This window comes from Glandiceps talaboti, chromosome 12 (genome assembly GCF_964340395.1).
Source record: "Glandiceps talaboti chromosome 12, keGlaTala1.1, whole genome shotgun sequence".
NCBI lineage: Eukaryota > Metazoa > Hemichordata > Enteropneusta > Spengelidae > Glandiceps > Glandiceps talaboti.
In genome coordinates, this window is record NC_135560.1 from 14,099,036 (window position 1) to 14,235,097 (window position 136,062).

Here is a 136,062-nt window from a genome sequence, read left to right on the forward strand (position 1 = left end):
GGATATTGTAAACAGTCTAGGTGGCGTCGTTCCAGCAAATACTATGATACGAACTGAAATATATAGTTCGCACTGGGTATAATTGAATGAAAGATGAACCAGGTCTGTTTATACTGTCAGAAATAGTAAACCTCGACAATACCACCACCACCACCACCACCACCAATCGATCGATCGATCGTTCGACCGACCGACCGACCGATATATCAATCAATCAAGCAATCAAGCAATCAAGCAATCATAATGTTTATAGAGCGCCTGTCTCCGATACGAAGTAAAGTTCAGAGGCGCTGTACAGTTAAATGTTGAAAACTTCCGCAAACAAGTATGCTTTAAGGTTCTTCCTAAAGGTATTAACTGTGGGTGTCTGTCGAAGCTCCAGATCATTGTTCTGTAAAATTATGACGTACTGTCACTACGTTGATACCAACAACTTCTTACAGGGAATCACACTCATTTGGCTAGCTTAGAGGTACTCACTCAGGAATCAATGCACATTGACCAACAGGATGTTTGTTGATATATTTATTTCACAGCTTAGCGGCAAGTAAAAGGCAGATAAAATCAAGATATCTTTATGGAGGTAGGACATCTGAAGGACTTCCTACCTCCATAATCAATATAATTAAGAATTAATTATGCTACCAGAGATCACTCTCTTTTCCATTGTACTATATCAAGCTGTCTCAGGACATATTCTATTATACTGGTGTTACAGATGGTTTAGGTCAACCGGACATTTCTATATTTCTGTAAGTCACTTAGCTATCAAATTATTATGTAACAGGTCATTGGTCATCTTAAGTACAGTATTAAAAGTGGGTCGTCAGAGCAGACCAAAAGTTTAAATTTCAATTCCTTCCAATATACATTTAAAACAGTAATACATTATTACGTATAGATTAATTCACGGTTTTCGACTGGGATACTTACGCGACTCGACATGTACATGTCGTACTGCGCCCTCTTGTGGCCAATTTTCAACTGCTCAGCTGAATGATTTGGATCTTCGGCGTTACCAATACCATATCTGTTATCATCGTTTCACACCCTCTAGCACAGTCTTTCTACGATTGTGGGACTGTGCAAACATTCTATCAGGTTTTAATGTGTTGGATAATGGCACAAACCTTTACTTAATCTTATTATATTAATAATGAAATGTAAAACACAAAACATATTTTTCTATATTATATATTTTTCTATATTATATTTTTCTATATTAAATTTCAATAGTACAAACGTATATGTTATTGATTTAGTTCATGGTATATATAATCAAGAAGCCGGCTAGTGTGGGAGGGGGTGTCGGAGGACTTGACCAAGATCCATTGTAAATTTGAGTTAACTTCCAACCTCCCCCGCAGCAAAGTTGTTTGAGTAACTTTAACCCTTCCATTTTAAAAAGGGCGAGGTTGAGTCCTATCTAGGGTTCCTTGGGTTCTTCCTAGCTTGTCCTAACAATCGGAAGATGGTACTCTCTAGGCCTAAACTCGTACATGTGTTTATACATGTACTCTCAGGAATGTGTTCAATACTTCAAATTGTTTGCAGTTGTTCGAAAAGATACTTAAATTGGATGGCAGTTCAGGATGAAGTTACAAATCTACATAAAATACATAAAGGTGAAAATAATGTTTCAGTTGTCTGCCAGTGACTCGTGATGTCGATGGAGGGTACGAGTTTTTGCAAAATCGCAATCCTTATAGGAGCTACGCTTACACATATATAGGCCTAACGAATTGCGAAACAGCAATACCAAATTTACTCAAACTAATCTTGAGATCCCCCACCCCTCCCCTATTTTTTCCCAGTATTTGGATTTTTCGATTTTGATCCGCTCCCCAAATCGATCCGTCGATCCCCTCAGCTCACGAGGCAAAAACATAGGCCTATTTACTACTGTAAAAGAAAAAAAAATAATTGTCGTTCGGTCACTAAAATTTCACCTGCGAGGCTTTCTAGTCTCCTCCAGGAAACAATCTATATACATAAATATAAACTTTATTTTTTACTTGTAACCATAGTTGGGAGGCTAGTACTAGTAGCCAACCGACTAAAAAATACAATTTATTCTTAAAGAAAATCAAATAGCTAGTACTTGTAGCTGACGTGGCTTTTTCACAATCGCTTTATCGTAGAATCTCAGATAACCAACGTGGAATATATATCCACGGATTACGATTTTCCGATTCTGCCCCCTGGAGACCGTCTTCCGAAAGGTCAGAGGTAAAACTTACCAATGTTGTTCGTGACGTCATCAAGTCTCACAAAATGGCGGTGAGTGGACGTTGTGTTTGTCGTCTGTGTCTTTTATGCCAGTATTAACCAGCCATGCGGTTGAAGACTGTTTTAAGCTATAGCGTTCTGAGCAGGTGATAGTAGGCGTATGTCTCGGGGAGCGCGGTAGGAGCGACTGTGATCATGTTTTTGCGACGGAGCCGTGGTTATCAACAAAAACTTTGGAGCATCTTTCTGGGACTGCTCTGTGGGTTTTTCTTCACAACATGGCTACGTCTTCGGATGGTCCCAGCAATGGGAACTTGTAACGACCCTCTTATGAACGATGTAGGAGTCGAAGTAAGAACACAGCAACCGCCGGAGACAGGACAGAGTTTAGTTTTTGTTGGGGTAATGACAGCGAAGAAGTATCTCTCATCCCGTGCGACAGCAGTCAACCGGACTTGGGCGAAAACTATTCCCGGGAAAGTAGCGTTCTTTTCGAGTGCCGATTCCAACTCGTCCCGTCTCGGGTTGCCCCTCATCAGTCTACCAGGGGTCGACGATAGTTATCCTCCACAAAAGAAATCATTTATGATGCTGAAATACATGCATGATAATTACATAGACAAATATGAATGGTTCATGAGAGCAGATGACGATGTTTTCGTCCGAGGCGAAAAACTTGAAACTTTCTTGCGTTCAATCAATAGTTCACAAAGTTTATTTATTGGGCAAGCTGGATTGGGAAATCAGGAAGAATTTGGAAAACTTTTTCTAAATACTGGTGAAAATTTCTGTATGGGAGGCCCAGGTATGATTTTTAGTCGGGAGACGCTGAAAAAAATAGCTCCCAATATCAGCTACTGTCTGAAGAACTTATACAGTACACATGAAGACGTGGAAGTTGGGAGGTGTGTACGGAAATTTGCTGAAGTTGACTGCACATGGTCGTATGAGGTAAGGAAAATCAACATATTCTTACTCCATAAAGATAGACTTTGGTGACTGTTAGACAAAAAGAGTGTTTTATAGAACAAAAAATTACGAAAGAAATGAAAAGTGTGGAAAATAAAGCAGCATAATCTGGGCCACAGTTTGACTGGTGAGCGCTCGAAGTCAAACATATGACATAATGAGACAGTATCGTGTTACAGTATCACACACACGATTGCTATGCATAGCAAAAATACAGGAGTTGAAGTGAATTTTCTTTTCAGCTTCTTTCTTGTACTTTTATTTATGCTATCAAAAACTAAATAAAAATGGAACCTTGTAATATGGCAGTTGTGGGCAAAATGTCAAGGTGCAGTGCTTGTAAGTTGTAATATCCAACATTCTTTGCGACTCAGACCACTTTTACTGTCGTGTAGCTGATGAGTTATTAATTAAAGGTGTATATTTTGGCCTTCTAAATTCTGTTTGAAATTACATATCTTTTTCGTTTTTTGTTGTTGAGGTATACATATTAGGTTATGTAGTAATGTCTCTTTTTCCCTTTTTCAATCTTGAGAAAAGTGGGTTCCTTTCCCAGACTAACATTACAAGAAGTTCCAAAAACTTAGGAAATCTAGTAGACACCTTTCAACGTTATCAACTTTAGTTCCTGATATTGTTAGCAGGAAAATTGATAGTGCAGTGTGTGGTCAAATGTATTATTTCCTGTTGTAACCACATATGGATTGGCTGCAATCCACCTGTCTTGAACCCACTGGTGTACTATATTATGGTCATACGGCTAGCCGCTGAACCACAAACCGAACACAATACCGTTCAGTTACACAATTGTGTGTATGAATTCCCACTGTCTTCGAAACACATTTCCCAAAAGCTGAACTGCATGTTAAGATTTTTTAACCATGACATTTCAGTATTGTGGCTTAGATTATTTCTTTTTGAGAGAGTAAGCATGAATGAAATGTCTGGCAGTTTGCCGTGGGGTGTATTGAAATCCAATAATATTGCATTGCCTTTACATTGTACGGTATTTAGTTTTACCCCTCAACTGTCTATGGATTTAGGCTGAGAAGAATGCCCAATGGCAATGGACCTTTAGAGTTAGCTCATACGTCATCAGCCCTTTCTAGACTTTGTGCCCCAGTAGAATGAACAAAGTTAGTCTAGCATTTACTTGTCATGAGGCATGTGTATCTATCTACATAAACAAAATATTTTGCAATCAGATGCATTATAACAATGCTGTAATGTTCATTAATAAGCAGGTGCTGAACCTGGCATTGTTCAAACTGTGACATAATCTCCTAGATTGTGAACTTGTATTCACTGAATAAACCATAAAATAAGCTGTTTGTAGACTTTGTGCCCCAGTAGAATGAACAAAGTCTATTATTTACTTGCCATATTGTGTTTAAAGTATTCTGTATAAATCAGAGATTTTGCAATCAGATGCATAATAACAATGCAGAAATGTTCATTAATAAGCTGGTGCTGAACCTGGCATTGTTAGAACTGTGACATAATCCCCTAGATTGTATTCACCGAATGAACCATAAATAAGACACTCTATACCTTACCAAAGACAAAAATAGAAGGATGCACATGTATTACAAAGCTTATTTTCACAAGGTGTTACTACTTGTAAATATAACCCACTGAGTGGGTGATACTTGCATGCTTACATGTGTTGTGGTAGCAGCATGGAGGTAGAACCAGCCTCCATGGTAAAGTAATCATTGTCATTCAATTTTTTTGGAAAGTGGAGCTTGTTCTCCTTCATACCGCAATAGATCCATGTTCATACCCACTACAATGTTTCCTTCTAGTCCTGTTTATGTACATACAACAACTGTAGTTGGAGTCACTATGACATGTTCTGCTTACAAACCCATCTATCTGCCCCCCCCTTTCAGATAATCTTGAGAGATATGGCTCCTCCCCCACATTGATATTGCACAGGTATGATCACCCAACAGCAACAGATGATAAGTTAGATAGATACATTAATAAGAATGAATTCCTGATGTAGATAGTTGTCAACGTATATAACATTCAAATAAACATACCTGTCATTTTCTTCATGTCTGCTAATTAGTTGTATCCATGGCGATATAAGGGGAGACTGGTACTTTAAATATACCTCTATGCCTTCTTCTAACTGCAGGCTGGCTAGACAGCCTCTGTGGTCAGGTCATCAATTGTTCTCTATAATCCAGGTGACATTACTAATACTGCTTTAAAATTGAAAATAAGATTTTGATCCAGCAACAGCCAGCCATCTTTTACATGGACTTGACCTTGAAAGGGTTTTAACCATGCGGTTCTTAAAAGAATTAAACTGTATTCAATAGCTGATATGTTGTGGATCTTCTTAAAACCATATCGCTTGTTGCTAAAGAAATTTGTATAAAAATTGTAGACTTCATGTTTTCCATGATATGATCAGTGATAATACCACCATGTACATGTATCCATGGAAGTATCACCCATACTTCCATGGTGTATGCAAAACCCAGTATTGTACTTGCCAGGTAGACTACTAATAGTATTATAGGTTGTATCATTCAGCACTCGGCCCAAACCAGTCTTTCTTCGTGGTGGCTGAGACATATATCGACTACCTACCTTCAAGTTCAAGGTTGTTACTTAGTGCTTGACTGTTAGTGCTACTCACATTCTGTACAATGTAGATACGCTGTCAAAAATACAGTTTGGGGAGAAATAAAAACAAAAACAAACAACCATAAGAACATGTACATCTCCAAACTCGTAAATGAATCAATGATACTGTAAATGAGTTTTAATTGTGTCATTTTGGGGAAATATTAGTGTCATAACTGTTTATTCACTGCAAATGTCACCGCTTTTTTCTGCTTTGAGAATTGTTGTTTTGAATACACTGAAGGTTGTGGGTTGATACTGAAAGACTCATGTGTTTCTAGCCAGGCAGAATTTATTACCTGAAAAGGACAAAAGTATAAATAAATGAATACACCACAAATCAGGTGTATGATTATGTTATGCCTAGTACAGGTCATAGCTCTAAGTCACAGTACCATGATGATTTATAGTGACACATCATATCATGGGAAAAGATACTATTTTTAATCAAGTAAATGGGCCAAAAAGGTTTTTACTGCTTAAAAACTGCCTAAAGATAGACACTGCCTGTCTTCTGCCTGGAATAATTAAGTAATGAAAGACCTGTACGCCATACTTCAATCCATGTTCATGATTTTCAAAATGTCCACTGTATTTTTGTGTGTGAATGGTATCAAGTAAATGAAATTATCCAGGCAATTAGCTAAAAATACACCAAAGTGAATGTAATGCAATAATCAATATAAGTAAGTTGTAATTATCAAGCAATATCCGCCTATTACTAATAGTAGTCTGTGTATGTATTGTTTCAGCTTGAGGAATCTGGATGTATTTTTAGATTTTGATCAGTGCTGAAGTAGTACCTGTAGCATTATATAGATAAAATTAGACTTATGTGTCTTTTGACTTCAAATCCTACCAAAATCGTTATCTGCGTTAGAGTTTAAGATGATTTGAATTTTTTGTGACTATATTGATCTGGTAGATTATAAACGTGAATCTCCTACATTGGGTGAATTTTGATGTTTTGACTTTGTTCCATAGCAGTGATGGTTTAAATTGTTGCTATAGTTGTTTTGTATTGGAATATCAATCCGAACTACTTCTCGTTGTAGGTTTAAGTCTTTCACCATCGATTCCCGCTATTGCCTGAGTGTGCAAGCGCTAATGCATTATTTTGTGTTGCCATTTTCAAGTGTTTGCTTCCACCTCATCAACAAAGTGTCTTTTGTACAGTTACGTTCTTTCCGAGCACCCATCCCCCCCCCCCAAAATAAATATTACAGTTTACAATTTCAAAGGTTTGAAAGATTTTTGTCATTATCATTGAAAAGTGTTTTTTTTCTGTTTTGAAAATTGTCAGACATCAACAGAGCGTGACAAAATAAATTATAGTAGCAGGTATATTTTATGGTGTTACTTTTCTTAAGTGAATACATGTACATGTATTTTACAGCCAATATATTTTGTTTGAGAGAAGTGGCTATCATACTATTAAGGAAGCCAATTATCCAAATCTGTCACTTTTCAGTGAACGTGTCAAAACATCATAGTTGATGTATCATTGTTTAAAAAAAACCTTGTGTATGTGTGTCATATTGTGGAGAACTTTCTTATAACTTTTGTACATGAGGCCAGAAAAAATCTATATATCTGTTAGACTTGTTTCTTTAAAAAATTATTGAGTCTGTGACAGTCCCTGCATAAATATCATCATAAATTATTTATATCTAATACCATATGTATGCCTGAATTTATGGTCTTTTGTTTATTTTAGTAGATTTTTAAGTGTTTTTCTAGGGTTTGATGAAATGTATAGTCAATTCCCATCTACGCGGCAATTTTAGCAGAAAATGAGACAATTCGATTGTGGAAAATCTTTATTACAACAAAATGGTATGATACAGTGATAAATAAATAAATGTGCACGTGTATATAAGTATATAACTATATGTTGAAATTAATAAATCAATGGACAGGAAGTGCCCTAGATTAAACATAGTGAAAATGTATTGAGGGGAATTATTTGAAAATAATATTGAACCTCTTTCCCAGTGTTTTTTTTTTTACACTGGATCTTAAGTGAATACATTATACTAATATTAGCTCAATCAATACAATTGACATTGGAGAGAATATATTTATGAGAAATATTGATATCGGTACATGTAATTGTACTTAATAATAAGGAGAGAGAAAAGTTTTAAAAACCCAGTGACATTAATGAATGGGGTAGTCATTTACATTTAATTGAATTTGTTGTTGTTTCAATTTTGGGTCTTTATTTTTATGATGGCAATCCTGTCGTTTGTGTTTTGTTCTCATTTTGTAGTCTATACAATAAAGGTATTAAGTACTTTTTTATAGTCGTTACATAGATTGTATGTGTAGTTGTGAAAATCAATATATTGATAAACCCATTTCCCAGAGCAGTTGGTTGTTATTATAATGATGCAAATAGTGTGTGTTTATTTAAAAGTCTTTAAAATCGTTTTATGGTATTTGATGGTTTTTTTATTATATTGATGGAAGGAGTGTGTGTTTATTTAACTCTGTAAAATGTTTAGGGGGGGGGGGGGGTACTCCCCTTATTAGAATACACATACATGTGCTGCCCTTTGGTCTAAAATGGGGTTTGTTTGTTTTTCGAGCTGAAGAGTCTAAAATGTGGTCCACCTACATTATTTTCAATTTTGCTTGGTCTAAAATGTGGTCCATTCATTGTCCTTTACCAAATCATAACTGCCATTAATTGCCCCAAAATGTTGCCTTGTAAGTTGTAAAGAAAATGTATTTAGGTCTAAACTTTCATCTTTAAAAAAAAATCTGTAATGTTCTAAAATGGGGTATTGGTTTTTGGTCAAAATGGGTCTAAAATGGGGCCTACGGTTTCCAGCACTGGCCACACACCCTTACCAGAGCTGACCACTGGTACTGCCCCAGGTTCTATGCTTTGCACGACAACACTTTTCACAACCATGTGTCTATGTTCTGAACGATAACAGTTTTCACAACCAAGGGGTCTATGTTCTGAACGACAACAGTTTTCACAACCAAGGGGTCTATGTTCTGAACGATAACAGTTTTCACACACAGATTTCAATCCTAATCTGACATGGGGCTTTAAAAACATAAGTTGACAATACACATGTACATGTACAAAGTAACATGGACATGTAAACTTTAAATGTAAGTAACGACAAATCAAACATGGCTGTTAACGAGACTTATTACAAAGTTTGTGTGTGTGTGTGTGTGTGTGTGTGTGTGTGTGTGTGTGTGTGTGTGTGTGTGTGTGTGTGTGTGATGTGTGGTGGGGGGAGGGATGAGATTAGGAAAAAAACCCAGGTGGAACAAGTGAGTACATTACTGTAAATAGTTTTGTCTTGTGTTTATTATTGTATTTAGTGTCCCTGATATTTTGATACTGTCCTTCTCTATAAATACTATGTTAGTGTTTTTGTAGCAGATACTAACATGGTAAGCCAAACAACTGTCAATTAGTTGTATTATCAAGTATATACAAACATGTACTCCTTGAAAAATAACAGTGTTCAACCTTAGTCTCAATGGTTTCTACTTCGGTGGTCATATCTTTTTGTCCGTGTTTAAACTCTGTATTTTTACAAAAACTAATATAATATAAAACAAATTTGTCATCGCTTCCTATTTAAGAAATTAGTGAGAAACAACATTGACAAAGTCTGTATTTGTAACTCAATACATTCATTGCAAAAAGCTAAAATATTGTGTAAAAAATTTGTTATTGTACATACAGTCACTAACATTTTACACGTTTATTAATCTTTTGCAGTTTATTGAGTTACAAACAAGGTCTTGGCTTATGTTGTTTCACGTTGATTTTTCAAGTAGGGAGCCATGATAAAATTGTTTTATAGATTAAAAATCCAAAATATATAGCCACTCCTCATCTCTATGGCCACTTTAAGTATATGTAAAATATATGAATTAATGTATTATGTAGTACTTTTTGATAATGTTATTTCTTTACTCAGTCAACTCAAAGGTTGGGGGGGGGGGGGTCTAAAATGTGACAAAAGCTAAGAACACATGATCTTGACATTTTGCAGAATTGTTTTTGACAAGATGTGAATGTTTGAATTTTATGGGTATTTTCTTCTAATATTTTTAGAATATTCCGTGTGAATTTGTTTGACTAATATTACAAAAGAGTTGTTTCTTTAAAAGTGAAAAGAGACTTGTAACTTGTGGTCAAGGTTAGGATGTGATACTTGTACCTAACCTACGTATATATGTATGAACAGGAAATGTTAGAATGACATTGTGTTCATAAAACCCCAACAGATGATCCTTGTAAACATGATACCAATACAGCAGACAAAATTGGTGTCAAACGCAATAATCTGTGGAGACAGGACTGTGTAGCTAGACTATATGATAATGTCCGAGAATTAAAGGGTGTCGTCCTCATGTCATTGTGAGATATTGAATTAACAAGGGTAAGGAGGAAATCGAAAATTGACCTTCCCACCAGACTAGCTGGCATCCTTTTTGTTAAGGGCATGGACTTATGGCATTACTGTTACTGCTGTTAGGAAATCCCAAATGTCTGCTTTATCATGGTATTGATTCAGTGTTTATTCTATGAGTGAGCACTTCTTTCAGAGAATAAGAATGACTTGTAGAATAAGGTTAGTTTTCCATGACTTAGTTCAACCCATTTGATGGTACACACCCACTACTGTAGCCGTGTTGTGTAATTTGTTCATGTATGAGTTGGTATTGCTATTTCAAGTGCGTTGTTGTCAATTCAGACTTATTCATGGGGACAGTGACAAAATTCATTGAATATTTATTAAAAGGAGTGTTTTTGCCAAGATTTAGGAACTCTAGTTATTGTACATATAATAACATACTTTTCACACACTTTTGTTTTTGTGCAATTTAGTGATTTACAAACAAGGACTTGATGTATGTTATTTTACACTGCATTTCCAAGTAGAAAAAAATAGTAAGGTTATTATGAATTAAAAAATCCAAAATAAATACCCATTTGTCATCCAAATGGCCACTATAATCTTTGGCACCCATGTAAATTTTGCCTACTTTACTTTAACCCATTTTTCACAAATAACCAGCTTTTCATAAAAACAGTGGAATTTGTATCTAAGTTGTACATGTAAATCTAACCAGAAATAGTGTTGAAAGTTTCTTTTTATTGCCAGATGTGTGTACAGAATATTTTGAATTATCAGAAAGTACAGTGGTCTAAATACAGTTGTAAAAATAGGTCAACTATTCTTGATGTCCTGCCAGGAAAATATAACTTAGCTACAATTGAAATTGTGTATCCTGTTTTTTTATAAGAAACATCATTAATTTCAAATACGAATCATATCCTGGTTATAATTGGTTTCTTGTACTTGCTACACATTTCCTTGAATACTATAAAAGATACTATTTTTAAAATTATCAAGATTTATTTTTGTCATTCTGCTTTGAGGTGACATTTGAAAAAAGGTATGAACTGTATACAAACTTATTGATTATTATTGTATGGTTAGTCCCCCGTCAGATTTAGTCTGGGACGGGGGCTTGTTATAGATTGTGTGCCGTCCGTGCATGGGTGCTGTCCGCGCATGCGTGCATGCTTGCATCCATCATTGCTTGCGTCTGGAGCCATATCTTGGACATTCATAGACCGATTTATTTCAAACTTAGTAAATGGATAATGAACTATGACTTACATATGCATGTCAATTGGTTTTGGGAAATAATGCAATTTAGCCAACTTAGAGCCATTTTTGGGTCAAAAAATGTGATTTTTGGTCAAAAAACATAACTCCAAAACTACTGGGCAGATTGGCCTGAAATTTGGTTGGAATGTTCTTAGAAGTGTTATTCTGCAAATTTTCTGTAAAACATTTTGGAATATGATGCAATTTAGCCAACTTAGAGCCATTTTTGGGTCAAAAAGTGTGATTTTTGGTAAAAAAAACATAACTCCAAAACTACTGGGCAGATTGGCCTGAAATTTGGTGGGAATGTTCTTAGAAGTGTTACTCTGCAGATTTTCTGTAAAACATTTTGGCCCTAGCAACAATATTCAGTCAATTATACAGTTGTCCTACAACACCATTGGCACTATATTTCATACAGTCTCATACATCACACTACAATGACTTCAGTCATTTCCGATGACTGCTTGTTATGACTTTGACATGTGTTACAGAAAAATTGAACTTGAAATTTGATATATTCTATAGCAATGTCAATGAAAGATGAATGAAATATTGGGGTTATCAAGGTATTTGGAGTCAATGTAAACATAAACTAACAGTCATTGCAGAAACAAGCATATTAATAAATGGGAAACTTAAGTGACATTTATAGCCCATATTTTAGAAATACGAGACTCTTATTATGTAATATTTCCATGTTTGCATAGGATATATGTAAATGTGCCTAGCAACAAGACCACACCCATAGCAACAGCCAAATGATCACATATATTGCAAAGACAACAACAGGGATTAATAGACAAATGAATGAACATTCAAAATATGTATGCAAATATGTCTAGCAACATGACCATGGCCATAGCAACAGCCAAATGATTGCATATATTGCAAAGATAACAACAGGGTTGGATAGCCAACTGGATAATCATTCAGCAAAATGAATACCTATACCTAGTATGGATCAGCAGGTGGATAAACAATTTAAAAAAAACTACAGTTGTGCTACAATGCCATTGGATTGGCGCTATTTTTTTTCTATGTTTCCATGTCATTCCTTGCTTTATCTAGTGCTATCCGTGGCATTGAATCTCAAGGGGTAAAAGATGAATCGATACCACAGATAGATCTAGAATATTCCTTGCTAGTCTAGTGACAAACATGTCAGTGTTTTCGTTCAGGGTGGTAAGTAGGTAAAATCTACCCACATTCCCCTGTAATTTTATCAGGGTTCCCCATAAAGATAATTGGAAATTGTGGCAGTTTTTATAATATTTCTTCTTTTCTGTTACCATGGTTCCTAAACCGTAGCAAAAAAACAACAACTGCATGTACTCAATATACCGTTCCGGTACACAATTCTCTGTGTGCTAGATACATGTAGGAGATCTGTGCATATAATGCTGTTACTGTAATAGGATTTGCGTTCACACATCTCCAATGATAGTTGAAAGTTTTGTAATTGGATTGGTATTCCCTTTCTTCAGCTGAGGAAGATACAAATGACCTACATTTATAAGAATTCTTGTCCTGATGAGTCACAGATGTGGCATAAGTATTATGTCACCAATTTTTATCCGCTGAATAAAGTTTGATGTATATTAGAAAATAATATTACTTGTAGTTGTACATGTGAAGCTTAATTTATGGAAAACTAGGGAAATTACAGAGATTCTGACCAATTTGGCTGATGTTGGCTCAGTCTCAGAAATATTAAATTTTTCATGATGATATTTGATATCAATAATGATAGTAATATGATATAGATGCATATACAGTACATTTCTCTGCTTTCCAACTTGACTGGCATTGTGTTAACTCAGGGCAAACATCGGATTGGCTCTAATATAGAAATATACAAATGATACACGTCATCATAGGTTGTTGTAGTCTGGATGCCAATGTGGTCTCTCATAAAACTAAACCACAGTCTAGTCAAAGTCCCTCAATCAGCACAAAAACTTGTTCTTCCAATCAGTGAACCCCCAACTGTTATAGTGATGTAAACAGTGTATAAGTAGCATCCTGAGCTGACAAATATACCATATCTGGACATTACATAACTGCCCCAATAAACAGTAACTTTATGTGTTATTGTTAGAATTTTGTGATTGATTAAAAAGACATGATGTTAATGACTGTGTAGGTGGCAGTGGATGAATTTTAAATTTCATCACATGCATCTCAGGACTTCATAGAGTAACAACTTTGACTATCGTGTGGGCAGAGGTGTAAATCGTAATGATACCGCGTTGGAATTAGACCAGGGTTGCCGGTGAGCAAGTGGTTTGCACGTATGCTTCTTACAGCTGTAGTCTGGGTTCAAACCTGTTCAGTGCTGATTGGGTTTGATTAAAATATAACCAGGTCTGTATGTAAGAGAAGGGTGATGCTCAGGATGACCTTGCCGAACAATGCAGGTTTTCTCCAGGTACTTCGGTTTCCTCCTGCTTTTCAACACTAGGACACTGCTAAGTAGTAAGTGGCAACCAATCAACAAATTTGGACAAATAAAGATTATTTTTATCAACATGTGTTAGCAACTGAAAGGGTTACATTTTATACCACAGCTTCACTAGCCAACCACATTTAAACCAAGCTACAGGAAAAATGAAGTCGCCTTGGTGTTTCATTCATGGCACGTGATGTTTTTAACCATGACAAAGATAGACACAAATTAATTCTACACCTGTAAGAGTAACAGAGACACAACACACACAGGAGGATCCTTTACCTAATCACGTTGAAAAATGATAAAGCATTGCTATTCATTACAGAGCAGTAGAAAATGCTTCTGCATAAAATATTACACATATGGACTTGATGATTTTAATGCCGTCATTTGCTTACTTTTAAACTGATGATCAACACATGAATTAACTTGTCTGCTTCTACATCCCATCTCTATAATTGTTTCTTTTGCATTTGAAGTCGTCTGAGTATGTGTGTATCTGTGAAAAACATGGTGTCTCAAGAATGAAACACCAAGGCATCTCTATTTCCCCAGTAATGAATTGGAAAGGGATTGTTGAGTTGTACTGTAATGTTTAGCTGAAAGTATCGAGTAAAGAAGTAGTTGAATGATTTAATGTTCCTTGTCAACATAGTTCTGAAGTTTTGTAGTTTAGTTGAAAGGAGAAAATCCTTTCAACTCATTCATGACTTCTTATAGTCCTAGTAGTGTTTACACATTTTATTTATTCGTTAACAGGACCATTGATTCAAATACAATGAATGGTCCAACCATAGAACTCTTAGCTCAAACAAATTGCAATTTCTCATGTCAAACCACACGCCTCTTTATGGCATCCGAGATGCACAACCTGAGCGGAAAAAAATATACTCTGCCTAGTATTGCACAACCTGAGCGGAAAAAAATATACTCTGCCTAGTATTGCACAACCTGAGCGGAAAAAAATATACTCTGCTGAGTATGAATGACTTGACTGTTATAATTTAGAGTTATCAGTCACTCGCTTAAGTCTTGTTAATGCCAAATCTGAACTATAAATTTTACGATCCACTTGATTATTGTTATATAATTATAAATAGAAAATAATAGTTACATGGAAAATGATAATAATTGATGATTTGAACAATTCTTAATTCAACCTTGATCGATGAATTTCATATTATATTTGATGTGAAAATGGTGGTACTGTATTTGTGGAGAGTGGTTATATTATATTTTGAGCTCAATTTTTAATATCTAGTAGTTTTCTTTCAGCGTCAGAGCAGAGCTCCCAATTGCAGTTGTGTTTCCAAGGACATCATTTACAATTAAGTTTTAAACCACAGACACATTTCAGTCGGATGTAAGTTCTTTCCTGTATGTCTACAGTATGGATTTCAGGCAATCCATCTCGGAGAGGGCAATAACCTGCAGAGAATAAAAAGGCCTTCTACAATGCATAGCCCTCATTCTACACTCTGATGTATGTATTGTATGTGTTTATATATGCAATATACAGAAATCTGTCATTTCAAATAAAGGTGTTGTTAGACTCGCCAAGAATCACGATTCGTAACTACAGTGTATATGTACATTTAGGCAACCCAAAAGAAATAATGTAACAGAAAGCACTGTCAACATGTTACTACTGCACCATTTGCAAAATTATCGGAAATGCTGGAACATTATCCATCATTTCACAAGTCATTAATTTGTAATTTGAATATTAAACAGTAACTATGGACTTTGTCATTCCCATGTGAGGATCGTTGACCAAGACAGATCAAAAGCTCAATGCTAAAAAACTTTGAACTGTTTGTGTGTTATAACCTTTGTAAATCATTTGATCTACCCAGCTGATGAACATTTTTGGTCAAATAAAACTAAATAACTAGACCTTAACTTAGATATACATGTAAGTGACTTGTTGACTTACTGGTCAGTGTTCTAAATCTAATGTTATATTCTGTGCAAATTGTGTTGTTGCGTCGTAAGTACAAATGCAAATTTTTCTGTTGTGGGTTGAAATGATACTAAAAATGTACAGAAGTTGCTGTATGCTAGCGGCGTATCAGAGTTACAAATGTACTTAGAGGGACTATAGTCTAATGCTATCCTTCATCAAATCTTAAGATATCTGATCGAATACCTAGGTTGGCATCTAGACTAGTGGTACTAGGGTACACAGTTGATAAGATTTGTCTGTTGTTGTTAAAGATGATGATCAGTTATCAACGCACTAACAATTGATTCTAGTGTGGAGATCAGAACAGGAGAGATCGTCAAATGACACCCCTCAACCCACCTTCCCATTCACAGATATACAACTTACACATCTCCTTTCCCAACTTCTCATGATATACATATACATGTATACAAAAATTGCACTGTACAGGGTAGACATTCCCTGTATATCATAGCGTGGGTTCTCCCGCTATACAAAGGTCATCCAAGGTGCCAGTCTATGCTCTCAGCATTTTTCAAAGAAAACCGAAGTGGGTTAATCCATGTAGTTTCTAGGACAGTACTACATGTCTATGCCGGAAATGCCTAGCCTTAGGTAAAAATTTGGATAAAGTTGATTGCTATATCGTTTTGAAGGGCAGCACTGTCATTTTATATAACTGTAGATATTACACTGAATCGAATTTGTTCTGTTCATCAGTACTGACTTTTGCGTGACTAAGATGAAGCAATTTAAGTCAGAATTGTTCGTTGCGGAAATGTTGCTACGCAGACAAGGCTAGGAGGTCAACAATGATACTCTCAACTTGTTGTGGAAACACACGCATACATGAATATAAAATTTCGCAGCTGCACTCCCGTGAATAAATACAAAGTAAATCCTGCTTTGTGAATAAAATCGAACTTTTCCTGATCTTTTTAATAGACGGCTTCCTAGACTTATTTCCTACAAACCTTTACAAGAATATTTATTTGTCGACAATGATTTACAACAGAGATAGTAGACTTATTATGTATTTATTAAAATCGATATGATAATCCAGTTTTTTGAAAATGAAAAGTCGGCTTTTATCCATCGTAAACATCCATCTATCATAGCAATAAATGATTTATGATACCCGACTCAATGGAATTAGAATATTGAGCATTTTGCGTGGGTTGTCAGCAAATTTCACATCATAAGATGAATCGAGTGAATTTAATTGAAATGTCTATCTTGTAGTCTGCACAAGATATGAATGTAAACTGTATGAGATGTAACTAATCCTGCCGTGTCTTATAGGTTCAGATTTCATACTAGGTAAACAAGTGTCTGTAATTTTCTATGATACATTGTTTAAAGTGACCATATGGATGAGGATTGGCTATTTATTTTGGATTTTTAATTTATAAAACAATTTTATCATGGCTTCCTACTTGAAAAATCTACGTGAAACAACATTGACCAAGTCTGTATTTGTAACTCAATAAATTGCAGAAGATTAATAAATGTGTAAAATGTTTATTGCACATACAATAACAAACTTTTTACTCGTTTTTTTTTTATAGCTTTTTGCAATGTATTGAGTTACAAACACAGACTTTGTCAATGTTATTTCACATTGATTTTTTGAGTAGGAAGCAATGATGAAATTGTTTTATGAATTAAAAATCCAAAGTAAATACCAAATGCCCATCCATGGTACGGCCACTTACTGCACAGGAACTTATCATAACTTACTTTAATCTACATGTAGGTATTATTGTTACTGCTGTAATGTAAATGTACATTAATAATTCTTTTTTGACACTGAAATAAAATCCAAGTTAAATATTTCCTGCATGCACTTTCAGTTTCTACATGTTGCAATTTCTGAAGGTGATTATCAATAATGAAACTTTTAGGTGAAAGTTGAACCACATGTAATGTTAGTGCTGTATTTTTACTTTACATGATCTGTTGTTTCCGAGTCTAGAAACTATACATGTGGGCTTGTTTCCTATGATCTTTCTCTCTCCACATATAGTGAAATGGACAAATTCGACTGAATAAATCTCCTGCTGGGTAAAGGGTGAACAGAGCATGTCAGTAGTAATCCATCACACATACTGACATTTGGTTATTTCGTTCAGTGTAGCACAAACTCGACCTCCAGCCTGGAAGTAAGTCACTTGAGGATGCAGTAATGTCATCAAGTCTATTTCAATGCTCCAATAGCTGTTGAGCTATTGCTGTCAGTAATAAGAATGTAATGTCATGCTAAATACAGCCATTTGACTATACAGTGGAGAAATGTACAAAATGAACCCACATGTATAGTTCTAGACTAATTATTTCCAGAATGGGGAAAGGTTTGATAGTGATGATACAGGACCCCCAGAAATATAAATGCCAGTTTGGCGATGGTATTTTAATAGATTAGACCATAAAATAAGTGAGCAACCATTAAACTGAACACCAATAACAATTACACGAATGGAAAAGTTCACTTTTTTTTTGCTATTTATAGGGAAAAAGGAAAGGAAAATGAAGCATTTCATTAAAGTTTAATAGGATGAAAGTGATAAATTCACTGTGTATTTGACCCTGCTATTAGGCCTATTTCCTGAATAAACACATGAACAGGAACATCTATACATAGAAGTGTCAAGCCTATAAGGTCAATGAACTTGAGTTCTTTGTTTATGATCTAAGAAAGTGATTTGCAACTCACATCCAAGGATAGTGCTGATGGTTTCACAATGACATAAATGGGAGATGCAGTGTAGTTTCCGTTGTGTTCAATGACAATGTAGACATGTATAGCATGGTTAACATGTCTTCAATTCAAAGACGAACTCTGCACCCTGGTAGTGTGCTTTGCTAAATTACCATCTATTCTCTGAAGATAAAGTTTTATATCCAGAACAGAAACAGAGAATCTAGGCTTGCCATAACTGTAGAAAGAAAGGTTGTGCAGTGTGTAATGTTTCCTGTCCTGTGCCAGAATATTTCAAACCACCGGATTCTTGGTACCTGAAGTAGAATTGTACTGTTTAGATGCGTTGTGAAAATACAGAACGTTCAATTTCTTGATCAACATATAGACTTCTGTTCCATGCGCTACACATGTAGCTAGTACTATAGATGCGCCTGAGAATAAGTCAACCTTCTTATTCTATTTTGACCCTCTCTAGTATGAGGTGCTATTGCAGGTACCGAGGATTGATAACCTAGAAATGAAAGTTCCAGATTGTCAAAAGAAATAGAACTCGGTGTAGAAGATGGTGAATGAGCATTGTTTGTGTGTTAAAATTAGTAAACATTTATTCTGACTGCCACTGTAAGCATGCCTACCCTGGGTTATTTTCGATGTCAAGGGTCATTATCTTGCCATACTGTCAAGCGTGCTGAACATTTACACAGCTTCGCCGAGATAAATGGATGTTTTGTTAGTAGTCAGTATTGATATAGATGAACATTGTTCATGTGACTTAGATAAAGTCAATTTAGATGTATATACTATTTATGTACATGTATACAAAATCTTTGGTTGGGGTCAGCCGCATATTCATTTACAGTTGAACTTCTAAAATAACCCCCCAAATAACCAAGGAACTTGTCTTTTGTCATACACTCCACTAGAAGATGTACTCTCTTTATTTTAGCATTAAGATTGTGTTGACAGATGAAAGGCTACTGTGTTCTACTACTTTTTTTTTTTGCAAACAATACATTTGTATAACAGAGAACACTCCTTAATCACAGTGTAAGTTAATGCACATGTCAGCTATGTTGATGATTGATACTTGCACGTGTCAATGTTGTCAAAGCCCTTTGAAGAATACAATGGTTCCTGGCTATTTTAAGTCTCAGGTCTTGGAATCCATCAACACCACCACACACTTACCAAGGGTCACAATGTAGTGGTGAGATACTAAATTATACATGTATATGAAACACATAACTTTTTAACATTTTACGCTCTGGTCGATGTTATCGCAGCATTAAGACATCGTCTGAACGTTTTAGGAAGAGTTTTTATCCCTCGGTAATCCGAATTTTAAACCAGTCATGATCAATCATTTTAATGTTTATTTAGATAATGTTCAGCCACTTTTATTTCCATTTACACTTTTAATATGGGGCGCTTGTGAAAAGTCATTTTCCAATGTTTTTTCTTTAAACACATGGCAATAAAGTATCTGTATCTGTATCTGTATCTGTATCTGTATCTGTATCTGTATCTGTATCTGTATCTGTATCTGTATCTGTATCTGTGAGTATATGAGGTAAATATTGTTAAAGGCTAGGGTTTCAATCCCAGGTTCTCACATTAGTGTTATCTTATCAGTGGAGCCATGATGATTACATAGGATTATTCTTTTGTTCTGGACTAACTTTTTCTATAGCTTTGTCAGACAACTGTTTTTCATACCTAATGTTCAATTCTTTTTCAAAGTGGGTCTTTAATATGCAAACAGTAAGAGACTGAAAAAAATACCAGAGATGGGAGCTGTAGTGACACCCTTGACATAACTAAAATCTCAATTTGACAAGGCATGTCTTACTCTTAGTGAGGGTTGGCTCTACTAGTACCGGGTAGTAGTATTTTTTGCTTTGATGCTGTCATGTGTAGTTTTTTCATGTAAGTTCAAATATATGTATCATTTATGTTCATATAGTTTTATTAACTACATGTATGGTTTAATTAAGGATAACTTCAATTGTTAATTGATATGAAACATTATTTGTGCCTTTTGGAGAGGAACAGTTCAGTAACTTTAATTCTCTTGTGACTAGTTTATTTTAAATAATTTATATTTATTTACAAACAATCTCAGTTGTTAATAGACGTGTCAATGACCGATTAAAAGAAATGGCAGTTATTTTCACATTAATGCTGTAATGTCTATTTTATCGTTTCCGTGAACATACTGTAATGTATTGATTTATACAGACTTGCTTCACTTCAGTAAATGTAGTTTAAAAGTAACTGTCCAATCGGGGATATTTTGCACACTTGAGCTGACTGCTTTTTAGTGTTTGAGTCTAGGAACATCTCAAGAGAGAGAGAATCGTGCTAAAGACCGCCTGAGGTTGAATGAGTTGATTGGCTGTCTGGTTTCTGTGACGTTGATACTAATACTGTAATACGTATGTCAGTGAACCTATTCCCGTTGTAAGATTTCCACAAGACTAAATGGATTCAAGTCAACCAAAGGTCAGGGAAAACCAAACTACTGTCTGTCATAAAATACTGAAATATCACATACATTAGTTATGAAATAATATCAATCAAGACGTTTCATATTTCACAAAGGAGTTGTGACGGTCTCCTAACTGGAAGGGTTTTCATCCATGGTGAGAAAAAGGGGGAAATGTAGTGAATTTAGCCATTTCCTCAATGTTCAATTATATGTTTTTTGTTTTTACTTTTACTGGAAGAGTTTTTATCCCCAGTAACATTTATAGGATTATACATGTTACTAGGATAAAAACTCCTCTCGAAAAATTTCAAAGGGAACTCTATGGAAAAATTTATGAAATTGGTTCATTTCAACCCAATTTTCCTTCCATTGTACTTGAAGTGGTATGACAGATAGAATGACTTTAATCATTTAATTCATGTCAATTACAGTATTGATGCAGTTTTTTTGAGGATGAACATACAGGTGGTCAATTTTTAAGAGGATATTGTTTTAGTACGTATTATATAATTATTTCAACATTAATGGTGATATTTTAGTCCATATTTTATGATTCATGCTGAATGTATGTAGATAATTATTTAAATATGTGAAAGAAAAATGTCAATAATTAGGAGATGGTAATATTGTGGTACAATTATCTTTAATACATGTATCTGTTATATTGTCTTTTCAATCGGTTGGTAATTAGTACCACTTAGCAGCACATGCATCTTTTATGCATATATTACTATTAGTGTGAACAGTAAGCTATGGACTTGGTTTGTACAACCCGTGAAAGTCAATTTTATGAAAACTGGAAATGTTATACCATTCATCATAGTGTGATGTGGAGTAATGATGAGAAATTCAGTGTATCCATATCCAGGCAGACCTAAATATCTTCCTGGCACCATGGAAGTGGACGTCAGCAAAGATAATATGATGTTTAAACGTTATCGCCCCCAGATAAAATGAAAACTGGGCAGTGATACATGTACAATGCATTATCTTTCTTAGATTAGGTATTTATCTCAAACTTCAAAGCTCATCGCTTTTTCTGTGCCATTTCCATTTCTTGAGACTTGCAGTAACTGTATTATCCAGATTTCTATGTCATAATTTCTTGTATATAACCATTTCATTTTTCATTAATACTCATCGCATATTGTATTGCATTGTATTGTATTGTATTGTATTGTATTGTATTGTATTGTATTGTATTGTATTGTATTGCACTGTACTCTATTGTATTGTATTGTATTGCTATTGCTATTGTATTGCATTGTATTGTATACATCTCTTGCCTTCACTGCTCTCTTAAATATTGAGTCATTCCACTTTTGGGTTGAGATGAGAAGTGTTTTCTATCTAGTGCATATAGTTAGTCTTAGCTCTAGTAACTATATGTGTGGTCCTTTCTATGATCTCTGTCTCCACATATAGACAAACGGACAGATTCTGCAGCTGAAAATCTAGCTAAAAATCAGCTGGGGAAAGGGTGAACAGTGCATGTCACCGTAGTAATCTGTCATTGTATCACACATTGACAGACAGTTGTAATTGGTCACTCAGTTTACTACAAACTCACATAACGATGTGATAACCTCATCATGTTAATATCAACTGCAATAGCATTAAACTACCACTGTGAGTGGTAAGAACAGGATGCTGTGCTAGAGAAATCCATTGGACTATAAGGTGGAGTGAGATCATAGAAAAGAACATGTATACAGTATACACTATACTAACCATTCCCAAGCTCCCCTGTCACACAAATCAGTCTTGTAACTCATAACTACTTCAATCTATTAAAGGAGCAATTTTCTTGTTCGTTAGAACTCAGTGTGCTATATCTAGATCTTGCAGTTAATTGCTCATCCATGGATTGTTCTTATTTGAGTCGAGACTAACCGTATTATGTCAATCTAGTTGCTCCTAGTCATTCTACATATGGCGCCATCAATTGAATTCTTTGTTTGCCGCGGGTAGGTTTGTTAGTAGATTTAGAATAGATTGATTTTTTTTTAAATTTCCATACAAGGCCGTATTTCATATTGTGGTAAATAAAAAATCAGTACTACTGTAAATGGAAAGAATATCGTCAGAGAAACTACACATATTTCTAAATTATATAGCCAATCAAACTTTGGCATTTGACATTTATATTTCACCAATGTAGTAGATTTAGGTACAAACAAAATGAATCAATAGAAAAGTGAATTTTATACATGACATTCTGGCATTGTGGGTTTTTTGCTATGTTTGTCGTTTCCCATGTCTGCCTGGTAGGTTTTGGGGAAATTCAAGGACGGCAAACAAAGTATTTAAAATGATGGAACCAAATGAATAATTCCCTATCTCAGCTAAGACTTGTATAATGTTAGATCTACAAGTACATGTATCTCCTAAAAGAGAGGGAGGGACAAAGTGAGATAGAAGAACGAGAAGATAAGAAACATGATGTGTCAGTTATCAGATACAGCTGCTGGTATTACAATAATGAATAATGGATACCGTAGTTTATTAATAATGTTGGCATGGCAACAGAAAAAACTCCCACTGGGTCTGTGATGCATGGAGGTTGAGGAGGTAGTAAGTGAAACATGTGCAGAATGATAATTAGCATACAGTGAGTGTTTGAAAGCCCACATGACTCACATAGGATTTAACTAGACAAACTTATTAATATTTCATAAATTACGATAAGTTTTACGCGTGGGTGTACAACAGGAAGTAAAATATTGAATACAAACTGTTTAAATCTTAATTTAGCCTACGTTCTCTAAAGTATTCTGTGAAGTGTCAAATCTTTTTTTTTTAAATCTATTTTTTATCATTTCACCAAGGCTTCTTTAGCTTTCCTAGATTTATGTACCGATAAAGAAGACTCATTTAACTTCCAGTAGCTGAAAAAATTGTACTCAAACGAACAAATATGTTTCGAACTGTGTGCCTTAATTTATTGAAAGACAATTTTACTTTTGTTGGTCAAAATGATAAAAACTAGCCAGTCACCCACCACACAGTGGGAGAGCACCAGAGTTTGGTAGGGTCATAATATGTGTAACACCAGTGACACGTCAATTTGGGAGAGGGTACACTGGTTGGGAAGCAGTGAGAAATATAATACTTAGGAAGGTATGTGAAAATCATGCACAGGTCAGTGCAATGCCAAAAGAATTGAGAGCATGTTCTATGATATGAGACTAACAGAGAGAGTAATACTATGAATGATTTAACCTACATATGAATTCATCCGATTAAGTTTCACCCCAGTTATGATTACATCTGTCATCTACAATGAATTTCATGTCAATTTACATACGTTGTGAACATCTCAAGAGTGTTGAGTTCTGAATAGCTAAATTAAACTCCTGGCCAGTGAAAATAATTTTGTATGATTTAATGTCAAAAGTTAATAAGTGTGTTGCTTTATTTTGGCACGGTCCAGTGAACAGGTCTTATAGTGGTAATCTAAATAAATGTTAGTTTTAAAAATTGCGTCCTGTTACCACTGTCACAAAATTTCATGTTTTCCTCACACAGGTTTCATCTTTGGGTGAAGTATGCGATGCCAAAATATGCGATGTTTCATATTTTGCACCATTCATTTAGCATGGTATTTGAAATATCACTTTTAGTGATGTCACTCATTTCATGCAGTTTTGGTGTTACTTGAGTGTCCAGTTTTGTTAACACAGTTGTGTTGTCTGTTTCTTCTCTCACTGGGAAAGCAGAAAACACTTACCTAGAACCGTAGTCTAGAAATGATATGTGTGGGCTCGTTTTCTTTGATCTCTCTGTCTCCACTGTAAAGTCAAATGGCTTTCTCTAGCATGACATTCCACCCTGACCATCGACAGTAGGATACAAATGTAGTTTGGCGCATTGATATAAATGTGGCAATTTTATCGCGTTCTCACTTGACTTACTGGAGGTTGAGTTTGTAGTAAGCTGAACAAAGTAACCAGTTACAACTGCCTGTCAGTGAGTGATGGATTACTACTAACATGCCCTGTTCACCCTTTCCCCAGCAGGAGAGATTTAGCTAGATTTTTGGTAGAATTTGTCCATTTGACTATACGGTGGAGAGAGATCATCGAAACTGACTACATGTATAGTTACTAGACTACTAGAACCTGTACTCATACCAAGACTCGCTGTCTAAGATAACAGCTTGGATTCTAGGGTATTGACACTAATGGTTACAGTGACTGTACTTTACTTTTCATCTAAAGGTTTCTAACTCCAGCAATATCACATGTGGAGGCTATATTTAGAATGTCAAATGATGTGAAACAGAATATATCAACAACTGTGTGTAGTCTGCGTAACATCTTGGTGAGTGTGATGATGATATTGCAACATCAAACCCCATCATGCCAGTACGAGACTGGCTTCTGTTCCTGCTCAACCAAAGATGCACATTATTTGGATTAGCAGCTTCTAGATATTGTATAAATTGGAATAAACCTATGTATGCAGATTTATTTTGGCATCTACTGTATTATTTATGCCTTTTTAGGAGAACCTCTTGGCACTCTGTCGAATTTGAATATCTAGAGTTTGATCTGAGTATCACTGAGTGAAATAGAGCGAGCTCTTAAAGTTACAAGCAAATGCAAAGAATGAAATGTCTACTGCAGTTCATCAAGTTCATGACATACTGAACTTCTGTGCAACTCAAAACTAAGTTCTCTCACAGCATCACATTCCATTGACTAAACCTTTAGTCTTATCAAATGTAGGACAGGGTATACTCTAAGCAATGAGTTTGATAAACATGATGCTTTACTGCACTTTTCACAAAGGTTTACAGTAGTCCTTGGTATTGAAGCAGCTGTTAAACCTGCGCTAACTGTAACTGGGGCATTATTATTTTGATCAGACAACAAACAATATGTTGACTAAAAATGATTAAAATACCACTAATTAGACATTTTATATGTCAGGTTTGAGGCTATGTTATGTATACATACATGTAAGTAGTATATAGGAAGAAGTTGGAATTGTGACTCAACAGATATTTGGATGCAGACCCAAAAATCAATTTGATTGGATATATTGCACCATACTATGTATACAGCTACACAAATATTTACCCACAGATGATTCAATACTGTTTAGGATGTACGATATTACAAGTAAGTCACTATATCTAACAAAGCAGTTTCAAAAAACTTTCTAGTTGCAGCTAGTGGAGGTTTAAAGACCCACTTTGGATAAGGATTAAAATCTAGATATGAAGAACGTTTGTTTGGCAGAGCTATAGAAAAGAGTGGTTGGTCTTGAACAAAAAAGTCATATATAAACCTCATGGCTCCGAGCACTGATACGATAACACAAGTGCAGTGACATGGGATTTAAATATGGGCCTTTAAAACTATCTACTATATATTATATTGCACATTGAGAAAGAGTTTGTAAGTTTGAAGAAATATCTGTGTTTGATGATTTGTTGATCCATTAACAGAAATTGGAGGCGGAGTGAGGGGGAGGGGGCATAAAAAGAAGAGATTCTGAGCGCCATCTTTGAATGAATTAGGAGAAAGAACAAAGTTCCAGGTGTAGGTCATTGTATGCAAAGTAGTTTGGAAAGAATGAATAAATCACAATTGCTTAGACTGTTTGACAGATTACCAAATTCAATTAAGTCAGGATTATATAATAGTACACAGAGATTTGATAAACAACCCAAGGTCTACCAAGATGCCAAGGTAGACATTTGTCAAAAACAACAAATCGTTTATCATTCTGCATGTGATAAATAAAGAAAGCTTATGGTTGAAAAACATGGGTGCGGATAACCTGCATCCCTTGACATTTCACAATGCAGTACATCAGAGATGAGGAAATTTTGAGAAGAAATTAGGATGCAGTTACCATGGGAGCAGATTGTTGCCAATGAAATGAGATAGATAAAACGTTAAAGTCACAATTAAAAGATGATTCTAACCTTTACACCGTTTGATATTTTTTTGAACAGTTCTTTGTAGTCATATTTGTAGTACAGTATGGGTAATTCTATTTTCTTTCAAAGAGTCTGAATACCAGCTCTTGAAAAGTCATCTTAAAATGTTCAAATTTTAGCATTGTTGGGCGTTTCATTACAGGTAATCTTAACGAAATGTAGGAATGGTTCCAGGTCACTTAGTCACAAGTTAGTGTTTGTGTTTCAGTCATCCCTCAGACATGCTTGGATTGTCTTTGTTTCAACTCTTGGCAGTGTGTTATTGTTTAGGGACACATCCCTTACCTTTGCAATGACTTTCTTTTTGATTTATTGGACTTCTGATGGTACTTTACCTGTATTTGTGTTAGCAATTGGTACTTTTGATGAGGGTGCGTGAAGGCCACTTCACTGAGGTACGAGTACACGAGTACACAAACCTATTTGGCGCTCATAACTCAATGACTTTACCTTGTACTAGGTACTCAGGATTGTAAGAATTTCTGAAATTTTACTTTGTTTATTTATTCATTTATTAAGAAATAATGATGATAAATGAGAAAGAGCAAATACAAAGCTTCCATGTGTCTGAAGACTATAAATGTATATATACAATCAGTAAATCTTGAGTATTTCCACCAAACTTGAACTGAAAGTGTGAAAAGCAAGGTCAGGGTCAAGGCCACTGAGTAGGTGAGCCCACTTGCATATTTGGGAAATCTTTCTTTCTCTATATTACAATGCTTCTAGCATTCCATACATTAATCCCATCATATGAAATAGTCTGGATTGAAGTGTTTTCCCATTCCTCAACTATCCTTTGTGATCGGTTGAAGTTTACCGAGAGCCTGCAAACTACTGCATTGCATCGTAGACCCTCATCATAGAACCCTATGATTGCATGCGTGAAAGTTGAATTTGAGGACATTACATGTATGCACAAATTGAAAGGGAGCATATTAAAGCTTGGGGTTGGGAATGATGAATGTAACAGAGTTTAATAGCTGTTCTCATTTATTTTGGATGGCGTGGGTAGCTTAAATTAGGGCCAATTCATGTTGTTGGATAGGGACATCCCTTCAAAATTATGAAATGTCAGACAGCAAGGTATTATTAGTAAAAAGATTACATAACTATTTGTGAGATTTTTGAACAGGATATTTCAAAGATCATGTGTAGGTGTAATTGAGATTTTCTATATATCATCCCCCAGAGAGAATTTTATCTGACAAATGTCAGCAGAACAAAACTACACAGGACTACTGCAATTTGATAACTGTAGTATAGAAGATATATGTTGGACAATGGACCTGATGTGAAATTTACCTTAGAAGTGTTAATAGGTATAACGCTTACAAAGGCTTTGAACACTTCGGTGAATCAAAGAAAAGCATCCAAATTTCAAAGTTCAATCTCTCCTGAATGGATTAGTTGTCTAGGTCTGTGTACATGCAGTGTTCGGCATCATCACCCTTGCTAGATATCGCCATATTTACAGCTGTTACAGGATGAGCATGCAGTTTGGATTAGACGAGATATCAAGTTCTGTGAGACCAGCCACAAGCTTTTATATTACAGCCTTTATAAGATGAGCATGCAGTTTGGATTAGACGAGATATCAAGTTCTGTGAGACCAGCCACAAGCTTTTATATTACAGCCTTTATAAGATGAGCATGCAGTTTGGATTAGACGAGATATCAAGTTCTGTGAGACCAGCCACAAGCTTTTATATTACAGCCTTTATAAGATGAGCATGCAGTTTGGATTAGACGAGATATCAAGTTCTGTGAGTCTGGCCACAAGCTTTTATATTACTGCCTTTATAAGATGAGCATGCAGTTTGGATTAGACGAGATATCAAGTTCTGAGAGTCTGGCCACAAGCTTTTATATTACTGCCTTTATAAGATGAGCATGCAGTTTGGATTAGACGAGATATCAAGTTCTGAGAGACCAGCCACAAGCTTTTATGTTACAGGCTGTCAGTCAAAAAAACATGAATCTAATGACTTCCTTTGCCTGTGAGTGTGACAATACAACAATGTTAGTTGATTGTAACTTTTGTATCTGTCCCTAGTCAGGATGCCAATGTAGTCTGTAACTTACCCAAGTAATGACTTTGACTATACGTGAGTGGAGGGGTAAATCATATACTGATATAGGGACTAGACTAGTCTGTATGTCCCTGAGTAAGGACAGTTTCATTCATGATTCAGTCAGTCCCATTAGATTGTAACTGAATGATTGTTTTGTCTAGGGGGCTAATGATAATGATAATGGTGAGTAACAATTGAGCTGATGAATTGAAGTTTGCTGGGTGCCAGTGTCTAGATCTCATCAAACATCCCATAATCATTCTATCGTAACTGCTCACACTTTGACAAAGGGTTTTCACTTTAAGGATTTACACCCTACTATGTCAAATCGGGTAAATCCTGTTTCCCCATATACCTGGTACAGGCACATGTTGTACATAGGAAATCCGGTATTATGTCGTTTGAACCCAAAATAGATTTCACTTTGAGCAGCACAATATTAGTAACTTGTTATAAAAGTATCTCAGACCAATGTGGTTTCTTTTACATTCGTATGATTACCAAACGTTATCGCGGTAGCTCCATGGACATTATCGTCTTTTGTCGAGTGCAAGTGTCCTGTAATTCATTTGAAGTGTATTGAGTAGACCAGTAGACTAAATATATACAATAGCGTAATTGACTTTATAATACATTCACAGACAGACATAATCAGCACATCTTTAAACTCTGTAAAGGTGGATTATGTGTATGTATTGAAGACGGTCATTTGTGTAGGACTTTAAGGTGGAGATGTACAAAAGCAAGATTTGAAGGGTGACATGAATAAAGTTTACTCTGTGCTGTTATACTCCTTGCTAACATGTCTATATAAATGTTATGCCCCAATATTTTTCTTCGTTCAGCCAAAGAAAACACAAGTGACCTATAAGGGGACCCTTGTCGCTACAAGTCGCTAGACAAGTAGTGACAACCCTTAGGTCACGAGTATTTTCAGTCTGAATGTAGTATATAGGAGAATAACATTTAGATAGACATGTTAGGAACGAATATAATAGCATGGAGTAAACTTTATTCATGTTATCCTTCAAATCTTGCTTTTGTACATCTCCACCTTTAAGTCCTATACCAGCGCCAGTAATATCGAAGAAAAATCGGGGGAAAGTAATGGCAATTTTGAATGTTTCAACTCATTTCGAACACAGTAGAACCAGTGACGTAGACACGTGTTGTTGTGATGTAGAACAACCAGAGTATATATTTCACTTTTTTTTTCAACTTGGCTCACGGATGGTTTAGTAGTATGAAGTATACTAATAATTGTAACTGTTGTTAGTTTATGAAACAGTGAGTCGTACATTTGTTCAGAGTATTATTTATTAGTCTGGATGCCAACTGTGGTTCTAGAGAGAAGGTATAATCATAACGATACTGTATAGGAACTAGACTAGAGTATTATAGACTCATATAGATGTATGCTTTATCTATGGTTGAGAAATTGTTGAGTGCCTGCAGACTATATCCACTCTTAGTGGTTTGGTATATCTATATAGTTTTGATTGACCCATGTTGATGTCAACACTTAACTTTTCAAATTCAACCCTGGATGACTTTTGCTTTCCGACTTAATTTCAGGGGGACCTGTTGTGCACGTAGTGAAATTGCATAATTTCCAGCAGCGTCTTGATTAGGAGATAGAAATGATTGTAGTCCCGACAGTAATTGTAGATTTGATCATCGGACGTCATTACCTCCTCGACAGGTATTATGTTGTTCAGTCTGGATAGTCACATTTAAAATTGGACAATTACACTTTAATAGTCAAGATCTGAGGTCATTGAATTTCAAAGTTGAAAAGTTCCTGAAAGTATTGTTAGTCTGATCAGGTACAAAAGTTGTTATGTCTCCAAACTGTAGGATAATCACTTCAAGATTAGCAGGAACTGCAGTGGGGGATTATCAAGATTAAACAATAAGATTTCACAAACAAAATTCACAGTCAATTGTTTATGCTGACAGTGTCTGAGTTCATGTTTACAGGACTGATTTGAAGACATGATTGGTAAATTAAAATCAATCATGTCCCACTGTTAAAATGTAATCACAGGTTATTGACTGTGTACAGAAGCATTCAAACTAGATTTGTATAAGTAATTACATCTGAATGCTCAGATCTGTGTACTTGCTTTATATTCGTTTGAATAAAACATCAATAAGAGATAAACCTTTTCCCTACCTGAATCAGTTGAAAAACAATTCAAACTGATAAAAGAAATTGGTTTGGAACCGGTTTCTGACCTTTTATGAGAAAACTGAGCAATGGATTTTAATCGATAAACTGCTTTACTTCGAAGGTGGTTTCAAATTAGTCTAGATGCTGGCGTGGTATGGAGTCATCTCTAAACCCAGACATCCTCAGATTCAAACCCAATGGATAGCCTCAAGAGTAGATTCAAACCGATTTAACTATTAAAAATCGGTTCAAAACTAAGTTAATGCACGTGGGGACAGGAGAACCAATTTTGATTTGATTTCATAGCAATTCAACATTTCATGTAGGGATGGGACTAATGACTAAAAGCCTGGCCTGTCTATGGTTTGAAGTAAGAAAATATCTTAAAAACCCCTCACATACTACCACCCAGAGTCTATTGTGGGTAGAAAATATAGGTGGTCATGAAAACATTCGTTGTTGTATTGAACTCGTGCATCTCACAATGCATTACAAATTATTACGAAAGTGGTAACCCTAGCTAAGTGGTCGGAAGAAAGTTATGTAGAGGGTTTCCTATGGTGATATCATATCCTTCTATATCTCAATTCTCATAGTGTCTGTAAAGGTTGCCGACTAATGGCTTCCCACAAGGGTTATAGAGTGTGTACTTGTGGTCAAATAGTTGTCTAGTAGATAGAGGAGATAGGAAAAGGAAGTGGTTAAAGTGATGCCAGGGCACTTACAGGTACCTACATGGAGATCCTGTGTGTAAGGGTTGTAATTCCTGTCTGTGTGCAAGAGTTTCCTGATTTCAGTCACAAAACAACAGAAGCAGGGAAGGAGCTGAGACTTGGAATAAAAAAATGAAAATTTTAAGGTTTGGTTCATATTGTGTAGGTTTAAGATAGTAAGTGTTTTCCCTAATATATGGATGGTAAATCAGTAAAATCTATAAGTCCCTTGGTAATAGTGCCGATGTACCGTACCAGGGTTCCCAAATAAAAGTATATGCAATATATGGGAGACTACATTTTGTACATGTATAAAAGTTTGCATGTAACTGGATTCTCCGTGTCTGTTACTGAAATTATCCAACCTTACTAAAACCACTGAAGATAGACAGACACCCCTGATGCTGAATATTCAGTAAACTGGTACACCACACCAACACCACATAGGCAGAAAAAGCAAGTGCATGCCTATTTTGGATTTGTTAGTGACACTGATTGTAGACATGTAGCCTTGTTCCTATACGGTATTGTTATGATTTACTCCTCCACGCAGTTTAGAGACCACATTGGCATCCAGATATTAAAGTAGACATGTTAGTGTTACTACTCTTGCAATTTAGGTCTCAGTTTACTTAAGATATTATTGTTGTGACAAGTTGACATAAGCTGTTGAATGTACTCACAGTAGGGTAGCATTTCTGATGACATCTCTTATCTTGCACTGTTGCAGTGTAATTTTTTGGAGGATTTCCAATGTTTACACAGGGTGATTAGATTCACAGAACAGAGGCATCCCTATCACCCATTTGTGTAATCTACCACACCTGAACAGTGTTAGTTTTACTTTTAATTTGTGTCTAAGTAAACCCAGACCTCAATTCCCAGAGTGGTAACTAAGAATTGCATGCTTTGTGCACCTTACACAATTAGACCTGTAACCTTGAATTCAGTACAAACTGTTCTCTAGCATTAGATGTGTTATGATTACAGTATATACTCCCTGTGGTCACTGACCCCCCTTTGTCCATTTGATGGCTATCAGTACCCAGAGAGTGCTATTTTTAAAACAGATGACTTTATGAATGTGGAAATGTATAAAAAGTAAGTAATAAGTTATTACTGTTCATGATGAGGATATCTGTGTGGGCAAGTTCATATTATGAGCCTATATACATGTAAAATGAGAATCAGGGATTTAATGGTGAGGCATTGACTAATATTAGAGTGGAAGATCCCTGATCCATCATTGATCTACTTGTGTATTAGTCTGGATGACCAGCCTGTGGTCCTGTGAGTGAAGGTATAAATCGTAACGATACTGTATAGGAACTAGACTACTTGTGTAACTACCACTCAGCTACTGCATGTACTGAGATGCAGCTACCCCAGTGGTTACGTAAGTGGAAACAGTGACCAACACAACTGAACTTTCAGTCTACATTGAGATCAGAATCAGAATTAATCTGGATGTCAACATGGTATCTTAAGAGAGATCTCAGTCTACATTGGTATGCCTGAGCTTCTCGGTACATGACTGGTAAACCAGTCATGATGTACATTTGAATTATAAGGCATTTCAATTAACTAATCATAATTCTTGCAAGATATCTTGATTAGCCAATCAGAATCAATATATACCGATTAACCAATCAGAATTATAAGTGAGGCAATCAGACTAACCATTCAGAATTGTTATTCCAAGGCATCCAGATGAGCCAATCAGACTCAACATATCATTGACATGATTCAGAGCAACCAATCAAAATAAGAATTTATACATTAGAACTTACACATTACAATTACACTTACACACAACTTTAACTTATACATCAGTCCATTAGAACTTATCATATACCTTATGTATGCACATTTTCGTGGAGGCTATATGCTTAAATGCAGTGTTTAGGAGTAAGGGATAAGAAAGTAAAATCTAAATGAGCTTTCTCTCAACTCTACCAGGGTTCTCCAGCAATGGTTCAATGTATTAGAAGCTATGCCAGTTTTACCTGATTTTGTCCTTTTAGGTTTCCTAGGTTCGTCAACTTTAGTAGCAAAAAACGCTAAAATATCACAGTAGAGAGAGAGAGAGAGATCATAGAAAATAGAACCCACATATAGTTCTAGACTAAATTGTCATCACCTACTGTACATGGTGTATAGTCTAGTTCCTAAACGACGCATTACTATTACTGTGATCATCTCCACTCACGTATAGGGAAAGTCGTTATTCTAGTACAGAAATCTGTGATACCTACTGGACGAAGGGTAAACGACACATGTCAGTAGTAATCCATCACAAATTGACAGGCAGTTGCAATTGGTTAGTTCCTTTACACAATTGCTCATTTAAAACAAAACTCCACTTCTCCAGTCTGAAACTAAAATCATGTGGGGATGGGATAACGTCATCACTTTTACATGAATGCAGTCGGGGTATCACAGATTTCTGTGCTAGAATAACGACTTTTCCTAGATGATCGTAGTAACTGTAACATGTCGTATAGAAACTAGACTACATGTTGTATTACTCTTGGTGCTTTCGGTCATAATAGCTCACGTTAAAGAAGTTGTAACTCAAGTGGAACTTCATGTTTGTCTCTATGCAAATAAAGATGGTGCAGTCATCACAAAGACATCTACTGTTAGTACTTGACAGTGATATAAGTACAATGTACATGATGCCAAGTCCAATAGTTGAACGTACACAAATGTTTTGTTGTTGTTCGTGTCACGAACGAGTTATGGTTTCTACTACAGATCTTCTTGTTATCACTCTGCATGTCAACATAACAGTAGAAATAGGTCAGTACATGGCACACAAAAAAAAAAAAACACTCCAAGAATGTGTATCTTGCGGCTGCTTAGCCTCCAGCTGTCTCTACATATGAACGTGAAGACAGAGAATATGTCGTACTCTTTCTGGCCGAGTGACTTTTATTATTTTTTTTAGTTCTTTCCCTGCTGGTCAAATACAGGTGTTCATTTACAATGCTTAGTGGTACAATGTGGTTGATGTTTTAACGGTCACTGGACAGAGAGGGAGTATACCAGAGGAGGTCATGACTTCAGCTGCGCATCTCAACATGCCATGCTATCATGTGTCACTATCATCCCACCCAGTTGGAATGATAAACTTGTAAGCTGTTTGTAAAGGCGACTGAATAGTAATAAGATTACTGCGCCCATTTCAATTTGTTATATCCACACCACAGCACTGTATGTGTACAGTACATGTACAAATGCAAAAAGTACATGCACATGTGCTACGATGAAAAAAAGTGGAATGGGAACTAGTCCATAGACATGGCTATCTGACCCAAAATACTGGCTTTTCTGATGAACAACATCTTCAAGCCCGATAACCAAGTCTCAGAGCTAAATGGGAACCATAATGAAGCGTCATTTAGAATTATCTTCTGTGCATGCCATAGATACATGCCATAGATACTATAGAGATGGATTCCTAAGTATGTTGGATAATAATATTTATCAACAAACATGTTTTGTTACACTAAACCAAGGCCATTCCTATGTAATCTGTGGTGACTCATCTATAAAGTAACATAATTTTTTGTGATCATGTGCAATAATTCGTTATCAGAGTTTTTCTAATACTTTGATTTTGTATCTACAACCAATAAATTGTGTAGTTATATCTGGATACGAGTGTTTACAAGAGCAAAGTCCTTTGTTTGCAGTGATCATGTCTTTGCCAGGTCCAGGTATCCTAATCAATAGTATAACAGATCTTTACTATATTCTTGTTCAGTCTTGATGTACCCTAAACAAGATTGGATGGGGTGGGGAGGAGAGGAGGGGAGGGGAGAGGAGGGGAAGGGAGAGGGGGAGGTTGCAGCCCAGAAGTTGCAGACACACCAGTTATCCTGAAGAGGACAATTCCTATAAAAGAAACTGGTTTTGCTCGTAACTTTTTTGCGTACAAAGGAAACTAACATCTCATTAAACTTAAGATAAGATGATTGAAGTTGGTTTCTAATGTCGACAAATTTTCTAACAATTTCACGTCAAAACTGGTCACAGAAAGAAAACAGAGAAATATAATTAATTAAAATAATGTATAATTTTACAACTGGAAGGGAGCTCTCTACCCAGAAGAAGTAAATTATTTTGTCTGACACCACATACTTACAAGGTTGATACATTACTGACCTTGTCAACAAATTCAAATATAGCACCCATAAAACACAGTATGGGCTTACATTTGGAAAGACCTATTTCATTGTTATCTTTCAGTGTTGACAATCTTTGCAAATTTCCTCTGAAAAACCTGGCCTCACCGTTATTGATGGATGAATCAATATATAAATGTAATTTCAATGTACATGTTTGTTATGGGACTCATTTCAAAAGACATCTTGTGATGTATCATTTTGAACATGCTCTCATGGAATTGTGTCATCATTCGTAATGCTCCAAATATGACTAATGGTTTGATATACTTGTTGACAGTTCTTCAGCTAAATTGATTTCCATAAGAATCATTCATTTGTTATTTTTTTATAAAAAAATGATTGAATGGGCTAAAAGTCTGTGTGTGTATATGCATCTTGATGAACTGCACTTGTTGGTACATGACCTCGGTCACCATGACAACATGCAGGTGTTGACAATATACAGTACGGCCTTGAACTTCTACTGTAGGAATCTACAACCGTATCCAGAATATCATAAAAATATATATCCATGTCAGAAAAATCAGGTGTGTTTTTTGAGAAAATTTAAATTTAAATTTCGTACACTGATAGTATACGTGGCTTGATGGTAAAGTCTTTTTCAAATCCTTTTGGCCTCAATGAGTTATTATTTGTGTACAAACAAATACCGCTTTGCCAAAAGAAGCATTAAAACATATTGTATCATGGGTTGGAAAAAGAAAAGAGAATGGAAAGACATTGTAAGGAACTTGGAGGGAGCACCCTATCAAAGATATCTACTGGATATGTACAATGCATGTATAGAATTCCAAACCACAGAACTGACTTGCATACTCTATCATGTCATGTTTTGACCAGTTCATACCAACATTTTTTTGTTCTAATTTGACTGAAAAACAGCCTTAGGTGTAATAAAAAAAATTGTGTGGTTCCGATTACGCTCAATTTTAGAATAGGTGGGGTAGGTAGATTTTTTATTTTATTTTATTATATATTTTTTTCATTTGTAAGTTAGTGTCTAGTTCAGGTTTTCTGTTGTTTTCTGATATGGTCTCTGTGTTATTTATTTTTTCCTATCAGATGTACAGCCATTACAGATTGGAAGAACAGTCTTATATTGTCTTTTTAAGTTGACGTCAGTTTCTGCATCTACTATTTCTAGCGAGATTTCACATTTTTTACAATTTTATTAATTTTTTCACGAATACGTCAAAAAAAGATTTAGGGTCGGCAGTGAAAAATTAGGTGGATGTCCGGTAACCGGAACCAAACAATTATATTTTTTAGGCCTTAGTATTTTACTTGCGTGACATATACATGGAAAATTTGATTTCTCAATCAATGACTATTTTATCGCGTAGTCATTTTTTTCCCAATTGAGTCATAACCAGTATGACTATCCCTCCATTGGATTAGTCAGTCTAAGTTTAAATCATTTATCACTTGGGTAATATATCATCACTCAAGATGAAAGATGATGAAGCCAATATTTACTCACCTTAGTGTTAAATGTTTTATGATTGTTATAGAATATTTGAAGTGTTTTCGGTACAGCGTTTCTCAAGGGAATAGTCTTTAGTGAATTTTTAATTTAAAGTGGCCTTGCATGTTTTGATATCAGAAGGCTAACAAGTGACTGGAAGTGTTGATGCAAAATGTGTATTCAGTTATGTACATGTCTCAAATAGCCTTGTTCGCATGTTTCTATTTGGGAGGACTAGCAAGTGTTCGGAAGTGTTGATAGATATCTCTATCCAGTATGTATCATACATGACTATTTCTATATGTTGATATCGTATGGAATGTATAATTACTGACACTGCCAAATAAATGGGCACAAATGTGGTGAGAGAAAAAAACAGGTTTTGACCTGGCAGTTCATGCTGTGTTATTAAGTTCGTATGTAAGGCTATAATAACATTTGAACCTGACCCGTTTAATCTGTTTTCATTAAAGATACTAAACGTTTCATATAATGTGAAAAATTTTGCATAGAATGTGGAACTTTCATAAATCATAGAAAAATAGTATGAAAAGAATTTGTAGCCAAGTTAAATGAATAAATAATTTTTCCAAAACTAAGTAGGTAATTACATGTACTTCCTTGGTTTCTGAGAAAATTATTCATTCATCCTTATAAAGGACATTGTAAAATCAAAGTGAGTTCCACAGATACAGATACTTTACCAGCGACTGAGGGTTCCCACCAAAATGTTGGTAGTACTAGGTAAGGTACATTGTATATGCAGTATTTAGAATATCTGCCCACCCCCACCCCCACACACCCTCAGTTATCTGAGTTTCAAAACTTGTAAATATTGGATAGTACTTTTAAAATTCCAGGGAAGAAACTTATTCTTGAAGCAAGTTTTATTTTCTTGCAGACAAGTGAAATCTTTGATTTACAAATTTCAAATCATATATATCTAGTTTGTAATGAAATGTACAAAATGTACCATGGGTAGCTATGATACAGTAAAGACGGATGATGGGTATGTGCCCCACTCACCAATATACTAGTACAGCCACATAGCAGTTAAGAAAACAAATGTAGCAAGTCACAGACATTTAATACTGTAGACAGATGAAAGAAATAACTACATGTAAACCTACAACCTACATGTTATAAAGGTCTCTCTCAAACCACAACATACCATAGTAATGGTAGTGTACACATGTAGGGTACAGTGTACACAAGAAAGTGGCAGTTTGTGCAAGCGTTTGTTAATAGTATTATTGTCAATATGTCAAATAGACTGTTTCGTACATCATAAATATAAATTTGGAAGTTTTTGTCCTTGTGTAAGTGAAAGATATACAGACAGACAGACAGACAGACAGACAGGCAGGCAGGCAGGCAGACAGACAGACAGACAGACAGACAGACAAGACAGACAGACAGACAGACAGACAGACAGACAGACAAGACAGACAGACAGACAAGACATGACAGACAAGACAGACAGACAGACAAGACAGACAGACAGTCTGACTGACAGACAAGACAGACAGATAGACAGACAGGCATAGAAAAACACAGACAGACAGACAGACAGACAGACAGACAGACAGACAGACAGACAGACAGACAGACAGATAGATAGATAGAGAGACAGGCATAGAAAAACAGACAGATAGGCAGGCAGGCAGGCAGGCAGGTAGATAATCCAGAATGAACACAACCATCATTATGGCCATTCATTCAGGACCTAGTGTTTATTGTATATTGTATGTGTGGAAATGAATCCAAAAATTAGATTAGAAATGAAAATAAGATGACACAACAAGATTTGTTACTGTATATGATCATACATGTAGTTTAGCATTTGATTTTCAGAGCTTGTGACAAAAAATGGCAGAATAAAACAGAACAGAGAAAAAAAGCCACCAAAAAAAAAAGTCTATGATCGTCTTCTACTCTATATTGAAGACTGATGGATATATAGAAAATCAAGATAAACAAATGCAATGTACAATTACTCATATTATAATCATCGTTGAAAGATGTACTATTTAGTGAAAATACGAAAAAATTCCAAATCAAAGTAAAGTATACCATGGTATGTACATGCACAAAATGTAGGCAAATAGTTGACTAAAGTGTTGGCAGTAGTTTGAACAAGACAGTTATTGTATCTCAAGCGGTATCAGTAGTAGGGTATGGATTTCAATTTTTAGGCATTCCTTTATTGATGTATTTTCAGCCCCATTTTCCACCCCAAACAGAACAGTGAGGACACTGTGATGATATATATGCAGTCCACAACTAAAATAGTTTTCACTTTCTCTACTTATCAGCCATCAGCAAGTTTTATATTTACTTCACCAACGATAGATTACTGTTTTCACTTCCGGGACAAGGAAATTAAATTGTGTTTGGTATCTTGAGTGTTGAATGTTTAGAGTGGCTGACTCAGAATCTATAAGTTGACTCTCACCATTATTGTTCATTTATTTCTGAATGGCTGCAGTCACCGGGCAAGATTTGTACCAACAAGATCATCCCCAATAACCCAACTGTATAAATGGGGACCTGGTGCCTGTAGGACAGGAGTAGCTAAATGAAGGATTTAATCCTATATGCCAATACTATAGAGACTGCAGGGATTTTACACTTTCAGGAAGTTTATGATTTTCACCCCTAATTTGAAAATTAATGCTAAATGCAGATATTAGTGAAACTTTATAAAAACCAGTGTCTCTGAATATTAGAATACAAATAATGGGTTGAATTGGCAAAAATAGATTATAGTTTCTGGCATGAAAATATTTGGGAGCACGGCACCAACAGTGCTTTGAATTTGGAAAGTACACGGTTGAATGGACAAGGGTAAAGTGAAATGTTATTGGTCTCACTGGACCTCACTATTGCATTCTGATATCATTCCTAGAGGGAAGCATTTCTGAAAAGTATGGCTATTAATAATAAATATAAAAGGAACTGTAGATGTATTACACATCTGGTCGCTGAAATTCAACTAGTCTTTATTTTCCCAGGGTTGTCATATTGCTGATTCAGGAATGTCATGGTACACGGTAGAGTTTACAGTTGGAGTTGTCATAAGAGATGTGTGGACATCAGTAGTTCATTATGATGTGTGGTTGTATCAATGTCCTGTTCAAATTGATTCATAAATTACACGTAGTGCTATAAATTTTACCACACTGTCATACATGTATATTCCCACACATATAATGTGTACAAAGATCTGACATCAAAAGTACAGGAAATCCTGATGTGAAAGTTTCAACATATTTTGTAAAAGATGCGTTTGTTACTCACTCCCCCCCCCCCCCCCCCCCCCCTAAACTTACGATTCATTTTGTAAACTCAGAACATCAGAGCTTGCAGAATGGTTTCATTAAATGCCTCATACCCTAATAATAATATCTTGCCTTATGTCTTGGGTCCAGCTCGTGCTTCCCCCAGTGTAATGCCTGTACTGCTACAACTAGCTATACGGGGGAATGGTAGCCATGAAGAATACAGTGACTTTACTACTTATTAGGCTTATTGGGAATAGTAGCTAGGAAGGACATAGTATCGCTAGTAGCTTTCCTGGGTATTAGATGTAGTAGCTGAGAAGGGCATGAAAGAATGTATTCATGTATGTACATCAGTAATGTCTTGGCTACTAGCTTACAAGGAATGGTAGTCGAGATCATGGAATCTCAGGTTACACAGCATACAAAATGTAGTTACAGTGGCAGGTAGCATGCAACACATGGCTAACACCGCCTTATAGTATATATACATTTAACAGTATGTACAGAAATAACATAAAGTGGTGTATGCGTGCACGCACGCACGCACGTACGTACGCGCGTGTGTGTGTGTGTGTGTGTGTGTATGTGTGTGTGTGTGTTGTACACAGATTGAATTGCTTCTAGAATCACACATATATTTCTGATATTGATATTATCCTACGATGTTCTTCAACAAATCACTAAATCACATTTTACATGCATTTTTGCATTTCTTGAACTAACTTGATGTAGACTAATCTGTTATGATGTATATTTATGTATTCATGTAATTGTCTATGTGAACGTGCATAGTCAATTAGCTGATTTACATATAAGAATTTTTTCATCTGATACTCGACTAACTAGTCTGTAATCCTTTGTTCTTTTGCAGCATGTTCTTGTGAATAAAATATGTCAAGTTAATTTACATAGATACTAATCTATTTTGATGTATGCATGTCTGTGTGAAAATGCATAATAAACTGAACTAATTTACATATATCAGAGTTTCTCCCATTAAACACAAATTATCCTAGAAGCCTTTATCATTCACATGTTATCATAAATACATATAGTATACATTTTGGGGGAAAAAGTTTACAATGATACATTTTGTACTTATCTGTTGTGATATACTTGTATGCTTAACCTAACCTAGTAACCTAACCTAACTTAACCTAACCTAACCTAACCTAACTTAACCTAAACTAACCTGAGGGGTGACAATTAGAATGCACTTATGACTCTAGAAATTGACTTGGAATATGTACAAATGATGTAATACAAATGTAGTAGTACCAGTCATAGAAGTAAGTTACACGATCTCAAGGTTTTCATGTCCTGTCCAGACGATCGGTAAACACGATCTCCTGTCTACTGTATTAGTGTAAATACCAAATTCCTGTTAATAATGCAGTTTTGTGTGAAGTCTGTTGTCTGTATAATGCCCAAAAACAGTCAGTCTACTCAAAACGGGGAGGTCTAACATTACAAGTCAAAGGGCATTCCAGTAGAACCAATCAACAACCAGGTGTATTGTTACACTGATAAAGGTAGAACAGAACATGTGTGGAAGTCACATGGCACTACCAATCAACAGGTTGTTTGTAATTTTACTGAATCTCAATATCAAAACTTATCTTGAATTGGTTCTAGGTCTGAAATGAAAATTGTATAGAATGTATACCTGTGAATGTATACAAATATGTTGGCAAGTCTTTGAAATGTTTGATTTACTGCAAAAGTTGAACAATAGAGCATATTAGACTCTTGAAAGGACTCAATGAAGGCATTTTATCCATGGGAGAGGAGGCAAGGTAAGTAGGGGTTGTCAGGTTGATAGAGAGTCTGATGATGGATTGGTGGTGTTATCTGATGTAGCCGGAAAATAAAAGTCTACTGTTATCGCAGCTTTCACTTTTTAACTAGCATAGTTGTTCTTTTTGTTTGACTTTCCCATTAAAAAGTTCAAAGATTTGACATCTATTGGCTGTCAAGGGTGATGAACCATTTTATTAGCTATTTCATTGCATTTTTTGCGGCCTCCCAGTGTAAGTTTAGAAGCTGTCTTGTATTTCTGTAAGGCTTCACCTGAAATGGTCAAGGGAAGTGAAGGTCAGGATTCAAAGGAAGTGATGAAGGAAAGAATAAGATTGTATTATACTAGGGAATCGTCAAGGGAAGGGTAGTATTCAAAGGAAATAAAGGAAGGAATACGATTGAGATGCAAGGAAATGGTCAAGGGAAGGATGGGATCCAACGGAAGGGATTCGATAGAAAGAATAGGATTCAAACATAAGCAGATAGTCAAGGGAAGGATAATGTTTGAAGGATGGAATTAAATGGTAAAGTGAAGTAAAGAATGCATTGAGATGTAAGGAAATGGTCAAGGGAAGGATGGGACTCAACGGAAGAGATGAAGAAGTAAAAATGATTTTTAAGATGTAAGGTAGCTATGTAGGTAAGAATAGCATGGAAATAGTTGAGGGAAGGACGAGATGAGGGAAAGACTGTTCAAATGCAAGTCAAGGGAAGGATGGAATTCAAATGGCAGGAAATGATCAGGAGAACAACTGAATTCAAATGTCAGGAAATGGTCAATGAAGGGTAGGATTGAATAAATAATGACTTCGGAAATATGAAATAGTGGTTCATAAAAGGACTTAGCGTTATCCTAACCTTACACTGAGAATGGTTAGTATTACTACACTTAGTACATTACATGTGTTGTGTGCATATCAAAATAGAATGTTACTTTACAATTCTAGGTACCTGCAATAGCATTTCACCTCATGCTAGAGAGTCAAAATAGAACAAGAATTGTGACTTAGTCTTATGTGCGCCTATAGTAACACGTGGAGAGAAATCGAACGTTTGTTATTTTCACACCGTGCCTCGGCAGTACAATTCTATTTCAGGTTACAAGGTACCAAAAATTGTGTGTTTTGAGAAGTACTTGTTTTCTAGGGAGTTAATGTTCACTGAAGGAAACAATAAAAAGTGCTGTATTTTATTTCACTGATCCTTGAATTGAATATTTATAAAAATGTTTTCGTAGGAATTTCAGCTCTTTAGAATAACGAATGCATTGAAAGAGATAAGAATAAGAGTAAACTTCCAAGAGAAAGTGATATGTTCCCAAACTATGTGTTTAATGGAAAGGTTGGCTGGCTATTAGCCTTCACCTGCAATCAACGTTGTGATGAGCGCTAGGTATTTTCATAAAAAGTTGATATCTTCCATCAGTGAGTCATTTGTGGTTTTTCTCTCGAATTAAAAGTTCAAATGATGAATAGTGAACTGTAGACACTTTCCTGATTATTTACCGGGTGCTGAATATCAGAAAAACTCCAACACATACCTAGTGTTCAAGAGCCAATATCAACGTAATTCTAGAAGTACATGTACATACCAAACTAAATGACTTTCTTTTCAATTAGTGGACCAACATTTTGATGTAGCCAGAGATTTCCATAAAAAATGCATACATGTGTCTTTAATCTGTTTCAGTCATTGATAGTTTATGCTTGGGAATAAAAAAGTTAGAATAATCGACAGCGAAATGTAATATACAGTTTTCTAACTATTTAATTGGTGTGCAATATCAAGGTTCTTATAGTACATACAATGTACCTCCTGAATGGGTTCTTTTTTTAGTATAGCAGACTTTGAAGTAGAACCATTCTCTGCTTGTTGAAACAGGACTTTGGTATGCATTTTATACAGGCCTCAGTCCACTTGACCATGCTTATAAACAGAGCCAAAATATTTGACAACAGTGAACTACAGTTGTATTTCACAACTACGAACAGGTGTTCAAGACACTCATTGCTTGGTTTTCATTGCCATGTAACTTGTAGACACACACACACACACACACGCACGCACGCACGCACGCACGCACTCACACACACATACACACACACACACACACACACATACAGGAACAGATTTGAAACTAAGAAATAAGTTGATAAAACAACATTTTGTTGTTGTGGTGTATTTGAAACATCCTCCTCTTCATTTCTAACAGAGTAACAACTGTTTTTAGTGTTCTATGAGGTATTTTTTGATCAGGGCAAAGGTTCTTGTTGTCATTGTAATGGGGCACAGGTTTCACTCTGCTGGTATAACCACAGAACATCTGATGAAACACTGTAAAAGATGTGTATTGATAAAGCAACAGTTTGTGTTCTTAGGCTGAAGCCACAAGCTACATGTACATGTATATTGTACGCCCCCCACCCTCTGATTGTAGGCACTACCCCTTTCATTGTGATCGTAGGCTTAAATTATTCACCCTCCCCTTCATTGTGATCACAAGCTTCTGATAAATGATATACCTTCCCCCATCACTGTAACAGAGGAACAGCTGATTTAGAGTCTCACATCCTTCATAGTAATGGGCAGTAGGTAGGTTGTGATGATAGTAAAATAGTGTTTAAATTAAGTACATGGAACACCTTTCATGTCTCACATGTCTGTCATAACACAGCTGTAACTAGTGAGAACCATTAAATTAACAAAGTTATGGAGTGAACAACAGGTTGTGGTGAACAGACCCTGGAGGTTTTTAATGGTTGAGTAGGTAATATTTCATCCCAATCACCCCTTGCTGCTGGGAGTCTCAAATCAAATTCTCTTACCATACCTCTGTTGCAGTATATCATGGGAAAATATGAGTATGTCCTCTCTGTTGCAGCATAATATGCTAAAATCTGAGTGGCGTCCCTCTGATGTGATATACACTGTTAATTAGACCAGAGGTTCACCCGTGGTATTGGACATTCATGGTTCCTTTAGACCTTACGCACATGGTTTGACACAGCTACAGAGTGAAGAAATGTGTGTGTGAAAGTGTAGGTTGTTTTATGGCCCTCTTGCCATACTACACTCACCACAAAGACAATCAATTGTCTTTCCGCTTCATAGTATGAATTGAATCCTGTGTAAGTTATGGGTTTTAGTCACATAAATCTTCAGCTAGCGTACATGTTCAGAACTTAGAACTTAGAACTTAAGAAAATAGAGAAAGTGTGTACACCTGAAGGGAGCTTTTTGACCTTCTTGTTTCAAATTCTCAACTTTATTTTCACCGTACAAATTTTAATATCTAAGAAAACCCTTCAGATTTTGTGGATTTCTATCATTTACCAGCTTCAGTTTTGTCATTATTAAAGGAGTGTTTTTGTACTGCCTGCTATGTTATTTCAATGGAAATGTTGTCAACATCGCCTTTCATGATATCTCTCTGGAAAAGAAGCCAAAACAGGGAAGATTCACCGACTCCCAGCACTTAGCCCACACATGCACTATGCATAAATGTTCCAGTCTTCACTATTGTACAGTCTGTACATTAGGAGTGTATTGTGTTTACTTGTGACAGGATCCCCTATAGTAGAACTTATAATTTGTGGTTGCACACCATTTGCAAGCTTCAGTTGACTGACACAACATAAAAGGTGTGATTTTAGGGTGAAGGGAAAGACTTACACTGGACACCTGTACTGCTGGTTAAATAGAATCAAACCTATACCCCGTCACATACTGTTACTATAGTTATGTGTTGTTGTTGATGACGACAGGTATTGAGCTTTCGTTCCCGTGAAACATATGAACACCTACATTTGTAAATCATATTCATTAGATTGTAGTATAAGTTGATCGTTAGTTTTTGTCGTAGATCTTGGAATTGTTTTCGCCAAAGTGTACAATTTAGCAACACCCAATTATCAAGTATAGTAATACCCTGTTAAGATACACGATGTTTCAATGTGAGTATGACTAAATAAAATTAGTATGGCCACAGACACTTCCTCGTCTGTGGTTTGGTTGTCAACTTGGGTCCCATGCTGGACAAGTTGGAAACAAAACATATTGACTTTATGTGATATCTCTGCCTCTAGGGCATACACCTTGTACAAGTTGTCATTTTACTGTTATCTTGCATCATTTGATATATCATGAGAGAACCTGACAAGAAGGTCAACATGGTACATTTTGTTCCAGGTCACTTGATTATTAAAGACCTTATCATGATCTGCCTGCCATATAAAAATGATATGACGCATTAATACTGACAATTTCATATAATTTTTATAGCCCCCGCAGAAATAGTCGTGAAGTCATAATGCAGTAAATCTCTCCTGTGGGTTTTTTTTTTGGTAGGTTGTCATCACAACATATTTATTATGAATTCATAATAGTCTGTAAAAAAAAGGCCTCACTGTACTTGACATATACTATAAATTAAATGTTGATTACATTGTTGAAAAATTAATTGGATTCTTAATGAGATGAGTCCCTGAATAATTTTCATCAAAGTATCTCATTTCTGTGTCAATAGATGAAATAAATTATGACAAGCTAATATTAGATATGATTATGGTTTTCCTATACACAGTGTAGTTTAAAGGGCCATGCTTCAATCCCAGGTCATTGTTTTAGTGTTAAGATTACGTGGGATTGTTGTTGTTGTTTTTTGTTCTGGACCAATTTTTTCTATAACTCTGCCAAACAGCTGGGCTTCACACCTAGATTGTAATCTTAATCTGAAGAGGACCTTTAAGAATTACATTCCAACTAACTTGGCTAGCATTACTAGGTTTGGAACTTCGCTTGGTTGATTTTGACTTGCATGTCGTTCATCTTCTCAATACACAGGAGATGGTTGAAATCAACCAAGCGAAGGTTCTAAGTATGCCAGCATTGAGTTAGCATAGTGCTAACACTAGGTTGGCATTAACGCCACATCAGGACGAGTTAGCAACGTAATTGGACAAATGTAGCATGTACAGGACATGTACATTTGTACGTCAGGTCATGTATGGGGTCCCCTTTGGTCTAACCAATATGATATTTCAAAATACACAATTTTAAATTTCTTGCATTCCAGCATATACAATTTTTGTCGCAGTGAATTAAAAATTTATAAACAATTACAAAATCTAGCACAGCTAAAATTTATTGTGTTGTGTTGTGTTGTGTTGTGTTGTGCTGTGCTGTGCTGTGCTGTGCTGTGCTGTGCTGTGTTGTGTTGTGTTGTGTTGTGTTGTGTTGTGTTGTGTTGTGTTGTGTTGTGTTGTGTTGTGTTGTGTTGTGTTGTGTTGTGTTGTAGATTCTGTGTTAACCTAGTAAACTGATGGGTAGCTCCCTGTAATATTGTTCCCACATGATGGTGGTCACATCCTTGAGTTTAATGTTTGTATCATTGATCATTGTAACCACCAATCTGACACAAGAACACTTGTAGTTGCCATGACAAGTGTTTGCTATTTATATAGGGTTTTGTAGTTGATACGAGACTTTGTACATGTACCTGAACTAGATACTTACTTGATGTGATGATATGCTGGATGTGTTTTGTCAATAGGAGGTGATGTGCTTGTCTAGTAACTATACATGTTGGCTCTTTTTCCCTGATCTCTCTCTCCACATATAGTCAAATGGACAAATTCTGCTGAAAAGCTAGCTAAATCTTGTGCTGGGGAAAGGGTAACAACACATGTCAGTAGTAATCCAACACACTGACAGGCGGCTGTAATTGGTTAATTTGGTCAGTTTAGTCCCAACACAACCTCCAGTTTGAAAGTACATGTAAGTCACAACAACGACAATGCAACAGCGTCATCACATTTAAATCAACGCAGTCACTCCAAAAGCATTTTAAAACTACCACTGTCAGTGGGTACGTACGGAAAGTAGTGCTAGAGAAATCCATTTGACTATATGGTGGAGCGAGAGATTGTAGAAAACAAGCCTACACACATCTACACACATTGTAGTTTCTAGAATAATGATGTGCTTACATGTGTAATATCTATAGACAGTGGATAAAATAAAGGCCCATGAGTCAATCCCAGGTTTTGCATCCGAATAATCGCATCAATAGTGCCATAAGGATTACAATGGGATCATTCTTTTGTTCAGGGCCAACTTTTTATATAGCTCTGTCAGACAACTGTTTTTCACATCTAAATTTTAATTCTAATCTAACTTAGTCCCCTGAAGTTGGGTTGTAAGCCTGTATTAGCCTAATCTAGCTGCTAGAACCTCAGGCAAACCAACCTCCTTTAAAACTGACCAAACATGGCCACTGAGGGTGCTGCACCTAGACAGAGGTACTCATCATCATCTTTCAGCTTCATGGCAACCCATAAAGTGTAGATCCAAGGTCTTGCTACAAGGCTAGTACATAGCTGAACAGGTACCTATCAACTAGGTGTCATTTATCGTACATAAATTGACAGTGATACAATAACCAAGTCAACTAATTAGATTGCAGGTCAATTTGTGACAAGGATAGACCCTAACCTAATCTGACAAGACATACATGTATAGTTCTAACTCAGGTCATTCTCTCTAGAGTCACATGGAATAATTACATTCAGCTGTTGTTACACTCACACATGTGCACATTGTGACATGTCAACCTATTTTGTGTCAGATATGATCATCAATCCATGACAAGGATCTCAAAGAGAGAATTCCACTACTACTCCCGATCCCATTACATGCAAATATCCAAAAAAGTGACCTGTCTCTTTCATTAGATCTTGATAGCGATCTGTGTAAAGCAACCTTTTTCCATCTATATCCTTTCGGAGATAGTGATCTGGTAAAAGTGACCCGCTGGTTAGATCTTGATAGTGCAGTGGCCAGTACATGACCTGTTTTATCCTTTTGTTCTCAGAAATCGTGATCTGTTAAAAGTGACGCACGTCCCTTTTGTTCAATCTTGGACTGTGAGCTGTGAAAGTGACCTGGCCTAGATTTTAGATTGGCGAGGGAAATGAAACTTTTAAATTAAGTTACTAATGATGGTAATATATAAATTATAATATAATAATAATAAATTATGAATAACTGCAGAAGATGATAACACATGAATTATTTCTATCAACAATATTTTTTCAGCCCTCCCTGGCAAAAGTAGAGGTTTCAATAAATCAAACCACCCCTCCTGTTATCTCCTATTTATACTATCTGTTCATATAGCACATTTTCCCCACTAATGAGATCATTGACCTTGACCCCATTGTCGAGGTCAAGTGCTAATGTGAAATCAGTCATATTGAGCAGGTGCAGTGCAATATTGAACTACTGTTCTCAGGTTGGTGTGGCCTCCATGTTCATCTTCAGAGCCATCCTTTTTGGAGCACTCATTCAAAACTAGGTTCAAGCATACATGTATACCCTCCAGCGTCAAGCACTAATTATTTGGTACACTTCATCTCAAAAAAAATTTGTGAGAATCTCAATTCATTTACAAAATCAAATAACAAGTTACGTACATTTTGTAAACCAACTGTAATTAATGCAGAAGGAGTAGAACTGGTGCACAACAGTAGTTCAACAAGTGAGCCTTACATCTAGTAAAAGATCATACTGCAAAAACTGTCAAAACAATCTCGTCATGTTGTTCAGCCATATCAGGCTTCTAAAGCTAGTGCATGATAGCGTGGCATGAATGACATATCTTACAAACTAAGTAAGGGTATAGTACTGACCCTGGAAGCTGACATGCAACAGTACAAGGACGTCGATGCAATGCCCAGTAGTAGTATACATGCATACATGTTGGCTATAGTGACTCTTACACAAATAATCCAGTCATTCACGATGCTCACCAATCTACATGGTAGGAGTCACAGGGTTAAATTTTCACCATATCTTACACAACAATTATCATGCCGAAATTCCAAAGCCAAGGTGTCCTGTTCACAGTAGCTTTAGAAACTATACATAATTTACAATGGTTCGTATAACACTTTGTTCTTTTGGGTATGGACAGTCATTAAATTTCCCTCAAATTTCATGAATCAGAGAGCGTTTGAGCAATCTCAGACTATCAAATGATGTCTGTGCATGACTAGAACTACAAGCCTCAGGACCTAAACAATCAAAAGGCCATGCAGATTAACAGCCATTATCCTCCCCTAACATTTCCTACTGATTTACAATACCAACAAAGTGCAACATGTGTAAACATAGAAGACAAGTGTATCGTGAGGTGCATATTTCATAGATGCTAGTATTGTGGTACTCTATTAACGTACACTGCGTAAGTTTCAGAAACAACAGATAATTTCCTTCCCAGCATTTTTGTTGCAGTCCAGCAGTCATAACTTGAATTCCAAACCAGAGAATAAATTTCAGAATGGCTGTATTGTGACTAGACACGTCTCTATTTTGATCTTTCCAAGCTGTGGGTATTCGACAAGATGAACCAGAATGTTTTTGGTAGCAATGTTCTAAAGCCAGTAAGCCTCATTCCATTGGCACTGCACTGTATGTGGTCTGCATCAACTATTCAACACTGTCTCAGTCCATGTCTGTGGGAATGCATTTAAAAGTCTGGTTTTTAGCTGAGATACATTTCTCTGATTGCATGTTCTTTATTCTTATTCCTTTCCAAGCAGTGCATGGATGTGGCAAAGTTGTGTAATGTATTGCGTGTATTATAAATTTCTAAAGAAATTGACATAATGCGCAGAAAATAGCAAGAACAAAGAATTATTTTTGGAACCAATTCTGTTACATTTTCTATATAGGATTATATTTCCTCCCACTAAAGTAATTTTGGATACGGAAATTTTAACGGAATATTGTTTTCTAAAAAGACATGGTTGTATCTTCATTGTATTTGTGTATGCCTATTTCTAGTAAGTTTGACTGTAGTCTAATGCTATCCTGCATCAAATTGAGAGAGAGAGAGAGAGAGAGAGAGAGAGAGAGAGAGAGAGAGAGAGAGAGAGAGAGAGAGAGAGAGAGAGAGAGAGAGAGAGAGAGAGAGAGAGAGAGAGAGAGAGAGAGAGAGAGAGAGAGAGAGAGAGAGAGAGAGAGAGAGAGAGAGAGAGAGAGAGAGAGAGATGATTTAAAACGGTACAATACCATGTTAACTAGACTAATTTGACAGTATTGTACATTGTAAGACTTCCATTGATATCATACAACATGTGTACCAAATCAACCTTGGCTTGGCTAGATGTCTACCAGCTCTGTTTTAAGTAAATCCCAAGACAATATAAAGGAGACCCTTGTTAGTGAACAATTATATCCACTGTTCAGACTAGATGCCTTGAAGGACCTATGAAGAGTAATCATTGCCACCCATAACTGCAGTGTTACTAGAATGGTTTATTTTGATACAAATGTACTTGCATGTTAAAAAAGAGGTTTTAGGTTCAAAATGAAGCCATGGTTAGTTTTTATCACTGACGTGTTGAATGCATCTGTACATATAAGAAGACAAGAAACAGAGAAAGAAAACATGCTTTATTCCAAAGCTACCATACTACATATATAATACAGCATTGATAGAATACCTTTTCCCATTGAAAGTCTTTCAGGCAAGTGAAAGATAAAATACAGTAAATTACTTACATACAAAGTACATTAGACTAAGAAAACATAGTACATAATACTTAATAGGATGTTAATTACCGAAATAAATGAATAAATAAACACATTTATTGTTGTATAAACTCAGCAGTCTGTGTCCTAAAGGCATAGCGATAGGAGCAGACATCCATTTTCGACAGTTGAAAGTCCCACATTTCTTCTTGAAAATATCAGTTTTGTCACCGTACTAGACTCTCTCATAGCCTTGCATGTTGGGAGTGTTGCTAGCAGAAGCGGCTGTTTTGTATGTACCGATATCTGCTGAATACTTGTATTCTATCTAATATCCTTGTATTGTGTGCCCTTATTGACTACGCAGTGCTAGGGAGCGTCGCAATAACAAGGTGTGTCGAAATAACACGTCAAGGAAGCGTTAGTCCTATGTAAGTAATGAGGGCGCACATGACAGTACCAGGATATATACGGTAGATATTGGCAGATCAGGTACATACAAAACAGCTTCTTTCTGCTAGCAGCGCTAGCGATGCTCCAGAGGCTATGAGAGAGTTTATCATCGTACATGTAAAGCCGGATGTTGAATTATAGATGAAGGATAGGAAGATGACAGCTTCGTCATCTTGTTTTGACGCATAATATCCATAATGTATACGAGTGTCAAGTCAGTTTTTCCCCTGGAGCATGATGTATCATTCTCTGTGTTCATTCTTTCATCGTAGAGATTAATATTGTGAGTATCCCTTTGCGGAGATTCCCTGAATAGATACTATGCTAAAGGTGAAATAGTCTCATTAGCAGTGTTATGGAAAAGGTCAGCCTATGTTGAGCAGAGAGTAAAGTTTCCTGTAGGTATCAATAACTGTGTCATAACAACCCAGAGCCACATGTGTGCATTTCTGTGTTCCATTTCTGATTCAAAGGAATTGAAAGTAGCTTATGGAAGTTATTGAGATGAATGAAATGTAGTGTCATTTGTAGTTCCCTAATCCTTTCACACAGCGTGACAAAACTTAAATGCCAAATGAAAACGCTGTCAACAGGAATATTGATGCTGATACTGATATTCCAGACCATGTCGAAGGTCTCATCTATTTTGTTCATTGTCTTCATATGTTTTCAAAAGAAAGCAATAGAATTAGTAAATAGAATGTATAGTATCGTTCAGTTCATTGATCACAGGTGTTTTGATGAGAGGTGAAAATGTGGTATTCTGTTTTTGTGAAAGAAATTGAAACAACTTATTTCTGTCTTGTCTAATCATGAAAGTATATTACATAGGGGTTAATAGTAGGTCAAATGTGCAGCGTTTTGTATGTATCTAGTGTCATATGTTTACATGCATTTCTAAAAAGAAAACACATCATTCATTTATGGCAGCATGTATATCTTCAATTTTCCGATTCGTGTGTTTTTGTAAGTCGTCCATGTAGGTGCAAATACATTGTTATGCAGTAGTTCCATCCTCTGATTTAGTATTATAAAAAAATTGTGCTTTACTGTAAGTTCTCCTGTTTAAATTTTCCAACTGACATAGTTTATACTGGGAAGGACACATTACAACACATAGTAGAAATTGGCAAACTTGTCGTGGTCACTGTCACACTCACACTCACAGTCACACTCACAGGCTACCATATAAACTGCCTACAGACTACCATTGCTAACTAATCAGATGAGATTTGCCAAGAGTAATGTATGGCCCTGAATTCAATATCAGTAACTGCTATGTCATGACCTGGAAGTTCCTGTTGAAGGTGAAATCGTGTTTGTAGGTGTAATTCTAAACATATGTTGTGATATTGGTGAATTAGTGGCTACTTCTACTTGTTCACTTTGATCCGATTTATCGGTCTGCTTTGCCAACTTTGGATTTACGATGGATATAGTTCTCAAGGATACTAAATGCTGGTGTAGTTGTGGTTGTTTGTGGTGGGGATAGGGGAAGCATTAGACAGACAGACAGACAGACAGACAGACAGACAGACAGACAGGGATCTAGACAGCTGTTAAAAGGTAGAATGTACAATTCTTGTCTAAACTTTCAATTGTTGAGTCACCAGTCGCAGTATGTCAGTGTTAATAGCGCTATCAGGAATTTAGATAATTAAAACTTGTAAAAATTTACAAACCTTATTTTCTACAAAATTCATTAATTCAAATAACATTTTTCTTTGCAAATTTTCAACAGAATTCTTTCGATGTATGATCTGTTATTTTTTTAAACAATTTTGAATAGTATATATGTTTTAATCCTGAAAGTATTTAGAATGGATCCTTTTCATGATGCTTGCATATACACATACCCTATAGTATTAGGTCAGAGTACAGACTGAGACATGAAACAAATGCCTCAAACATTAGCCAACAGACAGACGTACATTTGCAAAATGAAGTCATTGCATCATTATTACCCCATAAATTAAGAAGGGGAGAAAACTCTCTTGTACACACTTCAAAGAAAAGGTTAACAAATAGTTGGGTTTATAAATTAAGCAGTTGTCCAGGGCACGTAGAAGTTACTAAATGTGTCTGGATAACTAAATTTGTAAGGTGGTAGTCTGTTAGACCAATGGATGAATCAGTTGACTTGGAGAAATCTGACTAGTACCATAGTACCAGGTGTAGAAGTTAAATTTCAGCTCTGGTCTATAACTGCCATGGTACTGTAACTATAACTGCTGTGATGGCACCTGTCTTAATTGTTGTCAGGAGAAAAGAGACTGTTAATCAATGGGGACTTTATCAAGGCAATGGTTGTTGGGACCCCATGCAGACATTGTATTGTCAAATCAAATAATTTAGCTATTGTTTTAGTGACCTATTGAAAACCAGAGAGAGAGGAGAATCCATGGATCTTTAACTGTCCACATCAGACTGTGAATAAACGTATAAACCTGTTACAAACACTGGAAACAGTTAAAGTAAACAACTGAATTGGATTAATAACACTTGACATATCATGTAGGACATACAGAGACTTGTATACACACTATGGTTTGATAGTGTGTAATAGTAATACAAGTTTTATGGCCTCTGTCTGTGTACATGAAATTCCAAGGAAATTGGAAATTTGTTTGTGAACGTGAACTGTTATATAAAGTGGCCATAAACCTGTTCTCATCAAATGATGGAATGTATTTGTCTCTGTACTTCTAGCATGCTGTGCCAAGTATTATTAATCCAAGTCAGGTGTGTACTTTCCCAGTTTGTAACAGGTTCCAATGGTCCACAGTCTGATGTTAGCAGTTGTATCTTGAAAGATCAAATGTAAACTTAAAAAAAAAAAAGTGAGACAACAGGAAAAACTGTACTGATTTTTAGAAGAGCTTTTAATTTAATTATAAAATCCTAGTAGTGTTTAGATTCTTAGCAAGTGTCCATATTGAATTGCAAATTTGTTACTAGTGACAGATTTGAATTGTGAAGTTGTTCAGAGGTGATCTGGTATATACTTTCACTGCAGATTAGTATCCTGATAGGCTTTAGTATGTCTAGTTAGAATATGTACACATTTGTGAAATGTTGCTTGTTTTTGTGGCAGACTTTCTGTGTACAGGTGTGTGCATGTGTGGTCACTGACTGGTACATTAAAAGATGAAACAAAAACCCAACTTTTGCAAAGCGAAAACGAAATGTCATGAAAATGAAATATTAAATGACAGTGTTTTATTCAAGTATACGGTATCGTGATGGTCAATACAGGTCTTTTTTTTAAATACGGTAATGTGTTTTTATAATGAAGTATTAGTATGTTGAATATTGCTGGCCTATGAAAATGATGAAGTCTTGTTAGAATTCTGTCTGTCTGTCTGTGTGTGTATGCAGTGAAACTATCAACAACATTGGCTATCAGCAACATTGCCTATATGAGGACCTAGGTCACATAGTTGGGTAACCATGCTAGGTCAAAGATCCTGTGATATATTTTATCTGTAAGACATTTGTTGAGAATAGTAAATAGTAAAAAAAAAATAGTTTGTCATTGCCTGACGTGTATGCAATAATGTTCGTTAATAGTCCTATGATAATTTCTTGTGATGTTCCTTGAACTGTTATTTATGTATCACAAATATCAGTGACGACTCATTTATGTTGCTTCCGGTATCATAGAGTGTACTGAGGGGAAATTTTATGTTCTGTATAATATTCCTAGCGTGTCTTAGTATTGGAATACCAGAGGCTGTTTGACTTTTTTCTTGTCAAAGGTGACTTATTCTCCATTGATTTTGTTTCACTGTTGTGGTTCCAGCTGTGAAGACAGCAGTGTTCCAAACAGTAAAAACTGTGTACATATAGCTAAGACTGAAACCTATCATGCATATCACATTTATTAGTACACTATGTTGTGATTATTATATGCCAACCCATGCCTACTTTAATGTTGTAGAAAAGGGTATTTGGATAACAGTGTTACAATTTGCTGTATCCACACACACTGTGTTAATAGTAAGACCAAAAAAAGAAGTTGTTTCTGATCAGTTCGCGCATCACTTATATTTTTTAAATACCCTCGCATCAGTCTTCTCTTTTTTCATGTTTTTCCAGCCCATGCACTCTGCAGATCCAGGGGGAAACACAAAAATAACCCTCCCTGCAAGTCTTCAGTGAAGACAACTGCCAAGCCAATCATGAACAAGCAAATGACATCTGCCCCACATACACACTTGCTCTAAAGTATTAAATAAGAAGAACAGTAACTGTCATAAATAGATTTAGTGACAGGTTTGTTGAGAATAAAAACAAAACAAAAATACGGTCTCACCACTTTCTGTAGTCAGATTGTCTTACCACTTTCTGTGGAGTCAGACAAAATGTCCTGACCAGAAACATTTCTCTCTTTTTTTGGCATAATGGTGATATTTTTTATGTTGACGAAATCAATCACAACATTGAACAGAACAAGGAACCAATGGGTACCCACGGGTTCATATCCTTCATTGTAAATAAATAAATAAATAAATGCATGGATTTTGACAATTTCTTTTTTAGTGATTGTCTCATAATGAGTACTCATATTTGGTTGATATCTTTTGCTTAATGGATTCTGTAATGTGGCATCCATGTTAAATCACCAAGGGGTAAACATGTGGTGGTGGTAGTGTTGAGGTCAAATAAATCATCATTTTGACAGAGAAATCCCTTCATGAACTTGTAAACTTTAGCCACAGAATGAAATTCTAGATAATGTGATCTGTTTTGATAGGATTTTATGACTACAGTAATTTTTCATACATGTATTTTTTGGAGGGGAGGGGGGGGGGGGGGGGGGCAGATGGATTATTCAAAGTATGTTAACATTAGCATGAGTGTAGAGTAAGTTCAAGCACCATTTTGCAGTCCCTGGTGGAACTAATACTGCTGTAGTACCTCAAGATTCCAGACTAACTTAAGCCAGTGTTTGTCTAGACTGATTGCCATATTGCACAGTGTGTTTCTTTAAGGAGAAGCAGTAAAGTAAAATAAAGACACGTGCAGTGTCTTGCAAGTCACGGTCATTCAGTACATGTATGTCATCGAAGCCCTTGGTATGCCAACATTGTTAATGTCTAGTGGGGCCTATCATAACATTTCCATTTCTTGGTGATAGAGAGCGCTAAACTGGAGAGTACTGCTGTCTAGAAATAGAGTGATGAGAGAGGACGGAGACCAGCTTGAGGGAGCTGTCTTGTATTACTTTTAAATAATAATATTTGGACCCTTGGTTCTAGTCTTGTTCAAGGGATTAAAATGAAGGTTGACATTTGGACTGTATTCGTTTGAAATTTAAGTGAAAGACAATGCACTTTTCTGTGATATCAAAGACCATGGATTCAGCCCCATGTTCTTGCATTTGTTATCTTATCAGTGGAGTTATAAATTATATGTAGATTGTATAGGTCAGGATTAATATTTTCTATAGTTCTGCCAGATAAATTTTTTTTTTTGATAAATACATTTTAATCCTAATCCAACTGGGTCTTTAACAGATAATATGTAAGATTAATTCTAGAGTAGATCAAGAGATTGATTGATTCAGAAACACACACACACACACACACACACACACACACACACACACACACACACACACACACACACACACACACACACACACACACACACACACACACACAATTATGGTTGGTAATACTATGACAGAACCCCATGACACATGAGTGCAAGTGTGTCGTACTTGGGGTATTTGCACTAAGTGCTTGCAGTGTTCTCTGTGCCCGTAATTTCATTTCATGTGCATACAATGTAGGGCGTGAAAGTGCAGTAGAAAACACTACAAACATGAGTGCAAATACTCCTGAGTACCCACACTGGAACTCATGTCACATGGGGTTCTGTTATTATAACAGATGTTTGTCTGAAATGGCAAATTACCATAAAAATCATACAGCGCGATCATGCAATTTCATTGTGTGTAGCGAAAGAGCACGTCCTCATTGCATATCATTTGCAAGCAGGTATACAATGATGTTTTCAGTATTGCACTTCAGTGAAAATACCACTAGTATGCACGTGCACCAGTGCAAGTAATCTCTGGTATGTATATATTTAATAATACTCCTACCCTCATGTTTTTAAAATCAAATTCTAAGTCATAATTTCTTTTCGTTATTCTTTTTTCACAGATGCAACAGTTGTTTTATCACAAGTATAACGTCAAAGATGCCTTCACTGGAAAACTACATGTTTCTGAACATCAACGAGCCATTACATTACACCCCATTAAAAACACCACCCATTTACATCGAATGCACCATTACGTTGAAAGTCAGAAGATAGCTGATTTACAGCTGAAAACTCTCAGGATACATCGGGAAATTCACAACATGAATCAGTTATTGAAGGTTCCTCCGTCAGATGAGGGGAAAGATAGCGCAAAATTGGGTCTTGCTCCGTCTCTCCTAAAAACTGTGCCAAAGTCATACGATGTAAGTTTAAAATGGGATTTCTTCACCAAGTATTTGCATTCTTGGAAACTTGATAACCCAAGAAAAGGTCTGGATAACACTCTAAGGACTGCTTTAGATGATATAGTCCTTCAGGTTATGCAAATGATTAACGAGAACTCCCTAGCTCGCGGGAGAACAATAGAATTCCAAGAAATCTTATATGGATATCAAAGAATTAATCCGATGTACGGGGCAGACTATGTACTGGATCTGTTATTGTTGTATCGTAGACATAAAGGAAAAAAACGGAATGTTCCCGTAAGAAGACATTCGTACATCCAGCAATTGTTTGGAAAGATTGAATTTAGAGAGGAGATGCAAGAGAAAGTAGTCGCCAAGTTGCCTGACCATAGTATGAAAACTCCTAAACCAAACCCTAAACTTCATTCCTATTCAAATGCACTTAACACAAAATACAGCCCTATGACGATACATTTTGTGTTGCCACTAGCCGGTAGATTTGAAACGTTTAAGAGGTTCATGGAGAATTTAGACAGAACTTGTCTGGTCACTGATGAGGATATTAAACTTGTAGTTGTGCTTTTTAAGACTGCCCAAAATGACCAGTCACTTGAAATAATCAAACTGGTGGCCTACTACCAACAGAAGTATCCTGAAACAGAACTTCGCATTGTGCAAGCTGTTGGGGAATTTTCCCGTGGATTATCCATAGAACTAGGAGCATCCCAGTTTCCTCCAGATGCTCTCCTGTTCCTTGTAGATGTAGACATGTACTTCACTTCTGGGTTTCTCAACCGATGCCGTCAAAATACCAAACAGGGTGCACTAGTCTATTATCCAGAAGTCTTCAGTCAGTTTGATCCAAAAGTTGTATATCCAAGGAAACGGTCTGCAGGATCCAACATTATCATAAGTAAGCGGTCCGGATTTTTCCGGCATTACGGCTTTGGAATAGTGTGTGTGTATAACTCTGACTTAATGCATGTTGGTGGTGTTGATTCTTCTATTGTGGGATGGGGTATGGAAGATGTCGATCTCTATAACAAATTCGTCGCCAGCAATGTTTCAGTATTCCGATCAGCCGACGTTGGACTCGTTCATATTTACCATCCTGTTATCTGTGATCCTGCACTTGAACCAAAACAATTTCAAATGTGTTTAGGGTCCAGAGCGTCGTCACATGGCAGTGAAACTGACTTGGCTGGATTTGTGCAGAGAAGTAAACAGCAACAGAGTAGTAATACAAGGAGGTGAGACACTCAACGATATCAGCAATAAACTAAAGTCGAATGCTGCATATATGTGTAGAAGTACTGATTTTGCATCGTTACATGCACACCAAACACTCCTGATTGGATGGAGCCAGTCACTTAGAACCAAAGTAGGACCAGACCTTCCATTGAATAGCGCCCTCAGGTGGTAACATGTAAGCAATGTGGGGATGAATTATGGGCAAATCGACCTTTTGGCACACTACCTCTAGAGGGCGATATATTCAATATTTGAGTGTCCCAGATCAAGGCACTGTTCGTAGTTTTAGAAGCAAACATATTGACAAAGAGAAAGAGAGAGAGATATATTATATGATAAAGTATTCTATGACTGTTGCTGTTACTTTTAATATAAGTCTGGGTTTTTTCTGTGTGCCTGCACAGGAAATGAAAGCTTTAAAATGTCACCTTCATCAGTTCCTGTGTCAATTAATTTTTTTTATGTGAAAGATGTTTTGAAATGAAATAATCCAAGGTAAACTACAAAGTAGAATGATGATAGTACAAATATAGGTTAAGTCTTTATAGTTAAACCTGCGCTACCTGCAACTGCGATCTTTTTTTCATCAAATAACCAAAGGTATGTTCACTAAAAATGGGTCAACTACTTATCAAAAAGACATGATATCTGTAGGTAGTGTAGTGGCAAGTTTTAAATCTCGAGCAAAAGCTTAGTTTTGAATTTGTCGCCTTTTAAAACTGCACTGGTGTAACTGGAGTGTCAATTTTCATTCAGACAACCGCAATTCATTCACTGAAAATCGTTATAATATCACTAATTAAACATTGTACATGATTGTTGGTCGATATTATCTATAAACATTAGAGAAACAGGTTGAAATATTGATTGCCGTTGAGGGCGCTGATTTTTGGTGCGGACCCAATTAGATTTGATTTATCATGTATACAGGTACAGAAATACATTTATCTACAGTTAATGTGCTACTGATCACAGTTAACAATGTTACAAGTTAGTTATTGTACCCAACAAAATGTTTTTAAAAAATGTTCCAGTTGCGGATAGTGCAGCTTTAATATAAATGACTTAAAAAACTAGTTGTATCTGTAATTATCCATAAATTTGTCTTTTGCTGAAGATATTAGTACATTTCATTGTAAAAGTTTGATTCCCCCTTAGGCAACTGACAGCAGTATATTCAACTGTGACACTGTTATCATATCAGTTGTACTGTTTTATATACAGCACTATATACATAAAACCTGGGGGTGGGGGTGGGGGTGGGGGTGGGTGTTACTTGCCTAACAAAGTGGTGGGAAGGTGTATCTACATCTACCAATGGAAATCCCTACCCAGACATGAACAGCAGCAGATTACATACCACTTTTCAGACGAGATTCAAGCAGTTGTTATGAATCAAAATACAAAAACAACATGACCCCCGGGTCCCCCTTTACAGACAAAAAATGAAAATATACATCCCATTTCAGTCAGACTAGAGACCCTCAAACCACGTGGGTGGGGTGTCTATGGTCAGACAGACAAAATGGAGGTAACTCCTCTCCTTGGGACGTAGATCACCACTTTGTACCTACTGTAGTGTTGGGTAGTAGATGCCGTTTAAATGATACACAGTGTATCCTGACCAATTGACAAAAGCATGGCTTTAAGAAAAAAAATGATTGTGCCTTGACAGTCAGTACGAGTACTGCACTGACCAAACTCAACTAGTATGTGTTTTACTGTTATGTTATCATTTGCTGTCAATCACCAAAGCTTAGTGTATAAAACCCATATCACTTATCTATGATGTGGAACATTTTTCTCAACAGTTATCTTGGAGAACAGGGTATTAAAGCAATACTATATATCCCCCCCCCCTCTCCACCACATATTAAATTTACCCTCACTCAAAATGTAAAATGCAAACCCCCATCAAAAACTGCCAGCACACAATGCAAACTATCGGTCATGTCAGTGTACTTCTAACAACTTCTGTAATGGTTCACATATTTTAAGTTCTAGACTAAGACTTTGCACAGATTACCTTACTCAATGAACACCTTACTCAATGATAACTTGTGCTGCCAAACTTTTACAGTTTTTTTGTTAAATCCCAGATTGATAAAGATTTCCTTGCCAGCATCACGCAATTGTTCAATGGAATTAGTTGATAATCTCAGTTCACTACCTCCCAACCTATTTTCCTGTTCGTTAGTGGTCTAAAAAAGACAGACCAATTATGATGAATGAAAAAAGGAACAACAGTAAAACTTACTCAAATAAAATATAAAAGTATCTAGAGTTATATAACTTGGCATATTTTAACACAGCAACACCATTTTTGTCACATTTGCCGTATATTTTGCTATGACATGAATAATCCATAGTTGCACCATACAGACTCTTTGAAGGAACCTACGGTTAATCTCACGATTTCGCAAAGTCGTGAAACAATGAATTTGTATTTATTAACTGAGATTTATATAATATAACAAATGATTATGAATTTGCAAATGTTGGAGAACCGAGGGCACTTTGTTAGTTTTGAGAATAGACCTGTTGTCGGTTCCAAGATGCATTGCGCGTCTCTCCATACAACGACATGTATTGTGTACACGCTGATGAGGGGTTTGCACGCACTACTCCGGGGATGGTTGTCACCTGACACCGTACCCCTGGGTTCACCCCTAAAATCCCTCTCTGACATTGGTGGCATTTAGTCGTCCGATGAAATCACTCATAATCAAAGAGGTCAACATGACTTTCCGTCATTTCCTGATGAAAATGTTATTTCAAACGTAATAAAAACAAAACAAGACTAAATGTAACATTACAACATAAGCGACATCCTCTCATAAAATGCATCTTGGAACCAGAAAATCAACTATCACCTGAAACACTAGGTTGTATATGGTATATTTCTGTTGAGTGTGTCTGCACCTCTGGATGTGTACCTTGATGATAGATTCCCGTTATTGTGTAAACACATGAGCAGCAACACTCAAAAAAATACTATTTGATGTAGGTGCGCCCTCAAATGCATTAGGGTTGTATTCTTTTGTTTTTCTCTAACACACCCTTTAGTAGTATACTAGCATTACATAGAAATCTGTTAGATGTCATTAAAATGTACAGTGTTTTTAAAAAAATATCAAATCAATTTATTATAACCTGTGCTATTCTGAGACTTTGTTGTGAGGTGCTAGAGAAAAGTGCAATGTTGCAGTGATTGGAATCGGATTTACTTAAAAGAAAAATTTTTCATGAATGGTGCTACGAAAATTCACAGCTTTTGTGTGTTGAAATTTTTTAAAGATTTGCTTATGTCATTACTTGAATTGTTTTGATTTTCTGTCAAAATTTTGAAATCTTGTAAAATGTAGAGTAGATGAATTTTGTATTTCTGTGATATTTATTTCGTTCATTATTATCATTATGTAGTTTTGTTTTAGTTTGACCTTTTTTCCAATTTTTAGGGACCATAACGATTACTGAAATGTATATTACAGCTTTGCCGTAATTCTGTGTAAACATTTGCCCCCCCCCCCCCCCCCCCCAATGCTTTGACACTATACACCAGCAATATGCTAACACTGAAATCAATGCTAACATGCACAAATTGCTTGCTCAGTGCTAGCAGACTCTCTGCATGTTTAAGCTGCAGATGCAAATATTGCTGTCATGTATCTGCTTATTAGCAAGTATATGGGAATGCCGTTGGATAATTTATGGCATGTTAGAAGAGGCACTGACCATTTTCATAGCGTGTCATGTTCCGGTTACCCTCTCTGTTCTCATCATGGACACCTGTCCAAGACAATTTACATAAAGAAATATACAAAATTCCAGAAAAAGTACTTTGTAAGTTCAAAATAATTACATGGTATAACAAAAAGAGCAAAAATACTTAAACTTTTGCTATGAAATTTTTAGAAAATTTTTCAAAGTATATTTCAGTACTCTGGTCCTCAGAAATCTAAAAAGCGCCCTCATCGCCAAAAAGTGTACAATCTTTTGTCTTTCTGATAATGGGCGCATGACAGACTGAAAATGTGTCAATTGTTACAGCATAGCTTGGGCTAGTAAATACAGATAGTGAATGTAGTAACCATGTGGCTGATGCTAGCATGTCGGTTGTAATTGTCATTTCATTCATTGCAAGTTTAAAGTTGGTTTCATGGCTTTTAATTTGATTCAATACATTAGTATGTAGTACTGTTTTATTTTAGAATATGAGAGTATTTTGCCACAAAATTGCTATGATTTTTTTCATTTTTCATTTTGTATGTTTCATATTATTGTGATTGCTTTAGGCCTTGATATCTAAATAGAACTGCTCCAATGCAAACTAGATTTCACAAAATGCACTGTTTTGACACACAATACAGTGTGACTTCAATCTACATACATCCCGACGTACAAAATAGATACATTATAGCTGTCCTCAAGATTTTCACACAACTTGAAACTAAAACTACACACTCCAGTCTAGATTTTCACATAACACACAACACAACTACGGTACAAATAAAGTCTTGCTGAGCACACAACTTGACACAACACATAGATTTTTCACATAACACACTGCACATATACAGTAGATTTTTGTGTAACGCACAGCACAGCAGATTTTCATACAACTGAGCACAATACAACTTACTACAGTAGAGATAGACTGTAAGGTACGTCATGTTGTGCCACTCACACTGGCCTGCTGTATCTATGTAAGGGGTTGACCGATGCCAACTGTGAGGGCGCTATATCACAGCATACCTTACAGACTACACTAGAGACAAATTGCTAGAAGTCCCACAACTCATCACACGATACCCACTGCCATAGCATCTCCATTCAAAACATTCAACTCACTGTTCAGTTATCGTCATGTATACCAAGACTCTTATATATCACAATTCATTCCAATTTTCTTCTATCTATGTACGTAGTCGGTCATATACCAGTGTCAATTCATCTATCTTCTGTCTTCCTACAATATACCACAGTCTTAAATTACAAAAAAGCAATCATGATTTAAGAAAATGAAAGTAAAGAAGTATTTCAATTGATGATGATAATAATGATGATGATGATGATGATGATCTTAACTTTTCTTGGCAAAATGATGTAAATATATATTCAAATAAAACATCTATTGAACTTGTGTAAATTGGGTGGTGCTTACATTGTTGTGTTTTGTCTCAGAGTATGTTGTCAGTTTTATTGATAGTTGGTTTGCTGATTGGTTATGGAAATATGCATTTGTGTGACATTTTTTAGCACACCAGGAACTACTGTGTAAAGTTCTGTAGCACCATATAAGTACATGGTAAATTTCCCTAGCAACCATGACCACACCCTTAGCAACAGTCAACTGATGATGCATATTGCAAAGTTAATGGATGAATATGTATGGGGATAAATATTCAAAAAAATGTATGGAAATATGCCTAGCAACAAGACCATGCCCATAGCAACAGCCAAATGATGGATGGTTGTAATTGATAAAAGATAAAATCGGATGGGCGGGCAAGTTAATAAACATTCAAATCTGAATTCAGATATGCCTGGCAACAAGATTATACCCATAGCAACAGCCCATTGATGTTATATAATGCAATGATAACTGGGAAAATGTGTATAAATATGCCTAGCAACAAGACTATGTCGATTGTGCATAGCCATAGCCAAATGATGACCAAGATAATTGGATAAACTTCAAAAAGTGAAGACATGCCTAGCAACAAGACCATGCCCATTGTCCATAGCAGCAGCCAAATGATGGTGTATGGCAAAGGTAACAACTTGGCTAGATAGCAAAATGGATAAGCATTCGGCAAATTAACACACATATGCCAAGCACTAGTCCATGCTCGTAGCAACAGTGAATTGATGATATATATTGAAAAAAAAACCTACCAATGGTTAGTCAAGTGGATGAACATTTTTTAATTACATAAATTATACCAAATCAAACATTTGTAGCTTCAACATCACACGTTATGAGCAAGGAGTGAATACAACATTTACAGTTATACTTTTGTATCAGTTTATTCCATCCCGTTTTTTATCAAAAATCTTCACAATACGAAAATCACAGCCTTTCCATTGTCTCTTGCCCTCAGTGTTCAAATACTCCATTTTTCATTTCTTTTGTTTTTATGTACACGTGTATTTTACTACCTCTAAACGATGACAGGATTTTATTCAAGTATGTATGTATATATAGAAAGGTTTATGACAATATAAACTACTACAAGAACAAAATACAAACATGATACTCTCAGCAATATAGTGTTCATATAAGTCCTGGATCATAGCCTGCAAATATGTTAATGTTTCGTGTTTGAAAGATTTCTACAAATTTGTTAAAACTTGGTGGACTTGTATCCTTGAAAATATTCACCGTATCAATGTCATTACTATATGCAGAAAATATAAAAAGTTTGTCTTCAATGGGATGCTTGTTTTCCATGATTTCTGACATCTTTAACCTGGCGTTCATTATCATTGGCACTGGCGTGTATACTTGGTGATTTTCAATCGTGTTACTATGGCAACGTTGTAAAAAACTAGATGTGAAATTCATGTACACACTGCCGAATAAGATGAGACTTTTTCTCGTTCCTTTAATGTTCATAAATGCCTTAGCATAACCCTGCCACTGTGAAGATGTTTCATCTAGTGCCGTGAGTATGAACTGCATCATGGGATATTTGACTTTGTAAACCTGCAGTGCTGATTGGATAATATCCACCTCTGACCTTTGACATGCAACCATGATATGTAATGTCACAGAAGACTGAGATGACTGTGAAACTCTCAAATCAAAATTCCTCATAAAAGTTTGAAACTGGACACATTCTTTCACGACCACGACAAAATGGAGGTGTGAACTGAACTCAGTATGTTGTAACTTCCATGAAATGTTTGATTTCCTCACAGGTTGTATTAGCTGTACTGTTCTAGTAGTTTTTGTGTGCTCAGTTGTATCTTGGAATGCCAAGTCAACTAAATATTCAACTTGTTGACCATGAAAGTATCTGTAGAATCCGTTAACAAAGTGACTAAACTCCAGCTTCGATCCGTACTCCTGAGTGATGTAGAGAACTGCTTTCTGTACGACCTGCAACATCAAAATTGTAAGTTTAATTAACACTACTTTTTTCAAATTTTGCAATAACTGATAAAACATTCAAAAGCTTAGCTCTTACCCATTTTTTTTCCTGGAGTAATATTTTCTTGTAGTAAATCATATTACTGAACCAATTTGACCTTCAAGGTATGTGTGTTTATAAATATGCTGTATTGATTCAATGGATTGTGATTTAATAGGAATATTTCAATGCCATTGGCAGCAATCTGAGTTTTACTCTGTCTATTAAATTGATGTTAGTGACTAGACCCCGAGGTGACAGCTGACTTTCCAATCCAGTCTTTGCATTATTTTCCATGATAACACTTAGTATCAGTACAATTCAGTGTCTATCTACCTGTAGCTTCATCGATGTGTAGTTCATTGAATCCTTTTTAATATTTCGCTTTGACAAAATCTCAACACCTAGTTTCATTTGAGAAAAAAACGCCTTTCAACTGAACGCTGTCATATTCATTCTCAAATTAGTTTTTACTGAATAGAATCCATGGCAACCACATCGAATCCATGGAAACTAAATGATGCCTTGTCATATGATTGATATATGGTGTGATATTTGCTTGGTTTTCTTTGTCATGCAGGAGCTAATTTGTATTACGTTGATAAAACTACATTTTGTAATATAAGTATTTTCGTTGTAGGTATAGCCTTTTTCCAAGGGAGTCGACTGCTGTCATATCATAACAGTTCTTTGAATGTTACATTTCATTTTGCTTAAAGATTCAAGTAAAATGTAAACTTAAAACACAACAGTGGAGACACACTTCCATTTACTACATCTATATTATGATACGATATGATATGATATGATACGATACGGTACGATATAATATGATACGATATGATCTGATATGATACAACACAATACGTTATGATACGATGCGATACGATCTCATACGATGATACGCTACTTTACGTTACAATATATGATACGATACAATACGATACAACACAATCTGATATAAGCTATGATACGATGTGATATGATCCAATACAATACACACAACACAACACAACACAACACAATACTATATTTATTATTTACCTGTTGCAACTGTATCCTTTCAGACCTTCTGAGCAATTCAGTTTCTGGTACTGTATATTTCATATCTAGAGTGAATGCAGTCCATATATCTTCTCCAATACCAGTCAGGTTGTGTATTTTACCCACTCTCTTTGAAATCCCTGAGATTTTAGTATTTAAACTGCTGCTTTCCAGCATGTGAATTTTTTGTCGCAATTCCGAGATGTCCTTGAAGGAAAGGAAACATTTATGGAATGAAATCTTTGACTTTGAAAACTTGCTGATTTACTATAAAAGTATTGGCTTTGTTTTGTTTTTAAAAAGCCAGTAGATATACTGACTATGACATTTAACAAGTCATCACTGATGACACACCACCCTATGTTTTAAGATTCTGTATTAGAGACTTTTCGCATAGCAAATATCTGCTTTGATTTATATTTGAGTTTTATCCAATATAAATTATGCATCGACTGGTGTATTTGATGATTTTAGTGTCTATACAGAGAAATATTATTGAATAGTGTTATGTACATCATGAGAAAAATTAAGTTACAAGACGCTATTATCAATTGATTATGATATCTTGGCCGTACAGCTAACATTTTTATAAATTACTGCCAATGGCAAATTGCACAAATGAAATCCAAAAATAGTGAGAGAAAAACACTTCAAACATGAAAACATCCCTACAGGATAATGGCACATCCCACGGACTTTAGCCAAGTGATTATGTAACTTCCAAAGTAATGTTCCACCAAATCTCAGGGCAAAGGTCTGGCAGTTTTTACTTTTAAGTTGTTCACATACATACACACATGCACACAACACAGACATTTCACAATGTAGTTAGCACTACTGAACCTCAGTTCAGTTCTGCTAAAAAAGGAACCAATCATACACATGTAGGGATGATAGAAATCCAACTGTTATCTCAAATAAAAAAATTACTAAAATGGAAAAATTAAATCTTTAATTATGAAAAGAAAATTGAGCTGATATAATACTAACCTGTGTGACTTTATTCAATTGTTGTGTAACATAGTATCTATGTAGTCGATACATGATATGTGGTTCTTTGGCGTAGTGTAAAGTCAACGCTCTCTCTACATGTTGGTTATTTTGTAAACTCCCAGTATATGGTTTTTCTTCCTTGAAGTCCTGGTCATAGGCATGGTAGAACAAATCCAGAAACTAGAAATAAATGACAAATATGTAATAGTCAACGAGTTCGGGAGGGTTATGTGCCGAGTTTTTGGCACATAACCCTACCGAACAAGTTGTCTATCTTACTTATACTACAGCGTGATTGGCTCAAACAGATCTTTTTTCAAAATTGTATGTAATTTGTTGCATGCAAATTGAGTGCCGAGTGTAATATAGGTCACACCCCTAAGAAAGAGTGGGTTATATATTAAACCATATAACCAACTGAAATTAAGGCCTCTCATTGGCCAAGTCGGTCCAGCTGTAGTATAATTAGTGATAGGTTATCTTAAATCTTTATCATTGTACTGTTTAATCTAAGACTAGTGTATTTATTTATTTTAAGTCGCATCTCAACTTGTTATTAGTCCTTGTATCATAATCAGGGGTGAACAAATCATTCTGTGAACTGGTGGTCCCAGGACCAGTGCCTTATAAAATCCAGTGGTCCTGCTGAAAGAATTAGTGGTCCCAGGTCCCGCTAATGTGAAACATTAAATCTTACCTATGAATCGGTATATTCAGAAGACTTTTTAACATAGTTACTAACAGTAAGGTACTGGTCCAACGGACCAGACAAGGTAAAATTTGTGTGGTCCACCCAAAAAAATAGCTAGTCACCGGACCCAGGACCAGTGGATTTGTTCACCCCTGATAATATTAGACCGTAATTACGTTATATATTTGTAATTATTATTGGTGTGTTATGGTTTCACATTGCAATATGTTGTGTTACACTTGGAAACATTTTTAAGTTGACATGATATTCAAAGTGGATATATATGGATGAAAATTGGTTCTTTATCTGTGAATTTTAATTGACAAAACAACTCAACTACATTTCTCTACTTAGAAATACAATGTGAAAGAACATATATCAAGTCCATGTTTGTAACTCAATAAATTACAAAATATTGAAAAATGTGTAAAATTTTTACACACTTTTTAGCTTTTTGCAATTTATTGAGTTACAAACATTGATATATGTTCTTTCACATTGTATTTCCAAGTGTTTTTTTATCAATTAAAAATCCAAAATAAATACTAATTTGTCATCCACACGGCCACTTTAAAGCAGCAATAGCTTATGTGAACATTCACACACTTTCTAATCTGATTATAGCTGATTTAAGGCAGTCACCGACATACCAACAAGTCTGAATAGAAAGGACAAGTACAGTAGACACTATAATGCAATAAATAAAATTATTCCATCCTCCTCTTTGATCAGATTTTAATAAGATTGACAATTTGTATCTATTAGATTTGAGAGGAACCTATAACAATATTCTATACAATGAACTCAGGCCAATATTTACATTGTGTCTGCAATAGCACAATTTCTAGCTCCGAACCCTTTATTTCATATAAAGTATATTTTACTCTTAGATATAGTATTCAAAAAATAACACCATAGAATGTCGAATCACATATCTGAGACATCATTTCTAATAGCTGAAAAAAATTGGATTATATCTTGTAATGAGAGCATTATTACTTCATGAAGTAAAACACTTGGAAAGGCTTTTTATTTAGCTATTAAATAAAGAAAGAAAGCTCTCAAAGTCATGTGGACTATGTATACATTTAGCACGTAGAAATTCAAGAATTGTTGTTATATCTAGTACATGGAAATAGATACTATGGAGAAATGAGTGATCAAGTTACTTTATCTAAATGTTACTTTTATAGCCTATGACATTTCATCAAGAATTTAAGGTAGAATATTGTACAACATCACCTCTACAAGCTTCAGGCTGAGATTTGCTATCATTATGGTGGATCTACTGTGATATTCACCCACTCTTTCTAATTACAACCATTTCTCCTCGAGATATTTTGTTATCAGTTCTTCCTGACTATACTTAGTTCAACTCTTTCAATATTGATTAGATTAACATTTTCAGACCAGGATAGTTTATAAATGAGAATCTACTGTTTTCATGTTCATTGCGTAAATAAATTTAGATTAAAATTACCCACTAAATTTTAACTTGTTTGGATTAAACCCAGTAAGGGTAAAGAAAACCTCCGTTGATTAGTCTTGTGTATACAATTCTCGGTACCCGGTACAATTCTTGGTACCTCGTACTAGAGGGTCAAAATAAAACAAGAAGGTCAGCTTATTCTCACGTGCACCAATACTAATGAATGTGAAGCATGTAGAATGAAGTTGTGGTGTCATCCAAGAAATTCAATGTTGGTTATTTTTATGATGTGACTATAGTATAGGCAGTAATATTCTATTTCAGGTACTGAGAATTCCCAGGTGTACGGTGACTGATCAACCAATCACTTACTATGTAGATTTACCTAAGATCCTATGAAGAGCTCTGAATACCCTAGTACGTATCATGACACATTGGCCAATCATAGACTGAGCCTGCCATCTCCCTCCCATAAAGTATAATGACTACATACCAAGGTGTTTAATGACACAATATAACCAGTTGTTAGCATTATTACTTTATTCATCATAAATATCATGAAATTTCCATTGACTAGTGGTACCTCCCTCCCATAATCCATTGCACTGAATACCCATGTGTATATGATTGACACATCGCCCATCAATCATTATACCTCCCATGATCTAGTGCACTGAATACCCAGGTGTTTAGTGACACAATTTTGGCCAATCATTGACTAGAATTACCTACCTCCCATGATCTTGTGCACTGAATACCTAGGTGTTTAGTGACACATCGACCAATCTCCACATCTTCCTCCTTTGAAACAACTTCTTTCATACATTGGTCAATATGGGGACATAGATCTGGAAAAAAACATTCAAAAATTGACTTTTTTTAAATCTCCAACTTTTTACAAAACATTTATGCCTTCAATTTATATGACTGTGACAACATAAGAATTAACATGGTAGGTCAAGATAGGAACACATGATCATTGTTGGAAGAGTGTTATTTTCACTGTTTGGTGGATGAAGATACTTATTATTCCTGGTACCCCAAATACAACCCATAACACAAAAGTAAAGCATTTTCTGTATGTACCTCAATCGTTTATGACATCCATATCAAGTGTAAAAGTATACTGTTTCATTTGCTAATTGACCACATTAGAAAGGCCACATGCTAGGCTTGCAAATAAACCAATTGAAACAGTATACTTTTACACTTGATATGAATGCTATAAATTAGTGTAGAATATAGAGAAAGTGCTTTACATAAGTGTTTATACTCATTATACAAATTGACCACCTAGGTGCATCATAAAAATAACAATCATTCAATAAATTCTTGGTCTTCAACTTCACCTGCTAGATATGCATTACTATGTCTATATGTGAGAGTAAATCAACCTTCCTGTTCTATTTTAATCCTAAAATATCAGGTAAAAATGCAAGTATACTGACAGATATTTAAAAAGAAATTATTTCATTCTATCATTTTCATTTTTGACAGGACTACACACATGATATGATTACAACTTACTAATCAGAGCTGTTCTACTGAAGACAACACCAGGACCACCCATACAGAAATTATGACCATCAAGTCCAAGTTTATTCCGAACCTCAGGTAGACCATGACCAGGCTGACCCATGTACACCTACAAGGAGAAATAATACATTATATATTGTTTTGATCAATTTTTTTTTTTTTTTTTATAATTTTGGTATAAATTTTATATCAACTGGTAGAATTGCTCAGTTCTCCTGGCTTTTGTTCACTCTTTCTTTGAATAAAAATTGTTGAATACAGTCAAGTGTCTTCTTTAGTGTGAATTAGTGACCTGAGGGAGTGATTGTGAACAGTCACTAAGCCCTTGGGAGACTACTAGTAACTGGGAAAATAAAAAATAGTTTAGGACAGTTTCCTTTACAAACCTGAAAATGAAGAACAAACTCAAAATATCTGAAGAGAAATTAAATGAAGAATATGAGACTTAACAAAAAATATCCCAAGAGACTGGTGCAATTCTAATCAATATATGATCGTTTACCTTCTGAAAGCAAACTATATTCATAACTCTCAAAAATTGTTTTAAAATGGCCATATGGATGACAAGTTGGGTATTTTGGATTTTTTATTCATTGAATAACTCTGTTTTCCTACTTGAAAAAAAAACATTGCGATACAAATATATACCAAGTCGTTGTATGCAACTCAATAAATTACCAAAAATTAAAATATTAGTAAAAAATATTTGTTATTGTACAAACTTTTCAGACGCTTTCTAGCTTCTTACAATTTATTGAGTTACAAACACAGACTTCGTACACCTTGTATCCCATTGTTTTCTTCAAGTAGTAAAACCTAGTAGAGTTATTTAATAAATAAAAAATCCAAAATAAATAACAGTTTGTCGTCCATATTGCCACTTTAAATACACTAGTATGGTAATCGAAAAATACTTTGAAAACATAACAAATGATGTTTTATTGCACTGTTGAGTGACAAAATTAGGTTTTGTTGATAACAAATATTATATTATGTTTGCAATGAGCTACTATGAAATATGAATTAACATATTTCAATGAAATATAATTGTCTTCCTTAGACCTTGACTTATTCTGTACAAAAAATGATAATAATTTACTTTTGATGAAGAGTGTACACTTCAGTGCAAATATACTCACCATCATTCTGTGATCAATTGTGGTCAAAAAAGCCAACAATTTATCGAGTTTAATGTAGACATCATCGTCGGCCCTGAAGAACCAGTTATAGTCATGGACATGATGTTGGCACATGTATTGCAACATAGTGAATGCTTTCTGTTGCGGAGGATAAATATTATCATCAATTCCTGGAAGACCTACAATTGGCAAATCGTTGTCATCAGCAGTGTCCTTAAATTGACTGAAAAATTCCAGTTTTGAAACACTTTCTCCCCAAGTCCTGTTACAAGCAGTCGCTCTAGTCTTCAGGAATTTCCCAGCAGTTAGAACTCCGACATACAACGGTTTTCTTGTCAGAAGTTCATTTGACATATCATCTCTGTCCTTGTCCTTTCTGTTCCCCTTAAAAAATCCACTCCAACCGGAATCACTTATATCTTGGGGTAGTAAGGAATAGGGTAAGTTGAACTGCACCATGGGAAGAGGTTCTATCAAGAATAAGGTAGAGATACCGACGCCAAACATGATACCAGCAATTATGGAGAGAAGAGTTCTGTCTTGAAGTAAAGAATGAGGAGTGTTTGCATGTCTTGCAAATGACTTGGTGCGGCTCACTCTCCATTTTCTCCTCTTCATAATTTTCCACAGCAAATAATTATCAATTCATACCTGGAAACACAAGCAGCATAGACGCTATTAGAAAAATAATATGATAAACAACTGTTGTCACATGATCATTACAATTTGATGGATGAATCCAACCAAAGAATTCGCTGAAATTTTCACATAGAACATTTCATATAATTATCTAAACTGTACCATGTCTACTAATATCTTGTAAATATTAGTATTAATTAGGCTTTAATTAGTGTTTACCTAAGTTACCATTGATTGGTAAATGTTTATTCATATGATAACCGTGAGTCGTGAGAGAAATCCCAAGTCTCTTAGAAATCATATTTGAACTATGAATGATAATATTGTAAATTTCTATGTAGCGATTATACTCCCATGCGTGGACCTACAGTGGCATGATGATCCCTTTATACACACTTCCTCAACTCCCTGGGATTTTACAATCACTGCTGTCTCTATCAAAGCATCTACACAACATAGCTCTATCCTAGAAGGTAACATATACAGCTGTTGACATGTCACTATTGTGGTTCAATCTTGCCCAAAGACTTCCCTTGGCCTAGCTGGACTACATCCTGAGGCAATCCCAATACTTCACCATCACTCCAACTCTCTTGTCACTCTCTTTAATATTAAAGACCAATTTCTTTAAACACATACTAGTATATAACTTCGACCTTGTGCTATTTGCCCCATATCCAGTGTCTGTGTATCTGCTTTTCCTGTACTCATTTGAGTTGTATACTGTCTGTAGAGAATGTCAATCTCCAAGTATACGTAGTACACGGTTGCTAGACTGCCAGGATTCAGGATAAAGGGACATATATATATGGCATTGAATCACGTCTGTGCACACTGCAGATTTCTTTGTCATATCATGTGTTAAGTTATAAACCTTATAGCCAACAGTCTGTTTAACCTTTTATTCATAAATCTATACAGCTTGTTGATTTTTTGTCAGCAGGACTTTGTAATAAGCCTTTTGGCTAAGCATTGATGGGCTTTGAGTAGTTTATGACATCCCCCTATATTAGTTTAATGCAACATACACTATACAAAAAAAACACCTACGTAAGAATTACAGACTATTAGCAACTGTATACAAGTCTATAACCATGTAGTTTTAAAAATGTTCACGATTCTACGCTCAGATTTCCTTCACAATTTAATATCTGTGTTTGCTTTGCTTATCACCTTAAGAGTTCTTATTGTGAGTGAATTTCTTTGTGTAGTCTCTGATGCTTAGATTACGATTACGTGTGTTAATCCTCAAACCAACGAAGACTGTACAGGAGTTTCCTATCTTCAAGTATAATTGTCCATTCAAACAATGTCTTCCAGAAGAGTTACTCTTACTGATTATTTTCATGCACCTGCGTCACTTTTGAAGGTGTTAAAATGTCACATTTCTGCAAATTTCATACGTAACTGTTTATTCTTCAGATTGATGTCTTCAAATTTTGGATTTGGTTCATTCAATATTTGATTGTTCTCTCACAGAGTTTGTATTTCATTTAATGTGTAATATAAGACTCAAACAAGTTATAGATTTTTAATAGGCAAATTAATTGTAGTGCACATGCTTACTTATAGTGCCGGTTTTGATAAATATGTCGGCATCCCTTTTACTTTCTGTGGACTGGTATCAGTCCCACAGGTATACCATCGCTCTTTTTTCATCAATATCTCTAATCTATTGGGAAATGAAAATGAAATGGAATTTTTTCAGTATTCTAATATTCTACTTTCTAAAGATGGATATGTTAATTTCAAACATCGATTCACTCGGGTAATGTTGAATCACAAAGTACTCTGAAAGTGCCTACATGCATACAGATAGACGCAGGTTCTCTTGAAAACCATTATCAATTATTCATACCATTAATCAGTTTGCTAAAAATGGTCTAAAATCTGTATGAGTAGGAGGCCTTTAGGAGTCTTAAGAACTAGAAACTAGCATATAATTGCTATGTGTGACTCTTAAAGAGTTTATTAAAAAAACATATATGTTCGCTCTGCACCTCATTTCATCAGCTTACGATACTCACAATATCCTCCCATAGGAATAGCTATAGGCGACCATTTGCAACAAAATCTCAATACTTAACTGAGATAAGCTATGGAGTGAATGTTTTTTTTTTAGTCGAGTTCGGGTTGATCTGTTGGGATTTCAGGTACTGATTGGCAATACAGTTACACTGTTGTTAGCAATTGCGCGGGTTCACCGAGTCATGCAACATTGACTTCATGTGCTTTCGAGATGCCCCATAATTCAATTTAATGGACAAAATTGATAAATAATTTACTTGTATAAACATGAGCAAGAAAAGCACTCTATTCAGGGTGATAACCCTTGAAGCATTCTCTTTCACTTTAAATTATTGACTGCTTATGTACTTGATAAAGTCCGCAAATCAATAACAATCTATACTGTTTTTACTTCTATTAATTCTTATATAAACTACTTGATACAGTTTACACAATAGTGATTGTCACAACAGAATAGTCGGCTAAGGTCAGATATGGGTATAGGATTGTAATGGACACCAAGAGGGGTTTATATGGGTGCACGATTGTCCTAAGATACCAAAGGCATGAATTCCTATAGGATCAATAAGCTGTCCTATTGGATACCAGTAAAAGTTGTCATATAAGTGTGATAGGTTATTGGAATAGGTTTACCATATAAGGTCAATAGGGTTGTCCTATAGTGCCAATGGGTTGTCCTATAAAGCCAATGGGTTGTCCTATAGGGCCAATGGGTATATGGTTGTTCAATTCGATACCAAAGGAAATATGCCCTAGTGTGCCAATGGGGTTGCCCTTTTGGTAATATTACCAAATGTTTGCGTTATTGGGGCCAATAGGGTTGCCCTATTTTATACAAGAGGAATACAATTTGACCCATACATAGGATGTTCCTGTAGGATGCTAGGTTCCTCTATAACAAATTGACCTATTTCAAAGTTCTGGCCATCACTCACTCTTCAACAAAAACTGATCGTAGCCCCTCTGTAAGACTACAAGATACTCCTCTGTGAGACTTCTATCCATGGCTTATACTTTAAAAGCGGTAAATTTAGTCACACATGCAACTAAATGTTTTTATTGATTCACCACTGAGACTCCATTTCTGTATTCACTGAGAGTCTTACACTATTCCATGATTCATTCAATCCACTCTGAACATGTTTAATTTAGTTTTATATGGGTAAATGCTTTCTACTCAGTTGAAATTCCTCAACCACAAGGCTGGTCCCTCCAGTTGTTGTCTCCCATGCTGATGCTATCTCCAAGTTTCATACTCCAGATACAAAAGTTGAAGTTTGCTGTGATATAACATTTAAAAAATATTTTTTTTTTTTACGACCAGATTTTCACATGACCATCATATAATTCACTGAATTAATTGAATTGACTAATACAACTTATCTAAATGTTTATGATTCAAGAGTAGGCAAAGCAATGTTTAGACTTTTGTTACGAATTGTAAAATCTCTCATTCTTCTGTACAATTCATTGAAAAAATAACCATTTTTTGATGTTAAATGCTAAGTATATACTTATAACACTAAATTGTTACGGTACAGTGAGAAAATTATCATGATCATCAGTGTAAGAAATACTTTGTGTTTAAGCAATAAGCTTATGGTCACACCCTTTATGTAATGGTCATAGAAGAATGGTTTTTATTAAAAGGGAACACGACCTAGGAAATAGAGACAATTTCATAAATTATTGGTCCTGGAGAGTCATTTCATAATTTTACACCACCTATAAATACTTGTGATTTGAGGGAAACATCAAGTTGATCTTGTGCCATTGCATGATGGGAGTCAGCATAAATGATATATACATGGTGTGCACACTGAATATTCATTACTCCTGAGTGCTTATTCCCATCAGTGTGAAAAAGTGAGATTTGAAGATGTCATCGCCTCATCCCTGTGATCAAAACAACATGGTGGAATACAACGTACCACATGATGTCTTCTGCATATAGTACAGAAAGTGTGATCACATTGATGAGAAGTCTCTGTTGACCTCTGTAAATATGAACAGAACATATGAACAGATCTTTGAAGATAAAAAAAAATCCTACCTACCCACCCTATTTTGAAATTGGCTGTTTTGGAACAACACAATTTTATTTTTGCCTTAGGCCTAAAAAAAATAATTGTTTGGTTCTGGTTACCCAACCCCCACCTAGCATTTGACTGCCTACCCTAAATTGTTTATGTATTCGAGAAAAAAATAAATAAAATCACAAAAAATTGTTAAGTCTCATGAGAAATAGTGGGTGCAGACACAGATATCATTATCAACTTAAAAAGACACTCTAAAACTGTTCTCCCAATCTGTAATGGCTGCACATTTGATAGAAAGAAATAAACAACACAGAGACCATTTGGAAAACAATGGAAAACTTGAACTAGACACTAACATATAAAAAAAAATATAATAAAATATTTTTTTTTTAAATCTACCTACCCCACCTATTCTAAAATTGAGCATAACCAGAACCACACTTTTTTTTATTAGGTCTTAGCTACAAATATCACAGCGGCTCTTCTAGGTGTTCAGCAGCATCTAGAATTATTTGTCTTCAATATGTACTAATGGCCTTATCCAAATAACAAGTTGGCAACTGTCTGGAGAGAATGAATCATTTGATATGTTACATCTTACCGACAGCATAATCTTTACCTACAGATGTGCCAACTGACTTGTTCCCATGTGTACACACAAATGTGTCATTGCATATTTAACTGACAGTCAAGTGCAATTCTAAAGCTGGCTTGTCAGTTCTTGAAGTACCGTTCCATTTAATTGCTAACGGTAGTGTAAATATAAAGCCACAGTAGTTTATTTAACCTAACTACTTCTTTAATAATATAACAAATAAGATATTTTCTGATTTCCAAATTTCAATACAATATTCTGAATCCCACTAATTAGGATTTGTGTTAATTCAAACAATCCTAGTATAGGACACTGAAATGAGAAAGGCAATGAAGATGGAATCATCATGACATTTTTTTAAAACCCTTTTTGGTCAAACACTTTAATCGATTTCACTACATGGAGCATAATTCCACAGATAAACTGCAATTACAGATAAAATCTGTTATCTAAGAAGACTCTTCCTAAATTATGAGAAAAGCTATATTTTTGTCAGCGAAAATGAAGCTAATTTGACACTTTGTAATGATTAGAGAAAGTTTATCTTTAAGTTAACATGCACCATTAAAGTATCGGTTACTGACATTTGATTATCAGCTAATGTGAGGTCAACACACAGTCACATACACGTTTACTTATTCCTATCAAATGTAAATTTAAACAGCAACAAACGTGATAAAATATATCCAAATATGCATCCAGTTTCACAAATTCGCATAATAATATAATTTCAAGATACATGCTTATTATGTCAAGTTTTTTTAATTGGTTTATCATCTTTCATTGACATCATTTTCATTACTTTTTACCTAAATGATAACAGTTTGGTAATAAATACATATTAAATGTTAACCAATTTGGTGTGATTTATTGCTATGGCAATGGTACTAAGGCTCTGTTGTCTTTCTATTTCTGAGACATGTCAAATTGATTGACGTTTAATCAAAGTTGATGAACCGTCCAATCTTTCATCAGCTGTGAGAAAGGATGGTTGTTAATAATTTTTCACTCTTTCATGGTGCCGTCATTCATTCTATATTTTGACAAAACATTACTTCAATACTAAGTAAATAATTGGCTAAAAAGCTGTAAAAAATACTAAATCATTTGTTACACGACAAGTATATGATCATGAGCATACTAAGTTCAGATTATTCACCAACCATTTCATCTTTAGTAAAAAGGTGAGGAAATAGTCGTGATATATATCTGATAGCTCTTGCATGGTTTCTATGGCAACACAGGTTGACATGATATAGAATTTAACAGATGACACTGTTAGCATATACTGTCTTGTCAATGACATTTTTCCATGATTGAAGTCCATGATGTTGCTAGGGGATTGTAAGTTTTAGAAATTATGCAAAAAAAAAATTCAATAAATAAAATATTTCTTAACTTGTGACATTTAATAACAGAAAAGGTTTTCAACCTATCTTCAAATATCTAAGCTTTCCTATATGTAGTGGAAGCTGTCCAGTATTTCACAAAAACTGCTACAACAGGGTCTGCTATCATCTCTGGTTACTGTACATTTGACATTTGAACACATCATCTGTGGGATTCAATTACAAGTAATTTCCTCCCCTTTCAGCTCACTTCGTCTCAGGAAGTCCGATCTTACACCAGGCACAATTATTTTTATATGCATATATTGACTCAAGGCAAGAAAAAACAACACCTGTGTGAAATTGCCTCAAGCAATTCTTAGATCGGTTGCCACAAAATGTGTCTGCGACTCTTCAAATGTGTTAAAAGTTGGTATTTGGAGGAGATGATAATGACTGTATTTCTAAAGCCATTAGTTGGTCTATATTGATAAGTACATTTGGTAGACAGTTTAGGTACTGCCTAATAGTGTCTAATTGGCCACTTGGCATCAATCTTGGTCTGAAGACTTCTCCCACATTATTCACATCTTTTCATCGGCAATTGTGACGATAAAATTGAAAGACCCATGATTCAATCTCACTTTCTCAAATTAGTGTTATCTTATCAGTGAAGTCATTACAGGATTTGATAGGATCGTTCTCTTGAACCGACTTTTTCTAGAGCTTAATCTGATGCAATTGTCTCTCTCTTCTAAATGTTAATTCCAGTGCAACCATGCCTTTATGGTTTTGAAACCAGCAGTGCAGTATATACAGTTCACGATGGTGGTATCTCTTTTGTAATTCATATCAGTTACTGTAAATCTAGACATTTTTGCCACTTGACAAGTTTGTGTTTTTAGTCTCAGATGGTTCTCAAAGACTCATTTTACTAAATTATTTAACTCTATAATTACTAGTCTGGTACATTGTGTTCATGTACAAGAAGGCATTTTAATCACTAATTATTTTTGTGTTGTTTTAATTCAGCAAAATATGCGAAAATAAGGCTTAAGTCCTTAGCGAAAATTTCCTGGTGTACAGTAATATATCACATCTTAGATTACTCTCTTCACCTCATAAAAACCATGTGCAATTACCAAATGTATAGTTAATTTTGCATATTAAGTAGTAAATTAGTCCTTATTTATTGTACTAGTTATATAATACACAGTAAAAGGTAATGGTATCGCTAATATAAGTTTGACATCCCAATAAAAGTACTACATGCATACTAATATGTTGATAATTTAAGTGATATACTGACATTTAAGTTCAAACTATTAGATAACTGTGTATAATTTAAAACTATGTAGGCTACACATTTAGTTTTATTTTATTGTCATGACAATATTTTATTTCACTTTTTGATATCAGGGAAACAAAAACTGTTAAGTTTGGTCCATTTTTCTACAAATACAACAAGCATGACTCTCAGGATGAGCGGTCGGGAGATCAAAGGTGCGAATCCCACTGGGAACAGGGGATTTTTCTGTGACCAACGAGTGCAAATTTGGGTGGGGGGAACTACTGGAGTAGTGACTCAAAAAGTTGGGGACGATTACTCATACTGAGGTGATGATGTTTGCTGAACCAGGCTGATGCAGGAATAGCCTGTGAACTGACTGGGAAAGCCTTGACAGTTCCACAGGAATGCGATATAAAGCGTGCAACATAGCTCTGTCACATAGTCCCAAACCTGAATGGATCTCTGTAGCATTTGTGTGTGTTTGTGTGTATATGTCTGTGCATAACAGAAAATTGCTGGGAGTAATTCCCAGCACTAAAAAATAAAAAAATAAGCGTGACTCTCACAAATGAACCCTTTAAAGTTTTACTGTTATTCTGTTAAAGAAAATTAAGAAAACAATAACCTGTTCTCATTTAAAATGAATGAAAAAATCTTGGTTCATCATACAAATTATTCAAAATGATATAATTTTTTTTTAGACATTTTAGAATCCCATATGGCCACCAAATACTGTTACTCTATGAGGATATAAAAGATTGTCAAATTCCTAGAATTCAAGACAGTGAACCCCAAAATTTCTTTTATTATTTGAAAAGGACCAGAAACATTGAAAAGGACCAGAAACATTGGTTTTAATATGGAAATTTTGAGAGATTTTAAGAAATTTGAATTTCAGGTAAATTTGTTGCGATCAAGGCACATTCTACAGTAACTCACTGTAAAAGAGCAGGAAAAACGATAAAAAGTTATTTTGTATGTTCTAGCTGATTGTACCAATTAATGTACTTAATGAAATACTAATTTGAAATTTTAGTCATAATCATGGTCGATTGGACAAAATGCTGTTAAAAAAACTAGCTGGTCCAATATATTGATCATTATTGGTTGATGCCAAGTTTTTACTATAAAATCTGGCTGTGATGTTCAAATCTTTCTTTCACATGTCTGCTGTTTTACTCACTCGCGGTAAAATGTTGCGTAATACAGGTCGAAAATTAGGTGCCAAAATGACTTTTCTCCAGATTTACACGATAGCTATGATCCAAGATGAAACCATAACACTCAAAACTGATTTAGAATACAATGCAATTAGGAAGATTTGATTAAAATGTAAGCTGCTATCACCTTTACAAAATACAGAAACTTACAATAATAATGATTTGCCAGAGATTACATTCTCCAATTAACAAATTTCTGTTTCATATATGATGTATATGTATAGAGCATATGATATCTTTACATCTTCAAAAGATACACTGCACAGAAAAAAACAAAATTGTACAAAAGTTTCCATAATTTTGATTTTAACAAATAATTTGCAGTCATCGTAAAATTTGGTGACAGACATACATTTACGTAATAAAAGTAGAAAATTAGATTCAACTTACAAAATATTGCAGACTTGTTGTCGCTGACTGTTATATTTCCTAGCCCACTGTAAGTTGCAGATATTATAGTAGTGTTTCAGTGGAGTGAAAATCCAATTGCTACCCTTTGCACAGCCAATATATACAAATCCAATATATGTAGCCCTATTAAGTATTCTCCAAACGCACTTCCGTAGTTAGCAAGCATGCCTTTTGATCTTTCTTCAAAATGCCGACAGAATATCAATACTTCGGTGTGAAATGATACAATGAATAAGTCAGCAAGTGCTTAGCTGTTCTATATGTTATGACGTAAATTCACAGTGAGAGATTTTCCGCAGCTCGCAGTAACTCTTGTTTATAGCTTAAGGAATAAACCATTCAACAGAAGGGAGATCAAACACAATTTCACCCAGGTTTGGGAGCATTTGTATCAGAGGGGATAAAGTTTCCATGTGCCTTAATAGACCACAATATTAATGGGAACCCTGGTACTAAAATTGAACTCGGGTAGATTTTACCCCTTTTTATTATTTGTCACTCTCAACAAAAATACACTTTTTACACTTTTCAACTATTTGATTCACAAAATAATTCAAGGATTCCATCAGAATATTGGAATTATTGCTGAAATGGTAAGAGATGAGAGTACAGTCTTAAAATTGACTACATGACCTATATTTACCCTATAACTTTTTTTGTGACTTGAGACTTGAGGATATCAAATAAATTTCTACCTCCTATAAATCACATTGCGAATGCACCACACATCTCTACATAAGCACAATTCTGAGTGATATGGTAATATTATGTTGTACAAAATTGCTCACTCTGACAATTACATGCAACAATGGCAGTACAACTGTACTTTGATTACACATGATCTGTGAACACAATCTTTTATTAGATACTTTATCCATAGCATGTAAACTTTTACCAAACAGCAATTAAATGCATGTGAATGCAGCAAATTGCTGTATGCAATTTCCTATGAATAGTCTTTTGGGTACCTTTGAAGTTTATTAAAATCCATTGATTCATAAAAATCCATGAAATCCAAAATATTTTTGGGACCAAAATTACCCTTTGAACATGAAATATCTCATTCTTGACAAAACTACTTTGAATAAATTCTTTAGGCTACAGACTGCTTGAAAGTTATTAATTAATATCAGCGATGTTTATAGGTTCATGTAGTTCACCTGGAACCCATACTCATGCCAGGAAATTTCATTTCCGTCAAGACAGTGATACTGGAAAACAGGATTGCATAGAGTCCTGCCTATTGCATTTCGTGACAATGAGCAAACGAGTATACTAATCACTGTAACCTACTGGGCACTGCTGGCACTTTTTTTTTTAATTTGTGTAATTTTTACTCACAGATTCTCCAAGAATTTGAGGTACCGGTATTTCAGAATAGTGTTTTTACACAAATAAATGAAATAAAGAAAGGTCAAATTATTCTAAAATACAGATAGTTTAAATACTTACTAGTAATTTAAAAGTGTATGCTTGTGGCTATGTAGCTTTGTATTAAGTAAATCTGCAGTCAAGCCTGGGTCTACACGTGTATTGCCATCAACTAGGAGACACGCATAATCTAATTTAAGAATTCAAATGTTTCAGTGAAAGTCTCATGTAATTTTGAAGTGAGGGGGGGGGGGGGGGATTGGACCACACAGGGGGCAATGTCACATTTAATAAGTTTGATTATTGTGAACAGTCCCAAAATAACCTCCTAAATATGATGATTTTTCTTAGAAATCACCAATGTTAATGATATAGCATTAAAGGTTTCCATTTGTGCAGTAGTTCCATATAATATTATGCACAAGCCAAGTTATTGCCTTTGAACAGAAAACATGGATCATGTACACTTTTTATTCTAATTGTTACAACAACCTGAGTCTTAGTTTATGTCCATGACAGGTTCTGTGGTGCTAAAAATATGAGTCAAAACATTACAAATTTTCAATTTTTTCCTGATTTACTTGATTTTTCATAAATTATGCTTGAGTAAGTTACTAATTATCTTTTTCCCTGATGTTTTTTATCATTCAACCAAAACATTCTCATAACCAGAGGGTTTTGTCACTATAATCATCTCATGACTCATAGTGACAATGCCCGTTAGCCCACTCACATTTTCTTTCTGAAATTAGTCTTTCATAAAAAGGGACATCCCATATATAAAGTAATAATATATAGTCTTGGCCGTTTGCTGAGAAATTGACCATTGCAGACTCCTTCATAAATAATATTCGATATACAATTTTTATAAAAGAACTGGGGTAAGTTGAAATCTGAACAAAATACTGAAATTACTTGTATATACAATTACGTCATTTAGATACAAGAAGTGTAAACATAGTCAATATATTCAAAAAAGAAAAGTTTTCACTTTTTCTAATGGTAAATATTAGATATAATATTCAAATACTGGAAATCACAGAAAATGCATAAAAAATATTATTAGGTTAATTTGCATATCATTAAAATCAACAAATAATAAACATATATAACTAATAATTCAAATAATTCAAACTAAAAATTTAGCATTACCAAGAAAATTAAACAGAATAGAAATACAAGAATTATTATTCTGTACCTCTTCTCAGCACAATATTTTAATGTGACAATCATGTCAAAAAAATCATGATGACAAATTTCTTTTTTTACTTAAAATGTTCCCTCGAGATGAAACAATCAATAATTGAACCAAAATCCTTGAAACCCTCCTTCAAATTTATTGATCGATGTCTTCTATTATAGGATTCATTTTTTCTGATTAATCCCACAGATGTCCAGATGTTACATTTTATGGCTCACATCCTTTTCATCTTTTACACTCTACCTGACACTCCATATGTATCACCAACTCTTATTTTCGATGAATACCAATTTACACCACCTTGTTTAGCGTGGATTTTACCTTATGAATATTTCATGAGATCCAAGTGTGTGATCAAAGATAGATAGATAGATAGATAGCCTGACTGAGCCTTCTTATTTATTTTAAGGTGGATAGCAGAATTCTTTGAAATTTACATTAAGTGTTTACAGTCCTGAATTATTTTAAATTTTGAAATATTCAAATGAAACATACTTTTATAGTCGTTTAGTCACATGAAAATGGTCTGGAAATAAAAATTAATATTACTCAATTTTTAATATCTTCTCTGCAACAAGGTCAAAACCATGATATTCCAATTATTAAAATACAATACCTAACCAATACTCTATTAGAACCTGTATTGTATTTAGAAATATGTTGTTATTGCAAATTTGCTCACCATTTTTTATTTTTGTTGAACAAGATCAAAAACACACTATCTTCCATTCAAACAAAAAAACTAATCAAAACTATTAAGACTCCCTAACTTAATCAAAAATATGTGGCTACTATACTTCACAATTCATTATTGAACAGGTTCAGAAACAGCAATTGCATAAAAATATCTAACCCAAATTATATTATGACTCCCTAGCTTAATCAGAATTTTGTGGCTACTACACTTCTCTACATAATTCTTTATATTTTGCTGAACAGGTTCAAAAACATGCCATAGCAATCACATGACAAACCTAATTAAAATGCTATTAAGACTCCCTAGTTATCCAGCAATACATTGTTATTGCACATTCACTCCACTTTTCTTTATTATTGCTGAACATGTTCAACAATATGCTATTATTCCGTTCACACAAAAATACGTACCAAAACTCTAAAAAGCTTCATAAGCCTAATCAGAAATATGTGGCTTTTACACATTCAGACCATCATTCTTTATTCTTGCTGAAAGCACTTCGAAGGTGTAACACTTTTGGTGTTTAATGTACCGAGGCTGCAGTGTATTTGACATATAAAACATTTGATGACCAGAGAGATGAGTACTATACTTTTGTTCCGCATCAATACAGTCGTACAAGACACAAATCAGCCTCCAAATTGCTATCAGTGAAAGCTGTCTTTGTGTTATTGTTATTCAAGAAAGGTTCACACTTTATTCACGATGGAAATGAAGCAATTTACTTATCGTCATCTCTCTATCAAAAAGTCATGATGTACCATCCATTTATTCTCTAAATTAGCTCACAATATAGGTCCACATTCATAAACCTGTCTAACTTTTCAGTGAGCTGAATTCCTGAGCATCGCTAAAAGCAATTGAATTTTGCCTATCACAAAGTTTGATGTACGTCAGATACATATCAGTGATGTATCAATATGTCAAGATGCTAATGAGAATATCCACTTGAAATTGTCTTCACATTCATTCAAATCTATCACAGAATAGTCTTTCAAAGGTAGATATATGTGTAAGTAGAGTCTTACCTCCATAAGACAATAACACCGGCTATCTGAGAAATACATGTTAAGCGTAATGAGCATCAATGCTTTGAAAGCCTGCAGGGTCAAAAAATTGTGTTTTCATCAAAAATTGAAGTTTCAATTTTCCATTGGGAAAAAGTACCTTATTGAATTTGACAATCCTTAGCTTCGTGATAGATCATATTAATGTCAAAATATGAAATTGAGACAAAAATATCAGATGTACTGTGACCCCTTTGAAGCAAATTTGCAGTGATAAAAATCTATGATCCCATTTACATGCAAGTCTTCACATTATTTTACCTTTGGGTCTAAGAATGATAAAATGGAGGAGTAGTCAGGGCATGTGATCACAAAGATATATGACGTATTAGTGTTACTAAGTTGCAGCCAGCAGTCTGAGTGTAGAGGTTCTTAGAAGCATGCACTCACCCTAGCATCTCGGGGGCAAGCATACTCATCCAATCCATCAGATACTAAATCATGTTATCGCAGCACGATCATCAAGACAGTGTCAGAATAAGTCATTCTCAGTTGTGAAAGATTACCATATTTAACCTTGAACATTTCCAACTTTGACAATCTTGTCATCAGCTTTTATGTAAAGGTATGAGTTTTTCACTGACCTGTATGTTAGCTGACCCTTTACAGCATCAATTCTCTCACTGACAGTCAATTTCTCTGTCTCCGCTTAAACATCAATCAATTTAACTGCTGCAATTACAGTCAGCTTTTACGGATATAATAAATTCCAATACACCAAGTTCACCAAATGTATCTCATGAAACATTCAAATGAAAGTCATCCCGCAAGCTTTTTTTAAAAAATAAAGTGAACTACCACTTTATGGTGATATATTATAATACTGTTTTAGTTATTACCATTTTTTCACAGCTTTAGCAGTAATCAAACGCTGAAAAGTGTAAGTAATATGTAATCAGCTCAGCTTTACAAAGATTGTTTCCACCTGAATGAAGCAGATGTTTTGAAGAAGACTTTGATAAATGTAATGTACATGAATGACACAATGGTTCATAAAGTTTATTTATTTATCTGATCATTAATCTAGATACTGTCACACGTAAATAACCAACTGACTAGAAGCAAGTGATAAACTTAATTATGTTAACGCTCTTTATTATCCATCATTAGAAAATACGATTTCTCCAAGCATGCTTCAGTAATTGTACAATTACTACTTGGATGTTTTACATTCATCATATCTTAATTTAGACAGTCCCTATATTTGAGTGTACAGCAAAGCCAGCAGTAAATATAAGCCTTATAACATGGCAAACTGATTAAAATGTGTAAGTTTAAATGAAATGTGAATTAGAGGTTCAATTTTTGACTATATAGTTAGTGAATAAAAATGCACAATACATAACACACTAAAACCTATTTCAGGAAGTCAGCCTTAGACAACTAAAGAAGGTATGGGGAACCAAGTTATTCATAATTTGTCCTATTTAATGCTTCAATATATCACAACACCTGGCAAAATTTAAACTCTGCCAATGTGTCTCAGTTGTTGGAATTATATTTAGAACACTTCAAACAGAAGCAGAAAATACTCTAGGAAATCCTTATAGTTTAAGACTGTTCCCCATTAAGGGCAGAAATGTGTAACAATATTCAAATAAATTTCAGTTCTATGACATAAAAATTTATAGCTGAATACTGCATATTCGAAGACACTCATATGTTTCCTGCTTGACAGATGTTTGACATCAAAGTTGTAAATTCATATTATGATGTAGAGATTCAGACTAGAACCTCCAGGCAAAAATTGTACCTCATCTATTAATTTCATATTTCGTAATATAGTGTATTATCATTATCTTTCATATTGTAAGGAAAAAAACTGCTTCCTTCAACATAAGTTGTCATTCTCATTTTCAGTAATTGTTAAAATTTCATTCTGGAATATGTCTTTTTTCACAGTAATCATATGAATTTTATGTTTGATTTGATAATACAATTTATAGCAACCAAAACGTATGTTGAGTATTGATGTGTTAAATCCTGAAGAATTATGAATTAATATTTTCGAACTTTTTAAAAGTTAATAATTACCATATTAGAATGATGTCTATGAGAAAACTGTCTGATTGGACAGGAAGAGAGTTGGACAGATGTTTTTAGAAAGCACTGAATAATACGGAAAGAAGTCTATGACATTTCCTTTCTGTGCCTCCAAGCTAGAAATGTTTCTCCATTGACTTTGCGGAAATGTACTTTACAACAGCGATACCAACAGTAATTCATGAATCTCATATCAGTTTCATACAATTGTATCTGCAAACTAAAAAAAATTTCCATTGCTTTTGCAGACATGTACTTTACAATAGTGATACTGACAGTAGCATTAATAGTGTATCTCATATCATTTTCATACAATTGTATCTGCAAGCTAAAATATATTTCTCCATTGACTTTGAAGAAGTGTACTTTTACAATAGCTATACCGACAGTAACACTGGTAAATGAATTTCACATTTCCAATCTTATCAATTTTATAAAATTGTATCTGCAACTAATCAAAACACTAGTAATACCTTCAATAGTATAATTTTCATAAAATCTATGAAATCTATATTTTATACAATCTTATAAGAATGATACATCCTTCAAAAATCAATGAAGTAAAGAACTTTTATAAGAATGATAGGACTTCTAAAAAAACAGCCAAGGATTCATAGATCTGAAGCATTCCATAAGTTTCAACATTATTGATTGTAGAGAATGGGCAATGGTTAATTTTGTAACTTTATCATATTTACCCATTCTTATGTTTCTTAAACTGTAAATCTTAGAGATCTTAAATAGTAAATTGTAAATAAATTTTCCATGTAATTTGATGAAAAAGTGCCATTTTCTTCATATATGTGACAGGAATTTTATCAAAAATTGTATTGTCCAACTTGCAGGCGATCACATTTTAAATTTTTCTAAAACTAAAATGTAAAGATTAAGCTATTTTCTCTGTAATTCACAAATTGCAGGATTATTAAATATGTGATTTAGACTAGCACCCGAACTGCATTATCCTCCTTGCCTTTATAGCCATCATTGCAAATTACTTTAACAGCTTTGAAGTCAGAGAAAGTACACTGGTTTTCAAATATTCATTGAAATTTTTAGAGCTTCTAAATCAGGATTAAAAGGTAGACACTTGGCATCTTTTATTGTGTGCTCTAAAGATACTCATACCCTGACATTCATTGACCACTATCATTCACATCGCCAACCTATTACTTGACAACATGATTAATTCTCATCTCTGGATTTATGGTATATGTTTTGTTGTTATGTTATAGGTAATGTTGTTTTATGATATGTTATGTTCTGTTATGTTATTTTATGTTATGTTTTTATGTCATGTTATGTTATTCGATGATGTTATGTTATGTTATGTTATGTTATGTTATGTTAATTTACATTATGTTATGAAGTTTGATGGGCAACTGGTTTACTAAAATTGTTTTGAGTCAACTAGAAAAACCAAAGATAATGTTAAAACCCAGTGAAAGTTTCAATGAAATTACATTCTATGTATATCAGAAATTATATTTTGTGCTGGATCGTATTAGCTTTTGAATGATTACAAATAATTTCATATTTTCAATTTTAAGTTCAAGGTACACATGCTGATTTAATCAATGCTGTCAACATTCTCAATATTTTTATTTTATTAGCAGGGAAATATATGTATTTCTTTTTTAAATGACATGTATCACGATCCCCTCTTCTGAACATGAATGACAATCATAAATCTATGGCAGCTAATATAAGTCAATTTAATTTGTGGATGAAATCTTAAATTTTTTTATTGTAATTTACCATCACAACTTTCTTTTAAGATTGAAAGTAACTCAGGCGATAAATAAATTGTTGAAGTGAAAACTGTTATGTGTGAAATCCTGGTGTTCGGATCAACAATTCTGATGTCAAACGTGGAATTCATTAGATTGCAGTACGACTGTGCTGTGAGTATTCATCTCACTCTCGACAATTTTTATTTTAATATTGGGCACATCCCCCAGGAAGGTTTTGAAAACTTAATGAGCCATAGTTGCTTCCTTAGTTTATAAGTATGTCACAATCGAAAACCTTGTATGTTTTGCAGTGACCATGAACTTCAGTAGTGCATGTACTGTATGGGATCAAGATCAATTTTCATGTATGCCAAAGGTAATCCTACCCTAAAGCTTATCGGTTTTACTGAAATAATCTGGTATTATCCAGCTTGATATGCCGAGGTAACATGTCACAAGAAACTGTCCTTTCATGTCAGATATATGTTCATCACCCTTGTTTTACTACTACAGTAGTATAGTACGCTTGAATGAATACTTCTAATATCGTAGCAGATTTATGGCATGTAAAAATACACTTAAATACAAATATCACAGTGTAAAGTAATGACTAGTTTTGAACTTTCTCGGTCGGATTCCTTTGTAAGTCATACAGTTAATGACGTTACTCGTTATTTATTTACTGTGTATTTCAGAAGTAAATGTCAGACAACTGGATCATGACAAGGTGCAATAATAAATACATTGCTTGTAGTTTGTTCTTTCCTTCTAAGTTCATTCACCTTTAAGGCAAAAAAAAATTGTTTCTGGTCAGCGCACGCATCACTAAAATACCTTCTCCTCTGTTTTTTTTCATATTTGTCCAGCCGATGTACTCCACAGACCCGGGGGAAATACAAAAATAACCAAATAATACTTCAGTGAAGACAACGGCAGAGCCAATCATGAACAAGCAAATTACATCTGCCCCACATACACACTTGCTCTAAAGTACTAATTAAAAAGCACAATAACTGCCATAAATAGTAGATTGAGTGACAAGTTTGTTGAGAATTAAAAAAACATAAAAAAATTGTTGCACCACTTTATACAAAATATCCTGACCAGAAACAATTTGTTTTGCCTAATATATCGGAATGTGAATGATTTAATCTGGAAAGAGAGGTTTAGATTCAAAATTTCAAATTTTTCTTAAATCTGTACTTGAACTGAAAATGATACATCTTATTACCTATGTTAATTAGTGGTCCACTAATATTATCTGTGTAGTATAGTATAGTATAGTATAGTGTAGTGGCAAGTTTGGATCTTTAGCAAAAGGTTTTGAATCTGTCACCATGTTTGAACTGTACTGGTATAACTGAAGTATCATTTTTCAATCAGACAACTACAATATATTAACTGAAAATTTTTAAAATACCAATAATTAGACATTGTATGTGTTAACAAATAGCTGTAAATATTATCCATAAGCAGTACAAAAACAGGTTGAAATCATAATTGCTGGTGAGGTGCTGAGTTTTGGGTGTCGACCCAACAATTTGATTTGATTTATGTATACAACTGCACTTACAAAAATATGTTTATTCACAAGTGATGTGATACTGTTCATGGTGTACAATATTATGAGTAAGTTATTGTACCTAACAAAACATTTAAATAAAAAAAATCCTGTTGCAGATAGTGCAGCTTTCATTCAGCTAAACACAGAGCTACAGCCGCAGAACGACATTATGAAATCGTTCTTTTGATGAGTGGAGATGATCATTTTTTTCTGCAAATTATCAATAATAAGCTCTATACACACAATATATACCACAGCTGAATCTATATGTGGCAACTGTGTTTCATCATGTCAATACAAAAGTTCATGAACTAGCTGGTATATAATAAGCTACCATTAGGCCAAACATAGAAGGTGCATTTTGTTTCTAAACGTTATTAAGCCCAATCAAATGTAATTTTGCACACAAAATAGCGATTGGAATTTAACTGTCTTTATAACACTATACATGCTCAGTGGACTGATATTAAGTTATTAGGAATTGGAACTTCCTATCCACAGTGTAATCTAATGTTTCTAGTATCATTTGTGAAGTTTGAGGAGACTGCAGTGATGATTAACAACACTGTGTTTAGTGGTATTACCCTGTACTCGCTCATATCCAAAGTGAATAACAAAATATAACCCATTTAAAAAATAACCTGTTTACAATAAGCGGAATTGGAAAAAATATGTTTTCAGATAACATCTAAAAATTATATATATATTTGCATGTTTGATTTCATATATCTATATATTAAATAAATTACTTCAGAATTCATATTTTTATATAAAATTCAATATGATAAAGAGCTAATATATATACGTGCCTGAATAAGGAAAAATGAAGCAGTTAACATTAAGTAAATTTCAACTTGATGAATTTTTGGCTGGAAATTTTTTTTCTTCAAATTATCGTCAGCTTAGTGTTTTTATGTAAATCTTGTTTTGTTATCAATTAGGAAAGTATTACCTGTCTACTAGTTGGTTTACAGAGATGTCTACCTGTCTGGTTTCAATATTGTAATGAACGTATAGCGAACATAAATTATGACGAAATATATCACTTCCTCCCTCATGAATTAAACATGGTTATGTATTCCATCTTCTGGAAATGAATCCAATTAAAATATTAATCAAATTTGTACATGTATTTTTTATAATTTAAAATCAGCAATCTAAAATTTGAATTAATCATTACGGTAATTTTCAATTTGTGTTTTGAATTGGCAAAATGATGTAGCACAATTTTATATCAGTTAAGCTAATCAAAGTATGTAAATTTGATATCATGTCTCATTTTGATTTATATGTGTGTGTGTGTGTGTGTGTAGGCAACTGTATATGTGGGGGTAGTGTGTGTGTGCATGATGCAACTGTATATATGTGGGTGGTGTGTGTGTGTGTGTGTGCGTGCTACTGTATATATGTGTGGGGCTGGTGGATGTGTATGTGTCACATGTTTTGAGAGAGTTCTTAAATAAACACTCAGATCAGCTGTTACAATTATAGAATAATCAATGACATTTTACATGGTACTGTCAGTAAATACACATTTGTTAATATGCAAAGCTTATCCATGATGTACTGTGTTGTGATCAAAACTTCCTAATTCTGAATCTTTCCATATCACACACCTGACATTTATAACTTCCTGGTTTTGAGTCTTCCAACATCAAGTAACTGCCAGAAACTGACAGTTATGTACACATGAAGGTTTTGAATATATTCATAAGACCTGCCAGATTACTACAGTGTGTTTTTTTGTTTTTTCACTCAGTACCAACCATGGAGACTTTATGTCTATAAAAAAGACTTATAAACTGATTTGTGATATTATTTCATATTGGATACAAACCATGCAAGGTCACAAAAAAGTCATTTATCTTGAAGGTGACTTGACCTTTAGATTTAGTGCGTGTAAAAATTGTACAAATTGAGGAAATGGATTCATTTTAGTAGGTCTTTTTAATTTCCACTATATTACAAGACATCTTTTATACTAGTTGCCATGGTTTCAGCATATTTTGGGAAACGATGTTTGCATCAATGAGTTTAGAAATTGTGATTTATTACCTAAGCAGAGCTGGTAATATTGTTCTTCAATCATGCATACTACTTTTTTGGACAGGAAATGTTTAATATGTATATATATATGTGTGTGTGTGTGTGTGTGTGTGTGTGTGCGTGTACATACATACATACATGCATACATACATACATACATACATACATAGGAGTTCAGACATTTATATTTACTTCTAAGCTATTCTCTTCAAAGCCGGGTGCTAGCATGTATGCATAGTGTTTTTTCAAACACAAACCAATTCGTATTATAGTGATACGTACCATAAGCAGGAAAATTAACTATCAGTTATTTTCATTTTACTTAAAAAATGATATCAATTTTATATATATCAGTTGATAAAAGGTATATCTCCACATGCAGGGAGACTCTGAATCCAACTGGTATCAAATTGTCCAGCAAAGCATGAAATCCAGAATGTAAGTATGATGAATCTAGGTGAAAAATTACATATGGTGTCATTTATATTCCATGCAAGACTTTAATTAAAGAATGACGAAGCGAAAACAGATTCAGGTTGTTGATATTTCGAAATGAATTTTTGGTTTCAATGAGTTCAGTCAACTATTATGAAAGTAAGGTTTTCTATTAATCTTATCACTAACTTTCATTTTTGCTGTAACTGTAATATTAATAGGTAAGTATAGAATATTGACACTCTGGTTTAGAATATTAATCATCTATTGGAATTATCATCTGTGATATCTAATGTGTGATAGTGTGTCTGTCGCCAATTAACTACAACAGAATGATTTCACTTTGAAATATGAAATTAAATTTACCATTGCAGTTCTTCTTCTATTGGAATTATTATCTGTGCAGGTATCAAACATGTGAATCTGTCGCCAATTATCTAATAGAATGATTTCACTTTGAAATATGAAATTAAATTTACCATTGCATTTCTTCTATTGGAATTATCATCTGTGGCATCGAACATATGATGGTGTGTCTGTCGCCAATTATCTACAAGGAAATGATGTTATTTTGTAATATGACATGAAATTTACCATTACAGTTTTTCAGTGTAAATTTATGTAGCCAGAGAAATTTTTCTGAATGAATGTCGACCCAAATTTTTAAAAAAAGTATTCAGACAGAATTATCTAAGAAATTATGTGAAAATGACCAAAATTGATAAAATGCCACAAAAATAGAGATATGTTTTGCAATCCATTTCATGGATAAAATATTATTTATATGTTGACAAGATTCTGGACATAATTTTACTATAAACTATGGTTTGTGTAACAAATGCAAGGCCTATGCCTAACCAGAATTACAATTATGTGAGAAATAGGGTTATTACACAGAACTATGGCAAAGATTCCTCCTGAATAAAGGCGTACATAATCCTTTTTAATGAGATCCCTATGGCACAACTGATAAGATAGTGCATAGCAATCAAAACTTTGTGTTAATATCTTTGCACAGAAAGTGCTTAAAGCCATATAAAAAAAATGTGTGCTTCCAGTAACCTGACCCAATTTTAAGCCATCGACCCTAAACATTTTCTTTACCTTCAAAAAAAGTAACATGATGAAACTTTACTGCTATTTCTGTGTAAACCTTTCCTGCAAAAGTTTCTTTGGTCAATTCTTTTATAAAATCCAATTCCAGAAAAATTGAGTCTTTCAAAACTGCAAGTTGTCTTGAATTTATACAATACACTCTGCATATTGTGTTAGCATACTTCACATTATAATTGTCTTTATTTACTATTATTACACCTCATCAAACTATCACAGAAGTATTGTTACCAAGAAAAGTATCTTGTCTTTTGGTCGAAGCAATATCTCAACAACAAAAAAACAACTCCAACCGACCTACCCTATATTCTGAAGTCATGTTATCGGAAACAACTTCTTCTTTTTTGAGAGGTTAGTATATCAAATAGCCTGCCATGCAGAAATTTTCTTTCACTAACTGTATAAACACACTACCTTGTCACAGTATCATTACCAATATTTATCTTCAACCCTTGACTGATAACAAATTGATATGGGGCTATCGTATTCCAACTCAATTCAATTTCCAGTACTCATATCTCATAAAATATTATGACAAACAAACTTTATACGTACGTTACTAATCAATCATATCAATCTATTAGGAATTCTCTTATACTACTGGTAAATTTTCAATTGATTTACTGTTATCATTTTTAGTCATGAAATATTGATGAAACAATTTAGAAACGCATGATTCCTCAAAGAGTTATATACCCAATGTTTAAATTATGGGTCCTCCGAGGGGGAGATCTGTTAATAAGACTCGATATCGATAGTACTGAGTTAAAATTTATAATTGTATCAGTCCCTTGATCATATCCACGTTATCTGCACTGTTTCACTTGATATGTTATGACAAGTGATCATAATATACATCAAATATAATATCCACATCACATGCATAAGTCATTCTGATAAAATATATGAGCCATGCAGTGACATTAACAATATACGACATATGAGATATTAGCCATGCATATTAGATTTTCAGTACTTTTTTATTATCCTATGTCAATTTTTAGGAATTCGGGTGATTATATGGAATTTATTATTCATTGTCTTGTTAATCTTGAAAAATGAAAGTGAGATTTATACTAAGATTTTTAAATAAAATCTTGGCTACTTGTAACGTATGGCACTTTAACTGTAATATTGAAACACCAGCATGTATAATTCACTAGTATGAACAAGCCCTGCATAAGTAAGAACTAAGATAAACTGACTATTCGACCTCAACATGATCAAGGTGGCATCATTGAATATGTAGCATAGGTATATGTTATAGAAAGATTACCTTGGAGCTTTGAAACAACTATATACTGGTACCTGTACAGTTTCTGGATACAGTATCACATATAACATGCACACGTTACTGATCACTCCAACGCAGATCAACATGATCAAAATGCAATCTTGCAGTTATAGAAAATACCTCGAAGGGTTGGAACACTGTACCGTTACAGTTTCTGTATACATATGCATACACATTATCCACTATTCCAACTCAATATCATCAAGGTGAAATCTTGCAGGTAGGTGGTCGCGGTACTAAGAAAATACCTTGTAGCTTTGAACAACTCTATACCTTAACAGCTTCTAGTAATGCATATAATATGCCCACACATTCAATAAGGATTTATTCATCTCAGTTTGGCATGCAGTAGACGTGCTTTGCTGTGTTGATTGAAATTTGATCCTCCTCTAAGATGGCGATCATGACAGAATTACAGTAAAAACAATTATAACCACACAGTCTTGGAGAGAAAACGATGTATTCTCATTTGCTAGCTTATCCCTGTATTATATATCTTCCCTTGTAAGCTGAGAAGTACAAATTTAATGACAAACAGAGTTGTTATGGGTTCCTCTTTCAGCCTTTATTTCACTACAAACTGTTGTTACTAAATGAAACTTTCATTCAAATTTTAAGTTTCTGTAAACTAATATGAATTTCATCCTGAAAACCCTAAACTATGTTATTGTAGAGTTGGAGGGTTTGAATATACTTTTTTGTGTTATTCAAAGCATATATTTGGAACTGTATTCCTTTAATGAGTCAAAGTGTAACTTAAAATTTTTCCATATAAATCATATTTATATGATCCATCCATCATTGTAAAAAAAATGATTCATAACCAGTTTGTAAAGATAATTGACCATACATATGTTTAAAATTCTGGAGAATTGAAGACTTCTGATAAATTCTTGATATAAGTAAATGTGTATTACATATAAAGTATAATGTATTTCAGTGGAACATACAATCTTTGAATAATTCTCAAACCAAACTTTTTTTTTACATTTTGAAGAATTGGTAAATGTTCTTTTTTAGCTCTTAAACAATTTTTTTTTTTTGGGAAAAATCAAATCTCACTTGAATTTTTGTTTTCAATTCAGTTTTAATCAATCTGGGTAAACTAAAAGTGCACCAGCAGAGTAAAGACATATTCACATAATATTCTTGGGAAATTTGAATATTCTATCTTGAATCACATTTACCTGAAGTTATTTAAAGACCCCACATTTAAGTAAACTAGGTCTTGCAAATCCAATTGTCAAATAAAAGCTGTCAACTGGAAGAGAGTTGATTCAAGGAAGCAGGCTGACTGAGTTTTAATTGTTCCTTGGAGAATTACAGAACAAATCCATATATATTTTGTATTAAATGTTACTATTAAGGTCAACAAATGTGTTAGGGATGGCCTATAATATTGTTATAGCCTTTTTTATTTAGTGCATAATAACTGTTTTATAGTATTATTTATGGTTGTAAAATATGATAATTTGTGTCATTTGTAATAAATCTCTTGTGTGTGGGAATACAATATAGCATTAGAAGAGTTATACATATGTTATTTACATTTTTTTCTGTTTTATCAGTCAATCAATTGAATTTTCTGTTGAGTTGAAATCTACTAAATATCTTTGAATATATCAGACTCAACTTTAGCATTCTGGAAACTTGATTAATCTACCACTAATCTTGGAAAGACAGATTAATCAGAGAAATAGAACAAGAAGAAATGATAAATGTATAAAGTAATTTTTAAGCCTAAATCCTAAATGATATAACAATTAAGCTGTAATTTGAAATTTGTTGGTAAAGACTAGGATTTCACAAATACAGTACTCCACGTACGTACATACATACGTATGTACGTACATGCATAAAATGATACATACGTACGTACGTACGTACGTACGTACGTACATAGACACATACATATACATATACATATACATACACACACAGTTACACAGTATAATGTGTGCATATGTATATGTTTAAGTGAGAATGTGTTTATACAATTACATTACAATATTGAAAACCTACAATTTTAACTTATGAGAAGATACCTTTGTACATGATGGTAAAGCAATGTTGAGCTGTGGATGACAACTGTGATGATAAAACAAAGAGTAGAGAATGTGTACATAAATCATCTCAACTCAAATAGAGACAAAGAGACAAGATTAAGTCAACCATCACGTAAACCATTGTCAGTTTGATCAATTATCCTATTGAGATCTACTATATTGCATATACACTACTTGCTCCAGTGTGACACAATTCATGTATATGTAAACCCAATAGAAATTTAAAGTAATGGTAAAAGACATGGAACTCATGTAAGTACATTTTACAAAACATAAAGATGCACAGAGGTATATCCTCCACATTTGCACATTCCAACTGAGATCTGCTATACCTATACCCAGTGTAGTAATATACCAGCACATTTTCACACTTCAGTTGCAAATCTGCGATATAATGCATACCCATTACTCTAACCAGTGTGATGGTATATACTGACACAATATTTTCACCTGTCAAAATAGTGAATAAACGAGAAATTGAGTCATATACATATATACACTGACTCAAAGGAATGAAAGTCACAGATCAATGAATTATTCAAGGATCACTTAAACTCACACAGATCAAAGTACATGAATGTGTAGAGAAATTTGCAGGAAACTCTATTGTAGATGGTAAATCTGAACAATTGACAACAAAGATTTGGTTCCGAAAATATATTCAAATCCCATTATACAGTAACGTTGTATTTTAGCATCTCAATAACATGTACAGTTTGCTCATAACACTATGTCATGAGAAAATTATCCAGCATACACCGGCTCACAGTAAAAATGGCATTAAATATTGACCTAATGGATGTTTTACAGAGTGTAATATGTACATAGTCAGTAAAGCAGGTTTGATGTGAATTGCCATCAGGGAAATTAAATTTGAAGAAACCAAGTATTCACACAGGAAAGAATAGTCCCATGATACGTATAGCACTGAAGTGCAAGTCCACAAGTACTCTCAAAAACTGCACATTATGCTCCTAGTCATGGACAACACTTTCAGTACTAGTATCTGAATGATTCAAACCCTGAAGTCTGACACAATCTGCCTTTTAAAATGTATGTGCCTAATTTGCCTGTGAATTGCACATGATTTTATCATACTGGACAATGGCCTTTGAAAAGAGAAGTAGGAAGAACTAAAGTGTTCCCATTTCAGAAATCATTCTATATCTACAAAATTTTAATACAACTGGGTAATATGTGGTCTGAAACTCTACCTCACTTCTCATACAGTCACATATCCATACAATGTAATTATATAGGTACAGTCTTAGGAAATAAAAAAAATGTATTGTTTTATCATCTCACATTAGTAAACATGATATTGGAACATCTAATATTTAACATTTAATTCCTAGTCAGTGAATCTAAAAACTCAAGGGAAATTTCTGCATCATATTTAACCTGCCATTGACATACAATTGAGTGTAAACTCAAAAATAAAACATGAAACAAATAATATGTGGTGTCACATATTGTATTTGTCATCCTTTGCACAAAGTGTTGACATATATTACTGTTGTCTTTGAATATGCCCTACACATATCAAATAAATGTCTAAATCTAAATATCTATTTCACTCACTCAGTGAATGTAACTTTAACATGTATTGCAATAGATGTGACGTGCGCTGGTGATACATTGCTGCTTTACCTAGGACCTGACTGTTATAGTTTCAATACCTAGTGCAAAATAAAAAATTTCCAATCCCCAAATGGTCCGTGATGTGAAGTGATGCCATACCCCAGGGAATCTGACTCATTATGGCATTAAAAAAAACCCATAGCTATATTAGGGATGACTGCACAATGTCACACAAGCTTACTAGGCCAAATCCCCCTTCCCTTCCCCCCTAAATGAAAGTTCACAAGTGCAACATCGACGTGTTTATGATGTAAACCATGATGAAAATTGTAGCTGTCACACCACTACAATCAATACAATATAAAACATAGTAACATCACATTAGCAGTAAATATTAATCAACTTACCAATATCTCAGTACTAAACATGGAACTTTTTATCATTGAAGGTGTGAACGTTTTCAAAATTTGGTTAGAAAATTCAAACGCCAGATCCCCTCCCCTAATGCACAAAGTTCATTTTGAGCTTGGGTGACATTGTGCGATCATCCCTATGATATATTAAATATAAGAAGTTAATATGCATCACATAGCTGTTTAGCGATATCATAACTATATTTTATAAATTCATGTTGCAAATGACAAAAATACTAAATCTCTGTCAGAAATGAACTACTCAATGCTTTTTGACATGATCTTTTTCATTATCATTATGTGTTGCGGAGTAATTATGAAATCAAAGTTCAGTTGCTTGTGTGTGTGTGTTTTACATTTATACATTATGTACCAAGGTAGTGAATAATTTATGTGCCAGATCACAAAATGATTAAGTTTCCAGAGCTCCATTTAACGCAATGGATGAACTGTGTTTTTGCATTATTAAAAGGACATTCTGTTTTTTGTCTATTTTTTTTTACAGTGTTAATACCCACATACCACTAAAATGCCCCATTAAAAGCTTTGAATATTTCTTAAAATGTTGTTCAAGTATCATAATCATAACTGTCATTGAATACAATGAATAGAGCACTCGCAGCCTCATCTCTGTGAATCCATTGAATCCCACTGGAATGATGCCATAGACCAGATAAGAAGGTAATCAAAATGCACATGGTTCCATTTGAACAAAGTGATGCTCATTTTCATTTTAATTGAATCTTCCTTTCCACAGATGTCATACATATATCTGTAGGTTATTTCCTAAATGAAAACCGTTTAAGGGACAGCTATATTTGATCAAATAGAATCTTTCCGTGCACCCATGACATCAAATATTTTGCAAAAATTACAGATCTTGAATATTTTAAATTCTTTTCCATGTCAATGACTCCAAGCCATATCAACATTTTGTAAAGCCTTGTTTGCTTATCTGTATAAAGCATTTGTAAATGTGAATATCAGAAACACGAACAGATATTATTGAATACTTGCGATATTTTCATTTCAACTCAATATGTATATGTGAAATTAAGTGCCTTAATATTTGGGTGATACATTTATCTATTTACACAGATCTGTAGTTTTAAGTTCAAATAAACACAATTGAGAAAATAGGTTGTATTTCATTCATAGTATGTGTATTTTGTGTTGACACTAATGAGTTCAGGAAGGTTGGCATTTAACCAAAGATGTTGCTGTATTTAGTGTAAAAACAGAAATGAACTGACTCCTATTTGTCATTTTATATTAACACGACTGACCTTGTTTGCTCTTCTTTCTGACCAGTTTATTATGGCAGAATGTTTATTTCATCGCATGAATCAATAAGCACAGCTGTCTTGTTAACACACACATCTAATGTTTGTGTTGGTCTATTGCACAGCCGCCAGTCTCTGATTGGACTAGGTTCTATACTTCACATCATTTTGTAAAAAATGGATCAGAATTTTCTAAGAGACTGCATCCTTTTATGAAAATACACTTCCATACTTCATCCTTTGTTTGGCTTATCACTCAAATCATGAAAGATTTTATCTTTCGATAGTCAAAATATGAAAAAATGTGAATGGTTTATAGTTTACTTTGATTGATCACGGCAAACACAGCCTACTTCATCATCATCGGCCACTACACATCAGATGCTTCATTATCAATGTACCATAAGGTTCCAACATAAATCAAACAACTGGGTGGAATTTGAGATTTTTCTTACTTCACTCTAAATTCATCCAAGCATATATATCATACATGGTTAATAATTGAACACAAACCATGTCTAATAATCTAAAAGAGGGTGAGTATCTTGTCATAATATCCTAACTGTTGCCATCTCCATGGTTTTCAATAAAACAAAATGTACTTTACAATACCAGCAACCAGTTTGTGTGCATAATGGACCAAAACATATTAACACAATCCCTTGACATAATAGACAATATGGAAACATTAAAATGCATTTCAAGTGTTTTTTTCTAAATGTTACTAGCCATATTCTGTAATGAAATATTTACAGGCAGCCTCATATAACCTGCAAATCAATCTGGAAAGTAGAAGCTGAAGTCAAGGATTTTGTTTTGAATTCATATTTCTAATTTTCCCTTTGCTAGCCTCATATCACTTTTGCCAATTCAATGCTTGTCTGGCTCTGATGTTTATGCACACTACATCTATAGATAGAGGTATGCAGATTTACCGTCACATACAGCGACTTTTTTCCTAGTCATGAATAGAAATACAAATATGAATTTATATTTGAATAATCATGCATATTTGAGATGAAAACCACAATCCATTAGCAGAACACACAGGCCCACATGAGTATTCCACTACTCAATATTTTTGTTGTAAACTAATTTGTAGCTATGATACTGAAGTAAAATCCTTATAATTTCATCATAGGGGATAACAACATTTGGAGCCAGTGCGTGGAAAGTCATCCATTTCTCAGGGATACATCTTATTGCTTCATTATGGACAATTGAAATCTTAATAAGGTTAAAAAGAAATAGTGTCGGTCAAAGACTTACACTGTTAGCGATTGATGACCATACTATAGTACTCTGTTGGTAAAAGCTTCCTGAACATTTTGTACATAAATTATACGTCAGCAGTAGCTCAATTCAGATACTATTTGATGGGTTTGTACATTTGATGAGCACGTCACTGTTCTTGTTCAGAACATGCCATGCCATTTACCATTGTACAATGGTTTAGATTTCTGCTGTCTGATAGAGACTGTCAGAAGTAAAATACTTCTAAGGCAGTAAGGGTTACTTTTCATTATTGATTGATTCATGAGTTTTCACGTTGTCTTGTAAAAGTAGAGTATGACTTCAATTTCTTTCCGATTTCAATTTAGATCAACCAGAGTTTACCGTTTATCACACGTCGCGATCAAAATTAAATGGATAAATCCATTGACTTTTACCTTCATGACAGCACAAACATTTTCAAAGAGGCGGGAAAATGGTGTGTGAACGAAACACACAACTGCAGAAAGCCAAACATTCAAAACGGTATATGACCTAGTCCAAAGATGTGTTTGTATAGCTTCACTAATTGTCTAATATCCATGAATCTGTGTACGAAAGCTAAAGTCGACTTCCTACCTTGCCTTCCGAAGTTGTGATGGCAACACTTTCTGCATGTGTAGCATGATCACAGTCCCGCCATGCCATGCTACGTGCCCCCGAGTTGTGACGTCACAGTCTGCGTTTTGATGTGGCTGGTGACTGGTGAAGTAGCAGTAGAGCAATAACGAAAACCCGGCCGCGGATACGCGTAGTTCTAGAAGCAGACCGGGATCGGGGAGATCACAATCCTGTCAAGCACAACAAATGTGACTGTTCGGAACGGCTTGTACCGATTCAAATCCATCTCATATTGCAAGACTGTATTGCTTCCTGTTCTAGTAGGCCAAGTCACAACGGTATTACATCTACTATGCTGCATGTGCGTGATCGAAATTCTAGTTAACCATACGTTTGATACACACCAGGAATTATCACGTGCTACGTGAATTCAGCTCTCTCTGTGTTGGCTTCGAAGGTATTAACAAAACCCATCAAATAAATAGACGGAAGCTGATATCACTGTCAGACGCATTACAAGGATTTCTAGTTCTCATCTGCAGCAACTATTGGATTCGAGTTTTCCCTATGCTCTGTTCAATCTATATGTCACTGTGTTTAAGGTTAGAAATTTAATTTGGTCAAATGCAGTTATTAAATGGTCATCACATGTTCTAGTTCAATAATAGATTTGACAGAAGTACATTGGAAGAACAACTACAGTTAAGATAAACGCCTAATAATTAAAATTTAAGCAGCGAATATTTCACCTACAACGTTAAACCGTATTTACCCCAGGTAAAAGTTATCTATAGGGCACTACCAAGGCAAGATTATAAAAGCCCCTGTGGTAGATGTACTCTATCTGTGGTTATGTACGCGAAGATGAAGCCGTATTTTGTACCATTTGTCGGTGGCCTTTTCATCGGAATTTTAATATCCGGGACTTTAATTTTGTTTGGACCGCCAAGGAGTAGGAGAAAGCAGCCATCTGCCCTTATCCATCGTAGTGAAGAAGTTGCTAGTGCGAGTAAATGGACGAACAATAGAAATTTAAAAAACGACGTATCAACTGACCATGATCCAATACAAAGAGGTGATAGAAATGGGAAACACGTAACCTTCCAAATCAGTGAAGGTAGGCAGTACGAAACAGTGCCAAGATTTGCGTACGATGAGCTATCCCTTCGTAAATTGATGTACACTGCAGTGATTGTTGACTATTCACAGCTCACTACCTGGGGACAGGCTATTAAGGATACATGGGCTCAACACTTGGAAGATTACCACATGTTCATTAGCACAGCTGGAAAAATTCCCGAAGGTACTGATTTACCGTTGATAAAGCTGCCAGGTGAGCTAATTGCTTCGACAAAAAACATGCTTTCAATTTGGAAATAGTTGGTATATCTAACTTGACACTATCTAATGCCAAATTGATGATTAGTGAGCAGAACATTATGGTTTCAGATCAGTTTATCCAAAATCATGAGTAGTCATGTTGTCAAATGATGAGCCTATGCGGTAGGGAATATCTCAGTTACCAATTTAAAAGAAACACGTTTCTGGACCATTAAAACATTCCATGCACCTGTGACGGGTTTTGATGTGAATGGTAACTGATATTAAATTTTAATTGCCATGTAGAACAGTAACGATAATTCACCGAAATTTTTCTACTACTTAAGGAAACTTCAAAGCCAAATAATGAGGGCATGTAAACTGGTTTCAAATGATTTCTTGTTTGTTTGTTTGGAAACCCCCCAAAATATAATAAAAACACCCCAAAACGATTTTGTTGACTAGGAAATTCTGTCTTCACTAAAAACAGTTTATGGTAATCGTGACAATCCTACCTGTGGAAAATTATCAGCCCATGGCGTCGATACGTTGCTTTTATAAAGATCAAATTTTAAGAAGCATTAAATAAGTTCCATCCAGATCAAAGTCGGGAGTCGCAGACGGTAGTTTATACATCAATAAACCCTGAGAAATAATGGGAGGTCTACACAGGCCACCAACGGAAGGAAATAATACTTAAAAGATTGAAAGACACGTGTAAGAGAAATGTCTGGGTAACTAAAAGTTGTCTATCCAATTTATAACAACAAAGCTGCATAGTTTGTATAAATTGAATTAGGTAGATTAATCTTTTGAAATATCAAACTGTACGTGTACGAGTTCAACAGAGTCACTTATCCTAATTATACATAGCGTGGACCGAGTTAATGGGTTGTCAAAGAAGATGAAGGTTTTGCGTGCATTTGGCTATGCATTATCACTGGAAACAAATCGCTGTGATATACATTACATCAGATTATAATGTTAATGGGAACTTTCATTCAAGTGGCAATAAATCATTATGTTTAGAAGTCAGACTCTATTCAGATTTCAAGTTGTAGGCGGAATTACTTTAACTGTAAACATCAAATGCCTATGGACTTTTGTAATTCACTGTTTAATTGAATTACCATACAATTTGGTAATTGGAATGACAAACTGTCCCTCTTACATTATTGGATTTGATAGGTTCAATCAGTGCTATAGCAGAAATCAATATTTACGTTGTATTTTGAATCATTTTGTATATCTTCGAACAACACTTCTTAATTTTCTCCAAAATCGCATTAGTTGAACAAAGCAACCTTTCTATTCACAGACATCAATGGTGGAGCTGACGAGAATATAACAAAACTTGTCATGACATTAAAAGATATATGCTATCGCTGTATCGACGTGTATAGTTGGTTTGTGATTTTACCAACCTGTAAAGTCTATGTTAACTACATAGCGATGGAAGCATTTCTTAAGACATTGAACAATTCTCAAGTTCTCTACATGGGTAAGCAACAATATGTAACAAGATGCCCAATATATACCCAGGAGCTCCTTTGTTAAATTTATCAATAATTGAATATACTTTTGTCATCCTAAATTTTACTTACTTTTTATGTATCTCATACTCAGAATGTTTCATACTAGCAAGTTATTATAAAAGGGCAATGGTGACAGTTTTATATATAATTTAATGTTCTTTATGTTATTGCATATACTGCCATGATATACATTACGTTCAAGCATCAATATCTGCATCATATGTACGATTTCATACTTGAAACATTTTGACTTCCATCGGAATTTCATTTAAATTGCTTTCATATTTGTTATCTTTCAGTAAAATTAATAATCTTTCTCTTGTGTATATATGTGTGTGTCTTTCTGTCCTTTGTTTAACAGTTTCGTGCACGTGATTACTGATCATGAATAGGTTCTCGAAATTAAACTGTTACCATTGCTACAATGTTCAAACCTGTGAGGGCAGCCTGTAATGTTTGATCATTTATTTCAATGACATGTGGTTCACTTTTTAACATAGGTTCCAGACACAGCAAAGAATCGTATTGCACTGGTAGTCCTGGTATCATTCTCAGCAGGAAAACCTTGCAACAAATATGTCCGTACTTAGATAGCTGTCTTCAACAAGGTAACAACAGTGTGGGTGATAGAGAACTTGGTAGATGTATCTTAAAGTACGCTGGTGTTAACTGTACCAAGGCAAAACAGGTAAGAACATAGTTGAATATTTCATAAACTAAGCGAAGATAAACTAAACGTACTCATATAATTTCTAGAGATATACATTTCTGAACTACTTGATGTGTTTGTTTGATCGAATTCAGTCTCGTGTATTCATACTCTCTCATTGGTTCTTTACTTTTTTCCGAGTTGAACCTTCTCTTGAAATACATTACAAAATGGTCAACACGTAACGTTCTCATATCATGTTAGACCTTTCAGCATATTTTATCTGGTTCAATTAAAGATACCAACCTTTTTAGATCTACGATTAAACAGAATAACTTCTTTCTCATATGTGTACTTTAAATCAAGTTTCAGGGACTGTTCTATACTCTGAAGGAAAGTGACGGTGATCTGGGTGACGATTTAAGCAAGAAGCTGTTCTTGAAAGAAGTCCTGTCTATCTCCCCGGTGAAAGACGTCAACGATTTGAAACATGTACACCTATACTACAGTATACTTAGACTAAAACAACTTCAACAGCAGAGTGAAAAGTATATCACGAAAATTGAAAATATGGATAAACTGTTGGACACATTCTCTTCTTCTCATGTTTCATTATCTTCTATGAAAGACGAAGAATTGTATGGTTCGTGTAATAAGGGTCCGGAAGTAAACACAATTTGGGAATACTTAGGAAGTGACGTTAATTTAACTAGCGATAATCCTCTGTTTTCCCACACTTCAGATTTTGAATTACATGATATCTTAAATGAAGCTCAAAAGTCACTGCCGGGACTTGCGAAGTATAATACAGGAGTTGACATTTATAGGAAAAGATCCTATAGGTGTCAATCATTTGTATACAAAGTTGTTATCCGTAATGTCAACTTTCAATATGTAGTTGATATCGACCACCATCTTGGCAATGTTGTTGCCATGTCATCTAAGACTGTACCAGATGTAAAAATGAATTTCGTTGTTTCTCTGTCAGAAAATGATGTCAACTTTCAACACTTCATGCTGAATCTTGAAAAATGCTGTTTAAAAGAACAAGCTAGAAATGTTTCATTGTTGGTAATATTATTCAGAGATAACTCGCCCAGTAATTTGTTACGTAGTAAAGATTTGCTATCGCTGTATCAACACAAGTATCCACAGGCATACCTTCGCTATATATATGTAGAAGATGAAAAGTATTCCATTTCTTGGGGACTTGAACTTTCTAGAAACGAGTTAAGCCCAGACTCTTTCCTTGTTATACTGCCCGTGGATGTGACTTTCAACAAGGAATTCCTGGATAGATGCAAAATGGAGACAAAGAAAGGCCAGCAAGCTTATAATCCCATACCTTTTCAATATTTCACGAATCAAAACGCTTTAGGAGATATAAAAGATAACAAGAACGGTTTCTGGGACTCAAGAAATAGAGATGTTCTGTGTGTTTTTCATGAAGATCTTTTTAAAGTACTAAACAGTGCTGAGAAATCGGTTGTAGGGATTGAAAATTTCTTCAAATCAAGTCATCTGAAAGTTCTTCGCGCTCCGGACCAAGATGTATTTAGATCTTTGAACGAAGACTGTTCAAAGTTACACCTTTCAGAATCACAGCTGTTGAAATGCATACAGAACAGAGAAATCGTAAATCATATGCATGAACATTTTAAAGTCGGAGACACCTTTTGAGTGTTTATTGATACATCGTAGCCTTGTTTGCTGATCAAATTCGTCGATTTATTTTCGTGTTACCCGTATTATTGTTTGTATGATGACGCAGTTGTGTTTGTAATAAATAATATTGAAATTACTTTCTTCGACTGTGAACTCAGTTATACATCAGTATATGTATATCACAATTGAAGTAACGTTTACCTGGCTTGAAACTATTTCTCTATGTCCTCTCATTTCATATGCATGTATATTTTCTACAGTATCAAAGGATTCTGATTTGCACTGTTTCGAGTCTTCATTTACCACCCACCCCACCACCCAATGTTAACAATATATTTCATTACCATTAAATTAACCTAATCACTGCACAATTTGTAGCCAAGAATTGAGATTTATTCAATAGGGTGTGCATGGATTCTGAATATTTTATAAGGGTGCAATGACCATGCATAAACTGTCACGGTTAAATGAGAAATTCTGATGTTTGATCAACGAATTGTACGATTCAACCGTTTCCTGAATTGCAATGGTCAAGTGAGAGCGACCGTATATCAACTGTGTCTGTTTGTGCCGTTTGTATTTATTCATTCGCCGATTTATTTCAACTTTTTCCAACCCATGTGTCAGTCAGTGGCATTGCGTTTTTCTTTAATTAAACGGGGAAGAGAGAACGGCAGAACTTAAGTTTTGTACCCGTTATATGTCGCTTGCAGTTATTTCAAATACCCATTTATTTCCATTTGCCCACCAATAGTTCACTAAACGATTCATTTTCTACGTCCTCTGGCGTTTTTCGTTTAAAAGGTTCATGTGAGTGAATTCACGAGTGAATATCTTATCATAGATCTGGGGGGAATTGAAGTCAGAATAAAGAGATAGAGTAAGGGTAATAAGTAGCTATATATTTGACATTGCCCACCACGAAATTGTATGTGGATTTACTAATGGCTTACATGCGTCTAATCTCGTGAGACTTGGTGTACAGCATGCTAAATGAATATCAATGGCTAACATTAGTCCAATCTTAATCTCGTGAGACTTGGAGTACAGCATGCTAAATGAGTATCAATGGCGTACGTTAGTCCTAAATTGTCTGACAAAATGTTCAGTTTTATTTTAGTCGATAGTGAAAGGTTCCGCTACGCTAATTTTCGTGCTCAGACTTCTTTCATTTCAAATTTCGATATTGCTCATTTCTAGTGACGTTATTATATAAAGTGGAAGTTTTGGTTTTCAATCATCATGTTTTCCACCATAAGAATACACTCCGAGAAGTAATTGAAATAGGCACTTAACCTATATGTGTATGTATGTATGTATGTATGTATGTATGTATGTATGTATGTATGTATGTATGTATGTATGTATGTAAGTATGTATGTATGCATGTATGTATGTATGTAATAACATGTATGTATGTATGTATGTATGTATGTATGTATGTATGTATGTGTGTGTATGTATGTATGTATACATACGTGTAATAACATGTATGTATGTATGTATGTATGTATGTATGTATGTATGTATGTATGTGTATATATATGTATGTATGTATGTATGTATTATGTATCTTCTATCTATCTATCTATCTATCTATCTATCTATCTATCTATCTATCTATCTATCTATCTATCTATGGAATTCGAGTATCTGAAAAATCAATCAGTAAACGCTGAGAAACCTCAGAATTCTGCATATTTTCTATACTATGGAAAAAATCGAAAACTGTTTCATGAAAAATTCTCTAAGTTGTATTCATCCGAGTCTTTCTCAATGATCATCGTACATCGTTATAGTCGGAAGTAATATAACACTCACCATACTGTAGACACCTAGACTCATCTCCCGGATTCTTCCTCTAAATAATTAATTTAAGAAAGATTTTCAAGTTGTCGATGAGATGAATAATGGCTGACAACAAGCTGGGGAGTTCGTGCATGGAATGTTAGTTGCTGTCGTAATTTAAAGACCGAGTTATATAAGTTCAATGTAAATAAAATATCACACAGAATAATAAATATTCGTAATTTTTTGCATTTTTGGATGGTAAACGATATGCTTGTGTATTCTAATACAGTGGGTTTAAATTCTTAGGTTGAAATACGAAACCTTTCTAAACGTAGAACGCTGGAGTGAGAGTATCAAGTTAGTACAGTCGGCAATTGAGTTTGATATTGTCTGTCTATCTGCCTGACCTGTCTATGACCTTTGTGGAACTAAGTGTAGAGACAATCAGGTGTTTTATAGTATATACTACAATTTACTAGAGCTTACAATTAATCAATACCTTTGATGTATTGCTGATGTATGATCGGTCCAAAAACTGACAAATCCGACGGTGAAAACAACATAAGTAAAATTAGACAAGAACCTTGGAAAGTATTCAATTTCTTCGGAGTTTTTGAAGGGATGTTTTTTTTATTTTTTTGTTTACAGTAAATTGATTTTTTTAAATTTTGTCTCGTCTCTCTATCTATCTAAGTTAACTTCTGATCAACAGACCATCATCGGTACTATGTCCTCTTTGAAACTTTGTGAAATACATCAAATTAGATAACCACGTTCTTTCCATGTAGCTATGTTGTATACATTCATAGATACGACATGATGTGTACGTTGTGTTGATGCCAAGTTACAACTCAGACCACTATAGAGACAGACTGTCTTTTTAGTAGTCTGAGGTTGCAAACAAGTTTTGGTTTGCTATGTATATACATGTACTTATTTTGTATACTGATTTTAGCCGAAAACAGGGTCTCGATATAGTAACACGTTACACATAACTAGAAGCATTGGGCGTCCAAACTTAATTGATTGTTTTGTTTACGAAAAACAAGTTAATAAGTAAGATATACATATATATAGACTCTCACAAACATACAGTAGTACACAGTACATGAAAACACGGCATACCAACATCTATTGACGTCATTTTTCTGTGTACAAGTAGTCACTGTACGTTTATACGTCTATTGTTTATAAGAGTGGCACAGGCACAAACAAGAATGGAAATAAGGAACACATTGTCAAAAGCGTGTAATAGAATTTCTAAATATACCTGTGTTTATACAACCCCATGTAACCATGTCCGTGAGTGAAAATGAACAAGAAAAAATCCTTTAAGTAAATGCTGTGGAGCTGGAAAGATATACTCCTTTGGTTGAAGAACACACTGCCTGGTGTACATTCTATTTAGCTTTAATAAAGTTTGCTACTTTACGTTGCATAACAACGCTTAACTATCGACGTTGGAGAAAGACGTCTATGGCTTAGCAGAATACATTATTTTGAGTTAATTTGTCCGTTATAGACAAGTGACTCCGCTTTAATTCTGTCACTTATCGGCGTAGGTTAAGTTGTTTATCTTCGTCAGATAGCGCACCTGTCATTAATAAACGGATCATGGTTCGATCATCACGTGGAAGTTCACTGTTCGTCAGATCTAGAGTAGTTACCTCGCCGGACGTATGACCTTCGATGGTAAACTATTAAACAGACTTATTGAAGTGCATGATACACCTTCAAGTTTTAACCAAATGAAATATCTGGTTTAATCTAGAGTGCATAATCATTTTTGAATGATATCCTACGAACAAGTTAAAGCGAATTCAAATATTGCAAAATGGTATATCTTGAAATGAAAAATGTCAAGTCACCCTTGAAGTTTTGAATTTTCGAATTGGTACTATTTCACGAAATTAAATGTCTTTCAGTTATGTAAGAGATGTCTGTGTGTTCACTATCTCGTTCGTGACCATGCTTTCGATGTGCTACTGTAACATATACATGTATAATGATATGCACGATGTCTGTTGTACCATGGATGTATACATCCATGGTTGTAGCAAATGAATTGTTACATATACATCGTATATCAGCAATTGCGGACAGTGACGTGCTTGTGCGGACATTGAATATTCTTTGCTTATTTCGTCTCTGGACGATCCAAAATTGTTAATGCAGATAATTTACGACTCCACAAGCCACAGGTGTTACTGTTTGACCAGCGCTAGGTGGAGTGCTGAGCCTTGTAATCGCGTTAGGTACCCGGCTAAGTCGCCATGACGACACCAGTGGGGGCGTAGTGCATATATCAAATAGACTGTGCAGAGTGCCTGTCAGCAAAATCGATATTTAGAACAATTGATCAATGTCATTTAGACCCTGGTATGCGCTGACGATTGTAGTCTAGAACAAAGGGAACAGATATAATTTGTGAGTTGACTGTAGAGAAAAAACTGCTCAACTTCAGCTGAAAATCCAGCCTGATGGTCCTGTATATACACGTCACATGAGAACATCACCACCAACCACCTGTTGCAACAACATAGGTACGACTTTTCTTCAAATCCAGCGGTGAAGTGATAAGACTGTACCTGGTTAATTTTGACAGATCACAGTGGTTATAATGGAAAATCAGCAAAGCAGGTACAGTTGAAATCTATGGTTGACTTCTTATCAGTTACCCATTGGCAATCTTTTGTTTACAACGAATACAAAATGTCTTCTACCATTGTTGTCAGGCCCATAACACCGAATCGACGTAGAATTGGCTTTGAATTGCTTTGAATATTACATGGAGAATTACGTCGAAGCTCCACCAGTTGTGTACGAAGATATATATATCTCTTACTTCATAAATCTCTCTGTAGTTAATATTCACAATGTCTTTCTGCCTTGAGTACCAACTGTACATTTATTTTCTAATTTGGGTAGTACCTATGGTCTCAAAGTAATACGATGTCAGGACAACAGAAAAAAGAGAAAAGTTTAAAACCATTCCTGAAAGTTGAGAAGAGTTGAAACGTAGCGATTAGTGTCCTGTTTCCTTACGTGTTTCACACCATGATCATATTACACAATGTTGCCGGTAACATTACAATACACTAACTCGATCGTACGTGTTTCAAAGTTCCTAAACTGCTGTGGGTTCCACCCGGCGGTCGTACTTTGGCATCAAAAGGGTCCGTTAATCACGCTTTTCGACTAAGTTTTGTAAATATCCGGGTATCAACAGCATACACGTATCTGCCTTCAAGAAAAGGCGTGTTTTGATATTTTCTCATGTATTCTTTGCTACTGTTTCTGTTTGCACGTGGTGTCCTTTCTTCGGGGGATGTTAATAATATAGAAGCGTTGCATAATGAATATGCCGTTTTGACTGGCATTCATGTAGCTTCAAATATGTATGCCTAGCTGTTAATTTTTTTATGCCCCAAGTTTGGGGTAGGGCAGTGAAATGTATTCATGGACTTCATGTTGTCCATTCTCACTATTTGTGACGTTTTAAGACGTACACCATAAAATAGCCCTTTCATCAAGTCGTCTGAATAGTTATCGAAGCAGTAAGGAATTCGTCCTCAGCTAATAGAGATTAATCAACTTAATAACATCACCTAAAATCCTAATGTATCAGATATAGGTTAAAGGTCAGCCTAACTTCAAATCCAAAATGGCCACACGATTTGCTCTCTTTCAACCCATATGTCAAGTGGAATCGTTGTCAAATACCGAAGTTGTCAAAGACGGTGAATGATTAAAAATAACCAAGCAGTGTCAAAACTAGAGTCACTAAATCTAGATATATGTTTTATGCCGGTGAGATGTTTGAAAATTAACTTGATAACTTGCTAGCAACCGTTACTATGGTCACGGCGTCACTGGCGCGATCAATGTGGTGGTTCACGCTAGTCACATGGTCGAAGATACATGGATCGCAAATTAGTTGCATTGGTAGAAATGTTTGCATATATTGATTCTTGAAGCCACAAAGAAAGTTGTCGATATTCAGATAAGCCGATCACGATGAACAATCACTGTCTTACCATAGGAATCTAAAATAGAACCAAAACAAGCGTATTATAAGACAAACACTTTTTAATGCTCGATGGCTTTTGTAAAGCCTTCATAACAAGTCGAGATCTTTTGAACACAGACAAAAGTTGTTTGGTGTGATTAAGGGTTCTATCGACTCTGACTTGGTGGTAAAAAGTGTGGAATCAAACACACAATTCTGTCTGTACGTGGTCATCTAGGGGTTTATACGTACGCAAATAACAAACATCACTACTTGTTTGTTAACAACGGTACACGGTAGCGTTAAGTCCTTAACTGCATTACGCACCTTTCTTTGCACATATTTAACGCCAATAAAGCCATTCATCTGAAAAATTAAGATTTAAGCTTGTTTATATGTAAAATATTAGAACAGAGCACTACAGGTATACGGGAATATTTGATTTGATTTCGCATAAATGTAAGCCTGCATTCATCTGGTGTAATACCGGCTGTAGGCACTTCCAACCGTTGAAACCGCAAGGTTGTTCGATTTCCACCCAGCACTGAGGTAAACAAAAAAATATGTCATTCAAGAAAATTCCTCGGTCGACTCGAACTATTATCTTATTCAAATAGAGGGAGTAAAGTTTACGACATATAAGTACGATAAGTCTGTGGTCAGTATGTGTAACGATGGTTGCAATGTTTGTGTTTTTTCACAATACTTTGGTAGCATAGTTATTTTTAACTAAATGAGAAATGCAGAAGTAAGATAGATTATCCCAGTTTAATACTCTGATTATTCAGCCATTGCTGACAAGTGTATGAAAGGCAGATTTGTCTAAGATGTATCTCCCCTTTCACGATAAGTCAACGTTTATTAAGTTCTTGAATTAATACCAGACCACACGGTCTCTCTCTCTCTCTCTCTCTCTCTCTCTCTCTCTCTCTCTCTCTCTCTCTCTCTCTCTCTCTCTCTCTCTCTCTCTCTCTCTCTCTCTCTCTCTCTCTCTCTCTCTCTAAAACAGTAGGAGTGAAAGGTACGTATATATGGACAACTTTTATGCCTTTACACCTCAAACCATGCAATAAGTATGATCATTCATTATCGTTTGAAAAAGGTCACTCTGTCTTCATCAATTTCGATTCATCGATAACAGTCTGCTCTTTCACTTGGAACCCATTTGTGACTAGATTTCGTGGTATTTCTTCATATATTCATAAAACCTTTCGTGATGGTATCAGAGTATATTATGCCTTCATTGTTTACAGCAAGGGACAGACGACGGTACAGACGTGTACATGTACAAATGTCCATCAGATCGGATGCATACGTGCATATCGTGTCTTCCTAGGCGCTATACACTCACACCGCGAATTTCACTGTATAATGTATATATCATAGCATATGTGTCTACGTGTAAGAGAGTTGACAGCACCCTTTAGGCGCCATCCCTGTCATGGGGATCAACTGACCATGTAACTCTGACTGAAATAACTGACCCATCTACTTTTACTCAAAAGAGATGTTCCGCAGAACACGGAAACCCTCGGGCGTGATTTAGCACCGTGTGCGTGTAGACGTAACAAATATGTGTCTCTTGTGAACCGAGGAAGAGCCTCGCTTGAAAAACCTCAACTCGCATGCTCGGGGGGGGGGGGGGGGGCGGGGGCGTGTACGTGTTCAAACTAAACGTTTGTTTTCAGCACCCAGTCGTATCCTGTGACGGAAAGAAGAACGTGAACATAGACCAGTTAATTGAAATTTAGCCTTCGAGGATCTTCTAGTAAATACAGGTACCACAAAATTTCACGGTATGTTAAATGCGTCTCTCGAAGCCTTTGTACTGCGGTTGAAACAAAGTCAGATTGAATCGATCCCAACGACACCTGCACGCTTTGTATGTTTAGTAAATACGAATGTATTAGCTCCAATTGTCAGTTACGTGTACGCCACTTTATTGTTACATGTGCAACAATGATTGTTTTTTGCGTTTTGTTATAGTGGTGCTAGTCAGGCTGAAGGCAGACGTGGTCGTCGGAGACGTTTCAAAGGAGTGACTGAGTACAACAGTACGTTCAAAAGTCATGACGTGGTCGGTAAAAGTGAAAGTTTCAAACCTATTCCTAACCTTGTAGCCGATGATGGCGCTATGGAACTTTCCACAACGCAAAGGTAGGCACGTCGAATACATTTAGAGTCATTTTTTTATCAATACCGGTTCACCGTTAATGATTTAATGCAAAGTTTGACAACTGGACTATGCACCCTTCTTATTGTGTGATTTGTTGTTGTGTATTCTGCAATTTCCTGCTTCTTTCATCCGTTATAATGACGGATATCACCAATAGTTCATGACCCAAACACATAACTTACCAAATGACCCCAAAATGTGTGAAAACCAATCGCTCAACCAACACTTATAAACCAATTGACCTATACATGATGCACAGCGAACATTTGCTTCCACTAATCAATGTCCACCCGTCCATAAATTCCCCCTTTGTTCTTTGTTGTTGTTTTTCAAGTTAAATTATCCTGTTTTAATTATATTTTTGCTGTTTTTTTTTAACAGGGAAGACTTCGTGACATTTCCTGTCGAGAAACCTTCTCCCATAAGACGATCAGGAGAGATCGAAGCTTTACACGGACCAATGGATCTCCGTACTTCGTATGGTAACGACTTTACTGAAAAGGAAATAACACCAAGATCTTACATTAAGTATTCGGACTCACTCGGAATGAAGCATGCTCCTAAATTTAACGCTAATCCAACATACAAAGGTAAAAAGAAACGCTTTAATAGTATTGTCTTCGTGTTTGAATGCGCCCAGGGCTCAGGTTTTGACTAGGGGGGAAATGTCACAAAACAGTACCAAAGGTTTTGAGATCGGATCACTTCATCTTGATATTATAATGTAACAGTACACTACACTTTGAATTCAAGATTACTATAACGGTTCACATCTCTTTTAAATCTGAAATAGTGTCGGCTTGGCCTCACCAGTTTTAGAAGTACGGTTACCTAAGCCATGGCCAACGTATGCATCGGAAAGACACATCGATGATACTTTTTTGCTTTTCTTCTTTTTTTTACTTAAAAAAAAAACTTTTACTGTTTAGGCTTAGTTTTGACAGTTTTTGTTTTTTTTGTGTTTAAATTTGAATTTTAAGTTTGAGACGGCACACAATTTTAAATTTAAATTTAATGTAGATTTGGCAACTATCGTGAGTTTTTCCGCTATGTATTGCTTTCTGCCCATCTACAACTGTAAATGTGACAATGTGACAAAGAACAACTTAATTGCCTGGGGCTTGGAGGGGGATATTCCCATTGAAAAGCTATGTATAGACAAGATAGTATGTATCGCCCAAAGGGGTTTACTGTTTGACCATGTGCTGTCTCAAAGGGGATTGGTAATTTGGTATTGTTCACTTCTGAAATGGAGTAGGGATTTTCTCTTGCTAGCAATACATCCAATCTCTTTCCTAGATGAGTACCTCCCCCGGTGGGGTGCGACCAACCGACACCCAAACCCTTCGTTACATTACAAGGTACATCATGATTTGCATGTATTATACCATATTTTTGTTTTCTTTTAGACCAACAACAGTCTAAGAGTAATGTTCGATAGCTGGGACATAATTGTGGGACGTTACTTCATAATAGAAAACATTTCATCATTTTATTTCTTTAATATCTCTGAATGTATGAAAAACAATATTTTACAATTAACATCATAAGAGGGTGCTTCTATATAGTCATGTGAGATAAATGTAGAATTTAATTGTGGACGCGTTTCATTGACCAATGTATGATTTTTTATGTTTTTAATTTATTAGAGGACTATCAAGAATGGGCCTTCAGCAAACGTGACATAATCAGGGGTCACAACGAATATGTACCCTCTACGGAACCATTACAAGAGCAGACGACATTCAGAAGCGAGTATCAACCTAAAAGAGCGACACCACGTAAACCTAAAAAACCAGAAGAAAATTTCAATTGGTCGCAGGACAAGATGGAAGACAAGACTTCCCATACGTCAGATTTCGTTGCCCATCCTCTTCCGAGTCGTCACAAGAAAGAGAAACATGACTACAGGATGAATCCCGCCAAATTCGAAGGTCTGACAACAACAAAGGGTGACTACACTGCAAAGGAGGGTGGAAAGCAACAAAGTTGTAAACCAAGCCAAACTCCACTCAACAGCAAGGAACCATTCAACGGCTCAACTACGGCCAATTCTGATTTCCAAAAATGGGAAGTGAAAGTACCGATGTTTCATCAACCCGACAAGTATGTCAAACCCAGTGGCGAAATAGATACCATGACAACGTCCAAGCAGGACTTCCCTCCTCGAAAAATAGATCGTCTTGTAGCTACAAAGCCGCCTGATCGTAAGTGGACAGAAGTTGGTCCGTTCGCTGATAGAACCAATTACACGGAAGATTTTAGAAAATGGGAAGGGCACGTACCTGAGCGAGGTATGGACCCAAGTAGGAAACCGTATGAGAAACCCACACAGATGTTTGGTGGCAATACCAACTACCAAAATAACTATGACAAGAAACAGCTTTCTCCAAGGGAGAATTTCGCGCCAAGACCAAGAACGAAAGAAAATGGCGAATTCTATGGATCGACTAGCTATGGTGATAACTTCATAACTTTTAGATTGTCCGGGAAAACACAACGAAGAAGCAGGTGAGGAACTAAAAGCAAACTGTATTGGTTCCACTAAAATACCTTCGGATTTCTATAGAATCACTTCTTATTTGACATAGTATAGCACCCATCTTTCCAATCTGATTAAAATCTGATACGGGAATACGCACAATTGCTTTGTTAACCTCGATTTCCTTTCGTATATTTTCGTTTCGTTTCGACTTTTTTTTGTCCTGGGAACGAGGGCATCTTCCTACTACTTTCAACGAGTAACCAACTCCTTGTTTGAACAGTCGCATCAATCATAGTACACGGAATACTCCACACTGTGTATAATGTCATATTAAATGTGCTGTACGACTCAACTTGTAGAAAAATGGTATTGCGGATATATTGTAAGAGTAGAGTGGTTTTTAATTTGTAAATATTTATAAAATGTTCTAATCGCCCGAAACATTTCTGTTCTGGCCTTGATAAGTACAGTAGTAACAGCAATGTACTGCTATACTACTATGAGAAAGGTCAGGGCAGGTAATGACAAGTCTGCCTTTCTTAAAGGGGCACAAGCTGAGTTTTATATGTTTTGGGTTGTACTTTTGTTCTGCATATATTAAAAGTTACTCACAGTATTCTACTTACTGGTGTATACTTAACAATCACTTGCAATTAACAGAACTCAAGTCTAGTATTAGGATATAACTTGTAGACGATCTGATGACGTAATTTATTATACGTACCAAAAATGTACAGGAAGTCCCTACTATGCAATCAGCAGTTCTAACAATACCAGTACACAACTTGTAAGGCATGCATCAACATTTACATTATACTAGACTAGTTTACTCGAAGTTTTTTGTAAGTATTTTCACTTTGACTAAAAATCTTATAAACTCAGCTTGTGCCACTTTAATATAATTTGAGTTGACGATATCGAAAAACTGTGAATTTGGATATTCGATGGTTTCTAATTTATGAATTCATACAACCAAAACAAAAAGTAAACGGGGTCTCATTTGTCGAGCGATGGCATATCAACTAACTATAAATAAACGCACCGGGCTAATGAGTAGAAACAGTTGAATTCTTGCCATAATCAGTTACCATGGAAGCAAATGTGTTTAAATAATCTTATGTATTTTACGTTTCTCTTTTGTTTTTTACAGAAAAGGTTCAGAGAATTATAGTGAAAGGACCTCTCTACCCAAGATAGAATCTATAACAACTTCCAGAAGCGATTATGTGGCGAAAGAGCTGTCGAAACAAGAAAGCTTCAAACCTGCACAAGAACCACTGAACACCAAAGAGCCGTTCCAAGGCGCCACCACGAGTAAAGACGACTACAAAGAATGGATCGTCAAATTACCACAACTACATCAACCTGATGTCTACGTGAAACCAGAGGGCAAGATGGACATGACGACAACGTCCAATGTGGCCTTACCGGTACGTAAACTCGAAAAGGTTGGCGTTGTGAAGCCAGAGTCTCGTCCACTGATAGACCCGGGCCCTTTTCATCACAAAACGGGATACTCTGACAACTTTAAACAATACGACGGACATCGACCAGAAAAGGGAATGAACCCGTCAAGACTGCCCTACCAGAAACCAGAGCAAAATTTCGGCGGTGATCCGACCAGTTACCAGCAAAGTTTTGATCGGAAAACGGTCGCTCGTCGCGAACCGTTCAGACCCAAAGCAAGAGACAAGGACAATAACGATGCTTTTGCGGATGCTACCCTTTACAAGGATGCATACACCTTCCGTAAAACCAAGAAGAGATCTCCAATCAACCCACTAAAACACGGAAATTACGTGATGGAATATATCGGAGACAGTGACGATGAGCCAGATATACCTGTGTCTAAACCCATGGCAACAAAGAAGGCAATTCCGACACCGCCGTTATCGACAGGAGTTACATCAGTAGCTTAGCTTATACTTTATGAACTATTTTGTACATATATTAAGTAAAAACTTTATATACGAGGCGCATGAGCCTACTAATACTACGGCTCGTTTTGCGACGATGACTTGATGATGTTCATTATACAACTGCATCTCCAACTATTATTTTCATATATACACCCGCATTCACATTCAAACCAGGCCACATTAGTCCGTTGTTAGGGGCAATGTGGTATTTAAGAATGTTAACTTTCGCCTTATCAAATTCCGTCCTTAATCTGTAAAATATGTGTGTGTTTATATATTTGTTTTTTACTAACAGAAAATGCTGAATGGAAATGTAAATACGGTTCAGGAGATATGTGACTATGACCGCCAGTGTATTGTCTCATCACAATGCGTTTATATACACCATTTGCAAATCAACTGAATTTAATTGACAACTATAAAATTGAAATACCTCCACATGAATTTTAGAAATACGAGGTATTAAAAAAAATCAGTTTGTATTATGTCCAAGGTCCAATCCAGGCTTCAATATAATTATGTTGTGTCTTGACTAGCTTAGAAACAAATATTTTAACGAGTTGTCCTCTGGAAATATTGGATGTTATACTTGTTACAACAAAGTCCCAGGGCAAAAATAATACTTATTTATGCATGTTTTGAGCGTAGAAGGAATCGTATACCCGACATAGATTGACATTCGTTGTCATAACGAACAAATTATCACGATCTCTCATTATTTACATTGTATTTTTGAAGAGATTTTCCACACCTCACAGGTTTGATAAATAATATTCTATTTTTTTGAGATTGTACATACGTGAACGAATGTAAGAATTTTACTAATACTATGTAGATAAATACTATTCTGTTTAGCGCTAGATCTTATAACTGTCTAATAATATTCTTTTACGTCTTACAGAATTTTATATTGAGTATTTCTCGAATATGTATGTATGTATGTATGTATGTATGTATGTATGTATGTATGTATGTATGTATGTATGTATGTGTGTGTATGTGTGTGTGTATGTATGTATGTATGTATGTATGTATGTATGTATGTATGTATGTATGCATGCATGTGCGTACGTACTCAGTGTGTGTGTGTGCGTGTTCATGTGGATGGTTGATTATGATTGTGTCTCTGATAAGAATTTCGAAAGCACATGATGTACACGCACGTGTAAGTTCATGACCGCAATTTCTAGCTATTCTGGCATTCACTTTGTACAAATGTCAGTCTTCCGCGTTTTATGCTGTTATTTTAATTGTACTGTTCACATTCGGCGGACAAACTCATTTATTGCAATTTTCATTAGTAGTAGGTGAAAAGAGAAATAGAATAATATTGTTTTGACCTTTGAAAGAAACAAGAAGCAAGAAACACAACGTAGACTACAAAAGAAACTACATCTACTCTAAAAATATATAATTACAAGAAAGTAATTAAATCTCCTGATTACCAATGTTTCACTTAAGTTGTTGGCGGCAAAATCAGATAATCTTTGAGACAATGTATTATAACTGACAGCACCTCAGAGATAATATGACCAACATATATAGTGGCCGAACCCTGTCGTTAAAAGTGGGCGATTCCTTTGTTTTTTTTTTGTAGCCGACCCTCACTTTCAACTTGAGACTGTTAAAACTGGGTACGACAACGTTTGTTTATCCTTGACCTCTCAATCCTACATGAAAGACGAATGAACGTTTATTGTGTGAAATACTAAAAATTTTCATGCTTAGTTGCTAATGATCTAACGAGATGAAAACTTTAAAAATCTTTTCAGTCTTCAGTTTTCACCGAACTTCGATTTTTAAAAGACACGATTTTAACATGTCAATACCCCATTGATTCTCCACATTAAAATAGGCGTCTATACCTGTTTATGTGCAATTTTACGATTGATCGGCTTTTAAAAGGATAGTGTGTGAAACAGATAATGAAAAATTAAAATAATGAATGAATAATTAAGGACATGAATAGATTAATGACATTGTTGTTGATTAATTAATTAATAATTACAAAGTATTGTCTCGTCCACAGAGAAGACAGTCACTAGACGTGTGTTATTCAATACGTGTTAGTTAGTCGTAGAGCTGTCAAACAACAAGGTCTCTTCCACAAGAACTCGCTAAAATTACAGAAATAATTTCAGTTTTCCTTTGGTTTTCTGTGGGTATCATGCAAATTTGCATATGTGGTGACGTATGTATCCAATACAGGTAATCCTATCCCATAGTAATCACGGTACTTGCCGTCATTCCCTTTCCAACCCAAACATGGTAGCGTTAACAACAGCATTTATTCGGAAAGCGAATTCACCGCTCATACAATGTGCTTCTAGCCACTTGACAAGCAGAGGACAAGGACTCTAAGGCTTTTATAAATAAAAAATAAGAAAAGGAGATACGCGCCCATTTTATTGATCAGATGCTACTCTGACCTGTGTTTCCATGGATACCTGCATTGTCAAAGGCCAACCAACCAGGACATTATGTCTGCAATACAATAAACAGAGAGAGTGTGTTCGTCGGACTGAATGCATGGATACGGCCAGCCAACGGAGGTAAACTAAGAAAACAAACGCGGGATATTATTACAAAATCGTTTCTAATTTCCGTGGAAAAATGTCGGCAGAAAATAGGTAAGGCTGGTAATGTTTATATGTCGCGATTGAAACGTTTATCAGTGTGTACAGATATCACATCTGCCACCGTAGTGACAACAAAATGGCGCGTGACTTTTTTTCTGTAACTACAGTATGCTATGTGATCCAGAAAGCCCTGTGTAGCCTTTCTAGTCATGACGGAAAAAAACCCAGTAAGTTTCCTTCGAAGTTAAGTAAGACATTTCAATGTTTATGCATGACTGTTCCACAGTACGACAGAGAGCTATGGTTGTAGCCTGTGGCGATGTGTCATTACAAAAAAATAAGAAAACAAGTGAAAGTAACAGACCGATTGCCGTTCTTATTCTTGGGAGAAATGTTTAACAAATTCTTAAGCGAATACACCAGCGAGATATTTAATTTTGTTGTTATTTTTCTGATAAATGTATGTTGTAGTTTAAAACAACCTACCGAAATCAAAGGGTCACGTAAGGTCATTTAAAATCAATAGGGTTTAGTGTCATTCGTGTGATTCTTTTGCGTAAAATGTTTACAGTTAGTTTGTCTCGAGGTGTTTTTATAACCTTACAGAATCCAATAAAGATATGGTCGATGCATTTTACATTGTAACGCTGCGCTAGATTTAAAACCGTGGTCACACGTCTGGAATAATATGCATAAAGATGGGTAATTAACAGAAACGGCTGTGGCATGAAATATCCACTGACGGTATTACAATGTCATGCAACTACACTGAATGCCAGCTTTTCAGTGAATTGAAAGGTGATATACAATACCTATACAACGTCAATTTTGACTCTTTCACCTTCGCTATTGACTACGTTTACTATCACAAAATTTCGATTCAATATAACCGTTTTCTCAATCAGTAAGTGTATTGAACTAGAGCCCAAACATTGTGTAAAGCTGTGTCTATGCCGCCTGGCGATTATTCAGAGATGTTTCGCGCATCTTAATGATATTGGATAGACTCAAACAAACATTTCAATCAAAAATCCAGTTAACGTGTCAGATTTTATACGCTCACAAATTAACTTGTGAACAGAAAAAAAGAACATTGAGATAATTTGTAAGCTGATGACCATACACATTAATATATAATTAGACTGTAGCACATGTATTGATCGCCAACCAAAACGAATAAATATATTTTTTTTATTGCCACATAGTATAATCCACACAATGCATGACGTAGAATGTATCGTCGGGTTTATGTAGTATAACAATCGTAACTATCGACTTTGAATATCGATAGAAAAAATAGCTATGTTTTAACTACGTGATTTTGACTGAAGTGCTATATTCCTGTAAGACGACACTCAGACATACCACACAGCGAACACCTCGATACGGCATCTCCATCCACCGTGCAAATAACTAAAACTAGGTTTAGTCTGACAAAAAACCTAATACGACTTTCTAAAATAACAACAAAACAATGCTATGCATCCCAGTTAGTGGCAGCTCGAATTATCCACAGAGTATAGCGAAAACATGGAACACAGATGGAAAATGGACCTCATTTTCCCACACTATATAGGAATCGTGTCAATATGGAACATATGTGGCAAATGTATACACGTTCGACCAAAACTCATTAAGGGTAGTCAAGCTGTCACATATTTAGCGATATTCATTTTTGTGTTTACTGCATGGATTTCCTGACTAACCAGACATTTGCCAATATTAAAGTTGTATTAAAACTTTTATAGAAAAACACACCTTTGTAATTAAGTTTATGAATGACGTTGACATACAGGTGTGGTATGCACGTTCGGAATTTTCATAACGAAAGTTGTAACATTTCGCCGTGACGAAGATTTCGCTTGATGATTTCAGACGTCGGATGTGTGTTCGGATGTTGATGTTGACAAACCTCGCCCTATGTTGGTGAATGTTGGTTCAATTTCTAATGACATCATCAGAATGACAGCAAGAACGCTCGTAGAACCCGTGGATAAATATCTCAAACATCAACCACCTTGAAGTCTTTAGGGAGAGCAAACACACCCAAAACGACAACAACCATGGCCTTTAGACACTGAAGGAGATGTGAATTCATCACTTTAACAATACCCACGACATCGGTTATCAACATTTTGTACAGAGAACACGCCGTAACCACCTGGATACTCAAACACCGTTACCATCCCTAGGGTATAAACAACTTTGCTCGAAAGTTACGTCTCAGAGGAGGCTGGAAGGGGTGCAGAGCATGATGGGTAAAAATAACTGCGAAAGCTCATTACGCAGTGAGCCTCCATTGTGTACGCTTGTGAACGTACGTTTACAATGGTGGCTGGCTCAGTGGTCACCAGCCGTACGCGTAGTTTGGGGCATCAACTCACCGTAACTTTCACAATAATTCATCATATTGGATACTATAAAAGCGAACATTTCGACTGATATTTCTCCCTCCGTGCTAGTAGAATCGATTTTGGAATTATTGATAGGAATACTGTGATTTTTCGTGAAGAATACTTGACCCCGCCGAGGTCGTAAATTTCGGTCCGGTTTTTCGCCCGTTTGTAGTTTCGCCCAAAATTTACAAAATTTTGCAAAAGAGATGGATTCTTGTGTACTTTTAAATGGCTATAGTTAGAAATAGACAAGGTCTACTCAAGATTTGCAGTAGAAAGTGGGTGATCCGCCCCGGAATCGAAGGTGACCTCCATTGACAAGTGATGTGACGTGACAATGCAAACACTGTGAAACAGGCGAGTTTCTCACAACTTGCTGAACTACTACTGTAATTTAAATCACCGTGCACACCCAATTTCATCATTGACCCTACACGAAAGGGTATATGATTTCGCACATGTTTGAGATATTTTCAAGTAACATGTAACTTGCAAATTCGATATCACCCTGCAATCGTGTGTAATAGTGACACCAGAATGAAGGCAACTCGGGTAAGCAGGTCGTATTTTTGAGTGCAGTGTCCCAAGTACAGCTCCTCAACTTATTCAGTCTAGCTCAGTAGCTGACTAAAACGTTAGATGTCTACCTTCCAAAATACAAACATTTGCTCAAAAAAATATAATAAATAAATAAATAAATAAATAAATAAATAAATACAACTACAACAAGACTTCGGCCTTTGTATTTTAAAGTTATATATTGCCACACATTGTGCGAGTCTCTCAGTTTCGCATATTTTAATCCGACATGGTTTTGCTCGTCTGGCAACATACATGTAGCAAAATGTGCTCAGGCTACGCAAATTGTGGTAACGTATGATGAGTATTTTTGATCATATAAGCATTGCGAAATATTATATAACTAGCAAGGTAGATGTAATATATGTAATTTTGAGCTGGAATGGCGAGATTTGATATTTTGAGTGACTAGCATGAAAGCCATGTGAAGAGGAAAATATTCACTATGTGGATCCGTAATACGAGTGCTTTCTTGACATAAAATAGGCCTTGGAGGTCTCAATTGTTTATCATACAAATGTGTAATACATGACGTTGTTGTACATCAATTTTTTTAACAATTAGTTTGTAAGATGTAAGCTAAATTATTTCTTTAGCTATCATCAGGGGGTAGGAAAGGGGTTTACGTTAAATTACATTCAGGTCTTTTTCTCACAAGCAAGACACATTTATAGAAGGCAACACAGAGATGGTTTAATACGAGACAAAATGTAACAACTAACATGAAGAACAGAAGAAAGTCCAGATTTGGCACAGCAAATCGACTAGCGATAGCGACGAATCTGAAAATAAACAGAAAAATGTCTTGATAAGAGTGAAAAGGACAAAATTTTAAGGATACAAGAGGAAATGCTGACAATTGGATTAGTGTTACGTGTAACGATCAATGCACGACACGAGAGTGTCAATAAACACGTCCGGCCAGCAAGTGTAGGACAGCCGTCAATGGCCAAGCCACTTTGCGTGTTATATGCACGCACAATGGGTCGCCATCTTGAAAACATCGAAATTCAACAAAAAGTAGTGACAATTTACGCACATTATAAATTGGGGTATTGGGAAGATCCCTGCAGAACCATGAAATTCATGACCGTAATTAATAGAAAAGTGACAAAAGCATACATAGAAACATAATTTTGTGTTAAAACGACCGAGGTGAAAACCCCGGAAATGTAGATATCGATAACATTGACTTGTCGAGTACCAAAGTTTGTGTTCGTTTTAGATACACTAAACATACTGAAAACACGATTTCCATGTTGCATGACACTTGTAATGGTCATTTTAAAAAATAGTGATCGTCTGAACGAAAGACTAATGACGCAAATGGGAATAAAACGGATAAAAGAATGAGGTACTCACCGAGGTCATCAGCGTATGCGCTATCGCGAAACGGTCACATGGGTGTCACGTGAGACCCCTTCCAGCCTCCTCTGTTACGTCTCAAAAGTTTGTCATACTAAACATAACCTCAAAATTCGGTTTAAAAAAATCTATTTGAACGAGGTCTGACTAGTGCCCGGTAGACACTATTAAAACAGTTCTCAAGGGTTTCAACTATGGACAATTATATTGAGTAAACGTTAAAAGAAACCGAAATATTTCTAAAGAGATTGAACTATGAACTTTTACGTAGTGTTGAGATTGTACAAAGAGTCTTGGAAGCTTTATCGAACAACGCCTATAGCCTATAATGGCCACTCTCTTGCTAGGTACATTGTATTTGGTGTAAACACACACATATATATATTATATAGGCTTATCGGGGTAATATTCTCAACATCATACGGTGCTTACTACATTGTAAATTGTAATTTGTACATCAAATTAATAATTGAAAGACCGAGCAAATTCGTTATACACAATCATATTTAGCACAGAGAGTGATACATATGCTCAAAGCAGTACACTGTGCATAGGTTACAAACCAGTCCGTTTGCCGCGCGCAATATGGAAATCGAATTTACAGGAAAAAAACATGATAGTCAAATCCCGATAATTATAGCGAAATATTCATATAATTTAACTTCAAGGGTCGAATCGTTACAATGGTAACATTTTTTGAAAGGATTAAAATATTCATCAAACATACAATCGAATGTTTTCATATCAGTTGCCATAGCAACAATAATGCCCATGTTAACATAATGCATGAGAACACAGAAGTACATATATATTGATTAGCTTCTCTCGTGTCACACACAGTCGGCCTTGAATATCGTAATTGTATTTCTGTTTATCAATTGCCTACTTCAAGTATATGAGAAGTTTGGCTATCTGTACGTTCAGTAATTAAAGAGGGAACTAGGTCGACTGTTGTCATAGAAACGGAGTTACAGCCGCGCTTTAACGCAGTGGGTATCTATGTCATTCGCATACAAGGTGTACATACCCTTTATGTGTAGTGTTGACTGGTTGAACAACGGTTGTTGTCACGCTATCAACTATGCTGACGTCATTGGCGAGTGTTTGTACAGAGAGCCTATAGCTATCCATGTCTTGTACACAGTACAACAGAGACGTTCAGAGTGTGTATCTATTGTATTTGGGCAAGTTAAAACCAATTGACCTCCGGGGTGACCTTTTGTCACACTAAATTCACTCTCCATTGTCGAGGACTTAACTCTGCCGGTGTATGATATAAAGATACAAACCGGCGATCAAAGCGTTCATTGCCATGGTTACAGACAAATCTTTGATTGCCATGGTTATATAGAACAAAGCTTTGATCATAGACAGTGGGGGTGGAATCTCCACTGTCTACGCTTTGATTGCCATGGTTACTGAACAGTTTTGGCACTGACCATATTATACCCAAATGATTGTTCAAATCACGGTATTTACAACACTTTTCTCTATCATTTCATTAAGTAATATCAATGTATTTATGTATTTGAATACTTTTCTGTGTATCTCATTTCAATAATTGCGAACAATCAAGGCGTTTCACTTGTTCTATAAACCTCAATTCAAAAACAAATTCCAATTATTGACAAGTTCTTTTGTTGATTCAAAGACATCACAAAATATGATAGAGTGATAGTGGTTGCTGATATCGTACACCATGAGTAATTATTGATGGTTTTTACTTGCAGTGGAGGGCTTGGTACACCCAGTATGACTGGTGGAACAGACGGCGTACCAATGTTCTACAGTCAGTCTCTATACTCCAACAACAGAATATACAAGGGAAAACCGCTCAACAGACTCACCATTTACACGTTAGTATTCGCCAATTACAATTTGTATTTCTCATTCCAGAGAACAGTAACAGTGACAGTAAAGTTCATTAGTGCCCCAGGGAAAATAGAAAACAAATACTGCAAATTGTATATGCAAATTGAGGTCACTATGTGTCACTAGTCCGTACCACGTGACATGGTCTAAGCCAATCACTGGAGGTTATATGAAAGCGATGTATGTATGTATGTATGTATGTATGTATGTATGTATGTATGTATGTATGTATGTATGTATGTATGTATGTATGTATATATGTATGTATGTATGTATGAGTGTGTGTGTGTGTGTGGTTGAGGGGTCGTACAAAGTGCCGAACTTTTACGTCAAAGTGTAGAAGCAAAAAATGTATGAAAATGTATAAGCAAACAAATAAGTTATACAGAACAAAAAACTACTCCCAAACTGTCGTGTACGTTACTTTGTTATCCAGCAATAACCTTATATACCCTATGCTCATAAAACTATAAGAGGTGAGAAATATTATCGATATATACATATTTATTTGAGATTGTAAAACTTGTATCAAAGTACTATTTATAATATTCATTGCAGACGTGACTATACACCGAAGGAAACGAAGCGATCCGAAGCTATCCGACCACCCTACGAACCACTACCCACTGATCGATCAGTTGGAAAGGAAACAACGCACAGACACGATTATAAACCCTATGACGTGCAACTACCAGATATCCGTATGGCGAGGGGTAGCGACTGGGAGAAACCCGACGGAAAATTTGAAAAAATAACCACTCACAAAAGGGATTATAAACCATACAACGTAGAGAAAGCTAAACTTGTGCGACCACCAACTCCGGAACAAGTTGACTTGGGAAGATTCAATGACAGAACCACACACAAAGAAGATTTCAAACGGTGGAATTACGTACCAGAACGCAGTCTTGGACCGTACAAAAAGTATGAAAGACCAGAGGCACCCTTCGAGAAACAATCGATGTATAGTCGCTACTACACACCGAAAGAAATCACTCCGAGGGTGACGTATAAACCAGAATTGACAGCTCAGTCGAGTGGCGATCCATTCAAAGGAAAATCAACGTATGATGCTGACTACATTCCACTCAAAGTATCCCCAGTAAAACTCCAGTAAGTCTCTCAGACTGATACTTTTTTTTCTGTTTGGTACTTTTTTGCCGTTTAAAAAAATTACAATGTCATACATTTATATATACTGTGAAGACGACGTTTCATCAGACATCTGTTCTGTGTCGACATATTTTCCGTTCCATCAATCCATCCTGCATATATTTATCAATTGTCGTTTATTTTTTACAGGAGAGATGATTATGAATACAAACAAAGTAAGGATAGATTTGAGGACATGACGACACACAGACGAGACTACACTGAAAAGACCGCAACCAGGCTAGAAAGCGTTCGTCCAGTGGCTGAAACTGTCCTCTCCGACAAGCCTCTACAAGATTCCACAACACATAGGAGTGATTTCCAGCGTTGGGAAATTAATCTACCCTCCATCCATATACCGAAAACCAACATCACAACTAAGGGAGGAAACTTCGAGAAGTGGACGACGCATACACGTGACTACAAACCATACGAAGTTAAGAAGCCCGCCCTCGTCCGTCCTCCGTCACCGGAACAGATCGATCTTGGAAAGTTTGAAGACCGAACCACACACAAGGAGGACTTCCAACAGTGGCAGTACTCGATGGAAAGACATGATGGTAACAAGCACCAATATGAAAAACCAACGATGCCGTTCGAAAAGAAATCGGTGTATACTATGCTCTTCACACCCAAAGAGTATAGCAAATCTGAAAGCTTTGCTCCCAAGCAGGAGGCGAAATCAAGCAACACCCCATTCAAAGGTGCCTCTTTGTACACAGATGAATTCACGAGGAAAAATGAGCACAGGCCTGGTATACAGATCCCACAAGATGAAATCATAGCACTGGGCGAATATGGGGACTTTGTTGCCGACTACGAGCCAATCGAAAGTACTCTACACATAGAACAGACCGTGAACTTATAGATTCTCAGATCTAAATACTATTAACCTTTTAGTATGATTAACACATGATGGTATCACCACTCCGTGCACTCTAGATAGAGGTATTTACATATTAAAGTATTTACACCTGCTGGAGAGTAGCTCGCTGACAAAATTTACATTATGTTGTTAAATCATAGATCTAAGATCTATGGTTAATTGCAAATACAAAAATTCAATTATTAGTAAAAAAAAAAATAAAACGTGTTGAATTGCTTCTTTTGATAATTTTGAGTAGTGATATCATTTTCATGTCTGTCAATGCTGCAGTAGCGCGTAGCTGTACATTTATTTTATTTGTTCTACATTTGGTTCTCTTTATTGAATAATTTTATTGTTCATAGGTCGTCCTCTGTATAGCCCCCCCCCCCCCCCACAAGGTTTTTCCCCGGAAGCACCCCCCTGAAATCAAATTTAAATTGTTCTCCCCTTACCTTCATAAAATACTTTGTTTTAAAACTGATTTCATAACCGTACCTTTATATGTCAATAGTGTATTATATATACAGTTTTTGTAACAATTTAAGAGTGAGGCTAGCATTGGGATTGTTTCACTGATCTATCGCCTTTAGCGAACTATGAACAAGTAAAAAAAATGTATTTTAAACAAGAAATTACTTCTTGTCTAACGTTCACATGCAGGGAAAGCTGTTAGGTATAGATAATGCCGCCCAGGAACTTGGCTTTCAGAATTGATAATGTTGTTCGCCAGAAACAACACCAAGATATCGTGAATGAAAAATCCATGGACTATTACTACTGGGGCTTTAGTGAAACTGAACATTCCAAATCTCATTCATTATTATCCAACTTTGTTTGTACGTTGGAACATTCTATTCTCAAATGATTTACCCAATTGTGTTTGTAAGTTGGAACATTCTATTCTCCAACGATGCCGTAATTAAGAAATGGTGGTGACAGCAAAGCTCGAGTAGGATTTTGACGACATCGTCAATTCATTTTTAATTCAAAATTGTACCCATCATGAAGTTTTTCTTGTTTTCATATCACAAAAAAAACATATCTAAAGACTGATTTTACAGAGTACTACTAATTTCTTACCGGTGTATATTTAATGTATATGTTTGTGTATCTTACTTGTTTTGAACTTTTAACATTTGGTAACTTTGTTCTGTAAATACATCGTCGTAAACCACACCCTCTTTTACGGCACCGTCCAAGACGCATAGTGTCGCGGAAGAAATAACAGCTCTGTCTGCGAGAATGTGTAAATATAACACAAATAATAGAAATGTCTAATATGTATATTTAAATCATGTTTATATTTGTGACGTCAAATTTCTTTTGTCGTTCATACTCTTACAATGTAAGGTTTTACTCAGTCTCTATCACGTGATAGAGGGACTGTGGTTTACTGCATCTCTCTAGTGATTATACCACAATCGTGTCATGAAATCTATTTGAGTTCAAATTCAATTCTACCATGATAAGCTTTAAGGAAATGACTACTTAGCTTACAGACAATGAACACTTTTACATCTCATGGATATTCAATATCAGAACTATAGGAAATCCTAAACTATTTCTTTGATATGACATTTCACAGAGGGAAAAAAATCAGAGGATATTTAAATTTATATAATGTTTTTCATAATCAATCGCTTGGCTTTTACCCTGAACACACTAACACACTAACAGCAGCGGATAAAAATGTTCACATCCAAGTGTTTGTACTGGTATAGTAGAATGACAATTATCGAATGGAGGAACCTAGATATTTTACCACAGACAACTATGTTAGTTATCTGTGATTTTACACATACAACGAGTACTATGCCACCTGAAACAGACAAAACTCATAGTAACGTTGTTACATTTCGTTGTTTGGCTTGCAACAATCTTACAGTATTGCTACTTTTTTTCCTTTTGAGAATTATACCATGCACGAGCCAAGTTGAACAAAAAATATGAATATGTCGTTCTACGTCAAGACAACGCGCGTCTATGTCATGACATCGTGTGTCTACG

At 35.2% G+C, this 136,062-nt stretch overlaps 4 protein-coding genes across 4 annotated transcripts in view; 3 read left to right on the plus strand and 1 right to left on the minus strand.

Moving 5' to 3' along the window:
- The first annotated feature begins 2,286 nt into the window (after positions 1-2,286).
- Positions 2,287-60,439, plus strand: LOC144443746 (chondroitin sulfate synthase 1-like). The gene is made up of 2 exons (XM_078133289.1): positions 2,287-3,180; positions 58,901-60,439. Exons 1-2 carry the CDS (start codon positions 2,425-2,427, stop codon positions 60,437-60,439), a joined length of 2,295 nt encoding a protein of 764 aa, XP_077989415.1. The 5' UTR covers positions 2,287-2,424.
- A 6,274-nt stretch (positions 60,440-66,713) lies between these two features.
- Positions 66,714-75,022, minus strand: LOC144442975 (chondroitin sulfate synthase 3-like). The gene is made up of 6 exons (XM_078132349.1): positions 74,405-75,022; positions 73,257-73,374; positions 72,462-72,577; positions 69,607-69,789; positions 68,617-68,823; positions 66,714-67,541 (listed from the first exon to the last, which is right to left on the minus strand). The coding sequence occupies exons 1-6, from the start codon at positions 75,020-75,022 to the stop codon at positions 66,714-66,716; spliced, it is 2,070 nt and encodes a 689-aa protein (XP_077988475.1).
- Positions 75,023-106,559: 31,537 nt separating this feature from the next.
- Positions 106,560-110,879, plus strand: LOC144442976 (chondroitin sulfate synthase 1-like). Its single transcript, XM_078132350.1, has 4 exons — positions 106,560-107,028; positions 108,334-108,516; positions 109,051-109,238; positions 109,566-110,879. Exons 1-4 carry the CDS (start codon positions 106,560-106,562, stop codon positions 110,877-110,879), a joined length of 2,154 nt encoding a protein of 717 aa, XP_077988476.1.
- Positions 110,880-125,736: 14,857 nt separating this feature from the next.
- Positions 125,737-136,062, plus strand: part of LOC144443286 (uncharacterized) — an 11,128-nt gene continuing 802 nt past the window's right edge. The window contains exons 1-4 of the mRNA XM_078132723.1: positions 125,737-125,874; positions 131,894-132,019; positions 132,594-133,148; positions 133,338-136,062. The exon at positions 133,338-136,062 is cut by the window's right edge and continues 802 nt beyond it. Of these exons, the coding sequence (XP_077988849.1) occupies positions 125,858-125,874; positions 131,894-132,019; positions 132,594-133,148; positions 133,338-134,055 (1,416 nt within the window). The 5' untranslated portion in view covers positions 125,737-125,857 and the 3' untranslated portion in view covers positions 134,056-136,062. The remainder of the gene's footprint in view (positions 125,875-131,893; positions 132,020-132,593; positions 133,149-133,337) is intronic.

Coding starts and splice junctions, on each gene's coding strand:
- LOC144443746 (XM_078133289.1), top strand. CDS start 2,425: ATGTTTTTGCGACGGAGCCGTGGTTATCAACAAAAACTTTGGAGCATC. Junction 3,181..58,900: donor ACTGCACATGGTCGTATGAG/GTAAGGAAAATC, acceptor CTTTTTTCACAG/ATGCAACAGTTGTTTTATCA.
- LOC144442975 (XM_078132349.1), bottom strand. CDS start 75,022: ATGAAGAGGAGAAAATGGAGAGTGAGCCGCACCAAGTCATTTGCAAGA. Junction 73,375..74,404: donor CAATTGATCACAGAATGATG/GTGAGTATATTT, acceptor TTCTCCTTGTAG/GTGTACATGGGTCAGCCTGG. Junction 67,542..68,616: donor AAAGGATACAGTTGCAACAG/GTAAATAATAAA, acceptor TTGATGTTGCAG/GTCGTACAGAAAGCAGTTCT.
- LOC144442976 (XM_078132350.1), top strand. CDS start 106,560: ATGAAGCCGTATTTTGTACCATTTGTCGGTGGCCTTTTCATCGGAATT. Junction 107,029..108,333: donor ACCGTTGATAAAGCTGCCAG/GTGAGCTAATTG, acceptor TTCTATTCACAG/ACATCAATGGTGGAGCTGAC. Junction 109,239..109,565: donor ACTGTACCAAGGCAAAACAG/GTAAGAACATAG, acceptor CTTTAAATCAAG/TTTCAGGGACTGTTCTATAC.